General features: G+C 29.8%; 13 protein-coding genes and 1 long non-coding RNA gene across 16 annotated transcripts; 8 read left to right on the top strand and 6 right to left on the bottom strand.

Moving 5' to 3' along the window:
• The first annotated feature begins 6,229 nt into the window (after window positions 1–6,229).
• LOC101514467 (RNA demethylase ALKBH9B) lies at window positions 6,230–10,764 on the top strand. Its single transcript, XM_004498773.4, has 6 exons — window positions 6,230–6,512; window positions 6,626–7,120; window positions 8,910–8,995; window positions 9,131–9,441; window positions 9,597–9,668; window positions 9,880–10,764. Exons 1-6 carry the CDS (start codon window positions 6,338–6,340, stop codon window positions 10,340–10,342), a joined length of 1,602 nt encoding a protein of 533 aa, XP_004498830.1. The 5' UTR covers window positions 6,230–6,337; the 3' UTR covers window positions 10,343–10,764.
• A 3,023-nt stretch (window positions 10,765–13,787) lies between these two features.
• Window positions 13,788–17,059, bottom strand: LOC101514140 (E3 ubiquitin-protein ligase AIP2). Its single transcript, XM_004498772.4, has 5 exons — window positions 16,690–17,059; window positions 15,373–15,598; window positions 15,031–15,233; window positions 14,187–14,402; window positions 13,788–14,052 (listed from the first exon to the last, which is right to left on the bottom strand). The coding sequence occupies exons 1-5, from the start codon at window positions 16,834–16,836 to the stop codon at window positions 13,903–13,905; spliced, it is 942 nt and encodes a 313-aa protein (XP_004498829.1). The 5' UTR covers window positions 16,837–17,059; the 3' UTR covers window positions 13,788–13,902.
• A 2,416-nt stretch (window positions 17,060–19,475) lies between these two features.
• Window positions 19,476–21,772, bottom strand: LOC101513792 (F-box only protein 13). 2 transcript variants are annotated; one of them, XM_004498771.4, is made up of 2 exons: window positions 21,574–21,772; window positions 19,476–20,940 (listed from the first exon to the last, which is right to left on the bottom strand). In XM_004498771.4, the coding sequence occupies exon 2, from the start codon at window positions 20,914–20,916 to the stop codon at window positions 19,717–19,719; it is 1,200 nt and encodes a 399-aa protein (XP_004498828.1). In that variant the 5' UTR covers window positions 20,917–20,940; window positions 21,574–21,772; the 3' UTR covers window positions 19,476–19,716. The 2 variants fall into 2 exon arrangements, with proteins under 2 accessions (XP_004498828.1, XP_073222958.1); XM_073366857.1 differs by lacking the exon at window positions 21,574–21,772 and adding an exon at window positions 21,346–21,549.
• Window positions 21,773–25,796: 4,024 nt separating this feature from the next.
• On the bottom strand, window positions 25,797–28,991 carry LOC101513488 (tocopherol O-methyltransferase, chloroplastic). The gene is made up of 6 exons (XM_004498770.4): window positions 28,495–28,991; window positions 27,821–27,990; window positions 27,405–27,509; window positions 27,084–27,287; window positions 26,228–26,330; window positions 25,797–26,085 (listed from the first exon to the last, which is right to left on the bottom strand). The coding sequence occupies exons 1-6, from the start codon at window positions 28,880–28,882 to the stop codon at window positions 25,967–25,969; spliced, it is 1,089 nt and encodes a 362-aa protein (XP_004498827.1). The 5' UTR covers window positions 28,883–28,991; the 3' UTR covers window positions 25,797–25,966.
• Window positions 28,992–31,391: 2,400 nt separating this feature from the next.
• Window positions 31,392–37,075, bottom strand: LOC101513166 (ubiquitin carboxyl-terminal hydrolase 18-like). The gene is made up of 11 exons (XM_004498769.4): window positions 36,612–37,075; window positions 36,120–36,324; window positions 35,489–35,577; window positions 35,302–35,387; window positions 35,056–35,218; window positions 34,802–34,925; window positions 34,055–34,212; window positions 33,787–33,871; window positions 33,289–33,501; window positions 33,118–33,179; window positions 31,392–32,394 (listed from the first exon to the last, which is right to left on the bottom strand). Exons 1-11 carry the CDS (start codon window positions 36,875–36,877, stop codon window positions 31,656–31,658), a joined length of 2,190 nt encoding a protein of 729 aa, XP_004498826.1. The 5' UTR covers window positions 36,878–37,075; the 3' UTR covers window positions 31,392–31,655.
• Window positions 37,076–50,291: 13,216 nt separating this feature from the next.
• On the top strand, window positions 50,292–57,147 carry LOC101512841 (histidine kinase 5). Of its 2 annotated transcripts, none has more exons than XM_073367039.1 (13): window positions 50,292–50,327; window positions 50,991–51,837; window positions 52,087–52,143; window positions 52,225–52,452; window positions 52,799–52,892; window positions 53,000–53,206; window positions 53,480–53,610; window positions 53,708–53,757; window positions 54,087–54,460; window positions 54,579–54,682; window positions 55,378–56,208; window positions 56,340–56,504; window positions 56,811–57,147. In XM_073367039.1, exons 2-13 carry the CDS (start codon window positions 51,106–51,108, stop codon window positions 56,931–56,933), a joined length of 3,096 nt encoding a protein of 1,031 aa, XP_073223140.1. In that variant the 5' UTR covers window positions 50,292–50,327; window positions 50,991–51,105; the 3' UTR covers window positions 56,934–57,147. The 2 variants fall into 2 exon arrangements, with proteins under 2 accessions (XP_073223140.1, XP_004498825.1); XM_004498768.4 differs by lacking the exon at window positions 50,292–50,327 and adding an exon at window positions 50,468–50,762.
• A 7,132-nt stretch (window positions 57,148–64,279) lies between these two features.
• On the top strand, window positions 64,280–64,690 carry LOC101512530 (protein GLUTAMINE DUMPER 5-like). The gene has a single exon (XM_004498767.4). It carries the CDS (start codon window positions 64,280–64,282, stop codon window positions 64,688–64,690), a length of 411 nt encoding a protein of 136 aa, XP_004498824.1.
• Window positions 64,691–66,438: 1,748 nt separating this feature from the next.
• LOC140920128 (uncharacterized) lies at window positions 66,439–66,948 on the top strand. Its single transcript, XM_073367459.1, has one exon. The coding sequence runs from the start codon at window positions 66,439–66,441 to the stop codon at window positions 66,946–66,948; it is 510 nt and encodes a 169-aa protein (XP_073223560.1).
• Window positions 66,949–68,019: 1,071 nt separating this feature from the next.
• Window positions 68,020–73,663, bottom strand: LOC105852008 (uncharacterized). Its single transcript, XR_001143804.3, has 2 exons — window positions 73,526–73,663; window positions 68,020–69,696 (listed from the first exon to the last, which is right to left on the bottom strand). It is a non-coding gene; the product is annotated as an uncharacterized lncRNA (long non-coding RNA).
• On the top strand, window positions 72,510–74,082 carry LOC101512206 (zinc finger protein CONSTANS-LIKE 3-like). The gene is made up of 2 exons (XM_004498766.4): window positions 72,510–73,460; window positions 73,574–74,082. Exons 1-2 carry the CDS (start codon window positions 72,723–72,725, stop codon window positions 73,895–73,897), a joined length of 1,062 nt encoding a protein of 353 aa, XP_004498823.1. The 5' UTR covers window positions 72,510–72,722; the 3' UTR covers window positions 73,898–74,082.
• Window positions 74,083–78,445: 4,363 nt separating this feature from the next.
• Window positions 78,446–82,635, bottom strand: LOC101511660 (probable protein phosphatase 2C 59). Its single transcript, XM_073367827.1, has 9 exons — window positions 82,495–82,635; window positions 81,994–82,267; window positions 81,083–81,210; window positions 80,561–80,659; window positions 80,349–80,495; window positions 80,015–80,101; window positions 79,836–79,927; window positions 79,412–79,486; window positions 78,446–78,884 (listed from the first exon to the last, which is right to left on the bottom strand). Exons 2-9 carry the CDS (start codon window positions 82,209–82,211, stop codon window positions 78,723–78,725), a joined length of 1,008 nt encoding a protein of 335 aa, XP_073223928.1. The 5' UTR covers window positions 82,212–82,267; window positions 82,495–82,635; the 3' UTR covers window positions 78,446–78,722.
• Window positions 82,636–96,889: 14,254 nt separating this feature from the next.
• On the top strand, window positions 96,890–100,384 carry LOC101511028 (uncharacterized). Its single transcript, XM_004498764.4, has 5 exons — window positions 96,890–97,097; window positions 97,223–97,318; window positions 97,888–98,010; window positions 99,720–99,759; window positions 100,072–100,384. Exons 1-5 carry the CDS (start codon window positions 96,975–96,977, stop codon window positions 100,143–100,145), a joined length of 456 nt encoding a protein of 151 aa, XP_004498821.1. The 5' UTR covers window positions 96,890–96,974; the 3' UTR covers window positions 100,146–100,384.
• A 2,922-nt stretch (window positions 100,385–103,306) lies between these two features.
• On the top strand, window positions 103,307–109,325 carry LOC101510704 (probable monogalactosyldiacylglycerol synthase, chloroplastic). The gene is made up of 8 exons (XM_004498763.4): window positions 103,307–104,052; window positions 105,046–105,218; window positions 105,845–106,006; window positions 106,092–106,233; window positions 107,624–107,842; window positions 108,122–108,184; window positions 108,275–108,349; window positions 108,924–109,325. The coding sequence occupies exons 1-8, from the start codon at window positions 103,522–103,524 to the stop codon at window positions 109,158–109,160; spliced, it is 1,602 nt and encodes a 533-aa protein (XP_004498820.1). The 5' UTR covers window positions 103,307–103,521; the 3' UTR covers window positions 109,161–109,325.
• A 1,921-nt stretch (window positions 109,326–111,246) lies between these two features.
• LOC101510379 (uncharacterized) lies at window positions 111,247–115,671 on the top strand. The gene is made up of 6 exons (XM_004498762.4): window positions 111,247–111,475; window positions 111,562–111,618; window positions 112,145–112,298; window positions 113,089–113,186; window positions 113,476–113,541; window positions 115,318–115,671. Exons 1-6 carry the CDS (start codon window positions 111,353–111,355, stop codon window positions 115,354–115,356), a joined length of 537 nt encoding a protein of 178 aa, XP_004498819.1. The 5' UTR covers window positions 111,247–111,352; the 3' UTR covers window positions 115,357–115,671.
• The last annotated feature ends 11,040 nt before the right edge of the window (window positions 115,672–126,711 follow it).

Here is a 126,711-nt window from a genome sequence, read left to right as displayed (position 1 = left end):
GAACCAAAATCTTCACAATGTGTTGCATTAACATGCTCAAAGTAAGAAGGGTCTCGATATACATCATATCCATCTGGCTTCATACCCTTACTCTTCTTCACTCTTCCTTTGGTTTTGACTTTTTCAGGTGGTGGACATATTGAACTTGTACTTGGAAAAGCAAGTTCACGCACTTTACTCTTCAACACTCGTTTCCCAATAACATCAAGTGATCGAAAGCGTTTCCATAAGGCATTCATCTCAGTAGACATATCCAACTCTGATCCATCTTCTGTGTCTTGAGTGAGTTCACATTCCATGCTTAATTTTCTCCATTGAATATGCACAGAATCTAGAGAAATTGGTTCACCCATTAATTTATATTGTCCCAATTCACAAGCACAAGGTAATCTGTATGTCTTTCTCAGAGAACACCCACATATAGATTTGTCAGTACCCACCCACTCAACTTTGTCGTATTCTTCATCAATACGTCTTTGAGCTTCTGTTGATACAAATGTATTCAATCTCTGATAAAATGGATTTATGTGTTCATGCTCTTCATCATAAAAACTTTTTTGAAACGAAGCTCTGATTCTTTTATGTTGCAACCTTATCATGTTGTTCATAGCCTCCCAACATTTACACAAATCACCCATGCTATTTTCTAACATTAACTTCAGTTTCCAGTGAGCTGACTCAACCCTATAAATTTTTTTTACAGATACATTAGAAAATATAATACAATTCAACAATATATAATAAAATTATATTAAATATCTGTTAGTCGTTGTGTTCCCCAAATGCATCACTTTATTTGTCTATGCTTCAACAAATCTTTCCTTATGTGGAGTCAACCAAGTTTCTTTGACATAATCAACAAACACTTTAGTATCAACACATGATTGCTCAAACATATGCAAGCGCATCATATACTCTTTTTCATTACTACAATACATAATATTTTTTCACATATTCAATATTGACTCTTGTCTATCCTTTAAGACATATTGCTTGCATTTTGCTCCAACATTTTTTTCGATATGAAATCGACAAAGTAAATTATTAACATGTGGAAACACAATGCCAACTGCAATCATTAACGCAAGATCTCTGTTTGTCACAATTACTTGAGGGAATTTATTTTGTGTAACAAACAAATCTTTTAGTCTCTCTAATGTCCAACAAAAGTTTTCTTCCCGCTCACATTCCAAATAAGCAAATCCAACTACAAATGTTTTCTCTGTTGATGTCATACCAACAATTTCAAGTAATGGCATTCTGTATTTATTGATTTTGTAGGTACTGTCCATATTCAACACAATCGGAAACAAATTCAACAACTTCACTGAATCTAGATGCGCCCAAAAAATATCTCTCATAACATCGGAGTCTTCACGCTTTCTATTCCAGCACACATATTTTGCATCTTCAATTAACTTGAATAAATGTTGCATCTCTGTTCTATTACCTCTCACGTGCAATCGAATGATACTTCTCTGTTTATATATTTGTGAGATCTTAGTAACATTACTCTTATCTCGATCTTGCAATGAGAGTAATATGTGTCTCGGTGCAACATTATATTTTGTTAATTCATAAACATGCTTTCTTTCTTCTTCATTGAAGCGTCCAACATATGCATGCCCCTCCAAAGTATCAGGTAATTCATGGTTGTGAATTCCACAAATTACTTTAACTATACATCCTGAACCATCTTTTAATGGTTTTGATCTAAGCTTGAAAGGACAATCACATTTTTTTGTTGAACTTCGAATAGAACTAGCAGCACACTTGTATTTTCCCCCTTTGTCACAACCTAATATTAATTTATTTCTCCGTCCTTTCTCACCCGTCTCTATATCTGATCTTCTGATAATAACGGTAACTTTATTTTTTATACCAATTTCTTTTGCCCATTTCACACCAGTATCCCTTGAATCAAATATCTGAAATAAAATAATTATAATTAATTACAAAAATATATTTTTATAATATTAATATTAAATATATTTATTCATACCTGATTTGTGTCAAAAATATTTGTAGTATCGACGCATGTTTTGTCCATTAATAGTAGTGGATTATCTATATCTGTTAACATTTAAAAAAAATTAAAAAAAATTAAAAAGCTTAAAAAAAAATTAAAAAAAAGTTGGTTTGTACCGGAAAACTTAGAAATGAAGTTTTCCGGAATCTACTACTGTATCGGAATACTTGTCAAATAAGGTTTCCGGTACACAACTTTTCCCTTCTGTACCAGAAAACTCAGTTTTAACATTTCCGGTACTTTACTCGTACCGGAAATCTTGTTACAAGTATTCCGATAGTTACCGGAAATCTCTTTTACGGCTGGGTGAATGACAAAATGGTGAAAAAAATATTTACATTTACTTTCTTTGAAATAGCAAAAAAAAAAAAATTGAGGGTAGTTTTGGCATTTTCGAATTTTTTTGGGGTACAAGGCAAACTGTGGGAGTATAGGGGAAATTTTTCCGATTAATGGGATCGTCTGATCCTCCTTTTTCTTTCTATAAGAAGAAATATATTTTAAAATTTAAAAATTATAAAATAAAATATTTAGGTCATTCAAATTACCAAAGTATATAACACATAACACCATAACAGAGGACGGGACGGTGGTGATCATAACAGATTTAAAGAGTCTTTAGTTTTTAGGTGAATTGGATTGAACTAAAAGTTTATGTTTTTTAAGTTTATTTTTTGATTTCTAAGTTTTTACACTGACATTTTATGTTTTTTAAATTTATTTATATTTTAAGAGAATTGAGTTGAGGTGAAAGTTTAAGTTGGATATTTCTTTTGATGATGAGGAGACTAAGAAAAAGCGCATAAATCTTAATACATTGGATTAAAGCATAAAAACCCAATTATTTTTAAGTTTTCTTTTTACAACCCAATTTAAATTGAAATGTGAGTCAACAACCCACTAAATTTGACCAATTTTGATAGCTCTAATGATGTCTTAATAACTATAATGTAGACTATAAAAATTAATTGTTTTAGTTTTGAGCCTTATGATCCGACACACACTTCATGGATCTCATAAAGTTTTATTTTTTGGAGTTACTTCTCTCACCCTAATATTTTTGGGATTGACTAATTCAGAGGTGTATTTTGATTCAAAAAAACATCTTCGAATTGGTCGATTAAAATGTGTATTTTAGAGACTTTTTAAAATATTGGGAGTAGAAAAAAGAACTACTTTTATTTTTTGAGATTTTGAGCCGTAGGTTATATAATGAAAAATGATTTGGGAACATATATTTTAACACAAATAGGACACATTGTATGTGTCTCGTAATTGTCCAGGTGTAACGGGTCGAGTTGGTTCAGTTTTCAACGAAAAATAGATTCAAACAAATGAAATTCACATAGATTGATTTAGTTTGATTTTGTTTGTTTTTTATGACTGGATCTGAACCAAACTAAAAACTAAATTGATCGTGTGCATGTTGGTTCGAGTGATTGGATTTGCAAAAAAAAATAATGATAATCAATTTTTTGCAAAATCATAAACATAATTTGAAATACCTAATTAAAATAGAATATGCACTTACCACTTTAATTTGTTCCTCTATATTAACTTGAAATAAGTAATAACTACAAACTTAGAATTTTGTCCTCTAAAATAAAATATGTAGTAACAACAAAATTTAATCATCTAAAACAAAATTTTGAATAATATCATGCAGAAGCAACCTCAAATTAAAATATAAAAAGAGAGTAGAAAGGCCAGATTGAATCAGAATTTAATAGTCTATAATCTAAATGAGAATTTTAAATACAATGTAATATAAATCGCGTACATAATAGGCGGCAACAATATTTCAAAATAGGCACTAGCAATCCATTTGAATAATGCAAACCTAGAATAAAATGAAATGAAATAGAAAGTACAATTTTAGAATGAAAATATTGGGCTCCATTAAATTATTGGGCTTGAATTTGTCTTTACTTTACCAAATGTATTGGATTTTGTATCCCACAATTGAACTTATACCCTTCATTTATATTTTTTATCTTTTAATTTACTAAAATACCCTTAAGTATACAGTAAAAGTAATTTCTGAAAAAAGTAATTTTTTGTATTTGAAATTTTCTTACCGGAAATTTCATTTAAATATCTAGTAGTTATTTTTCAATACTAAAAATTTTATTTTTCCAGAAGTTAATCTCATTCAGAAATTTGAAAATCCAGTAAATGTTTTCAACTTTTTTTTTAAATTTGAAATTTTTGATAAAATAAAATAAATTATCATAAATTTAAAGACACAAACTTTCGTTTTAATAAAAGTAACTACCGGAAGTTGCAAGGCACAAATTTTTTGGTAGAGTAAAATTAACTACCAGAAATTTGAAGGCATAAAATTTCCGGTAGTATAAATAATGTACCGAAAATTTTATTGGTGAAATTTTCGATAAATATTTTTTACTATCGGAAATTTTATAGTTTTGTGCCCTAAAATATCCGATAGTTATAAATTAAAAGCTTTTTAGAGGGGGAAATTACTTGCCAGAAATTTTAGTGAAGGGTGAGATTTTGGAGTAATTTTTTTACCATTATTTTAATAAAATGAAAGGGACAAATTTGAATTTTTAACATTTTAGAGGGGTATAAGTCCAATTGAAGAGTACAAAATCCAACTTTCATATTATTTTTAAAACTTAAATCATTATCCAAACAAATAATCTTCGATTAATATTGATTCGATTTAGGACTATTTACATTAATTTTTAAAACTAAAATCCGTTATTCAAAGTAATAATATTTGGTTAACATTGATTTGGTTCGACATACTTACACCGCTAAGTAATTGTACTATTCACTTTTTATTGACAAAGAACTTTGGAGTATTTTGTAACATAAATACAAAATTATTTCGTTAATACATTATTAACCCCTAAAAAAAGTGATTAACCACTTATTTAACGCAATTATGAAATAATAAATACATAAATTTCTCATTAACCATTTTTAATATTTTATTAACCACCAAAATATAAATAAATTTTAAATTATTCTACTATATTTAATATTATAGTTTTTAAAGTATTGTTTAAAACTGCTTTTTTTAATATAACTTTTTAATACTACAAAATTCCATAGAAAATTTAAATATATGTTTGAAACTTTGGAAAGTCCATTTGAAACTCATGTTTACATAAAACCTATAATTTGTAGTTTCATAAAACATGTTCAATTTACATTGAAAAGTGGTACTATGAATTTAAACATAAATCCAAACACATTATAATACTTTTTTTTCACATCTATGTGTGACTGAAAATGCTCTTCCTTCGTCCTTTCAAGTGTACTTGTAAAACATATACTAAAGACTCAAGTTATTATTAGTACTTTTTGAACTATAAAAAGAATGAAATGGTGTTGTTTAAGTGTGTTAAATGTACTAGATGAAGGGTATGTTTGGCAAAATCAAATCATAAATTAACTTATAACTAATAAATCAGTTTATAATTAAAAAGTTAGTTGAATGATTATTGATGTTAAATGTTTATAGTTGAAAAATTAATTTATTGAAATTATATGTGAATGATAAAATCAACTATTAAAATCACTTATTAATATAAAATGATATAAAGGTACATATTGGTTTAAATTTTTTTTATGAATTATATTTAGAATTTTTTTTTAGTTAATATATTTATTTTTAAATATTTCATTTCAAGTCAAATTATTTTTCACCTTTAAAAATAGATTATTAATTTTTATTTTTGTTATCGTTTTAAATATTTTATTAACTAAGTGAGATAGTACAAATAAAAAATATGTTTTCTGTTTGAGAGTGAATAATAATTTTTTTAGGAACCACAATATCCATATATATAAATAGCATCCATGCTTTTTATAAATAAATAAATAAATAGAATCCCAAAGTATGATTGTTTTCTTACTCTGATTTTTTATTAACTTCAAATAAAAATCTTTTTATTTTGCTATTGCCCGAAAATTATTTTCAAAATAATATTTTCAAATTAAAAATCCTTTATTGTGAAATTGTATTTTTTGAAAGAAATCTTTTATTGAAATTGTATTTTGTGTGTGATCTTCTAACCTAGTTCAACATCAAACAGAAACATTGCGTGAAAAAAAGGGATCTTTCTTTTGATTCTTTCCATTTACTCCGTACATTAATATATTTGTTTTTTTTTTTTCTTCCAGATATATATTAGTCCACCAAAATAATAATATAATAATAATAATAGTCTTAATTAAATTCACAGGAACAAGAAGAAGCAGAGTATCTTGGTCTTGTTGCGTTTAGTTCAGTTTCTTACTTGTCTCCGATTCCTCTCTCCGAGTCGACTCACCGCCATGGACGAGCGACGCAAACAACTTCAATCTAACGACCCTTTCCTCCTTAATTATCAACCTTCCGAACTCCGAATCGCCTCCGAGTTTCTCTCCACATGGCTTCCCTTTCTATCTCGAGATCTCTGCCGCCGTTGTTCTCAATCACTCTCCGATCGCATCCATTCAATTGACCCAGGTAACATAAACCCTAATTTCAACCTAAATTTTCAAAAAAAATTCAATTGGGTCGTTTTCTTTTTCGCGTTCCAATAAAAAAATTCATACTTTTTTTCATTGAATTTTGTGTAGAGACTCAGAACCAGAACGAGAATTCAAAGTTGGAACCGTCTTCCGAGGTTAACGATGAAGATGTTGTTGAAGACAACTGTGATTGTCATTCTCTTGGTAGTTGGAAAGATGGGGTGCAACCAAATTCAACATCGGAAGCTCCAAGTCCACGTATGTCTTGGGCTGATATGGCACAAGAAGATGATGAATTTGGTGAAGATGATGAACAAAACGACAACAATGGTGGTGTCGTTGTTGGGAATTTGAATAATAGTAATAACTCTAGAGTTGTTTCTGATAAGGCTATTTTGCCTAGGGAACAAAGAGAGTATATTAGGTTTATGAATGTGAGGCGTAAGAAAGATTTTATTTGTTTTGAAAGGGTTAATGGAAAACTTGTGAACATTCTTGAAGGTCTTGAATTGCATACTGGTATCTTTAGTGCTGCTGAACAGAAGAGGATTGTTGAATATGTTGCTTCTTTACAGGAGATGGGAAGAAAAGGAGAGCTTAAAGGTTTGTGATTTTCATCTTAATTAACCTCTTCTCTTGTTGTTAATTGTTATGTAGTTGCAGTGTTGTAATAGCATATTGCTATAGCTGTTTGTTCAAATTCTGCTATGCTAAAGTGCTATACCACCGCAATAGCGGATATTTGACAATACTTTATTACTAAATAGTGTACTATAAAGCAATAGCTATTTGTTCAAATTTTGTTATGCTACAGCGGCTATTTGACAACACTATGTAATTGTATTTTATAAGTTTTTAATGATGTCTCTAGAATTGAAAATCCAAGGTTTTAAATCACGGTCGATTCCGAGTTGTGTTGTGATTATGGCCACGGAGATATCAAACATCGAAAACTTTGATGTAGCAACCACTATCGGTGTTTTGGACCTATTTTTGAAACCTTGGAGAAATTATTCCTTGTTTTGATATTGTTATTTCTTTGAATTTACATTTGTGGAAGAATAATGAATTCAATTAAATGTGTCCCAAGTTGTTGTCATTCTGCATGGCTTTTTCCATATTGTACTATAGAGTTATGATAAGTTTAATAAGATGATTTATATGTTTGTAGTGTTCGTATGCATATCGGCTGACTATTATAAATGAAGTAGTCTCGTGAATTTGATGAGATCTGTAGCTGACTAATTAATAGAAATTATCAAGATCTATTTTATTTGTTGTGCCATTTATTCTATTAAAATTTCTTTTGGCTATACAATTATCAAATGTCCATTTTTGTATTCTTGTTTACATTGTCAATTCATGTTTTGAATCATTGTCTAGATTTCTAATTTTTGTAAAGATTGTATTGATAATTCAACTGTTGATGGAAATTCAAACTGTTAACATGGCTGTTGAATGAGAACACATAGCACGATAGGTATTTTAATGAATGCAATGAAAAAATTAGTCAAAGGTTAAAAGCACTCTTTTAACGTTTAGTGGTTTATTGTACGTCGAGGCAAGGTGCGGTCAAAGAAACGCACACCTCATTGAAGAAAGGTGTTAACTGTTAACAGTAGAAATAATAGAAAACATTAAACTACCTGACTTTTATACTTATATTTGCCATGCAGTTAGCACCTTGAGGCTAGGTGTGCCAAAAATACACGTCTCATTGAAGAATGACTATAACGATTAAAAATTAGAAAACTTTGAAAGATATGTTTGCCTTGTAAGTTAATTATTCAAGCTTGTCATTCATAATAAAAATAAAAGATTAGAACCTTCAATTGAGTTAACCTTAAGCTGCTTGCAATCAAGCGTAACAATGATTGACAACTAGTTATCTATCTTAACTACTCTACACATTCGGCGACATAATTATCAACTTAGGTAGCTTTGCTTTTTTGGGTTTCTAAATGTTAGCAACTTGATAAAGGTGTCTTGCATCTTGTCCTGTACAAAAACACTTCAATGCGCCTCAATCAGCCAGATGTCTGACCCCTTCCCTTTGACTACTGGCCATGGAGATACCAAATATATATAGAAGTAACTTTCATGTATATCCAGAGTTTTGAGGGCTGCCCAAAACTTAGCAAGGCCAATTAGTTAGGAAATAGTGAAAAAATCTTATAATTTAGGAATAAGCGTGGTTGTGTCCATACTTTACACATTCAATACTCTTTATCTATAAATTCTATATGAAAACTTGACGTCATAAGATACTGAAAACAAAAATAATGCTTTTCTTTCCCCCAATTGGCTATACTACATTGACAATTTGGTAATGTGTTAAATGGTGTTATTTCTGAGGAACTGACTACACGATGTTGATTCTTAAATTTTTCAGAAAGGACATTTTCAGCTCCACAAAAATGGATGAGGGGCAAGGGACGCCAAACTATCCAATTTGGGTGTTGTTACAATTATGCAGTGGTTAGTCTCTCATGATATCTTTACATTTATTTCTTTAGAATGAATATAACTTCATTATTATTTGGGGCATAGTATAATGGTTGATGAACTTCATAATTGGATGTATAACTTTCAAAATTAACTTTCTGCTTACAGGATAGGGATGGTAACCCACCTGGTATTCTTCACCGTGCATCGATAGATCCTTTACCTGATCTTTTCAAGGTCATTATTCGACGCCTGGTCAAGTGGCATGTTCTCCCTGCCACTTGTGTGCCGGATAGTTGCATCGTGAATATCTATGAAGAAGGGGACTGCATACCTCCACACATAGATAACCACGATTTTGTTCGACCATTTTGCACTGTCTCATTTCTAAGCGAGTGTGACATACTTTTTGGATCAAACTTGAGGATTGTAGGTCCTGGTGAATTTGATGGTTCATTTGCTATTCCTCTACCAGTAGGGTAAGTATTACGTATTGATTTATCCCCTACTCCGTCTATTTAGTATGTTAACTATTGCTACATGACATTGGATATAGCAGGATTACATTATTCATCAATTTTACCATTGTTATGGAGGATTCAAAATCTTATACTCACTCTTTTTCTCTCTCCAGATCTGTACTTGTCTTAAATGGAAATGGAGCTGATGTAGCTAAGCATTGTGTACCTGCAGTTCCTACAAAAAGGTATTTACTGATTTTTTTTATAGACAAATGTTAATATGTTAAATTAGTGGATTTTGTGAGTTTCCAGGATTTGAACCCTGGACCTCCTGGATAGTATTCCTTTGGTGCCTTTCACCTCACCAACCGAGCTGACAGTATGATATTATCTTATTGGCATTTAGACCAATGGTGGGTTATTGATTCATATTCTTTTTATTGAAACATTTGCTAGGATATCAATAACATTTAGAAGAATGGATGAATCCAAGCGGCCACTTGATTATGTCGCAGAACCTGATCTCCAGGGGATCGAACCGTTAGCCTACGAAGCTGAGCAGGAAAAGATCAAACAGGGGATCAAACCAGTGGCTTATGACGTTGAGCAGGAAAACATCAAGTCAAGCGGGTACAGACCTAATAATCATAATATGAGGAGAAATACAGACAGAAGAGGTGGAAGGATTGATGGAATGGGATCTGCAACTAGAAACAACAGATTCTCAGAGCCTCGTGAGTGGACTCAAAATTCACCAAGATCTGCACCTAGAAATGATAGATTCTCGGAGCCTCGCGGGTGGACTCAAAATTCGCCTAGATCTACACCTAGAAATGATAGATTCTCAGAGCCTCGTGATTCGCCTCAAAGTTCACAAAGACCTGCAAATAGGTGGAGTAGGGTAAAGCCTAGTAGTTAACAAGGTGGTGTTTGTTAAGATCCAAGGTTCATATCGGTTAAGTTAATCCTCTGATCTTTATGACCATCTGGTAATGTTCCGGTGATTCGTCGACATATCAAATAGATTTGTCATGGAAGGTTTCTTAACTTTACTCTGCGCAAATTTTATCACGTGTATTGTCATAATTTGGTCTACCACGAGCTGCATTAGCATCTTTAATTCATAAGCCGGAGGCGCTGGTGTATATTAGAGTGAGTTTAGGAGTCAATAATGGTTGGAATTTGGTGAGAAGTTGTTGTTGTCACATTTTTAGTACCAAGCTAGAATGTAGCTGGGTTCTATATTGACTTATATATATTTTTTAGTTGATGCTTTATACCTAAAAATATTCATTTTTGAGGTAATGATATTGGTTGCCTTGTGAGGTTAGATTTTTTGGATTTGAAACTTGCATTGGATCTAATTATTTTGAAATAGCTAGCTTGCTTTGTGAAAGAATGAATTGAACAATGTTTGGTACAACAAACAGATATGCATTATATTTGTTCATTACAAGTTTTATTGTTTTGTTGCAAGTACTTTAATTGATATGTTAGGGATTCTGCACATTATTTGTATTTAAACGATATGTTAGCCAGATTAATTTCGATTGTTTTATTAAGGTTTTGGCGTATATGCTTAATGATTTCTATCCAAGTTAGGCTCAATTTACAATTATTTATAATATTAATGTATGTTCGGTATCAGTGTTGGTTTATCATAATCACATTCAATCATCGTAATTTTGTAAATTATACAATCTATAATTTGTAAAGATTTTTTTGACTTAGTTAACATTTTTTGCACCATTTTTTTGGAACTAGTAATAAGCGGTGAATTGAACCAACAAGAAGATTTTAAGCTAAAAGATAAGTAAATGTGAAGCTACTATCTTAAATGCTTTTGTTGGCCATGATATAATTGAGAATGATGCTATTATATTCTAGAGTCTAGATATTGTGATGGACTATTTTCGAACCACTATATAATTAAATTGAATAATACTTATCAAATGTACTTGAGTATGCTATTATAAAATAATTAATGATTTTTATGTAGTATTAGAAATAGAGGATAAAATGATACTACTGCGACCTCAAACGAAAAAAAAAAAGAAAAAGTAATGAAGACTTTACTTCCATAAACAACCTACTTTTGAATTTTGAAGATAAATTTGGATTGACTAGAGTATTTGGAAATCACCAAAATCTCAATCAAAAATCACAATATATACTTCTAAAAATCTTAGTGTGAAAGCTTCAAACTCATCGTGGCGGTTGCCCAATACGGAACCCAATACAGAGTAAGAGGCATAAAGAGTACATCAACCATAAATCAAAATCCATTTAGCTATAAAAAAGAACTTTTGCTCTAAATTTGTCAACTTTAAACCAAAAATACACTTCACTCTTTCTTTTCTTCTGTTTTACAACTAGGTTTGGATTCTTGCATTGGTCCATCCTATTTTCCCCATGTCCCGATACGAGCGTGAATTAATGTGAGCTTCAAATAGCCATGTGGTATTACTGTGTTTTTTTGACTTTTCCAAACACACTGTTTATGTTTGAGAATTGCTTTTGAGGTTTTTGGTTCAACATGAGTGTTCACACCAGTGGATTATAGAGATAAGAATTGGATTATACTTCAAATTTACTATTGGACTAGCAAGTTAGTATAGACTAACAGGTTCTTGCCATTGAAAAATTATTTGTTTGGTACAACAAACAGATATGCATTATATTTGTTCATTACAAGTTTTATTGTTTTGTTGCAAGTACTTTAATTGATATGTTAGGGATTCTGCACATTATTTGTATTTAAACGATATGTTAGCCAGATTAATTTCGATTGTTTTATTAAGGTTTTGGCGTATATGCTTAATGATTTCTATCCAAGTTAGGCTCAATTTACAATTATTTATAATATTAATGTATGTTCGGTATCAGTGTTGGTTTATCATAATCACATTCAATCATCGTAATTTTGTAAATTATACAATCTATAATTTGTAAAGATTTTTTTGACTTAGTTAACATTTTTTGCACCATTTTTTTGGAACTAGTAATAAGCGGTGAATTGAACCAACAAGAAGATTTTAAGCTAAAAGATAAGTAAATGTGAAGCTACTATCTTAAATGCTTTTGTTGGCCATGATATAATTGAGAATGATGCTATTATATTCTAGAGTCTAGATATTGTGATGGACTATTTTCGAACCACTATATAATTAAATTGAATAATACTTATCAAATGTACTTGAGTATGCTATTATAAAATAATTAATGATTTTTATGTAGTATTAGAAATAGAGGATAAAATGATACTACTGCGACCTCAAACGAAAAAAAAAAAGAAAAAGTAATGAAGACTTTACTTCCATAAACAACCTACTTTTGAATTTTGAAGATAAATTTGGATTGACTAGAGTATTTGGAAATCACCAAAATCTCAATCAAAAATCACAATATATACTTCTAAAAATCTTAGTGTGAAAGCTTCAAACTCATCGTGGCGGTTGCCCAATACGGAACCCAATACAGAGTAAGAGGCATAAAGAGTACATCAACCATAAATCAAAATCCATTTAGCTATAAAAAAGAACTTTTGCTCTAAATTTGTCAACTTTAAACCAAAAATACACTTCACTCTTTCTTTTCTTCTGTTTTACAACTAGGTTTGGATTCTTGCATTGGTCCATCCTATTTTCCCCATGTCCCGATACGAGCGTGAATTAATGTGAGCTTCAAATAGCCATGTGGTATTACTGTGTTTTTTTGACTTTTCCAAACACACTGTTTATGTTTGAGAATTGCTTTTGAGGTTTTTGGTTCAACATGAGTGTTCACACCAGTGGATTATAGAGATAAGAATTGGATTATACTTCAAATTTACTATTGGACTAGCAAGTTAGTATAGACTAACAGGTTCTTGCCATTGAAAAATTATTTTGCACAGAATAACCAACCACAAAAAAGATGGAAAGATAGCTTTGTGAGATCTATTTTGAGTTCTTAAAATGTTCCTCAATGGAAGTAAAAAGTTGATAGAGTTCTTAAAACTAATTTGATATGGTAGGACCTACAAAAAAGGAAGAATTTGTATCGTATAGATGAAGATGACTAGTATTTGGATAGAGTATTGTAAGACACGTCTCTGTACCTACATAGATAACAATTTTAATATTCATATACTTACTCCTTAACTATATAAGTACTATTGATCATTACTTGATAAATACAGAAATTGGGTGCATTTTATGAACTGTTGTTTTTAGCAGAACCCCTTCAACATATTTCTGAAAATAATTATCATGTATGGGATAAAATTGAAGTATTGAACACACATGCATCAATGCTCCCAACATTGTTTGGCGATTGTATTTGCAGACAATCAGTGTCCAGTATAATTATAAAATGAGATTGAATTTCAAGGAATAGCTATAGTTTCAAATAATTAAGAATACACAACTATTCACCAACTGAGTTTCTAATCCCTTACTTCAGGGTAAACCATATTATACATCATAACTGAATAGCCATCTAAACATACATGAATTCACCACCTCGAAGAGCATTTGCAGCACCTTTCCTCTCCTCTTCGGCTTCCTTTTCACGTTCCTTCCAGCTCTCATAGGCATGATCATCCGTTTGCAGCTCATAACGACATATCGGACAAGAATTGTGCTCATCCTGCCACAAAAGGGATAAAATTGAACAAACTTTGTATCTAATTATGTCATTTCTTCCGCATATCAAATGCAAAAAGTTGGTTTTAAAAGGGCAAAACAGATCTTTCAGTAAATAAGCAGAGTTCAAAACAATACCAGCCATGGCTTTACACATGGTGGATGGAATGTGTGCTTGCATGGTAACTCTTGCATTTGGTCATTTAACACCAGATTTTCCCTGCAAATGGCACACTCTGCATCTTTCCCCATATTAGCCAGGATCTCCTCTGTGAGAGTAATGACAGGAAGTTTCGCCACAACTTCTTTACTTGCAGGAGGAACTCTTGGAGCTACAGGACCACCAGTTTCCATCTAACCAATTTTATTATTTAAAAAAAAGAAACAAGTCACAATTAAACAGTGTAAACTATAACAGACAAAAGAGGCAAAAATGCGTCCAGCTAAGTATATAATATATCAATCAAAAAGAAAGTTGAAATGAGTACACTGCAATGAAGTAGTTAACAAAACAAGTGAACTGAGTAGGTTGTTTATATCAAGTCACCCTTCAAAGGATTCATTGATATCAAATTATCAATTATAGATATACTAATGCATCCGCAACAAGGATCGGTTGGAATAAAAAATTAAGGATTTACAATAGAAGAAATTAAGTTGATGAGCAAGCTGTCTGCATTGATTCATTAACTTGTGAAAGATGTATCCTATTGAATTAATATAAAGTAGCTTGGTTTGTTTAATAGGCACTGAGGAAATGCTAGTTCGAAGTCATCTACGTTACTCAAGTTCGAAGTTGAGCCTATAAAATTTGTTGATGTTCTCAAATGAACCTAGGATAACTGGTTTTCCAATGTATCAAACAACCTAAGCCAACATAATACCACTTTCTTGAAGTTACAGAAACTGAGTCAAGAAATTCAAAGCCATGTTGATATTTAAGGGATTATCAGAAATACGTGAAAAGATTTTGGATAAATACCAGGGGCACAACTTCTTCCAATCTATTTCTAAGCATTTCAAGCACACTAGCAACATCCTCTGGTGAGGTATTCTCTGTGGCTAAACTTTGAGAGGATTCAGCATCAAATAGTCTAGCAGCTGCTGTCAAGATGTTTTCCTGCACCAACCATGCAGGCTGTGGTGGCTCTGGATCTACCGTAAGGTGTCCCTCAAAAAGATATCCTGAGTCAACACAAAACATGATAAACACAGAAAGGTTAGTAAAATATTTAAACTACCATAGCACACAACACGTCATCATGAAAAAACTATAACTGACTTATCAAGAAAAAAAAACGAAATTTCTTCAAATGAAAATTACCTCTGTTTTCATGATTCACTGCAGCTTGCAAAACTTGTGAAGGGTTGTCTTCTAGATGCAAATGTTCCTTGGCCTGAGCAATGCAAGCCTTCAAGTGCTTCTTTTCAGAAGGTTCGGAAACAAACAATATAGCCTGCTCAAAAAGACCCAGGCCAGCACTCCAGAAACCAGGTGCTGTATATCTTGTCTTCAACACCGTAGCAACTCGGCATATAACAGTATAAAACTGCCACCACCAGCAACACCACAGTCAATTTATTGGATTTTAATTATCCATCATCAAACAATAACAAACAATATTTAGGAAAAGGTTAACCTATTGAGATGTACCCGAATAAGAGCAATTGCAAATAACCTACCAATGAAAGACCATTAGCAGGAATAAAACTAAAGACATTCCTGGCAGAGCCATTTCGATTTATCAGTTGAACCCATCATTAGCATTAACTACATACATACAGTGATAAATGCATACATACATATGGATTTGGATCCTCTCATGTTGAAATCCAACACGAGGAGATTATGTTGGCGATCTCACCATTCAAAGTTATTGAGATCTACAACTTAAATATATAAGTGGGACCAATGAATTTTAATGGTGAGATCACCAACATAATCCCATATATACACACATACACATATCAATTAATAAATAATACTGTTTAATATTAGTTTTATTTTGAAAATTAGCTGCAAAGAGAGGAAACCCCAACCCCAAGGCTTCTCGACCAGCGCCGATAGCATGCTGAGACTGCAATCAGAGGTCTAAACCAGCAAGTGTGTATGTTTGGAATTAAGTTGGTTGCCCAATGTCTCCTTGCTGTGATTCCTTCAAAGCCACAAATTGTGGCCTCATATTGACGCGCTTTAATAATTTTTTTGCCACAATACATACTCAAAACTTCTCACAGTTCCACTCGGTCACAGCAACTCAATTAACCCCTCTGACACCTCGGAATCTCCACAAGGAGGGTCTCCCCAAGGGGAATTTTTAGTGGCTTCATGGGAATTTGAACTCTCACCTATAGGAGGTGAAAGCTCAAATTCGGATCCTTAATCATGTGTGCAAACTCTCCATGATATATACAATTATTGCACGCATAACATAAATAACAGTACAGACTATAGATTAATCCTAATCCAAGCAAATTCAAAAATCAGTTCTTTTGGACCAAACTTAAATAAACATATAAAAAGGAACAAAACCAAGAAACGCTACAAAATTATATTGAAGAATGCAAATAAACAACTAATTATAAAACTAATGGGAAAATTTAGAATGTGAATAAAAAAAATGAAATGAGAGGAGCATACAGATTTGCGAAGAGAGGTAGAAGCTGATGGATATGTAGTTTGAAGCAGAGATTTGAGAGACGTAACAGCGTCTTCAAATTTTTGCTTCTTCCCCAATTGTTTCTGCAATTCCTCCAATTCTTGTTTAACCGAATCCTCTGACGCCATTCTATTCTCTTGTTTGTGATTATAAAACTCCAAATTTGAATTCGAATTCGAATTAAAATTATCGCAATTGAGAAACCCTTTGTTGATTATGCTTTCGTTTTTGTGATTTTTTATATCATTCCGACTTCGAATTTCTTCGGGAAGGGGAAACGAAAGGAAATGATCGTCTACGAATGTCCCTACCGTTCTCTGAGTACGTTACCGAATCATTTTGTGCCACGTCATGGAGGGTGTTTGCTTCTGTCCTACGGAAAAGGATTAGGACTTTTTTTAAGCGATTACTACTTAATTGTTCATTTTGGTAGACGTAAAAGTTGAACATTTTGTTATTACAACTTCTTTAAATCATTAAACCATTTTATGATTTCTAGAAAAAAAGATTTAGATAATCCTCTAAAACCAACGACTTAGTTTAGATAACAAAATAAAAAATATTAATTTGTATTTTAGTTAGTCTTTTTTATATTTTCGTCAACAAAAAATACTAAAGGTATAGTTTCAACTCAATTTGTGGAACTTAATTGGTTATGAGAGAGATAGAAACAAAGTTAGCAAAGGTAAGGGAATTGAAAGGTAGACAATTGCAGATATTTTTTTCGCGAGAATGGGATGAGGAAGAAGATTATCCCTAACAACTTTCAAGATATAAATAATGACTACTAGTATAAGATGTAATTTGTAAAAAATTTATTAAATGTAAATTTTTAAAAAAAGGTTTTAAGGCAATATTTATGATTTATAAATGTATCAATTTGAGTGATTGCTTGTATATACAATTAAAAAGATTAAAATAAAATGTGAGTAATCTTCACTCTAAAAATATTACTAGAAAGAGATGAATGATTGTTTGTATATATTTTGTTTTGTCGTAAACATTCAATCATTATAAAATATTTTCTTCCAATAAAAAATAGAATATATATTTTGTAAGTATTGATTTGAGATATATATGTAATAATTAGTTTTTATATTATCATTTTTTTTTTATTTTACTTTTAATCTTGAGTATCATTATTTCTTTATTTTTTTTACTAATTGAATGAATTACTATTTATTATAATTTATGTTTATTGTCTCAGTTTCACTTAAACTTATGATAGCTAATTATTAATTAAAGGTGTTATGTCATATTTTTTTATTATAAATATTTTGATTTAATTGTCTTTTTTAGAGTGTATACAATGAATAAATTCAAAATATTATTTTTTACGACAAAAGTACGAAAATAATATTGAGAATGATAAGACAACACTACTTGATTTTTTATTATTTTTGTTGTTAATTGAAACTATGATATGATTTTGATTAAATATTTTCTTTTGTATCAGATAAATAAATTATGTATCTGAACACTAATAAGAGAAAAATGAACACAAATTAAAAACTACTTTAAAAATACATATTTTATAATTTAATATTTTTATTTAAAAAAAAAATGTCCTTTGCTGTTTTTTTTTTTGTGCAAATGCTTGTTAATTTAAATGACTGTTTTCAATATTTTTTATTTATTTTAATTTAAACTTCATTGAATTATTTGTGCATAATTTTAATTATTGATTTTTAATATATAATGGTTATGTTTTTATATATTTTGTGGTAATTTATAGTTGTTACATTTTAATTGTTAAAATGTAATTGAAATATTATGATGTATTTATTTACAATGAATTAAAGAAGTAACTAACAATTAAATCAAATTTATAACGAAGGTTATATTTTTTATTGTTGATTTTTTAATTATAAAGATATAAACAAAAACTTACTAGAATGAAAAATAAAAAATGAACAAATTTTAAAGATATTACATCATACTATATGATAAAATTAGTCTTACGTGAAATAAAGATGTGACCTGTAACATAATATTTTGGAAGGTTTATTTTAATATATTGGTTTCCTTAGTCTTTTTGGTCTCAATCATCTACAATATTACAACAATATCATTTTATAAATATTCAAGTAATTTACAAATATAATATTTTTTTGTCATCATTTTATTATTATTATTTTAAAAAAGTTAACATTGTTTAAAACAAATTAACAAATTTTATTTCTATTATTTTCAAATAATCTCAAGTGGAATGGAATTCATCTAAAAATTAATATAAATTTTATAATATTTTATGTTGATGGATTCCTTAGAGGACCTAAGAATGAAAACAAAAGAAAATAAAAAATTCCTTTTTGGTAGAGAAACTATTAGTTGCAAAACTATATAGACATATCATCTATCTAATAAGAAAATGAAAGTTTTGAGGTGTCCATAGCACCTCCCTATCCCAAGATATATGTCCCTTTATATCTCTATTAATAATAATTTTCTTTCTCTAACATATTAACTACCTACATTTACTTAAAAAAAATATTAACTTTACTTTTTGTATTATTAATTTAATCTCCCATTTCACTTGTAATAAACATATTAACTATAAACATAAAATTATTAAAAAAAATCTTACATATCAACGTTGGGATGGTTGAGTAGTTACATAAGGTAAAATAGACAGTAGAGATAACTTCAATTGCAAAAAATGAGGTAAAATCACATTTTAGCTTTCTTTAACTTTGAACATATTCAGACAAGACTCATAAGAACACCAAATTAGTAATACCACTTTTGATATCACCATTCAAAAACATTGAAAAAGAATCATCAAGAAGATCATTCATTAATAATACCACTAAATGAGAACAGTGGTTTACAACTGAAATTCAGTTAAGAAAATTACAATAAATCTGTCAGCAAACAATCATTTGGTTAGCTTCCATTTCTAGCTAAGTTGCTTGAAAAAATCAAGTACAAATCAAAATAAAATTCAAACTAACAGAACATAAAAAGAGTTCATAACAAAGACCAAAGATAAAAAGGGCATTTCACTATCACACAGAAGCCTCTATCCGTGGTTCGAACGAAAATGCAGACATAAACTCAACGACTTCCCCGTTGATGCAACATTTCGGCAATTCAACCCATTCATTGGTCACCAAATCACACAGAATATAAGTACATAACTCAGGAGAGTTCAAGCATATAAAAATCCGAGAACCGGCACCAACACAGTTGATATCCGGCTTCTTTCCATACCATTCATGAGACATTGCTGCAGGCATTGCTGCAATCTGTTGCCAACATCGGTTAGCTTCGTCATATTTCCACACTCGAAGACTTGTGCTTTCCAAGAATTCTGATAACAAAACAACTAACATCTCGCCGTTACACTCGACAATATCGATCGAGTACTCACAGAAAACAGGCAACAACCTAGGATACTCAAAGAAACACTTGCTAGTCAAATTGCAAGCTACCACCGTCCCCGAAGAACTAAGAAAATAAACTATCTCTTCACCGTCTTTGTTAGTAAAAACCGATGAATATTGCTTCGTTGGACTCCTCTGCATGCTACTTGCCACCACATTTCCGGCCTTGCTAAGAAAGTACACAACATTGTCGTCAGTTGAATCACATTCCATCGAACTATCGTCGACCTTCCTCCCAAGAGGATTATCGTCTTCCCAACAGGAAGAGCTGGAATTATAAACTTTAAATGAAAGATTAGGGAGTTCACCGAAGACCAATACAATCTTGTAGGATACTTTGTAGTCTATGAAAGATGTACTCATAACAACAGCATTGAGACATTGATTTTCCAAAGCGAAATTCATCGGTGGGAGTTCGCTACAAGATCCAGTAACGGGATTGCACACAATGAAGTTTCCGGACGAAGTTCGGTAGCAAACAAGACCACCAGAAGCTGCAACCAGCATGCAACTTCTGTTGGAATCTTCGAGAAGAAGACGCGGATGATTGAGTCTTTTCCAACTGTTTTCGGCAGAGTCGAAGATGACAGATTGGTTGAGGCTTGGAGCAACCATGAAAAACCATGGATCCCTCGAAGGAATGTGTGAGCAGGCAAGCTTGAAACTCACAGAAGCAGCAGCTGATTTCCATCTTTTGCAGACTGAAGTGAGGCGAAAGAAACTTGAAGTCGGTAGCCACGACAGTACCCTTTCGAAGACATCTTCATTCAGGTCATCCAAGGAAAATTTCTCCGGGGACTTTCTTTTCAAACTACGTTCCATTGATCACAAATTTGGACCAAACAACTGCAGAAAACAAAGGAACTAAGATGTTACCAAAATATCAAGTTTTTCAATTTTCAAAACCAATACCAATCACATAAAAATTAATTGTTGAGAATAAATACTAACATAAGAACTACAACTAGTATACTAATGTTTGCCAATACCAATCATAAAAATTAATTGTTGAGAATAAATGACTGTGAAATGGACACATAATAACTATATAAGGAAAAAGGGTAAGCATGCAAAAGCAAAAAATTAAAACTTTCCCCTTCATTCCTCAACCCCTTTTAGTTTTACAATAAAAATTTCAAGGATTCATTAATTTTAACAACAAATTAAAGCTAAATACTTTATAGAACTGTAAAAAGAAAGAAAAAAAAACCTCCTAGCGTAAGAAGCTATTCTTCATAAACAAACATTTACCTTAAGACTTAAAATGCAAACATAAAACAAAATCCACTCTCTTCTATTTCCTCCTACAACCCCTTTTACTATAAACCCTCACTAAAATAAATAGTACTAAAAAACAAAACAGTCACTCAAAGAAACAAATATTGAAAAGGGGTTCAAATGATTCATGAGAAAAGACTCAAAAGAGAAAGCATGAGGATGAAATACAATATAAGAAGAAGAAGGAAAAAGAAAAGGTACCTGAAAGAAAGAAGTGAAGGTGGAAGCAAATAGAAGACAGAGGATAGAATGAAAATGGGGAATGGATTGAGTGATAAATATATAAAATGGGGTTTGGAAGATGAAATCTCAAAAGTGAAAAAGGGAAAGTGAGGAGATGAAGAGAAGTGGTAGGAAGCTTCGTTGGGATCTCTTTTGTTATTTGTTGGTGTTTTGGATGGGAAATGGATAGTTGACACTTCACACCCACAAAGACACACGCGCGCATACACAACACACACGAGTGGCTTAATGTTATGTTACATTAGATTCTCTTCTTCTTTGTTCCAAAATACTTACATATCATATCTATGTCAACGGATTTTCTGACGTCAATTTTTCATTTCATATGGTAAGAATTTTTTTTATGTTTTGAAATTTTTTCGTAAATCTGTTTTGTTTGGGTATTTTATTTTTAATTACAATTACAAAAGGGGCAATTTGTATTCATTCTCAGTTATGTTTTTAAAATTAAGTAGTACGGTAATAAAGATTAAAAATCACTAATAACAGATCACCAAAAAATCACTAATAATAGATCACCAAAAAATCACTAAACAGAAATAAAAAGGGAAAGCAAGGTGATTATTACACTATTTTATAGTTGAATGTGAAAATGAAAATAAAAAAAAAAAAGTAAATTTAGTTTTAAGATGATTGTTTTGTTTTATACAACAATTCCATTCTGTTTTTATTTCATTTATGTTAATAAAACAATCAGTGTGGTAAGTGTTGAAAATCAAAATTCCCTATTTTCATGGTAATAAATATCTTAAATTTTAGATTAAGGAAAATGTTAATAAATATCTTAAATTTTAATAATTTAAACGTAAAAAAATCTTAAAAATTATATAATTTGTATTTTTGAATTGTACAAAGTGAGATTTACAATTTCAATTTTTTTTCTCTTAAATTTATTATAACTTATAAGAATTGAGTTAAATCTAATATGGGTTTTAAAATAATATTTGAATCTACTAAAATCTATTGAATTATATATTATTAAGTTACAATTCAATCCAAAATATAAGAATAACTTATAATGAAATGTGCTAAAAAAATATTGTTTAAAAAAATACATTTTTACTTTTTTTTTTTGACAAATATTAAGATTTCTTTTATTAATATTACTAAAACTAAAATGAATATAAATATTTTTCACGGATTTATTAGTTTATCAGGAAGTATGCCAATATGTAAGATAAGTAGTTGACTCTAGTTAGAAAACCTATTAAGTAGAGGTGCTTGAGCTTTGGATTCGGGTTGAAAAAATGAAAAAGTAGATTTAGCACACAAACAAAAAAACTACTGGCACATTAATTTAATGATTTTATGTTGCATAAAAGAAAGAGAAAGTGGAATCACTATGTCAATTGTCAAAGGTAATGTGACTAGTGACTATGGTTTGTGGCAGCAGCAGCTGACTCTTCCCAAGTAAAAAGAGTAAAGAAGCAACCAACCCCTTTTGGCTCCTCGTTATGGAATCTTTGTCTTCTTTTGTTTTTGTTCTGTTTATTACATTACACAAGTCAATGCCTCAAACCCCATTCACAAGACAAGTATTTTTTTTTTTTTTTATTAATTAGAAGAAAACTATACTAGATTAGTGGAGGAAAATATGGAAAAGTAAAGGCCGTTTATTTTTTTATCTTTAATTTTCTTTTCTTGCTCCTCGTGTGTTTGTTTTCTCATGTAGATAGATACTCACACGCCCAAAAGCAATTACATTAGGCCAATGCAGACTTTCTCTTGTTTAATTAAAGTGGTCACTTTCATTTTTTTTTTCTTCATGTTATGCTCTTAATCCAAATGAGAAGGTTCCAATGAACTTCTCCAGTGGAATCTGGAGAGTTAATGACATAAAACAAGTTGAGAAACCTTTGCAGTATATGTTTGGTAAAGTGTCCATATACTATTTTTTTTATGTTTGTGTAATCAACAATGGTCTCTACATTCACATTTAAGAATCTCAAAAAAACTGATGTAAAAAATGATAGTAATAATAATGTCAACAAAATACAATTGTCATGTATGGTAAACTGGTTTTTTTAGTGACCGATTGGAACTACGGTCGAGTTCCATTTCTCATGCTCTAAAGCATATGTAACGCATAATTAACAAGCTACATAATGTAGTGTTACACTTGATGTACGTTTAAGAGTATTTTTAAAATGAAGAATTTATTCCAATAGATTTCTTAATCTTAACCTTATATTTTAGACTCTTCCAATGCTTACCAAATATTATTAATTTAGAATCGAAGAAGTAACACAAATATGTCTATAATCTGATTCAATTTTCCCCGGGCTTTAATTACAATTTGGGCACAATGTGTACAAATTAGTGATATGAGTAGTCCATTGTGTCTAACCCACATCACTCTTCCATGTTGATCATCAACTTTGAGAGGTGTTCTTACAGAACCTTTAAGGATTTGCTGGTGACTGAAATCAAGAGCTACACCTCAAGTATATTAGGGTATAAATATCTTAATAAACCTTGTCGACGATGTGTCGTGATCAATACTCAAGTGTTTAGTATAGAAGTCTTAATAAATGAGACACAATCATATTTCCTTCTCCTCTTAATATAGAGCTTACAAAGCGACAGATAATTTGAAACTATTACATTTTCTAAAACAATTTAATTTAGAATCGAGGAAGTAATACAAATATGTCTAAGATCTGTTTGAATCTTCCCCTCAGGCTTTGACTACAATCAAGGTACAATGTTGTACAAATTAGTGATATGAGTAGTGTTGGGGAGTCCGAGGGAGTCCAACATTCAGAATAGGCTAAACAAGGATTCATAAGAGACTTAGACACCACATCTCAACCCAAAACCTTAAAGCATTAGGTTTATGGGTCATTCTCCTTATATATCCAATATAGCCTCCATTCCTAGTCAATGTGGGACTAACCACTCATAATTGAATTTCAACACTCCCCCTCAATTATGAGTTCCCACCACTAGACTCGATCCATTTGATTCAAGTCCTTTATTGACCACCTTGACCACTAGACTTGATCCACTTGATCGCCGAGTCCTTTTTGGTCCACCACTAGACTTGATCCAGTTGATCCAAGTCCTTTATTTTGCTCCCCCACCAAGCTAAACCAGACTCTGATACCACTTGTTGGGGAATAAACACAGAAACACAATAACAAGTAATACGCAGCGGATATAAAATTCCTCCAACTTGCAAGAACCCGTGAGGAGCAACAATAAATATATGACAGCAAATTAATCAAAATAAAAGACGTAATGAACACCGATATTTTAACGTGGAAAACCCCTTTGTGCAAGGGTAAAAACCACGGGTCGTCCAGACCAAAGAAATAGCTCTACTATAATCAAATAAGGATACAAGAGAGTCTCAAAATGATGCACCAATTGTGCCTACAACCAGCCAAAACAACAAAGCACTAAAGCCTACTAAAGAAAAACAAGAAGAGAAAAATACCCAAAACCTATTGCTGTGCGAGCATGATTTCTCCCCCTCCAGACGTCTTTTCGCCGATCCGACGGTTGAAAACGAAGACCTGAATGTTGCGAACCTACTGTCCAAAAATCAGCTCGATCCAACGGTTAACAAATGTGCAATCGATGTTTTTCTAATACTGATTTAACAAAATCGGGAATAGGGTTACTCCTCAATTTTCTCTTTTGGTGGTTGCCTTTTCCATCAAAATAGTTTCTCTTGTTAACCCTAATTAGACCACTCTCCACTTAAATAAGTGAGACACATGGAATATAATATTTGGGCCTTTCTCCACATAGGAAGGGAGCCCAATACCCAACAAGTAATACATGTGCAATCAAAACAACTTAAATTATACCAGTCCAGAGGCCCTTAAGCATGACACTCGAAGGGGTGAAATGCTTAAAAGTATTGGATCGACGCAATATAGACTTTTTAATTTTATAATCACACCGGTCCAAGAGGTATTTTACAGTTGCATTTTCTATTTTTTAAATAAGCTAGAACCGAGCATATCCATGATTTGTCTCATAACCTGATGCAAATGGACATTATCATAGACTCATGATATCAATGGTTAGAATAAGCAAAGTAGAGTGAAGAATAAATATTCCTGCAGTGCAGGGGCATACTATCTTCACGCATAGATAGTTAAAATGATAGTTATTTTTTTCGTTTGTAATGCAATAGGGAGCAAAGGAAATTGAACATTAGGATTGGAGGCTACAGAACAGGATATAAATTACATCTTTCCTTCAATATCAATTTTCTATCCAAATAGTATTTGATGTGGCAGACAAACACGTATCTTTATTCCTTATTTCTTTTATTTTTGAATTATCAAAATCAAAATGAGTGACCAATAGGAAACTTGTTTCATTTCATTAAATAAAATCATTCACCCTCCACATCTTCAGGCTTTCGACATGTGATTATGGCAAACTTAATTACACCCTTCTTGAATCCTTCTATCATCAATGGCATAGCCAAAGCTCCTTTTATAGTTTTTAGCCCTGGACACGACATAAAACAATTCAAATAATTTCCATCAAGTAATTTATTTCAATGAACGAGATGATTATCAATGTATTATGTAAGACTTGCGATTTGAGACAGGGAAGTTGATTGTAAATGCAATATAAATTTTGTGCTTACCACTCCTCAAGAGTGAAGTGAAACCCTTCCATGTTAATGCTGAACGTATCACTGCTGGCCAAAATGGAGCAACAAAGGGAGACCAATCTGCGGATTTGATGTCCTACATAAAGTAATCAACCAAACATGTCAAAATAGCAACACAACCACACAATCTAAACCCATACCACATACGAGCCGCTTTGGGTTGGCTTTTTTGCGCTTATTTACTATTCTATTGGCATAAACACTTTTGACTTGTGAGACTGTTTGGGAATTGGGAGAGCTTACGGAAATAAACAACTTATGACTTCATATAAGCTGTTTTCAACTTATATTTATGAGCTCTCTATGCTAGCTTATGAAACGGTTTATAACTTATATGAAAACAAGTTGACTTATTTTATTTTTTGTTACAGAAATAATTTATATGCAAGTACTTATATAATAAACACTTATATTATAAGCGCTTAATTAAGTTGTTTATCCAATCAACGATGCTATCTCTCTTGAATTAGCTTCTAATTTCCTGAACTTTTTTCATTTCAATAAGTTTACAGTTGTTTACTTTGTAAAGCAATCTTATAAGCTTATAACAACTTCTGAAAATTTTGAGATACAAAAGATATTTTTAAAAAACTGTTTATAAAAACTCATAGTTAATAACATTTCTACCTTCACAAGTGTTTCTTGAGAAGCTCTTCTATGCAGACTATGTACTTATTCATAAGTTATATAATGTCTAATACAGTTCTTAGACATTATATAAATGATTTTTACTTAGACCCAAATAAATCCTAAACAAACTTTGTCTCAACTTATAGCAGAGGTCATGAATTTTTTTATTATTAGTAGGTATATTAATTAAATTAACTACCTGAAGGGACATGGTCTCAAGCAATCTGACATAATCAGCAGTTGAGCACCAAGCTGGAAGGTAAAATGAATCACATATCTTCTTCAAGAGATTCTTTTCCCATGGCTGTAGGGATTCTTCGTCAGGGCGAAGATCCCTATGGCACCATGTTACTATTATTATGGTACCGCCTGGTGCTGCTACCCGAGCTAACTCTCCAACAAACTGAAACAGTTTTGTATGAAACAGGAAACTCATTACAACTTTACAAGCATAAAGAACAGAAAATATGAAAGAAACTGCAGTGTAGTATGCAAGTTAGACAGGAAGAGAATTTGGAACCTTTGCTTTGTCAGGCATATGCTCTCCACTCTCCATAGACCACACAAGATCAAACTGGTTGTCAGGGAATGGTTGCTCTAGCGCATCAGCAACTTGAAAGGAAACCTGTCATTACATTACATTACATAAACAAAAAAGACTAAGGTAAATATCATATAAACCCCACATGAGTAGAATGTATTCTATACAAGTTCTTGAGACCCTTGGTGAGGGTTTCATTACAGTAATAACATAGGTTAACATGTGATAACATAGCAGCAACTGCAAGTAGCATCGATACTTTAGATTGAAGGTGTGTTGGGTATCCGACACATATACAACACCAAAACATGTGATTATGTGAGTTCTTTATAAACATGGAGTAAAATGTGTAAGTAAAATAGATAATAAAGGAGAAAATGTCCACAAAGAAATACCTTGTCAGCTAAACCTTGAGCAGCAGCAAGAGCATTAGCTCTTTGAGCTTGAACAGGGCTGAGAGTGATGCCTACACAACTTGCCCCATATTTCTTGGCCAGGTACCTTGAACTGCCCCCTATGCCACATCCAACATCAACTACACTCTTAGGCCATTTTGATGCCTCCTCTGATCATTCATTCATCAATAACACCAAGTAGTCAGTACTAGCCAGTAGCAACTCGTAGTCCTAGTATTCTCCAATTGAGAAATGGTTTATGATTTATTTATAATAACTAAAATTATTTCTCTATGTAGAACCAACACTTCAAAATCAAAGTGTGTCAGATGGCAGTTATATTCAGTCACTTATACTTTTCATTTTCAAAGGAGTAAATGATCATTTTAGTACTTGAATATGTCTTTAATTAGTCAGACTAATCTTCAAATGTGTTTTTCTTTGTCAAAAATTACTAACAACAGTGGATAGATTCAATTCAATGATTATAGTTACGACACGTCACACACTGGGGACCAAAATTGTCGTTTACTCTTTTTCAAAGTATTATCAATGTCTATAGTTATGTTACTGTTAGTGTCCCTAAACAGTCCCTTTTTGTGGTCTATATATGTTTTGTTATCAAATAAAAGAATATAGTGAACATAGAAATGGAAATGAATAGTAGTACCAACCAGAAAGAGAAGCGAAAGTAAGAGACTTTTCAATCATTCGGATCTGAGCAAGACGATGATCAGAGACAGAAACAGTAGAATCTGGATCGTAAAATCCATGATGCATATGGTCACCCCAAATATTCTCCCAAATTCCAGATGATTCATCGTAGAACTCAGCAATCCCCAATTGCAACTTCTTCTTATTCTCTTCAATCCCTGCTTCCAACACCATTTCTTGTTCCCGAGTGTTTACCGCTGATACCCGGTTATAACTAACTGAACCGGTTGTTTTCACGCTACTACTTGTACTTCTGAATGGAGTAGTAGTAATAGTACCGTTTCTGTTGTATAGGTTTTTTTGAAGGTGATGCAGCGATGTGTGGCTGCTGCAACATAATGAAGACATTTTATATTATTATTTGGGTTCTTGTTAGTGTTACCGCTCGCGGGAGGACACGCCGCCACGGAAAAAAAAATACCCTATTTTTTATTTGTTTTTTTTTATAGGTACGCAACGAAATAAGTACATGATTCAGAAATTTTATGAGATGTTATTTTCTTTTATTTATTATTTTTTGGAAAAACTGCTTGAGTTTATAAATTTAAGGAATAATTGAGGATGAAATCGACTTATCCATACAGATGAATAGAAAGTAAATGTTTGGATTACTTATATATTAACTCTAATTTCAAATATAAATAACAACAAAATTTACTTTTGTGATTTTAAATCAACCAAAAATTAACTAACTTAACCATTAATTCGTTGTTGCACATGGATTAAATACAAATAATAAAACATAGATAGAGATAATAATTAAAAAATGAGTTTTTTAAATTTTTGTTTGAACAAATTAGCAAAAGGAATAATCCACTAATTAGAGTTTCATCACAAATTCTATTAACAAGTTTAATTTCTAATTCGTGATTTTATTCTTATTTGATTATATAATTGATCAAACAAGCACAATTAACTTACGTGAAAACAAGCGATCCACTACTTAAAATTGAAAATTTTACCCTATACCCTCTCATTTATCCATGTACCCAAAAAAGTAAAGGAAAATACCAAAATACCCTCATATATACATATAAAGTTACTATATTTTTTTTTATTTCTTCATATCAACATTTCCTGAACAAAAGTAAGTGTAAAAAAAATTCCTAAAAACTTTTTTCAAGTTTTCCGAAAAATTTGAAAAAAAAATTCAGGTACAAAACATCGTTTTCGGAAATCTTTTTTTAAGTTTTTCGGAACAATCGAAAAACTTACACTACCGGCAAACTTAACGTGACATTTCTGGAAGCTACCGAAAAACTTCATCCACAAGTTTTCCAGTAGTTGTTTGATTTTAAAAAAAAAACATTTTTTAAATTAATTTTAATTTTTTATTATATTAGTATTTATTTAATTCATTTGATTTTAACTAATTTTTTTAGTGGGTAGGGCTAGAGGTGGAGATGACAAAACTGAAGAATGCGTGACTTTGAATTTTCATCATCTATGAATGGTCCTCCGATTCGTCCAACAATACAATTATTAATTATTTATGGTATATTATATACAGTGTATTAATTTTTAATTATTTAATGGTGTATTTATAGTGTATTAATTATTTATGGTATATTATATATAGTGTATTAATTTTTAATTATTTAATGGTGTATTTATAGTGTATTAATTATTAATATTTATGGTATAGACAAAAAATAAATTGGTTAATTTTTTTAATGAAGTTTTTCGGTAGTTTAATTTTTTTTACCGATTTTTTTTTTTTTTTTTTATTTTCCAGTAAAAACCTTCTGTACCGGAAAACTTAAAAAAAAATCCGTAAATAAGGTGTACCGAATTTTTTCAAAAAAGTTTTTCGGAAATCTTTTTTCTGATTCCGAAAAAGATAAAATGGTAAAAAAAAATATAACTTTGAATTAGTAAAATAATAAAAAAATAAAAAAATTGTGGGTATAATTGACATTTTTATAAAACTATGGGGGTATAGGTATAGAAATGGGGGTATAGGGTAAAACTTTCCTTAAAATTAGTACAAAAACTAATGAAATCTGCAATTTAGGCCCAGTAAAGTTTAGCATTGAGATTTTATTCTAACACAAAAGTTGTGGCTCTGATTTTTAGCTTTTCAACGCATGCTCACGTGCGTCAATCCGATATTTAGAGCTCAAGTTATGACCTACATAGTAAATAGGGGTCAATATGCAAATAATAAAATTAAAATTCAATTTCGACCCAAAGTTTAGAAACAAACTAAAAAGTTAATCTAAGCTTTTAAAATGCCACAGTAAAAAAATTAGAAACATATGCCCAAATACTTTTGACCAACCATATTTAGTGATTTTTTTTCTACAATATCTTATTATTAATTTAATTTTTTTTTTTCAGTAGAATTTTGTCTCATGAAAATGCAATTTAAAAATTACAATTAATTTTAGTTAAGTGTCTTCGCTAAGGAACCAAACATTTAAAAAAAGTCAATTAAAATTATATTGAATTTCATGTTTTTAAATTTTTAAATTTTCATTTTTAATCTTTAAGACTCATTGATTATTAATTATAGTAATCACATTAAATGAGATTAATCACCTTTTTTAAAGGGTGTGAAGTGTTTTTTTTTCCTTATAAAATATTGATAAAAAAAAAAACAATAAAAAAAACTCTAGTTAATGCTATAAAATACAAGCAAAATACAATTTGAGTGTTACCATAATAATTATTTTAAGTATTTTTTGTTAAAGTTAATCTTTTATACTATGTATATACGTTGTCCAAGTTTTGCAGTTGCATACTGCTCTTCGAATTATGAACCTGTGCATGAATTTGCACAGTGACGAGTGCTAGGCCAAACTATTTGGTACCGAAAAGAAAATTTCTTATTAACAAAACTAGATTAGGAAGGCGATAGTAAAACCGGCAGTGTATGCAGCAAATTAAAAAATTATTGTTTTTCTTTATGTACAGAATGAAAGGAAATAAGGACAAAGAAATTATGCTCTACCAGTATAATTAATTAAATTAGATGATCCATCTAGAAAAGTTAAAATAATATCCAAGGCTCCCACAAATAAAGAAACCCCAGAAAAAAAATTTCCCAACTCACCACCACTTTTCGATGATGGGATATAAATGATATGAAGAAATTAAATATTTTTAAAAATAACTAGCCCTACATTATTAACTTATCAGCTGATATTTCCACTTTCTTAATTCCATTTCCTCTGTCCCTTTCTGTGGGAAATGAAGCAACACCAGAAAATAGAGTACCAGCATCTTCATGTGGAATAGCAGATTTGTTTGCACTAACATATCCATTGCCATAATACGCATCGTCTTTAGCTGTTTGTAACTTGCATTTAACCGCATCTATATGTTCTGAATCTTCCTCCACATTTCGATAATCCACTGAAACAGAAGAATGCTTATCCAAAAAAGAAAAGTCATTTGGTAAACCTAGAGAAGGACCAGATACAGCCACACTAGTATCATCTTCATCTTGAGTGAAGCCTGAAGTCTCTTCTATAGATCTTCCCATATCTTCATCCCTAGAATCTTCAACAGCATGAGAAATGGGCAAATAAGATGATTCAACAGCACTACAAGAAATATCATTAGCAATATCAGTTGACTCAACATCAATCATGTCTGTGTCCTCGGATTGCTCTCTTTTAGCTTCCTCTGAGTTCAATCCAATGGAAGACTCGGACTCATAGCCGGAAGAAACCTTCAGTTCTGGACTAATATCAGATGGTGAAACCTCACAACCTTTACTGCGAGTCAAAGCCTTCATATTTGAGAGGCATTCAGCTTGTTCAGTTGGGCCAGGTTCCACTTCCACTGTTCGTTCTTCTACTATCCCTGAAGATTCAGTAGTTTGAATTTGAAGGCTTGATGGTCGGGCAATACACCTGTCCAAAATCAAAACAAACATTACTTGTCACCTTACTCAGTAATTGGCACAAATTACTGTTAAAACAATTACATGCATGTGCATCTGCCCAAACTTCAATTATTAGAGCCATTATTTTATCCAACATCGGATACTGCTAAGTCAGTTTCAAATAACCAGAGGTCTCAATAGGTGGAAACCAACTTCTAAGTTCCAAGATTTTTTAGATCTCACCAAGAGATCAGGGCAAATGCAGTACATATTGGAATCCAAAACTAAACACCCAAGCTAAGAAAACCAATAACTTTTTGACAGAGTACAATGTAAAGAGTGAAAAGAAAACAAGATAAGAACATAATCTTTGACTAGACCATGTTTAACAGAACCAGCTGTTTGAGCTTTGGCTCAAAATAATTAAATAACTAAAATTAGTCTTTTGATTTGGAGAAAAGGGTTATTATTTCCTTCATACAATATCCATGCCCAAGATCAATATAATGTTAAGCATAAAGAACAAACCTAAACAATCAAATGAAAGTTATAATTCAATTTAAATTGATCCTCAACAGATATTCATTATATGAAAATTCAAATTTCACTCAACCAGAGATAAGATTAGCCCAAGTTCAAAGGAAAAAAAATCATTCAGACGCCAGATAGTGAAAGACATAAAGTAATATGGAATAATTTATCAGAGAGAGAAAGAGAGCAATAGCCTCTACAACAAATGCCAGAAGGATACCTTCTATACAACAGCATGTATGCTCCCTGAGAAAGTACCTCCTCCAATTCCACACTCGCAACCTTAGAAGTGTAATGCAACACAAATGAGGATACTGAAAGTTCAAGCTAAAGAGTATCCAGCGACCAAAAAGAAAAATACTCAAAGTTTCATTGGGAGATAGAAATCTACCTTCGAGTCATCAATCCTATACCAGTTTCCCTGGAAATCCTTGATGTAGCAGATGTAATGACCAAAATATGAAGCATTTAGCATATCAATATGGACTACAACAGCATATAACTTATAGATGTCAGATCCATCTCCAGCTTTACTCATGTAGGGGCTAAGATTTAAAGTTTCAGGGAAGGCAACTCTCTTGTTAAGTTTTCCAAACTTCCCACTCTGCATATACACAACACCCGAAAAAACACATGAGAAAATTTGACAAAGAACAGTTCATGTAAGATTTTAAGTTTCAAGTTTTTATGTATTAGAAGGAAAAAAATTAACATGCAATTAAACAGTATATCATTATAATCATGCTGAATTAGTATATGTACAATTCATATCGCATGAAGCACAAAGGGGAGAGTACTAGAAATGATGCAACTGAAATCTAAAATTAAAACAACCTATAGCATCTGACAACAACTTAGCCAGATAGTCTATATATCAAACTACTCAGACCTGAAATCTTTTCAAGGCAATTGTAAGAATATTTGGAGCACATTTCACAGTAAGACGTTTCCATGCCTTTACATAGTCCTGACACCTGTCAAGAAGCAGCAAAATACATCATCAAAAACAAATGTTTGATCATCGACAAAAAAATAAATTCCCCCACTGAAAGTTCCAAACAAAAATAGTTATTATCATAAGATAAAATCCTCATGATGTCCTCTACATTAATAAAAAGACCAGTTATTGTGTAACTAAATAGGACAGGCAACCTTACCCCTCACATTTATACATATTTTCCCCATCAAGCCACTCTTTGACAGTAAACTGATCTAGACATTCCTCCAACGAGGCAGCATCTCCATGAATTTCAACTGTCAAGTCCATCATACTTTCATATTGATTTGAAGTCTTATCACATTTTGTGCAAATAACCTATTTAGTTTCACAAAAACAAAAATTAGAAGATCAAGACAGATGCAAAAGGTGGAAATTGATAATTAGACTAAAAAAAACTCTAAAATTAAAATTTTGTAAGCAAAAGACTAGTATCCATGATGAAATTATAGCTAAGAATGCTCATTAAGGAAAATCACATGATAGCTTCAAATTTTTCCGAGACTAAAAGCAGAATATCATTCTCTTTCAGTCACGGTGTAGTTTAATCTGGTCATCATTACAAGCAAAACTGAGTACTTCATAATCCTTCATAAAATATGCCATAAAACACAATCCCAACTAAACTCAAAAAGGTTTCTTCCATTAAATAGATACATTATATAAGTCTCCAAAGTCCAACCTTAAATGGAATTCAACATCATTATCAAGTCTTAGCAATTGGGCTACAGTAACTTCTTAAGTTCAACGTATGAAGGAAAGAAAGACAAAGCCAATTTCCTTTGATAACCCCATGAGAACATAATCTTTAATCTGCCTCAATATTTTACTATAGATGTAATGTAATAACAGCAAATCATACATTCCAGCAACAAAGTGTATATTTCAGTCAGATTAGATGTCTAACCTCGGATTGAAGACGACCACCAAAAATGTGTTGGATAATGGTTGTCTCCTGAAGATTAGGAGGGACAACTTTTTCTCCACCAAATTCATCAAGGCAAACAGATTGCATAGTATCAATTGAAAACCTAAAAATTTGGAAAAAAACAAAACTTTTACATCTTCCAAAACTAAATATGGAATAGGCATCCTTTCAAGACAGTCAATGTACAATTCACTACAAAAAATGAAACGATAATATTGCAAAAAAAAACAAACCTCATGAACTCGTGAGCATCCTCCTGTCTTCCATAACCTAGAGTACCACCGATATTAGGCAAACGAGAGAGAATATTCATAGGAGAAAACGCCTGTGAACTTAGCCTTGTTTTATCAACATGATTTTCAAACTCACATAGAAAGCACCAATCATTACAAGTGCCTGAAAAACCACCAACAACAAACATAAGCACAAGGAATAGTTAACATCCAGCAAGAAGAGAAAACTTAAAATTGTGACATTACATTCTTTCCGGTGGCCCTTCTCCAACAAGTAGGCAACAAGTGGCCTTGTGAATGAGAGACACTGAAGAACCACATTTGCAAAGCAACTACAAAGAAAATAAAAGTAAATATTTCCATGTATCCTCATATCACAATTGATAATGATAGCATAGGACAAAGCCAAAGATCAGTTGTGAGAAGGGCAAACCTATTTCCACAATTCAAGAGTCCACAAGGAGGAAATCCTGGCTTGTCCCAGTTAAATAGTTTAACAAACTCATCATAAGGAAAAAGAACCTGAAAAGGACAAAATGCATAATTTTGGTGTACAAGATTTAACGCTGTAAACAAAATATAAACAAAGTGACTGAGGCAAGGAGCCAGAAGACGTCAGAACCTTCTGCTGGTAAAGGAGCTGCCCCTTTGGGGAAGGGCATGCCTCTGATGCCTAGGGAGCACCTTGTTGGTTCAAGGGAGGCATGCCTTTCGTGTTTTATCAACAACAAAAAGATAATCTCCTAAAGCTCAGTCATCTAACTTGCTAATCATGATGCTAAAGGTAGGCTGACGATATTTTTAGTCTTCAGGCTGCTTAGTGGCCAGTAATTAAGATTTTTACGAATTGAAACCCATACATAATAAGTTCACTCTTACTATCTTTGGTACTAACTACATAATACAGAAAGGTGTACTATTCTTCAATTAAGTGTGTGCCTTTTGGCATCTATCCTCAAGACATTAAAACCTCCTAACACCTCAGCCATGCCCTTCACCTTCGACAATACGTAATAATCAAAACATATTAAAAATTTGTAAAAACAGTGATAAAAGAAAATTACATCTTTAAGCGGCTTGATTGGCCTGGAAGTACCACAACTAGGTACCAATGCAATCGAATTCGAGCTTTTACCCCCAGCAGAAGAAGCCTTAAACCCACGATTAGTAGCTCCGTTTTGAGCCGAGTTTAAACCACTGACAGTACTATAATTTTTGCATTTCGCCTTATGCCCAGAATTCCAATGCGTCTCTTGACATGCCGTTGAGCTGGAAAATCAACACAACACACACAGCCAAACTAAATTCAGCTCTTTTTTTCTTTCTATTTTTCAATTCAAAAATAATAATAAAATAAAAAACAAATACAATCCTCATTACAAATTTAAAATTCCTAATCGTAACAATCACTTAACCGAAAAATAAGCAAATCAATAATAATCATCATATTCACAATCATAATCATACTCATACTCATACTCATAATCACAATCACAATCACAATCACAATCACAATCACAATCGTAATCATAATAATGATGAATTAAGAAGGGTACCAGTATCGAACAGCTTTACACCGGGAACACTTTTTGGTAGCGTGGGAAGCGCAGACGGCGCAGACAGGGTCGTCGACGTTAAGAACGCCGGGCATTGATGCAGAGGTAGGAGGAGGATGATCCCCTTCGAAATTGGCGTCGACTTCGAAGTATCTAGAAGCGGTGTTTTTCACCAAAGTATGTAATCCAATAGCAATAAATAGAACGGAGAATATCAATTGAAGGAACCAATTCAGATCCCACGAAACAGCGCCGATACCAAGCATCTACGTTATGTGCCTTTGATTCTAGGGTTTTTCATTGATCGCATTATCCTCTAATTAGGGTTTTCTTTTCCCCAATCTCAATCACAATCATCACTCTTTCTTCTTCTCTTACTTTCTATTCTTCTTCTGTTCTATAAATCAGGAACAGAGACTTCCTGTTTTATATAATCATAATATTAATTTCTATATGTATCTTATTTTGTGATTTTTTTTTTTATAAAGTATTTTATGATCTTTATATATGTTAAGTGTAGGAGTTTTTACTAAAGTGTAAGAATCATCCATATATCATATAAAAATCTAGAATATCTAAAAAGCACGAGAATAGGTTTTTAGTTGAAAGATTTATTTTCTTTATTGACAAAATATTTTTTATTTTATTCTACTGAAAATTTCATTTTTTATTACTAGGATTTTAATTTTTTTTTGTAAAGACAAGTATATTTTAAAGAAAAATAAAATCTTAGAAATAAGTATAACTTATTAGCCTATAATAAATTTATAAAGATTTTAAAATTAATTTTAATGAACGATTTCTTTTAATTAATATCATTGCACTTGTTAATAATTATACCAGATATTTAAAGTTTTAAATGATATGATCATAAGTTCATAAGTGAAGGGTGTCATACAACTTTAAAACATAAATAAATATTATATTGTTGGTTATGAATATATTAAATTAAATTTACTTTTATATCTAAATACTTGTTTGTCTTTAATTTCTTTGTGTACTTTAAACCTTTACAAAACTATAGATACCATATCATTGGTAAATATTTAAAATTTAAGTTAAAGATTAATAGATTGAATTTGATTTTAAGGAATAAAACTTTTTTGTTCTTCTTAGTTTATATATTATTCGATTGATTTGATTTAAGATTTGAATGTGATTAAAATTAAATGTAATAGTCTTTCGATCTTAATTTTTTCTTTTAAGGTAAGTGTAAATAAATTTTAAAATATTTAATAATTTTTTTTTACCAAAAAGTAGTAAATATAATAGCGCATTTGCATCTAACTCCACAAATAGTAACATAAAAGTATATTTAATGTGGAAATTTAATGCATTTTTCGAGTGTGAATGGCTCTTATGTCTCTTTGTTTGATTCAAAATTATGTGTATTGATCATTATGTCTATTTGTTTGATTCAAAATTATGATAGCTCATCCCACCCTCCATAATTCTCGGTGTTGGTATTAAAAAATAAGATGAATGAGTTTATGGAATGTTTCAATTCAATATTATTTTTTAGATTTAAATATATTTTTTATTTTTGTAAATATAAGTTTTTTTTATTTTGGTCTTTGTAAATATAAATTTTTTTTATTTTGGTCCTCGTAATTTTTTATTTATTTACATTCCTGTAATATTAAAAAATATTATTTTTGATATTTAACGTTAAGTGGACGTTACAAAAACGTTAATTGACAAAGAGAAACAATTTTTTATTCTTGTAAATATAACAGTTTTCAGTTTTAATCCTTGAAGAAAAAAAAAATGAATTTCATCCATGCAATATTCAAAAAAAATATTTTTTGTTCTTAATGTCCCTAATGAAATGCAATAATTTGTATAGTTATTTTTATAAGATACTTTCAAAAATTTATAGTTAATTATTTTTTCTGTTAATTTATCTTTATAATTTTAACTAAAACATCTTTTTACGCTTTAGATTTTGTTCATTATAACTTAAAATATATATTAGGTAATAGATTTATTTTAATCATTATTTTATATTAATATAATTGTAGTTAATATTATATTAATTTTATTTATATGTTTATTGTTGTATATCTATTTTTTTTTTATTAACTATATTGTTAAAGTTACTAGCATTAATATATATATATATATATATGTTAAATATGTTTCAAAATAACAATATTATTAGATTGAATACCATATTTCGAGTTAAAATCTTGAACATCGATGTTGTTTGCAAATATTTTTACTATTTAATGTATAAATAAATAAATAATTGTGATTTTTTTGAAACATAAAATGAAAATTAATTTAATAATAATAAATAAATAAAATAGAAGATTAATAAATTTTAAATTATTGAAGTGAAAATATTTTAAACATTACTTGGCATAAGTTTATTATTAATATTTATGGATTTCTACCTACAAACTAACCACGAAGATAAATAAAATAAAATAAAAACTTTAGCAAACACTTTGAACTAACATTTCCGCAACAAATTATTAAATAACTATACAGATTAAGGTAACTAAAAATAATTAACTATAAATTTTTTAAAGTATCTTATAAAAATAACTATACAAATTATTGCATTTCATTTAAGGATAAAAAATAAATTTTTTAAATATTGCAGAGATGAAATTCAAAAAATATTTTTCAGGGACTAAAACTGAAAACTACTATATTTACGGGGATCAAAAACTGTTTCTCTTTGTCAACGTTTTTGTAACGTCCACTTAACGTTAATGACAAAAAATAATTTTTTTTGATATTACAGGAATGTAAACAAAAAAAATTTACGAGGACCAAAATCAGAAAACGTAATATTTACAAAAACAAAAAACATATTTAAATCTATTTTTTATACATATTAAGTAAATATTGAAATGGATAACAACCACACAAAAAATATTTCTTCTCCCACTTGAAAATACCATTTCAGATTTATAAAATATACCTCCCGGATTAGTCAATCTCAATAAAATTTAAAGATTTTTCAAAAGATTTGGAGGTGAAAAAATAAAATTTTCTAAAATTTTGATCTCCTCCATAATAGAAAGTCATGCGACCACATCTTCCTTTTCCACCTCTCTCAAAACAAAGAGATCAGCTCGAACCCGACCTATCCCCATTCTCGTTCCTTTTTCACCCTCCTCATCTGATCACTCACCAGAAGCAGTTCTTGAACCTGCTCAAGAACGTTCTTCACCTCTTCAAGAACGTTGTCCACCTAAAAACCCGAATCCCTCAACCTTTCTCCCTACTCCATCCACCATTTCTTCAACTGACTTCATCTCCTTCTCTCACCTTATTCGCTCCCCACTTCAGAATTTTGGGACTTTTCTAACTGCTCAAAACACGAGCACTATGTCACCACTCTTTATTTCCCCACAAAAAACCAGCTCCTCTGTTTTTTGCATGAGTCAGTTTTTTAACTTCCCAGAACATGTTGCCCCATCTACACATCTGTCTACCCCACCAACGTCTCTACCATCCATGCCCACATCAGTTGACACTCTTCCATCTATTTTTGTGTCTCCCAATACGGTTGTGGCCACTACAACTCAGCCAACAACTCATCTTCACACTACTCCTCGCCAGTCTGAACCTTCCAATTCAGATATCATGGCTGCACTGCATGTCATTATGGTTAGACAGCTTCAACAAGATCAGGAAATCACTCTGCTGAGAACTTGGCTCACAGAGCAACTTGCTCCCAAGCTGGGAGTTCCACCTCCTCCACCTCATCCGGTTCCTCCTCCTCCTCAAGTTCCTCCACCAGGAAAATCCTCCTCTTCAGAAGGATCTTCTCCCTCCTTAGCTTCTTAGTTGCTTTTCTGTTACCTTTTTGAATGACAAAGGGGGAGAATTAAGTTAGCTTTTAATTTGTATTAAAAAGACTAAGTATGTAATTCAGCTCATAGTTATGTTATTTTGTTCTCAATCAAATGAAAAATCAGTTTATTACATATAGTGTTTTAAATTCTGTCAATTTAAAAACTGCATAAATTGAGGGGGAACTTTTAAGCTCTTTAAATACTTGATATTAGAATCAGAATTAAAATCTAAATTAATATATTTGTCATCATCAAAAAGGGGGAGAGTGTTGAGACAAACTCCATATGTAAAGTTTTGAGGAAAATAAACAAATGTTAATTAAGAAAGTTAATTATGATTCTAAAATGATATGTTAATTTAACTTGTGCTTTTGAGTGAATTTATTTAAGAACAGAATTAAGCAAAGCAGAAAAGACAGCAATAAGAGCATTCTGCATAAAAACAAAGAATGATCTCCAGTTTCAAGAATGTTCATCACAGCATATTGACCAATCATTCTCCACCTCTTTGACAAAGATTTTGTCTCAAAATTTCATTCAAATAGAATCAGTACATGGCAATGAACAAGTAGGATTCATCCCAGATCAAAAAGGCTATCTGATCACTAAAATAAAAGGACTCAAAAAACAGTCAAAAATCGGAACAATTTGTAACTCTAAAATCAAACTATCAAGAAAGTTTGATCAACCTTGATATATGATAAGACATTACAAAGGACATCCATAATGATCAAAACAGGAACTCCAGATTGATCATCAAAACTCCAGAAAGATCAAATTGACAGATCTATATTGATAATCAATATCCGTTTTCTGCATAACTCCAGCAACAACATTTTCTCTCCTGCAATGACTTATAATTCTTCTTCAAACTCAATGGGCTACATTCAAGACTCAAGATCGAAAATGTACCATCCAAGATCAAGGAAGAAACTTCAAAGGCTTTTTAACTAGAAGACAAAACTGATTTAAAGCTTTAACAGAAAAGTCAAAAAGCAGTTTTTAAATCAATGGCTGGATTATTTTTATTCTGAAATATTGGTTTCAGTCGAAAATACAGAGCACTACCAACAACTCTATTTGACCCTCATTAAATGCTTCTAAATCCTATAAATAGAAGGCCAATATCCAGGAGCAAGGCAAAAAGTTCAAGTGCTGCAAAATCAAAAACATCAATCACATACATACTTGAAATTCTCAAAATTCCCAAAGAAGAAACAATTCTAAAAATCTCATATCAGATTGCTCGATCATTACTGGTTTCTTTGTAAAGAATCAAATCTCAAACAAGAGTTGAGATACCTTAGATTCTGTCAAAATCAATCTTATTGTAAAAACTCAAACTATAAGAGTTTATTTATAGTTTGTTTAGATTGCATTGAATCCTATCAAAGTTAGATAGGTGTTGTTGTTGCTTTCTGAGTGGAAAGTAATAGAAATTAAAACAGATCAAGATTGATCTATACTAGGTGCTGTAAAATCAAGAAGGTTCCTTGTTTTAAACACTTAGTGGAAAAATCTCACAGTGTGAGGACTAGACGTAACCCAAGTTGGGTGAACCGGGATATTTCTTTGTGTGGTATTCCCTATCCTATCTCTTTATTTGTTAAACTTAATTGATTAACTAAGATAAAACACAAACTGAGTTTCTGTTTTAAACTAATCAAGGAACGTTCTCTGTTTTATAATAAAATCAAGAACGTTCTCTGTGTCTCTGTTTTACTAACCAAGATCAATCTTGAGTTATTTTCTTAAGTTTTTAATAGGAATTTTTAAAAGGTACATTTACAATTCAAACCCCCTTCCTTGTAAATCGACATTGTTACTTCAGAGAACAATAAGTAGACACTTACCTCTACAAGTGAAAGGGGCCAATTTGAGGTTCACAAACACAAGTCATCAGTTGGAGCCAACATAAAATTATGTACTTGCACTTGTCAATTGTGGTAGTTAACAAGCATGCTTTATGAACATTCCATTGCAACTCTAACATATTTAAATGACAGGCATGAGAATCGTGTGCATAAGTGGCTGACAATGGATGCATTGAATGCTACTTATGAGCACTACATTCAGCCTGTCAATAACTGATAATATTGGGTTATCATTGACCACCCAGAACCAGACCCACCAAAGATAAAATGGTCGATTAGGAGACCAAAGAAGTGTAGGAGGAAAGACTATGTATCAGAAGATATGTATGTCAATCAACAACACAAAATTAATTAAAGGTACAAAGTACGGATAAACTAGACATTATGAAAAGATCCGCAAAGGACCTGTCAAACCGAGATTTGCCAAGACGAATATAGTCAAGAAAACAACTAATCATGAAATCAAGATATCTTCGTCTACATATATCTATCATTTCAACTATCAAATATGATTCACATGCATTTTTGTTTTTGGTGCTTCTTTGGATATTTTGTTTTGGTATATAGATATTTGGTTTTGGTACATGTTGGTACCTTCTTTTATATCTTATGATTTTGATCATTTTGGATATAGTTGTGGTTTAATTTGACTATTGTTGGCGTTGTTTTTTAAATTATATTATGATTTAGTGAATTTTTTATTGTACAAATTAAATTGTTCATTTTATTATTGTCAAAAACTTAATTGTCTATTTTTAATTATTGTTAAGGACTTAATTGTTTTTTTTATAGAGATTACATGTGAGATAATTAAGTTAATGAGTCATCAATAAGTAAAAAAAATCCAATTTTCTGACTATGATTTTCATAAGGATTAATTTAGTCCGGTTTAATTTTTTTAAGGACTAAAAAAACACTTTTATTTTTCTCAATGATTAGATTAAATATCTTAAAATTTCTCAAGGATCAAAATAGTTAAATAGACCTTTACTCTAAAAGAAAGAATGTGGAGATATATTTATCATGGACCTTTAGTCTATTAAGGGAGATATTGGGCTTTCTGGCCCGATTTATTTGTAAGGAAAGGTACCTCTAAATAAAGAATAAAAAGGCTTTGACCAAAAAAGAAAGAATAATGCAATTTTAATGGAATCCCCACCAAGGCAGCATTATTTGGGTCATAATAAATAAACAAAACACATTAATTTGTTTCTATTTTAGTTTTTAGTCAAAGTTTCCACTACTACTATTATTTTAAGATTCACAAACTATAAAATTAGGGACTATTAAGTGGATCCAATTTGTTTTCTGCTCTAAATAAGTAGAACCAGCATGTGGGAAGGAACCTTTGTGTCTCACTAAAGTAATCCACATAGGTTCAAGTTCAACTGAACCATCCTTAATTAACTGTATTTAAATATAAGTGCAAACTCCTCTTTTGTTTGCTTAACATACATCCAATTTTATTATTTGCAATGTTTCATTTTTTTTTATGAATGCAATGTTTCGTATAAGGATGAGTGAGAGACTATATATTATGAGGAAAGGCACGCATTGTGCTCCATTAATTTAAGAATAATGATGAGTGAGTTATATTATATAATATGTATTTGTTCTGCCCCCTTCTTTAGCAAAATAATCTTCCTTGCTGTTTCCTTCTTATGATTAATTTGTGAATTAAATTAAAGGACGTGTCTATCTTTGTGTGTATGATTCTAGCACAAAAATCAAGACATGCAAGAATATGCAGAACTCTTTGATTTGGTTTTCAGATTACACACATTGTAAGAGGCTCAAACAGAAATTTAAAGTCTTGAAAATGTTTTTTATTTTTAAAAAAGTTTGTATTAAATTTACTTGCTAATTATGAGATAGTAGATTCTCTTGAAGTAAACGATTATCGATATTTTTAAAAATAATAAAAATGTTAATCTTTTTTCAATTTTCAAAAAATATATTTTCATTAAACAAATATCATCTTCTTTTTATAATAATTGTTAACTTTTATTAAAATAAAATGAATAGAATAAAAAACATAAAATATTTTCAAAAAAACAATTGGAGTTTAAGCTTTCACTTTGACAAATTGAAATTAGAAGGCTCAACCAATGGAATTGCAAATAAACACCTAAGCTTCGGATCAAACTATTTTTCTCTCATAAAATAATTGCAATAAAGATATTAAATTAAATTAAGTAATTAAACTCAAATGATTAATAAATTTTAATTAAAAATAAATTATTTAAGATAATCTGATATTAAATTTTAACTGAAATAATTTTTCATCAAAATTTATTTTCTCCTCACTCTAATTATGATATACTAGGGCTTGATTCCTTGAACCAAGAGAGTAGAAAAAATATTAAATTGAATTTAATTATAATGATGCACATATGGTTTATGTTGATATGCGGACTCTATTGTACCCTGCCTTTATTGGAGAGTAGGAATTAAAAATATCTAACTGAAAATTACTTTTTCTTTCTTTCTTCACATCACTATCATCATCCACTATATTGTTTTCTCTTATTTAATAGTTGGACTTTTTTAAAATTTATTGAAATTTTAACGACGATGAATGATATTTTTTATATTAATTTATTTAAAGTTTAAGATTGAAATAATAAATTCGACAAAATCAAATAAATAAATAAAACAATAAATATATTTTTTAAATTTTAATTTAGCAAATTGATTATATTAAAATTATCATTTTATACGTAAAAATAAATAACAATTATAAACTTATATTTAAAAAAAAAACAATAAATTATCGTTAATTGAAATTTGAGTAATTTTTAAACATGGTCCCGGTAGACCGCCAAAACTTATAATTTGCCTAAAATACAAGCTTCTTCCTGGGAAACTAACGTGGATTTGCATGATCTCAATTATAAATGTATATAACACTAAACCATATGTTTAGTCTAGAAACCAAGTAAAAGGGACTGCATCACGTCAACCAAAAAAATAAGGTATTCCGCTTATTAAGGATGTTTTGTCCAAAGCAATCTTTTTTGCTCTTAACAAAATTTTAATCCAAAAAATTACAATTTGTTGAAAAATAATAGGCAAAGTGGTTAGCCAACCAAATAATATATACATTAAACTCTTTTACTTTTACGTGTATTTTATTTTAAAGTAGTACAACAAATTCATAAGATAAATAATGAGTTATATCATTTCAAAAAATGTTAGTAAAGGTATAGGGTGTTGGATGAAATATTAAGAGATTAAGAAATAAAAGAATCCTTTAACCATTTTTTACTTTTATTTTTATTTTTTATTATTAAAGTTTTTTGTGTATAAATACATGTATTTTAAAAATTGTGACATTTATTTTATATAATTGAACTTTTATATATCTAAAACATTAGCAATTGAGCTTTCTATTTCTTTTGAGAAATAGAAAAACTCATACTCTTTTAATTTTTTGAAATGTTTTTTTATTTTTAAAAATTTGTATTAATTTTATTGGCTAAATTACATTCGTGGTCCCTTAACTTAATTTCAAGTAACGTTTTAGTCCTTTATTTTTTTTTTCCGACTTAGTCCTTTATTTTAATTTTAAATGACAACTTGATATTTTATGTTTTAAAATTTCAACAACGTTATCCTTTTTTAAACAAAAATTCAAAAAAAAATTCAATCAAAACTCATAAAATTAATTATATTCTTCAATATAATACAAATTTCATCAAATCCGTAAACGCAAATCTTCAAATAAACTCATATTTTCCTACTTTATTTGATATTATTAGGAATAAATGACTAAATCGAAAAGAAAAAAAAGATAAGGGACTAAAACGTTACCTGAAATTAAGTTAAGGAACCACAAATATAATTTAGCCTAATTTTATTTATTAAAGTATAACTGTTGTTTATATTTTTTTAAATAATAAAAATATCAAAATTTAAAATTATTATTAATTTCAAAAATATGAATTAATTAACTAACATTTTATTTTCTTCGATCAATATTAATTTATTTTAAAAGATTACTCATCAAAAATAAAAAATAAACACATATTATACTAATAAATGCACAACTATTACAACAAAAACCATTATCCAACAACATACGTCATCATCCAACAACATTAATAAGTGATCAAACATTATAAAAAATTGGTAGGTAAATTAAGGCGATTTGTTATTTTTTTATTTGAGCACTAAAGCGAGTTCATTATTATTATTTTCTTTTTGAAGCAACGAATTAATATTTTTCAACGAATTCATAATCTTTATTCTTTAGGCTTTCCGATTATTAAGGACTAGCTACCCTTTATGACATGTGTACTAAAGATATAAAAGCAACATATATTCAATTCAATAAATTATTCTTTTAAAAGTTAATAATTTGAAATGTTATAGTTAGATCTTCTGCTCACATTTAATATAAATTTATACATTAGAAATTCATCAAATGATAAGTTATACTTAAATTTTATTCTAAATTTTCAATGCGGTGGATATATAGTTCTCTTATGTGCTTCTTCTATTCCAAATTCAGTTATGTATAAAAGAAGTTCATTTTGAAATTTGTTCCTTTTAAAGAACACAATTGAACTTTTTATTGTAGGTTAATCATTCTTTTCTCTGTATCTTCTAATTTATAATATTTCAATAAAAGAGAATAGTACATGCAAAAACATTCTAATATTAAAATAAATTTGAGACGGATGTTGAATTTTTGGTATATTTGATTAAGTGAATATAGCCTAGAAGTTTTCCCCTTATTTGTAATAGTTATTAGATCTCTTAAAAATCTTTATTAACATTTGTATCTTTAGTTTAAATTTGACATAAACTTTTATATATAATAATGTAAGTTTTATTCTCTTTTCTTCTAATTCTTTTATTCAAATATATTCAAAAAGACTAAAATTTGATTTTGTCAAAAAATGTTTCAAAACTTTTAAAAAAATTTCTTTCACTTCACCAACATCCACCTTTAATGATGTAATTATTTTGCAAATCTAAACGTTACCGGTATCACAAATTTTTTTAGCCCTTCACTTTTTCTTCATTAATTAGAGGGGATGTTTAATGTGTCATTTTTTTATTTAAAATCTTTTTCAAATATTTTTAAAGACCAAACATACTCGTTATCAACAAATATCATCAAATATTTTTTTTTTAAATTACTAAATGTGATTAAAGATCGTAAATTTTGTATTATTTTTAACTATTAATCATATGTAGATGAAATTAATATAACTGTTATGATTAATGTTTTTGTTTGATTAATTATGATTGAATTTGAAAATATTTATGTGTATCATTAATGTATTTTTAACTTTATTAATTATCAAATTTAATATCAAAATATGAATGAAGAATATTTCAATCCATGATTAATTTTATTGTATTGTTCTTATTTTCAGTAAAAAAAAATATTACACAACTTAATATTTTTTTCTATTTTCTCACGATATAATTTTCATATGAAAATAATTTGAATGTTTTTGTTTAATATTATCATAATATGACGGCATTCTATTTTCCTTTTCGAAAGAAAAAAGGGTTCGCAACTTGGCTTGTGGATATTAATCATTCTATCCAGAAGGGATGATCGAATGTTAACTGGCATTTCAATTTTAATATTCAAAGATGAAAGAAGAAAAAGAAGAGCACATAACTATATAAACCATACATTATTAATGTCATATATATAATTGCCCAAAAAAAAGTAATGCCAAATGTCACAAAAGTCAGCGTGCCACGTGGCAGTTGGTAAATTGATGTGGTTGTACGAATGCTACAGAGTGTCACATGGAAATTGCTAATTTGACAGAGTTCAATAAGCAGACACAACAGAGCAGAATATGGCTTAGTTGTTCATAAGCATAAACAAATGCAAAAATATGCATTAGTGCTTTTTATAACCTAGACAAATTTATAACACACCCATGTCTCCCCAACTATTTATTCAGGATGTTTTCGGAATCTCTAACTAATTTACTCTTTTTATTTTTTTATTTAATTTACAGAAAACTAATTTAAACACATTAAAATATTATAATGATGTTTTTATGAACCAAATGTTTCATTGTATGAACCAAGTGTGTTTGGTCTACATAAACTATAAAGTCAAACTACTTCAAAAATATTAAATTTAATCATTAACTAAAATATTTAATTATTAGTTAAATTTTTTAAATTTTTATAATCAAATTTTAAATTATTGATGCACGATCATTTTCTTTAAAATAAGTATTTTTTAGAGACTAACTTCAACTTTAGCATGTAGTTACATTGTAATTTGTAAATTATACTAAATCCAAGCACACATTATATCAATGACAAAAGATTAGTGTTAACTACTCTATATTAAAATTAGAGTTTGAGTACTATGCTATATGCAGCTGTACATTATTCAATCAAATATATCAAAGGTATACATGAGTCAAATTTAATTTGTTTAAATTGGATGAAGAATTCATAACTTTTATATCAAATTTAGACCACCCAACTTGGCAATGAACAAATTGGATGAGTGATCAAGTCAAAATACTTATAAGTAATTTTTAAAATTTCAAAACTCATAAACGTGCAAAACTTTTTTTATAGTATCCATCAATAGTCATTAAACTCAAAAATAGAACATAAAGTAATGACTTGAAACATGGTTAAAGGTAAGAGCTAATTTCTGGTGCCGGGTTGTCTAAAAATAAATAAATTATGGTGATAGGGGTTGACAACATATGCTACATTATTTATACATTTAACTTACAAAAACCGCTTATAAACGAACACGTGTGCAAAATGACACATTCAGATGGTAAAATATCATAAGTTCATAACAAATGCTAACATGTACTGTTTATAAAATAGATATTAAAAAATTGATAGTATACATTGTTCTAGAAATTGTACATTCAAATTCATAAAAATTTAAATAATATTTATTAAAAAACTATTATATTTTTGCATTTTTTAACGTGTGTTCATATAACACATGTTAACCGTACCTATTAGATAAACTTAACATGTTTTGATTTTAGAAAAAGAAAAAATGTATAATCTCAATTAATTAATATTATTTTATTATAAAATCATAACTATCATAATAAAATAAGATTAACCGTACCTGTATATCATTGTTAATTTTATTTGTTATTTAAATTTAAATTAATAAAAGTTAATGAGAGATAAGCACATTGAGTTTAATGAGATAGTAAGAATCTGTTGAACCGCCACAAATAGATGCATTGCATTAGCATCAGAAAGTAAAATAGTAAAATAAAGAGTAATGAGAGATCTATCATGTGAGGGTGTTTCAAGTTGTTAAACCCACGACACTTTCATGGCGCGTCATCCCACGCGTCGCGCCACCATGACACTACACATGTCACATTGGAAATGGCGGGGAACATATAGTTTCCTTTCGATTTAAATAACTCCAACCCCCATAAAAACAATTCTATCTTATGTCCCCCATATTTTCATCATTGCTTTAATCACTTAAATGTTTTCTTTCATATTTCATCCATCATTTCTCATTCAACCCATTATAATAGATTCAAATCATTATGAAATATCATTACATGATTGTACATTAAATTTGGATTTCTTTATTTAGAAATGTTGGGTGAATTTTCAGATGTAAACGGAGCTATATATGTTATATTTAAAATAACGTATAAAAAAACTTATCTTACAACAAAGATAATGTTAAAGAAAGTGGTACAGGCTACATTACAAGACATTATAAAACACATAATTATTTGACTTAATTAATAAGATATTGAATACTTTATTAAGTGTTTTATTGTAATTTTTTTAATATTATTTTTCAATTAATATATATTAATTTAATGTATTTTAATTACTTCATTAATTATTATTAATAAAAATATTTTAAAAAATAAAACTTATTTTATTATGAAAATGAATACAATTAATAGTTATTTTAAAAGATGTGCACAACAAGAACAATACTCAGTATAACTACATGGTTGTTAATACTATAATTTTGGCTTGATGAGATTTCTGGAGGTTGTAAGAAAACTCTGAACAGTGTGAAGGTGATTTGTTGCCTCATAATATGACACATGAAAGATAACTAGAATAAGAAAATAAAATAAAAATTTATCTAAGTAACCTATTTGACCTCTTATAATGCACATGGTTGCTTGGGTTTCTCTTGTATTAAATTTTGTGTTTTTTTTATAAAGTTTTTTCCTTTACATCACAACAAGTTTACAATCATAAGCTGTCCTTTTTTTCTCTCTCTCTCTACTTTCTCTCTCCTCTTTAGTTCTTGTTTTTGTTTCAGTTGAATGCTTTTGACTCCAAAGTTGAAGAGATTCCTCAGATCTACAAGGAAAAAACTTTTGTACATTGTCAACATCAACAACTATTCATCTTTCTATGTCTTTTTTGTGTCACTTGTTTTAATTCTGTTAATTATTAAAGGTTGAGGCTTTTCAACAATTCATTCTCATCATTTACAATTACATGTAAGATTGATTTTCTTTTAATGTATTCCATGTGTTTGATTAAATACCAATGATGCTCAATTTCAATTCTTGTGTATTTTTTTTTTCTTTTCCTTTTTATGTTTTTGAATGTTTAATATTTTTGTTCTTGTTTAGCATGATTGAATTTGATTTCATTTTTTGTTAATCATATAACCAACCACCTTTGAAATTGTTAAAATGTGTATTAAATTTTGTGTTTTTTTCTAGGTGATTTTGGACTAAAAATTCTCGAGATGCAAAAGTGCTCTGGAATTGAATTGAAGTTGAGATCAAAAGTGATATGTTGAAAAAGGAAATTTTGATGTAATATATATTAGTTTCAATGGTTTGTGAAATGGAAAGTGATTGTATTGAAGACATGATGGACATTGAAATCTTATCTTCAATGTGGCCAGATGATGTTGGAACTGATGTTGGAAAACAATTCAACATAGAAAAACCAGGAAGGGATCAAGATATGTTAAAAGAAGTAACAATCTTAGAAGAACCAACTATAGCTGATTTTCAAAGACTAATGGAGCTTACGAATTATACTGATAAAGGGTCGTCTCAGTTAGCCTATTTAATGAAACATTGGGAGTATAAGCAGGCGAACGCTGTTCGCCTGCTTAGAGAAGAACTTGACAACCTTAGCAAACAAAGGAAGGAAGTCGAGCTAAGAAAATTGGAGATACTTAAAGACAGTAATCGATTCGAGGAAGAAAGTTACGGGGGAGACAAACGACCAGTTTCAATATTAGACGATGTTTATTATACATGGCAAGATCTACCTGTTGCGATAAGGAAAAGCGACATTGTTGTTCAAAGCAAGAGGATTGAGATTGAGGCTGAGTATGATACTGTTATTTATTGGAAACAGCAGGCAGTTGATTTGGAAAGACGGTTGGAGGCGAGTATACGGAGAGAGCAGACATTAATGGAGAAATTGCAAGAAAGTATTGAGACTATTGAAAGACAGTCTTCACCTGTTGAAGAACTTTCACAGATTCTTAAGAGAGCAGATAATTTCTTACATTTCATACTTCAAAATGCACCTGTTGTAATTGGCCATCAGGTATATTACAGTGAGTATTGAGTTTATTTTTCTTCTGTATCTTAAATCACTTATATAAAAAAAAATCTTAGTATATGGCATTAAAATTTGATTATTGGATTTTTTCCACTAGTCCAAGTTCTAAATTACTTGCCATATGTGCAATAGTTACATTATTTATACTCACATTTTGAATGTTGAATTTTTGTTTGTCATTGTAATGAATCTTTCAATCTGCAAAGTGCTGACTCTCATAATAATCTGTTGCAGGACAAAGAGTTGCGGTATCGATTTATCTATAATCATTTTCCAAGTTTACAAGAGGAGGTAATGATTGTTGTTGAAGCTTTTGTTGCAAGGTTATGTGATTGAGTTGCATTGTTATTTTACTTGCCTTGTGTTTTCCAGGACATCATAGGAAAAACCGATGTCGAAATTTTCACAGGATCAGGTGTTAAGGAATCTCAAGATTTCAAGAGAGAAGTGATGGAGAAAGGATTGCCTGCAAAAAAGGAAATAACTTTTGAGACAGAATTGTTTGGATCAAAGACATTTTTGATATATGTAGAACCTGTGTTTAGTAAGGCAGGAGAAACAATTGGAGTAAACTATATGGGAATGGAAATAACCGATCAGGTAATTGTTTATTTTGGTTTTTGAAGGTACTTAGGCATTGTCGGGATAAACAACTTAATCACGCACTTATAGCATAAGTGTTTATGTATGAGCAATTTCTATAACAAACGATAAAATGAAGTCAATCTGTATTCATACAAGATATAACTTGTTTTTATAAGTTATCCCGGAGAGCTTATAGAAATAAGCTGAAAACTACTTATGCATCTTTCATAAGCTGTTTGCATAGTCTCTTTAAAAAAGTTTCACAAGTGCTTATACCAATAGATAAGATTATATAAGTCAATTGGAACATTGCAGTGTTGTTCTTGTGAAGAAAATATTTATAATATAGAGAAAACTGCAGGTGAGAAAAAGAGAAAAAATGGCAAAGCTAAGGGAAGAAATTGCAGTTCAGAAAGCCAAGGAAACAGAACTTAATAAAACGATTCACATTACAGGTTTAATTTCACTCAAGCCAAATCTTGATTTATGAATTTCATTATTACACACTTTAATTTGCTTGGATATCAAGAAACTTAATTATTCTTCATGTCCCTTGTAATAGAGGAGACTATGAGAGCAAAACAAATGCTGGCAACAATGTCTCATGAGATAAGATCTCCACTTTCTGGTGTTGTTAGCATGGCTGAAATTCTTACTACAACAAAACTTGATAAGGAACAAAGACAGCTCTTGGATGTCATGATATCTTCAGGAGATTTGGTTCTTCAACTTATAAACGACATACTTGATCTTTCCAAGGTTGAATCAGGTTAGAAATCAATCCAATCAATCTCGTTTACCATTGCTAGTTATCAGTTACTCCCTCTTTCTCATTATAAGTGTCATTTTAGGTCATAAACACTTTTTAAGAAAATGATTTGTTATGTTGATTTCTAGAGTAAAATATGTATAGAAGACTAAATTAATACTCATGTTAATTAGAGTGATTGAAAATAGTAGTAATGGAATACTTAGATGTGTTAATCAGAGAATGATTTGTTTCCTTAAGTTGTGACAAGATGAACTATAAAATTCTATGTAGGAGCTATGAAATTGGAAGCTACCAAATTCCGGCCAAGAGAGGTAGTAAGGCATGTACTCCAGACAGCTGCAGCATCATTGCAGAAGATGTTAACCTTGGAAGGAAATGTAGCAGATGATATACCTATTGAGGTGTGTAACACTGAGATTTGCCATTGTTGTTGTGCCTAAATGCTGGACTACTTCATATATCTTGTGTTATTGAATTAATTAACTGATAAAACTGCAGGTCACTGGAGATGTTTTAAGGATTCGACAGATACTCACAAATTTAATCAGGTACTATGATAGTATGTTTTTATGTGATTGGTAATCTAGCTCAATATAAAGCACCCTTTACTTCATGTGCTTACTGCTTAGTTAATGACTAGGACCACCAAGCTAGGGAGAAATAGGAGTAACAACATACTAATGACCTGGACTAATAAGAGACTTTACACCGCATCTCTTATATATCCTTAATTTTGTCAACTTCTAACCAATGCGGGACTAACTACTCACACTTGAATTCCAACAACAATGATATTGCATTTCTCCTTCTTTATTTTTATTTGTGCTTCCTTCCCGCCCACTAAATATTGTATTTCTGATTATATGTTATTTTGCAGCAATGCTGTCAAGTTTACACATCAAGGCAAAGTTGGTATAAACCTTTATGTTGTTCCAGAGCCACAATTTGCCAAAGAAGAAGAATGCCACCAAAAGGTGACAGAAGACCAGTCAACTATTTCAGCAAATGGATTGAAGGAGGAGAAACATATATCATCACCAAGAAGTAGATGTGATCAAAATCTTATTGATGACAAGAAACAACACGATGACCATCCAATCCAAAATCATGCACTTAGCAATGAATGTAGATCTTCATTTAACAGTGAATGCTCGATGAATGATGATGATGTTACTGATGAACAAACTCATTCAACTGAAACAACAGTGTGGATACGTTGTGATGTATATGACACAGGAATTGGCATACCAGGTATTTGTTCCTTCCTTTTGTATTAGAATTGATTATATTTTGTATTCATGTAGTTAAGTTTTTATTTTTGTTATGAGATGTACCTAATTATTTTCCTTCATGTTATAATGTGACACAGAAAAGGCTATACCTACTTTATTTAGAAGGTACATGCAAGTCAGTGCAGATCATGCTAGAAAATATGGAGGCACAGGCCTAGGACTAGCAATATGTAAACAACTGGTAAACTCTTAAACCAACGCATTTATATTTGACAAATTATAATTTTCATCTTAATCTTTATTTTCCTTATTAGTTAGGGGGTGATAATAGGTTAGACTAGACTTTGTAAGGCCTATATCTAACCTACTTAAAAAATTTAGGTCTGAGTCTTGTCATAGACTTATTTTTTAAGACTTGACATAGCCTCTTTAAAGGCTTGATGAAGCTTGAAAGCTTATTTAAAAACATATGTCATCTTAAGGCTTAAACACCCCAATAGGTCAACTACTAAATAGGCCAAATCCTATAAAGGCCTAAGCACAACAGCAAAAAGCACTTGAACTAGTAGGTTTAATAGACTTTTTTGTAAACCTAAGTCTGATCTATTAAGTAAATAGTCTTTATAAAATGCCCGAGCTAGCTTTTTACTAAACAGACCAGGCTCAATCTTAACCAGGTCAGGCCTACGTAGGCTCTTGTCAGGTGATCTAACCTATTCTCTTCTCTATTAGTTATAAAAGTGTCATTTTATTTTGTTTCATGTTTTCATACAATAAAATATATAACATGTTTCATACTTGGTGTTTCTTCATAGAACATTGTATACGTAGCACTGTCATTTCTTAGTAGAGCAGACTAACATTAACATGATTATGTTTCTGTGGCTAATTATATTATATTACTCCTTGTCAATGATTTCCTTGGACTTGAAACAGGTTGAGTTAATGGGAGGTCGTCTAACAGTGACTAGCAAAGAAAATTGTGGTTCTACCTTCACATTCATACTACCATACAAAGTTTCAACAGCTTGTGATAATTCAGATGACCCAGATGAGCTTTCATATGTTAATGATAATGAAGACGACACAACTGAGGGATTCTTCCAATTCCAACCGCGAACATTAGGCTCTCTTTTCACTTCTAATGGATCCACTAGGCCACAAAATATATTACCTGGCTACCGAATCGCACACAAGTTCAATGGCTTTCCAGACAATCCTTACTCAAACCTCTCAAGTAACATCATTTCAAATGGGACAAATTCCCTTGAGGATGCATCTTCAGTTATTGTCGATGCTTTGGATATGCCTGAATCAACAAGTTCCTCAAGTTGCAGCCCAGAAACAAAGCATGAAAGTTTAGTTAATGGAAACAAAGAGAACCGTGATTTTAAGGCACATGCTATGTTGCAAAATTGTAGTGCAAATGGAAACTCTAGTCAATATAAGGAGGAAAGTAGAGAAATGAATTTAGCAAGAACTTCAAGCGAGCCGCAGCAAACATGTCAGGGTCAAGGGAAGGAAGAAAGTACTTCACAATGTGTTATTAGCAGTAGTTGCAGTACTAGTAGTACTATCACATCATCATCATCAGAAGTAACCGAATCCACATTAAAGCCGAATATTCTTCTTGTTGAAGATAACAAGATTAATATCATGGTGACAAAGTCAATGATGAAGCAGCTAGGATATAGCATGGATGTGGTGAATAACGGAGTTGAAGCCATACGTGCGGTTCAAAACCATTCTTATGACATTATTTTGATGGTATTTTCTTGAATCTTGAAGTGTGTCTTGTTGAATTCTTGGAATGTTTCATTATTTGCACCAAGTTGTATCCTTCACTTTGTTCCTAAAATCCACACACTAAGGAATTTTTTGGTACTTGAACTTTACAGGATGTTTTCATGCCAGTTATGAATGGTCTTCAAACAACAAAACTGATTAGGTGTTATGAGGAAACAGGCAGTTGGGATGCTGCAAAAGAAGCTGGAATTGAACAAAGTTTATTGGCTTCGGACGAATGTTCTATACCACCTAAAAAGCGGATCCACATTGTCGCGGTGAGCAATTGATATTGTTGTCCTTGTCTTTGTGACTTTAACTACATCTAACTTAGAAAACTATAATAAGAATGTGTTCTCTCATATTCAAATTTATTTATAAAATAAGAGAATCCAATTTATAAGTTTAAATATGTTTTTAGTCTCTGCAAATAGATTAGTTTTTTGCTTTTAGTCCTTGTAAAACTTTGTTTTTTGTTTTTAGTCCTTACAAATTAATCATTTTTTGTTTTTGGTCCTTGTCATTTTATTTTAGTTCCGGGATATGTATATTACCATTTCTTATTATATCTCATATCGATGCAGATGACAGCAAACACAATGTCAGAGAGTGCTGAAGAATGTTTTGCCAATGGTATGGACTCATTTGTGTCAAAACCTGTGAGTTTCCAAAAATTGAGAGACTGTGTTGAACAATACCTAAAGTAATAATACACTTGTAATTTCTTCTTGTGTATAAGAATAAGAATTTAGGAAAGTTTTGTAATGAAGAGAGTCTGCATAGTAGTTATTAAGTTAGGAGCTTAGGACATGTTGGAGCATTAATGTACATGTATTTCCTTATATGTATTCTGAGTTTCTTAGATTTGTCTTTTTCATTTTCATTTTTTTCCATATTGATTAATCTACCCTAGGTAAGTTGAAAATGCACAAGTAACAAAATACTATCTCAAGTACTATGAAAAGAGTATGTGATAATAATTAGCTACATTTTCTCTAAAAGAGTGTCTTGAACAGTATCTAAGGTGATAATAATCCATGTAAATTTTACTTACTTGTGTATAAAGGAATAAGAGCCTAGGAAAGTTTTGCAAAGAATATGCATCATGTTCTTATCTTCATCATCAGTGTCATTGTATAGATCTAAAATTATTCTTTTTAACTCCAAAATTTTCTAAGTAAGGGAGTGCTGCAAAAATAGCTATTAGCTAGTATAGGACTAATTGGAGTGTGAATGTAGAGGTACAGAAACACTTTCCTAATAGGTTACGAATTGGAAGCTTTGGACATTGGCATTACAAAGGAACTTCACAAAAGACAATCATTCAAGAGAAAAGGTAATCTCTTTCAAAATTGATGGTAGTGTTTTTCTTCTAGTGCAATATTATGTCTAGTGTTAGAACAACAACCCCAGTTCAAAACAAAAAAATAGATACAAATTTCTTAAATAATTTTTTAACTCCATAAAATATAATGTTTTGCAATCAAGTCTTTCATTTTGATTATTATTTTTTTGAACAATTCATCATTTTGATTTAAACTTGTTGGAGAAGGAATCAAATATTTGACAGAAGAAATCTCACCCCATCACAGCTTCTTCTACATGCTTATGAAAATTTCAATCTTTTCAGCTACTCCGAGTACGCCGAGTCGCAGATACCTTTGCCATACTCATTCGCCACACTCTTTGCGAGCACTTGGAACAATATATTATCAATATTGCAAATTGGTTATCTCATTCTCATTTAATTGATAATTTTTATACAACTAATAATAGAGATAACAGAAATCCAACAACTAACATAATTAACTAATCAACAAATAGCTATATCAGTTAGACTTATTATCTTTATGGCATATATTGTAATCATGCCAATCTTGGATAGTAAAGAGTGAAAAGTGATAGGATGCAGAGGCTTTGTGTGTATTAGCAGAAGGGATTGGTAGAAGATGAACGGCACCACTTAGAACTTTGTTGCTAATTAGGTGACAATATATTTCAATATGTTTTGTGCGCAGCTATTGGATTATGAGCTATTTGTATGGCTGAATTTTTATCGCAGTGAATTGGAACATGAACGGGATAAGAGTGTTGAAGATTATTATCACATGTAGTTGAAGCAAGGTCCCAATATCGACACCATGAATGAGAGATGATGACTTGTTTCTTTGATTTCCATGAAATCAAAACTATGGAAGAATCCAACATAAATATTAAAATTGAAATTTCGATAAATATAAATAACATAGATATTATAAAACTGAAATAAGTTAACTAAATTAAATTAAAACGGATAATATACAATAAAATGCAATAAAACATATATACAATGAAACACTATAAAAAAGGGATGCACACATTGTCAATACTAACTATGTCACCAATATTAACAAGTAGGATAGTATCAATGTTAGAACGAACCCCCTCTATCTCAACTTAAGTGACATTTTTACTCAAAAAACATATTTGAATTTATTTAGTAGAACTATTGAAATCATATACCAAAGCAATATTATTCCTTCCATACAAAACATAATTTATTACAAGCCCACCTAAGCCTTTTTCCACCAACTATTTATGAATTAAATTCATTTTAAAATACATAATAAAACATTGAACTTGAAAACCACAAGGTCTAACATAAATGGTTGATACACAATGTGTGACTCAGAATATTGAATTCGATTTATACTCATAAATAAATAATAAAATGATCTAGAATTGAGTTTCATTATCTATGAATATATGGGGGACAGGAATAATAAGCATATACATGCATCAAGGAATATGATTAGTTTTTTTTAGTGCAAAAAGAATAGGATTTTAAAATTAGTGAAGTTTTATGTCACACATCATATCCAAGTTGGGATTGGATTAGTTCTCCCTATTACATATCTTTGTCACTTTTCTTTAGTTGCAACAAAAGATTCCAACACTAAATGTATGAGAAATTATTAGATTAGCTTCTTTGCTAACTCTCCATCAAAGTTCTAGTGCTCTGTCCACTTTTGATTTTAGTGTTGATAATGCGTTGTTATAAATATTTAAACAACATTATAATTGTTTCAAAAATAATAATTTATAATTTATAATTATTATATGGTTAATTAAAATGATGAGATCACGGAAAATTGTATATGCTCCACTATTGCTACTAAAAAAAACTACTAATCACGATAAGTAATGATTGAGGATGATATTAGACAAATAGAATAGACAAAAGTAGAGTGACGTTAGAACCAAATTCTTCAACTATATACCCTATTATCTTTTGTCAATTTTTACTTCTATTTTATGAGGCATAGTACCAATTAAATCTTTATTAAAATGATGGTTATATCATTTTATATTGAGGACAGCTAAATAAATCACGAAATTTTTCACGACAGTAGTATAAAACCGACCAAACAAGGGTGAATTGGTCAAACAAAAATTATATGCGGGATAAGAAAGTAATATCATATTAATGGTTAAAAGTCAAATGTATATTTCGAATGTACCCTATAAATTATCTTGAATATGAGTAAATATATATAAAAATCCTCTATTTCTAATTCTATTGTTTACATTAGAAAATATTGTTATTCTATTTAATACAACATTTATTATGAATGAATTTGACTATTTAATATGTTGTCGAAATATTTTTTTTAAATAACTATTTTTAATTGTTATTTCCTTTGTGATATTTTAATTTATATTTGATATTGGTAAAAATTATTGAATTTTTTTCTTCTTTAAGTTTAATATATTCATTTTAAAAGTATATTTTCTCTTAATGAAATGAGTTAGTTAGTTATTAATTAATCCATAATATAATTAAGAGTATAAAAGAAATAAATTTGAGATTTATATGGGGATTGGAAATGTACATTTTTCTCAAAGAAATGTTAAATGTTTTGTTGTCTTAAACCCTTCTGATCTCAAGAGAAATGATCATCGATAATTCAGAAATACTGCTATATTTAGCTCTATTTATGTGGAAAAAAATAACAAAAAAATACTAAAATTAATATATTAATTAATTGTTTTTATATATATATTCTTATTAAAAACTTCAAAATATTAAATATCAATTAATATTAAAAGACAAATATGTTAAATTGTATAAAAGCAATTTAAACAATAAATGTATTTCGAAAATCGTAATTTTATCTTATGTAGAACCAATTTTTTTTTTTTCAAAATTTCTCTTATATATGAGTATTAAATTATAAATTTTTTAATGATTTAAGTTTAATAAATTGGTGTAGAAATTAAAAATAGATAGAATCTGATAGTTTAATGAGCGAGAAGGCAGTAGGAATAAGTAAAAGTGAAGAATCATATATAGTTAAGAGAGCATTTCAACTCTTTTGCAAATGGGTAGAGAATAAATTTTGACGTTACGAAGCATCGAAGAGATTAATTTTAGGTGGTTCCTATTTTGATCCGAAAATCTTTATGAAAAAGAATCAATCAAGGTAGAAAGAATATGTAATCAAGCTACATCACATCACATGGAGATAAAGAATATATTTACACTAGCTTAATATAAAATATATCAACATATATATTAATTGAAGTTAGTTACATATATCCTAGCTGGCATGAAGCATATAAATGTTTGTAAACATAGGGGACGCTAACATAATTATAATATACAAATTATATAGGGGACACTAACCTTTAGCCCTTAAATATTATTACAAAATTTTATCCTATTTTGTACCTAGAAATAAGAAAACTTTATCCTACTATTACTTTCGAATTTTCAATTATAAATTACTTTTTGTTAAAAAAAAATATACTCTTAATTATTTACATTTATTTTTTAATAGAATTTGCATCTTTTTTTTTTAACCAACTAATAAGCAGTAAATAATATAATAAGAAAGATAAATTAATCATTCATCTTAATTAATTAAAGGTTAAACTTAGACAAATCAAATTATTAATAATTTTCTTTTTTATTTTTAACTTCTGGTTTTCAAAAAAAAAAAAAAAGACACTGATAATATTTTTTTTTTTGTTTTGATTTTAACACCGTTATCAATTTTTATTTTTGTGATTTATTGAACCATATCTTATATTTGGAAATAAAGGTAGCTAATCGACGTTTAATTCAAGTTAAAATCCATGGCTAACAAGGTGAGGTGCCAATATGCTGAAATGACTTAAAATCCATTATTACAAATTAAAGAAAGATTATGTTCCTTACGAATAAGGACATGAAATTTGCTCAAAGTATCTCTCTTGTGTAGCCTTAATGCTCTGCAAAAACATTATCATTATTAGTTATGGAATAAAAAAGTTGAGAGTACCTCAAAGTGAAATATTGGAATAAGTTAACAGGATCTTAAAAAAAAAAAAAATGCGCCATGTTGGTGTGTAATTTTTTGAGAAGAATATTTGATGAAGTTGTATAAAAAATAAATAAATAATATTTGATGATGAATTTAATCTGATTCATTTCTACACATAAATGATATATATAGATGCAAATTTTAGCGTGCATTGTTGTCTATCATAAATTAATTTTAAAAAATATTTAAAATTTTAAAGATTATAGACATTGCATATTAGATAAAAGCGTAAATAGTTGTTTTTATTTTGTTATTGAAATAGTGATTTAAATAATATTGATTAAGGAAGGGTCACAAACAATTATTTTTAAAAAGTATTGTTGAAGTTTCAACTAATTACTTTTCGGTGATAATTTAATTTTGTTTTAAACAATTACATCAAGGAAGAAATTATTCATACATCCAAAGAATGTTAGATGTGAATTTTTTTAGAACTAAAGCAAACCTAAGAGTGAAGTGTAGATAAAAATATGAGTTAAATTGAAGATCATAAAATTGTTATTGATTGAAGTGTTTTGAAAATAATATTTATAAATGGTATTTATAGACAAAAATGTTGAAATCTAATATTTCCACCTTCTTTGATTGATTTTGTTATAATTTAGTATGTGTTTTTTATTTCGTAGTCGAGCTACTTCAAAAATAATTGTTGAGACTAAATTATCCTTATATTCTAAATTAAAAATCATATTAAACATATTCAAATAAAAGATAAGTTATATTGATTTGAGTAAGTCGATTTAATGGTCACCAAACATGTGAATACCCTACTTTGTACACATTGATTGCTCTTTTGTATACCTATAATTTATCTATTATTGATGATTTATGGTTACTTTGATCATGTAAACATCCAATCATGAAATATAGTTCTTATTCAGTATAATAGTCTTGACCTGTCCAAAAAAAATCACTATAGCATTGGATGGGGCCCAAGACCCCAAGTGGTTCTCCTAGAAGGCATGTTAGATATAGTTTAAGATACTTTGAAGTTACATATGATTATATAGAATTTTGTTATGTTAGTTAAATTAAATGTCCTATATAAAAGTGTATCATTATCTAATTATATAATAATTTTTTTTAATATTTAATATTTAATATTTTTCTTTAATTATTTTTTATAAATTTAATTATAATTCTCAACATTCCATAAAGTATTTTCTTTCTTTATTTCCATTTTAAGATGGAATTCTATATAGACAAAAGTTTTTTCTTTCTTTATTTCCATTTGAAGGTGCAATGCTAGTAATGGTGCGGGGTGGTTAAAGAATATTGACATTACCTCATTCATGATTGTGCATTAATATATTCTCAAAGAATTACGATTATAAATCAACTACAACTTTTTATTTTGTGATCCCCACTCTTGACAATGCTATTGTCTCATGACATCATCTTGTCTCGTTGAGGTAGAGACATTTCAAACATTTGCACTCTCCTTATACTACAAGCACATTTACATTAGACATGAGATTCTTAAATTATATATTAAGAAACCACAGAATATTTCCAGCTCATAAGGTCTTCCTGTTAAAATCTATATTCTTATATAAATACATAACAATTCAATTTTTCGAATTTTAATTAAATTAACATCATAATTATAAGAAACTTAATTATTAAAATTCAAATTTAAAAACATATATCATGAGTATTGACACTTTTTTCAAGTTACTTTTTTAGGGAGCTAAAAATTTATCAAGCATGAAATTGACACTGAAATTTATATTAAATTTAGATGAATAGATGTTTTAAAACTAAAAAAATGCATTAAAATAAAACATATATTATACATATATAGATATATATGAAACAGATATACAAAAATTAGATGTGTGCCGGCTAGTTTTAGAAACCCTTAACCAATATATAGGTAAATAATCAAATTAATATAACACCAATATTATTCGTGGTGAATATAATTATGTAAACAATTAAATTAAGTTTAAGATAATATCTTTTAATTCAAAACATATGAGCGGAACCACTTAATTATTATATTAGTAAAAATACAAAAAAAAAACTATTAATTTGAAAGTATTATTCATTGAGATTTTTTATTTTAATTTTCGATTTTTAGATCAAATGGATCATGTTAATTTGCAATATGATCTGGAGATAAAAAAAATTGAGTAGAAATTAATGTAGTTAGAGATCAAATTTATAGTTTATCTAAATGATTCAATGTTAATTAAAATCTATAAACTATTTATTTTTAACCACTTTATTTGATGATAGAGATTTAAAGAATAAATAAATAAAAAAACTTTAAAGTAAATAAAATTATGAATAACTATTTCAAAAATATAAATATTTTTTATTGTCTTAATCCACCATTTTCAAAAAGTAAAGATTCTAATAATCTATAATTTAACCAAAAGATATATAAAATCTTATTGAAGCTAAAATTTAAACTCGGTAATCTTCATAAATTCTACCATTGACAAAACATAAACTTTAAAATGAGGTGGATGAGTGGATCCACTTTATCTCTCTTATGTTCTGTCTCCTCAATTAGTCTTCTTTTTAATGGTGTTGGCCATTATAAATACCTTACTTCCCCATGTCATCTTTCTCAAGCTTATCACACCCTTCACCCTCTTTTTTTTCCCTTCTACTCACTACACCTAAATCTCCTTCTTCTAAAAAAAAAAATATTTTTTTTTTAATAAAAATATATACAAAGGACAAAGAAAGAAGAAAAAATGAGGAGTATTCCTACCACAAAACTAAACACAAATTTCACCAACACCCCCATAATTAATACTCACACCTTATGGCACTCTCCAATTCCATATCTATTTGGAGGATTAGCTGCTGTTATGGGCCTCATAATCTTGGCTTTGTTGGCACTAGCTTGCTCTTATTGTAGACTCTCAAGGGACAACCAAGATGGGGCCCACAATGACTTGGACAATAAAGAAGGTGACCCTCAAACTAAGGAACCCACCAAGGCCTATGAAGAGAAGGTCCTTGTCATTATGGCTGGGAATGAGAAACCAACTTTTTTGGCAACACCTATAGTCTTGTCGAAAGAAATTGACAACCTTGTACTTGTACCAGCTAATGTTGCTCCACAAGAAAATGAAGGTTCTTGCTCTTCACAACATAGGTAGTGATTTTGCTTCACTAGTTGGTTGGTAAAGGAACCATCCTCTACGGCTGCTTTATAGTGCAACAACAATAGATGATCTAATCATAGATGGACAAAATTTCAATTGTTGAATTAATCTTACATCTAAATGATTATGGACACTATTAGTCGTGTTAGATTAAATTTAGACTTAAGAGTAGGGAAATGATGGGATAATTTTATTTATTAATTTTTCAATATTCCATCATTGATTCACTACTCTTCTTCTTTTTTGTTTTTTTAGATTTTGTTTGGATTACCACCTTTATTATAGGTATGTCCACAAGCAATGAGTGTAAATTTAACTATTTAAGGTTATAGAAATTTGAATTTTGGGAGTTTCCTTTCACTCTATTACATTTTCTTCTGCTTGAACTTTTCACTTGTCTCCAAAAGGTTATAGAAAATTTTAATTAAGGGAGGATTTGTTGGGAGTTAATTCAAATTTCAAAATGTGGAATTTTAATGTATAGAAAAAAGAGGACGAGTATTCTAAGGTCTTATAATTTGACCATTATGACATACAAATTCAATTTTGAAAAATGAATTGAGAGTTTCTATATTATTGGAATTGTGGAGATTAATTGACCTTTTTTGATATTTTTTTCGAAGAAGCCACACTATTCTCCTATAAATATGGAGTCTTGTGAAGTGTTGTAATATCTCATGCAATAGCAAATGTGTGTGAGAGAGAACACTTGAAAGAGTCTTTTTTCTAGTAGTGAGAGTGTTATCATTTCTTATTACTCTTAGAGTGAAAGAGTTTATAGGGTGATACACAATTTGGGATGAGTTACATATCATTGTAATCTTATTTGAAATAGTGAAATATAATTGTTGAGGTGTTTATGTGGACGTAGTCATGAGGTGTCGAACCACATAATTTGTCGTGTGTTTTCTTATTCCTTTATTTTATGTGCGTTCCTATATAAGATTCTAGGTGTTTGTGTGCGTGGAATTTCTCCAACACGGGTATTAGAGTTATGACACAAAACATACCAAAGTTTGAGATTCCATTATTTGATGAAAAAATAAATTTCACAATTTGACAAAGTACAATTCAAGACCTTTTGGTGCAACAAGACCTTATTCAAGCTTTAGAGGAAAAGAAGTTAATTGCCACAACTTCAAGTGATTGAAGCAAAATCCAAAAAAAAAAGTTGTAAGTACAATTCAATTAGTTCTAGCTTCTGAGATCAAATACAATGTATTGAAGGAGACAACACCAAAAGCTTTATCGAAGAAGCTCGAGGGCATTTATGTGTCAAAGTCGTTGACAAATTGTCTTTGCTTTAAAATGGAGTTGTATCAACTCAAAATGGAGATCAGAGGAAATATCCATGACCATATCAATGCATTTAACCAACTAGTATGTCAATTGTTGAATACAAATGATAAAATCTCTTATGAGGAGCAGACGTTGCTCCTTTTTGTGTTACTATCAAAGTTCTACAAATCTTTGGTCCAAATTTTTCTTGGGAGGACAGCGTTGAAGTTAGATGAGGTAACCTTTGCTTTACGTGAAAATGAGAGAATGATGAGAAATGAGAATATCAATGATGGAGATAATGCACTATTAGTGGAGGGCTCTTTGCAAGGGAGAAGTCACTCAAGAAAACAAGGTGAGCCAAAAGGAATATCAAAGTCTTAATCATGTCCCCAACGTGATATGAGCAATATAGAGTGTTACTATTATGGAGAAATAGGTAACATACAAGCAATACTGCACAAATGAGGGTGGATTTGAGGAAATTAAGAGGAATGAAGAAATATGACGGCAACTCCCAAATCAATGTGGTAAGGACAACGAAAGATGGTGATGTGTTCTTAGCACTAACTGAGGAGGTTGCTAAATCAAAATGGGTGATGGATTCTATCGCTGCAAAACACATTTATCAAGATCGAACAATGTTTGACACCTTGAAGACTAGTGAAGTGTTTGGTCATTTTATGCTTGGAAATGGTGATAAAATGAAAGTTGAAGGCATTGGAAGTATGAGAGTAAAATTTCATAATTGTGTCATGCAAACTTTCTATAATGTGAGGTATATACCTTATGTTGCCTCCAATATAATTTCTTTGGCGGACATGTTCTCACAGAGTTATAAGTTTGTTGGTTCAAAATGGGATTGTAAGGTGTACACAAAGAGATATTTGGTGTTGCGAGAGCAGAAAAATGAGAAGAATATTTGCTACTTAGAACAACAATCTTTGAAAAAATTAAGTGTGGGAAGAAAGTGAAGTTGTCAGATGACGTGAAAGTTTAAAAAATTTAATTAAGCGAGGATTTGTTGGGAGTCAATTCAAAATTTAAAGTGTGGAATTTCAATACTTGGAAAAAAGGATGAATATTCCAAGCTCTTAGAATTTGATCATTTGGACATGCAAATTCAACTTTGAACAATTAATTGATAGTTTCTATAGGTCATTGAAATTCTGGAGATTAATTGACTTTATTTAGTATTTTTTTTGGAAGAAACTACACTATTTTCTTATAAATAGGGAGTCTTGTGAAATGTTGTATTATCTCATCCAGAGAGCAAGTGTGTTTGAGAGAGAACACTCGAGAGAGTCTTGTTTTATGTTGTGGGAGTTTATCATTTCTTATTACTCTTAGAGTGAGATAGTTTGTAGGGTGATATACAATTTAAGGCGAGTTACAAATCATTATAATCTTATCTAAAATAGTTAATATAATTGTTGAAGTATTTTTGTAGACGTAGATAATAAATGTCGAACTACATAAATTACCTTATATTTTATTTATTTATTTATTTATTTGTGTTCCCATATAAAATCTGAGGTGTGTGCAAAATTTGTCCATCAAACTTCATCAAACTTCCTCAATATAAGTAAAATCCACTTAAATAGTTAACATATCCCAATAATTAATTGTACGTTCAAGTTTGAAATCGAATTTGGTAATATTTTTTTGAATGTGCAAATTTACAAATTGCTACCTCAATTATATAGTCAAACTTTAGAGAATATAAAGGCATCTACTATAATGAGTAATCTAGTGTTTAACACTAGACTACATATACACCCTCATTATAGAATAAGATTTTATGATGTTTATAGGGAATAGTAACTATAGCAATACTCTATTTTTCTTCATTTTTTATATCATTCACTCAATAAATTATATTAAAATAAATTAATATTAAAATATAATAATATAAAATTATTGGTAGAACTGGTTTTATAATTATTTTTTTGAAGTGCTGGATTGGAGAAACTTTTACTTACTAAATAATATCATAAAAAAATTATTAAAAGAACGAAATGTAAAGCCTCATTTAAACACCCATATGAAGAATATCCATTGATAATTACTAAATCGCTTTACAAATTTAAGGACAACAAACACTCCTACTTGTTAAACGTATAACTTCTCTAGGCATCTCATAACAACACCTACATATGAAACTCAAAAAATCCTAGAGAGCACATGTTTTCTTTTAGTGAGTGACCCCATTTCTTCTCGTACCTAACATACATCAATAAAGTCAGCACTCCATTCTCATACTCATATTCATATCTACATAATTCATCTCTCTTGCTCCATCAAATATTAGGAGTTGGAATGCTACTTGCCGCATATGCATATGGAGCATATAGTGGGGATACAATACAAACAGAACATGGATATAATGTTTTCATGTGGTTGGGCCGCTGTTATACTTAGATATTATCATGTGACAATTTATTGAAAGGAGAAAGACAGACTAAGATCAGTAAGAAAAAAAATTATACATTTTAAATTTTCGCTTAGAATTTTTTTTTTTTACTATGATATGTAGAGTTTCTTTAAAAACAAAAAAGAGACTGCATCAGTAGGACTTGCACTATCCTAATCACCTATTCTCTCAAAACCAATCTAGTGATACCGATTCATAGTGTCAGAAACATATTTAATTCGTTGATGCATTCATGCTGCTTATTTGAGAGGTTGAAATGAATCATCTCTGTATCTGTTTTTGTAACACTGAATATAAGCGTAAGAAAAATACTGCAGGTTACCCCACACTTTTTGTTGATCTTATTTTACATAGATGATGAATATGTAGACACAACATAGTCATAATGATCTATGCCCCCGTGTGACTAAAAGCCTTGCAATCCTCAATAATCCTGCAATCACAATGGGGACTACGAATGAAGACATTTAATCTTTTCGTGCCACTTGTGTTAGATTAGATAATCACATTTCATCACATTATGAGACACAAGTAATGATAGAGTCCTTCTAGCTATCGGAAAAATCCAAATCTCACGTGGATAAGAGATAAAGCTCTATTATAATTTATAAATAGTGACACCCATTACCTTATAATCTAGTTTTGTGGAGTTGGGTAGGGTCCAACCTAAATTTTAAGATGGTATCTGAACCTACTCGATCGGACCACTCATTGTTTATATATACGCACCAAACCCAATAATAATAAGCATGAGGGGTGTATTGGTGTATATTGTAGACTTATATTTGAAAATTATTCAAAATTTCAGCAATGGTAGACATTGTCACCTATAAGTATATGTCTTCATGACTGACATTTCAGATTTCACTTTATCTACATGACAATCTATCACTATGTGTTTTGTGCACTCGTGAAACACCGAGTTAACAACAATATATATAGCAGAGTTGTTGTCACAATGTAGAGTAACCTTGGCAGGATGATCTATGTGAAGGTCTTTGAGTAAATATAGTAGCCATTGTGCTTCACTAGTGGCATTGGCCACGAACGTATATTCTGCCGTCAAGGACGAACGAGAAAATCACATACTGTTTCTTGCTTTTCCAGTAAATGGGAGACTTTTCAAGAAAGAAACAAAAATCGGAAGTAGAACGACGAGTGTCGGGACAAGAACCTCAATCGGAGTCACAATAACCAGATATAGAGATAGTGGAGGATGCAGAAAAAAATAGTCCAAGACCTGGGCTGTTCTTGTATGTCCATAGGAGAAGAAAGAAATTGACTTAACCTGCACAAAGAAAAACATATAGCAGGCCTAGTAATAGTGAGATACAGCAAACGATCAATAAACGTCTATAAACAGTTGGGTTAGATAAAGCTTGACCAGTGTTTTGTTGAAAGCTCTAAACCAGTCCAATAATGCTGGACTTGAGGGGTTACATACTTTCAAGTATTGCTCAAAATTTCGACAATAGCAAACGTTGTCACCTATAAGTATAGGTCTTCAAGATTGAGACACTAATATAATCAATGTTGATTCCATAAAATAAAGACAAACATATAAATAAAGTTTTGAATTACTTAATATCCATTCTTCTAGTTTTTTTTATCGAATCAACACCACCGTTTGAGTCATCATTGCAGTTGTTAGGGAGGACGAGAAATATCACCAGTTTGTACTTATAAAAAGTGACACCAAATAACAACTTTGAAACATTGATCTACTCTATACTATATCAGACACTTTTCCTGTGTCTTATCCGTTGTCTTTCAAATGCATGTTGGAAAAAGATTAATACTATAATTTGTACTTGAATACACACCAAAGAAACAAGATATAATTCTATTTGTGTTTTGACAGAAAACACGGAATAGTAGCCAAGGAGACAACTTCCTAGTTCTATATTTTGCGCATAAACAGAAAACCCCGCACAAAGAAAAACGACCGATAAACTCCTGTTGATTAGAATATAGGAGGAAATAATTATTTGCAGTTAAACAATGATTCGAGAGTCATATGAACCATTCAATTTTGATCATTAATATATAAAATTATTTATTTATTAAATATGAAATTTGAACCATCCAATTTCAATAAAAAAGTAATAGAATATACAAAATATTGATATTAAATACAAAAGAAAGGGAAGTAGAGACAATTTTTGTATTGATTAAATAAGAAAAATAATTACAATAGTAAATATAATGAAACCTATATATTAAAATTAGAACAACTAATTTTTGCGATACTTTTAGTTTGGAATCAATAACACGAATGTAGGTAAAAAAATAAAGAAATACAATGAAAAACGCTAACATACATCGAATAAATGATCTTGAAATGTCATAAATAAATTGACTAAATTTTGTATGTGGAAGATTTGCTCTTCGCTTGAATTAAAAACAAAAAAGATTATAATATAATTTTGCTTCTATCCTTTTTTTTTTAGTAAGTGTTGAATCGAATCTACACCTTCATGCAAGATTTTCTCATGTTTTTTTTTCAACAAAATCTCATATGCAACTTCTTAGTCATTAGCTAAGGCTTTTAATGAAGATCCAATTATGATTTTTTTTTTAGAAGCAAGAACAATCTTGCTTTTTTATTGATGTTGTTGGTAAGTGTTGAATCTAGAGAGTACACTTTCATGCAAGATCTTTGCTTGTATTAATATCAATTTACCTAAAAAGAAATAATTTTGACAACAAATGTTGTTGATGTTCTTGAAAAATCTTTAACAGATGCATTTGACTCAATTTTTTTCTTACTTGATGAAATCTATTGATGTTGAAACAAAGTTGATATCAAAATATTAGAGATGTTTTGAGTCTTGGTAAAGTTTTGTTGGCAAACATATTGTCCTTAATGTCCGTCGTTTGATGGTTTATTTTTATCATCATCATGATAAAATAATTCTAACTTGTAATTTGAGAGGAAAAGAGAAGAAAAATGAAGAAAAATAGACAAATAACTAGTTTTGAATTGAGAAAAGAGAGAAAAATGAACAAAATATTCAAGAATCAAATGAAAAAGAAAAAATAATAAGTTTTTATGAAAAAAAAAATCAATAAATTTTTTAAAAAGAAAATAGTGGAATAATTAACTATTCGATACCATAATAAAAAATAAAAAATATTGATATTAAACATAAAAGAGAGAAAAATAGAGATAACTTTTGTATAAATTACATAAGAAAAATAATTACAATTATAGATATAATTAAGTTTATATACTCAAATAAAAATAATTAATTTCTAACTAGAGTAACTAAAGTGACTGAGTAACTTATAACCAATTTGATATTTCTCATAGAAATATCTTCAATGCATAGAGTGCATGACTTGCATGATTCGGTGGTTGCAAGAAATTCAGGTTCAATATAGACTATAAGGGTGGGCGAAATCCAAAGAGAATATGCTACATTGATGTTTTATATTTTGGGGAGATGCTCATCCCAAAATCCACCACATTTTACTTAAAGTTAGTTTTTGGTAGTATAGTTTTACCTAAAACCAACTTTCAGTAATGTAAAATTGATTGAAATACATTAATAAAAACAAATTTTTAATAGTGAATGTTACACCCCATTTCATATATTTTGTATCTCCATTTAGTGCAATAGAGGAAAGATTGTGGTCAAATAGAGGGGACCGCATATAGGACAAAATAACTAAATTATATATATATATATATACATATATTAAAAAAAAAGACATGTTGCATTCAAAGAATATAGGAATATCATAGTTTATATATTGAAAGTTATACATACTAAAGTGAGTATTTGAGTAATACACCTTAGTTATTTAGTTTTTCTAATATAAAAATAGGCATGTTTGGCAGTTATTCAGAATCTTTAGTTTTATTATTTATAAAAACCTAAAATTCTACTTTTTTTACTATTGTCATTATTTCGGAAATTGAAGTAGCGGCCACTAATCTCCTAATAAGGAAAGTGGGATAGGGTCGCAGTTTTCATTACATATTTCATCAAAATCAAGTTGATATACAACTATAGTACCACTATCACCATTATTTGATGACACTTGTGTGTTGTGAGAGCTAATTTAAAAATAAAGTTGATATTAGAAAAAGACAGAGGAAAAAGAAGAAATAATTTGCTTGTACTGTGATGCAATGCAATGCAATGCAATTATCAGTGTGCTATTCTACCCCTCCCTGAGTCCCCTCTCTCTGTCCTTTCATCCCCATCCCCAAATTTCATTCATAGTAAATGTCTTTGGCTAAGGCTCACCCACGCGTCATCCCTCAATTAGCCATTCTGTAGATCACCCCTACCCCACCAGATAGTGATGCCTTACCCCCATAACCACAACCACACATCTATAGTTACCCTCCCAATCCAATTCAACACACTCACAACACTCTCAACCTTCAAAGCAACTCTCAACTCAATAAACAAACAAATGGCTACCAAGCTATGCGATTCCTGCAAGTCAGCAACGGCAACACTCTTCTGCCGTTCCGACTCTGCTTTCCTCTGTATCGTTTGTGACTCCAACATTCACGCTGCTAACAAACTCGCCTCCCGCCACCACCGCGTCTCGCTTTGCGAAGTCTGCGAGCAAGCTCCTGCTCACGTCACTTGTAAAGCGGACGCCGCCTCACTCTGTATCTCCTGCGACCACGACATCCACTCCGCTAATCCCCTCGCACGCCGCCACGAACGCGTCCCTCTCACAACCTTCAATCACAACAGCAACCAACCGTTCTTTTCCGACGCCGAACACGATGCTGACGTCACCAACGAAGAAGCTGAAGCAGCTTCCTGGCTGCTCCAAACTCCTTCTCACCCTAAAGGCCCCGATCTCAACTCCTCTCACTATTCCTTCCATGAAATCGACAACGCAGGCATCGATTTCGTCTCCGTAGACGCTAAAACAGACTCGCCAGAGCAACACAGTCCCGGTGGCACAGCAGACGGAGTCGTGCCGGTGCAGTCTCATAGCAAAACCGCCGCAGAACACTACTCCGATATCAACATCGATTTCTCTAACTCCAAACCTTTTACTTACAGTTACAATCACAACGTAAGAACGAAAATGCAAAAAACAAAATAAAAAAACAAATCATTACGATTTATCGCGTTACGTACCTGTTTGATTTAAAATCTAAACGCGCTTTTATTGTGAATTTCTTATAGGCATCATCGCCGTCGATGGAGGTTGGAGTTGTACCGGACGGCAACGCGATGTCGGAGATATCGTACTGCTGTTACGGCAGGGCGGCGACGGAGGCGGTGCAGATCACGGCGGCGGATAGGGAAGCTAGGGTTTTGAGGTACAGAGAGAAGAGAAAGAATCGAAAGTTCGAGAAGACTATTCGTTATGCTTCAAGGAAAGCGTATGCAGAAACGAGGCCTAGAATTAAAGGAAGGTTCGCAAAACGCACTGATATGAATGTGAATGTGAATCTGATCGCTGAGGATGAGTCTTATACTGGATACGGCGTCGTTCCTTCCTGTTGAATGATTTCAACTGTTTCAATATTATATATATCTATCGAGTATAGTTTATAGTATAGGGCTACTCAATATCATTAAGCCATGAATTAATTAATAATATTATGTTTATGTATATGTTTCTAGGCTTTGTTTTTTCTGTATATATTTTTTGTTTGAATGAATGAGAAAAGTATGTTATGTTTCTTGAAGTTAGTTGTAGTTGTAGTGAATGGTAATTAATCAATGAATTTTGTTGCACACTTTCAGCTATACTCAATGTTCTTTGGTTTGAATCATTAATTTAATATTTTGGGTTGGATTAGTGTATCAAAATGTGAAACGCCATTGGGGCATGGTTCCGTTTTCTTTGAATGCGAGGGAATAATGTATCTCTCTTATCATTTTATTTGTATATGGGTCCCATGGTTTATACTTTTGTTTGCGCCTTACGCAACTTAACTCCAGTCTCCAGCCTCCAGCCAAAGGTGACTCGCGTTGAATGTGAACGCACAATTTTTTTTCTTCTTCCATGAGAATATGTTTTTGAGTGTTTGAATTATACATCCATTTCTTTTTTAATTTTTTTAATTAATTGAAGTATTACATATGCGAAAATTGAGGTGTACTCAATTGGGTATGTTAAAGATAATTTAAGAATAACATATCGTTCTTTTAAGAAGAAAAAAAAAAAATCATGTTCGTAAAAGTATTTTAAAAAAAGTTATTTTTATGTTGAAAATGAAAAGCTATTTTCATTAGCATTGAAAAGAAAAATTATGTCTAATTGAAAAAAAAATTATATACAAAATTACTTTTTATAATTTTAAATAAACACATATGGCTTTTGATTTTCTTATAAAATTTTAAATAATATTTAAATTATTTTATCAAAAATACCTTTATTTGGAGAGAAAACTACTTTTATTTAATATATGAAAAACTGTAATAAATTAGTTATAATTTGTTATTGGAGTCTTCTATAAAAAAATTATAATATACTTTGTAAATCATATATGAATCAAATGTGTTGTCGCTGATGCAAAAAAGTTTTTTTAGAATCTAAATGTGACAAATACAAAATTTGATTGCAGTATTTAGTAGATAACCACTGCCATGTAAACAAACTACATAAAAATGCAAATGAAAAAATTACATTTAAATAATTTTACTTATATCTTTGCAGTATTTTATAACAATTTATAAGTATTTTAATTTTATATGGCTTCCCTCAATCTAATAATTAGCATCACACGATCTATGTGTATAAACGAATATTTGCTAGTATGAAAAGATAGTGAATGCTTGAGTTATATCAAATTCTGTTTTGAAATGCAGACTTGCATTCAAGATAATAATGTTTGATAAAATCATGTTATTTTATAAAATTTAATTAGTATACAAAGTTTTATACAATCCGATCTTATCTCACTATTATATCAATTTTCTATATTAATTCTTAAAATATATTTATATTCAATATTTAAGGTTAATTATGTTTTTAATCTCTCTAAATATATTTTATTTTTAGTCTCTCTAAAAATTTCTTTCGAACTTTGATCTTTCTAAATTTTCAATTATCAATTTTAATTTTAGTCCATATTATTTTACAAAAGTTCATATCCTATGTTTTAATTGATTTTCTTTTTATGATATATCATTGTTAAGACTTTAAAATATAATTAATTTAATAATTTTACTCTTTAATTTGAAGTTATAGATAAATTGCTAAAAATTCAAAATTAAATATATAGTTAAATTATTAAATTAATGATATTTTAAAGTTTTATCAATGATATGTCGTCAAAAAAGTCACTTGGAACATATGATGTAAACTTTTATGCAAAAACAATGATTAAAATTGATAACAAAAAATTTAGAAAAACCAAAATTTTAAGAATTTTTTAGAGAGATTAAAAATAAAAAATTTGTATATATTTAGAGGGACTAAAAATATATTTAATCTTTACTAATATGTATGTAGTGAAATGTGATTAGATGCATGTATAATTTTTTTTATACAATACATACTAATTTTCTAAAAATACTGAAAAAGAAAAAAAAATATTTTATATAATTAATAAATATAATTTTGGTTTTTAAATCCCGACTTGAGAATATAGAAAAGTTAGTTGTTCACTAAATGAAAATATAGTTTTCTGAGCCATTATTATTCTAAACATTGCCTTCAATCAATGAGAGTTTGTGATGATTAAATGAAGTGTGTTATTTGACATCCATTTAAAGACATTTTTGTGGTTATTTTAGAATTTAATTGATATGTATTGATAAGATAAAATAAATTTGCTGACAATTAATTAGTTGTAATTATTAAAAATATTTTCTTTTAATCATATTCACTTTAATGGTGGAACAAATGGTAATTTGTGATTAATTTAACATGTAAGAAGTTTTACATAACATTGTACTAAAATTTGAGTATAAAAAAAATTGTATTAAAATTAATTTATTTATCTTTATCTCTCACATATTTTTTATCTTCTACAATTTATACATATTTCGAAAATAATCATCTAAATCAAACAACATCATAATTTTGATGTTTAAAAATCAACTCATCATTATAGTCTTGCTGGAAAATGATGCATGCACCTTCAAAATTCTCATACGATAGGTAGGGCCACATCACGCTACAGCCAAATTTTAGTAACGATGAAAATAAAGCTCCCTGGAAAATAAGCATTATAAACCGCACATCTTTCTTTTTTGTTTGGATTCACATTCAATTTCTTTGATATTTCACTACTTGATGGGCAAGGCATACTCTATACTCAATTATTTTATGCATAAAACGTGTCATTTTGTTTATTTTAATATTAATTAAACATTATATATCAAACCCCCAATTATAAAAAATTGAAGTTCCTCCACTATATAAAGCTTCAGCTTGTCTTCATATTTTGTTCATTCTCCCTTCTTTCCACTTAAAGAAGCTCTCTATTGATTGTGTGAGTGACTTTTATTTTTATGTTATTTTTGTTATGAACTTGAATTGGACAATGAAGATAATACTAGGTTCGCTCGTCGTGCGTAAGAGCAAATTTGCTTTGCCGATATGTTTTATTCTGAGTCCAATCTTCAACATTTGTACTTCTTTTCATTGTTTAATTCAGTGTTCTATGTTGGACAGCGTGAATTAAACAACTGTTACTACAAATACTTCATGATTTATTTCAAAAAACAAAACATGCTTATTTTTTTCTAGACATTAAATACTTTTTTTGCCAATTATATTAATTACTTTATACTTTCATAAATGATTGAGTGAGCCAATAAAAAGTAAGGGTACGCTGTTGCAAAAAAAAAAAGTAATAGTACGTCTGAAATTTACTTATTAAAGTTAAGTTGATTCTTATTATATATTGTCTGTAAAATAAAAAGAATTTGCGCAATACAATCTTAAAAAATATTCTTTTCGACTTTAAATATAAACAAATATAAATTCCGACTTTAAATATAAATAAAAATAAAAGAATTTGATTTAAATTTAATCTAAAAACATCAATTTTTTGTGTCGTGTTAATAAACTTGAGTCATCAATCGACAAATCAACAAGACATTAGTTAAACAGCATGAACCAATATAGATTGAAATTATGATTTTTATACTAAAATAGAATTTATATATAATATTGGTTACCTTAGAATTAGTAGATGATATATCATATATGTAATTTAATTATTGCTTCTAAGTCTTTTTTATATTAATATTATTTTTTGATGTTGCCAGCAAGTAAATGTTACATAAAATATATTTATCATTAATATAAGACAAAATAGTATAGGATGCATTGTTTTATTCAAATTTATTAAACATGTACTTATAAATTGGAGTGTCTTTTTATCTTATTGTTGTTTGATTTGAAATATTTTGGGCCCATCCCACCATATGAAAACCCATATTATAGAATATGTTTAGGAATTAATTTATGTGCTTTCAATGTAACACTGTGTGAGTTAATCAAAACCATTAAATAAATGAAAATATTTAATTTTTACTTTGATCACTTCTAAAATCACAAATATAATTGATTGTGATTCATAGACGATATAAAAAATTAAACTCATATATTTAACGCTGTCGTTCAATTATCTTGGTTGCTACTTCATTTGTATTATGGCTATATAATCATTTCCTTTTTTTGTTTAGTTGATCTGAGATTTTTTCTCCCTAAAAAGCATGATTTCTTCTATCCTCTTTGCATTTTTATTTCCAACTCCAGATCCAATTTTTGGTTGCTCACACACAAAAGGTGTATTCCAAATTCGAACCCGCATTACAAGTCATATGATCTTCATCGAACTAAGTTTCACAATTGCTGAAATTGTTACTTCATTCCAAATTTGAAGTTCATTGTTTGTTTCACATCCAAAGTGAGAGTATATAGTTGATAAATTAGTCACATGAAAACATGCTTCATATATAAGTTATATTATTACATTTGATACACACCATAATTCATAAAGAACAAGATATTAACGGTTTCACCGGACAAGAACAACCAACACTCAGAAAATCCGGATAGTCGACGCGAATTGGAAGGAAGGCAATTAATGAGATCAACACTACATTTACAATGCAGCATTTGAATGTGCAGTTAAAACTTTGGCCACACTCTTTACAAAAGATTTTTCTTTGCTACAATACAAATAGGAGTCCCCACAAATATGGAAGTAAGAACATATCTATAAGCTAGAGGACCATAATGAGTTCAAATTTTTGATTTTCTATGCTTGCATTGGTACACACAAAGTTACAAGGAATTAATGTCCCTATGACCAACTATATAATAAACTGATATTTTTTCACAATTCAATCTTTTGAATGACACTTAGCCAGAGCTATTGCGAGTAGAAGAAGAACCTTGGTTCATCAAAAAACGAACGACCACACAAGTGATGTTGTCAGAACTACCTCTCTGATATGCTTCTTTCATCAGCCTCTTTGCTGCTTCCTCGGCATCTTCAATTGGTTTAATCATAGCAACAGCTTCCTTGAAAAGGAGGAAAAAATTGAGTTAGAGTTGGATAAGATTTCGAGCCAGGGTTTGGCTTTACAATTTTTTAAACTACATGTTATGACATGTTTGAACGGGCTTGTCAGAGTTTATCTACTTGCATACGCACTAATGACATTATTTGGGAGAGCTTATAGAAACAATTTATGACTTGTCCATAAGTTGTATTCATCTTATGTTCAAAAACTCTCTAGGATAGATTATGAAAACAAATTATAGCTTATATGAAAAAAGTTTAACTTTATTGTAACTTTTGTTATAGAAGTTATATCATATGCGCTTAATTAAGTTGTTTATCCAAACAAGGCAATACAAAATGACCCGTGAGTTCAGTTTTTAGTTAAACTATTGGTTTTTTACCCAATAATGTCACCAAGCATCTAAAAATGGGTAAAGAAAGAATCCAAATCTTGATAGAAATCAATTTGTTTATATCTTTGTGATTATGGAAATGCATTATACTTCTCAAAAAGATAAAAGTGGAAGTGATAATCATTGCAAACCTCGTTTGAGACAACATCCCATAGCCCATCACTTGCCAATATAAGAAACTCAAGAGAGCTATCAACCTTTTCTTCCTGCAAGAACATAATCAGAGTTATTTTACAAATGATTCATATTGATAGCAGCATTATTCTAGAAAGTCTAACATGCTACTGATCAAGGTTAATTGCAGAATAATCATATCAGTGAAAGATTTATCACTTCATTGCACTTGTTCACTGTCATAAGTTACGGGATATTCAAATTTCACAAACATGAAATAGACCAATATGTACAATTACAACCAGAGATGCATTGCTATACACGCCATGTTATAAGTGTAAGGTTATTTTTCATCTTCTCATTTGAAACATAATTTTCTCTCTTAAATTTATTGATAGGACACATTTTAATGGTTGTGAACCATAAGTGCGAGAGACACACCTGGATTTCCGGATCAGCAACAACGTATTGCTTCAGTAGTCTATCACCAAATGCGCGAGAAACAGCAAGAACGCCACCAACTCTCCAAGTTCCTGTAAACTATGGTTTAAGTCCTCCATAGAAAAGAAAAAATAAATCTATAAATCAAATCCCAAGAGCTAACTATACGATAAATTTACCGGCCCACATAACAAAGCCCCCAGCATCTTCTATCCTTTGTCTCTCATCAGTTTGGTCTGGTTTGTGATCTCGTGACACAGCAATGGCTAAAGGAAACAAAAATACAAAATTAAAATATTTAAACAATTTTCGAAATTGAAAGGTTGAAATGATTTTCTCAATTCTCAATAGATGCACAAGAAACCATAGACAAATTTGGAGACACCCACACCCTTACAATCTAATGACACAGTTAAAACAAAATCGACTCCCTTTATATTTTATCCATGAATGATATCAAGATAGTCTTTCAACGTACTTATGATACAAAGAACATAAATCTACTAGCCTTACCATTTCCACCCCTACATATAACAGCTCTTGAGTCCCCAACATTTGCGACGAGCAAACGGTCACCAACGAGAATTGCAGTGGAAGCAGTTGATCCAGCATCTCGGTGTTGATTATGTTCCGATTTCAGAAATTCAGAGTCTATTCTTTCTATTTAGCAAATTGAAGAACATCGATTTAAAGAATCTAACTGCGATAGGTAAGAAACTACAAACCAATTGCAGATTTGGTGTCAGAAATGAATTTTGGATGGCTGATCAAATTACTAAATAGGTTTTGCTTGACATACTCAGCAGCACGAACACCGCCGTGACCTGAAAAATTTAAACAATTTACAGCTACCTTGTTTCTAGTAGATAAATTATAGTATCAAGCATCGGTCATAAATACCATAACGGTAAACAAATCCAAACTTTCCTCTTTGTGTGTACGAGTGTCTGTTGGTGAAAATAAAAGCAAAAGCCTAGAAGCATTTGCAAATGGAAACACTAAGCCACGTGGAACAATTAATTTCTCATTTCCCGAAAACTTTAAAAGGAAAATCCACTGATAGAAACAAATTGATGAAAAGTACTAATATCAATAAAAATGTTTTATTAGTTCTATGCGGCGGTTGTTTATCACGTGTCTGAATTCCGATCAACGTACAACTGCAAACAGTCCCTTAGCTTAGCACCTCCGAAAAATAATTAGCATGCATAAAAGGAGATGGAAATAGGAGAGTTGTGTAAGTATACCATCAAAAACTCCAAAAAGGCCAACAATTTCACCATTGACACCGTCAATTCTTGTCTCATAAAAATCTTCCATTGAAGATCTCTTTCCAGGGGAGCTAGCATAACCATAGCTGAATTTTCCATTCTGACTGTAGATATAAATCAAAACAACAAAACATGTCAAAAACATCTCATTCGAACGACCCTCAAAGACAAAAAATTTAAGGAAGTTTAGTAAAGGAAAAATCCAGAATTGGACTATAAGACATTCAACAAAACAAAGATTAACCAGCACAACAATAACATCAACCAAGACCTAGTAAAAGAACTTTATCGAAAAAGTTTCAATAAATTTCCGTCTCAATTATGATAAAAAAAAGCACACAAACAAGAACCACATAAAACCGAATTCTGAATCTTCAAAGCAACAGAAGGAGCAATAGAAAACCAGGGATATATTTGACATTAAAAATTTCAATACAAAACCTTCCAAGTATAAATGACATGAACCAACAACAACAGCTATAACCATGTTTTTAAATTTCCGTTTACAACTGCAATTACAGCCGTAATATAAAGGTTTTCAAACCCTTGGCAACATATCACTACCACAATTGCAGCAACATCTATCCACAATATCAAAGATTGCAACGTAACCACAAAAACACATCATATAACGGCAACAACAATTTAAAACCATGAGAATAACCAATAAACACAACAAACAACCGCAACAGCATTTAAAACCACGAGAATAACCATTAAACACAACAGGCAACAACTATAGCAATTTAAAACCACAAGAATAACCATTAAATACTCATGCAACCGGAACAGCAATTTAAAATCACGAGAATAACCATTAAAAAAAAAGATAAAACAAAACAATTTCACCAAATTGTAGATCTAGAGAAAGATGGAGATTAACAAACCTGAGCCCCCCACCACTAACAGGTGAATCATCAGCAGCATGAACCTGGCTTGAAGAGGACAAAACAGAATTGAGGTAGCCCATATCACAAGTAGATGAATATTCAGGGTTCAAAGATACAACTTCTTTAATAACCAAAATATGAAGAACAAGAAACAACAGCAATATTTCGTGTGTAAAGCTTATTCTTGCGTACAAATGGTTCCAAGTTATTATCATAACACTAGTGGGAAAGTGGGGTCGTTTTATGGAATCAGAGACTTTCAAGTTTTAATCTGCATAGAAAAAAACCCCACAAAGAAGAAAAGTTCAATTAATCCCACAAAGATGATAAATTTCCATGAAAAGATTCAAACTTTGGATCACCCAAGAGGTAAATTTAAAGAAAGATGCAAACTTTGTTAAATGGGATTTTCTTCTTCTTTTTTTTTTTTTTGTAGTTGGTGAAATAAAGATACAAAGAATCAAATATTGGAAAAAATTAAGGAGAGAAAGAAAGTACCTGAGGAAGAGAGGAGAAGAGAAATGCCATGACACATAGAAGAGAGAGAGGTGAAAAAGGAGACAAATTAGATTAGAACAATGAGAAAACAAAAAAGTGGTTTTTTTTTTCTTTCAATTTTTGTTGAAGTCAGCTAATCGTATTTGTCTTTTTGATTGAACAACAATTGAGTTCTTCGCATCAATCCTGTTTTTAGAAAACAAAAACTAACAAAACACCCAACAAATAAAATTGGTCTTTTTCGCAAATGTCTTACCTTAATAAGAAAATAAAAATAAAACACTAGAAAGTACCCTTTCTAGGAGTATTTATTATATATTTAATGCTTAACTCTAGATAATTTACTGTTCTAGTTCCTATATTTTTTCTTTTGAAAAAAATATTGATAATTTGTTATTATTGTTAGCATTTTTTATATGACGAATATCACACTCTTAAACTCCTCATTTTACTTTTTAAATGTTTTACAAAATCAATTTTATATAATAAAGGATTTATAGTTAATTAATTAGCATTTTAGATATATTAGTAGTTATTTTATATTATTATATTTTCTAGAATATTCTTAGTGTTTATAAGATTATGTCATATATATTAATGGTTATAATTTATTCAAAATATTATATATTAAGTCAATTGTCCCATTTTAAAAACCAATATGAATTATGCAAATATTTTTTTTTTCTTTCTAAATATTATATCTCTTGTTTTTCCTTTTTTTTAAGGTTAAAGTAGACTAGAATCTCTAGGTTTGGTGGTCTCCCCATAAAAGAACCTATCATTATATCCCATTAATTCCTACTAAATTTTAAAATGTTATTTTCTTCACTCTTAATTTTTAGAATGTGATATAATATAGTACACTTTTAAATTGAAGTTTAATTGTTATGGACCATCATCCTAAAAAAACATAGGTATGGTTTTATAATTAATTTTAATAAAATTCAAATATATATTTATAAATTAAATTTTTTAAATATATATTGAAATTATAAAAAAAAATTAATTTCTAAATCAATACACTTATAGACATATTTATATTTTTGATCATTTCATTGACACTAACAAGAATGGAGAACCCACACTTATAAAATGTAATATTTGAATTTTTACAATTAAATCAGACCATTAGAGTTATTATAGTGCACTCTTTAGAGAACCCATATGATTGCTACCTTCATAATGCAAACCAGAATTTCTAGTTTTCTTCATAATGAACCGACCCCAATAAATCAATTTACAAAGAAAAATAAAAAATGCTGTTTTATAGTTGGATACGGAAATGGTTGAAAACATAAACATATCAACACATGCTCCAACGACTTTTACTATCATTAAAGGTTGACTAATTATAATCTTTACTGGGTCATATACTTCATGTTGTCGTTTAAATTGTCTTAAAAACTAATATATAATGTACAGCACAGCATGGATCTCAAAGGCTTAACCATGACTTTATATTTTGGGATCAAGAATCCTATGACCAGCATAAGAAGAATATTTGAGTTTAACAAATAGTGCCGACTTAATAATTTGAGAATTTTCCTTCAAGCGGTTCTTTATACCTTAATTTTTTTACTTTAATTTTCATGTTTAAAAATGAAGGATTTGATTGCTCCAAAAGTGTGTTTTTTAATGTGCAAAATAATAATCAACGCCTCGATCAGATTTTAAAAATCATTAAAAAAGGAAATACAAGAAACATCTATCTTTAAGAAATTTAAGATAAAATAATGGGGAATTAAAAGATTCTAATGGATTCATCTAAGTCTATATCATGTTTTATTGACATCATTTGTCACTTAATTTGTTTTACAATTAGGATTCTCCCTTCGGAATCGTAAATATGATGAACTGCAAATGCTCAAAAAGTTTAAACATTGATTCATGTATGTGTTTGATCTATCTCACAAAAATGCAGACGAATTAAGGTCACATCTTATAGTATGAATTCAAAGTAAAGGTAGGGTCGTCCCAGGATCAAGCAGCACAAGCTAGGGTTTTAGGCTTCAAAATAAAACAAAAAAAATCATCAAAGAAAAAAAAAAAGGCCTTCATTTTCGAAGATCTTTATTCCATTGTAACTTTTTTCAAGAACTTCCTTTTGTGAATCATTGTTACTGAAGCATGAAATATTAACTTAGTTTAATTCAATTTTTTTTCCTTTGTAACCTCCCTAACTAATTGTACATGTTTTAGTTAGTTTTGTTGGTTGAGTTGATAGTTAGTTGCTGCTGAATTTGACACTATATATAGTCACATCTAAAACAATGAATAGGGCTGCAAAAATCAGAGAGAGCTTAAGAAAACACTAGGTGTATCAAAGGTTACCATTAGAGTGGGGAAAGAGGAATATAGTTAAATCTCTTCAAGATCATTCTTGTAACAATTCAACTTGATTCACAATAAGCTAGACAATGCAGTTGCATGTCCTCCAAATGTAGGTATCAAACTAATTGGTATTGAACTGGGTTACCAAATTCATTATGTTCTTGGTCGACTTTTCTATTCTTGATCAATTCTACAGTTTACACTTGCAAGTTTTAATCTCTGAGCTTCACAATAATTGGCATCAAAAGTTTGGTTTAAAGGTTTCAATCCAAGGGAATTAATCAAGAAGCATCAAGATGACACATACCAAGTTCGATATCAAGAAATTCAATGTGTAAAATGGTTTCTCTCTATGGAGGATGAAGATGAGGGCGTTATTGTTACATCAAGGGTTAGAAGGTGTCTGGGAAGGTGAAATCAAGTTATTTGTGTCTCTTACGAAGCAAGAAAAAAAGAGCATTATGAATAAGGCGCACAATGCAATCATCATAAGCTTAGGGGATAAAGTTCTTGTGAAGATTCCAAAGAAAATATGATTAATGCGTTATGGTTGAAATTGGAAAGTCTTTATATGATGAAGACACTTGCAAATCATCTCTATCTAAAACAAATGTTGTATACTCTGAATTTGCAAGAGGGGACTTCAGTGGAGGATCACATGGACGAATTCAATAGGTTAATTCTTGATCTTGAAAACATTCAAATAAAAGTTGAGGATGAAGATCAAGCACTATTGTTGTTTTGGTCACTTTTAAGTTCGTATGATATTTTAGCAGATACATTGATATATGGGAGGGATTTCACCTCATTAGAGTGTACAAGTTGCTTTAATGGCAAATAATTTATCCAAGAAGTATGGTAATAAAGGAGCAAGAAAATGGAGAAAGTTTGTCAACAAAACATAGAAGTGAGAAACTTGAGCATATAGGAAATGGGAGATCAAGATCCAAAGAGATTGAGCTGATTTACATGTCACAAAAAAGGTCACTTCAAAGAGAATTGTCTTGAAATGAAGTTTTAAAAGAATATCAATGGAGGTGATGAATGAGATGCTTCAGTAGTCTCATATGGGTATGATAGTTCTGAAGTTTTTATGGTTGGTTGCAACATAGATGACACTAAACGGATACTAGACTCAAGTTTCTCATATCACGTGTCCAAATAAGGATTGGTTTCATGATTACGAGGATTATCAAGGAGGTCAAGTGGTGACGGGAAACAATGCTACTTGCATTGTCCTTAGGATTGGCTCCGCCAAGATCAAGCTTGATGAGTGTACAAAATAGATCTTACCGAAATTAAGACATGTTCCTGGTTTAAATAGGAGTCTGATATCATTGGGAATCTTAGAAGAGGCTAGTTATACCTTCAAAGCTGAGAATTGCACCATGAAAATTATGAGTGGATCTATGGTGGTAATAAAATGAGAAAGGAAAATAAATTGTCTCTACGTTCTCAAAGTTGAAGTTACCACAGAAGATGTAGGAGTTGTTGAGAATTCTACGATTAGTCAAACATAACTATAAGACTTGGGCACATCAGTGATAAGGGGTTTCATGAATTGTATAAACAAGGGTTGCTTGCAGGGAATAAACCTGAAGCATTGGAATTTTGTGAACATTGTGTAAAAGGAAAGCAAACATGAGTCAAATTCATCACTGCAATTCACAAGACCAAAGACAAATTGGACTACATACACTCTAACTTATAGGTACCAACAGAAAACCCTACTCATAAAGATAACAGGTACTTTAATACCTTTATAGATGACTTTAGTAGAAAGGTATGTGTATACTTGCTTAAAAATAAAGATCAAGCATTCAAATCCTCTGATCAATGGAATGTTAAAGTGGAGAACTAGTGTGATAGAAAGATAAAGGCCCTGATGACAGACAATGGGCTAGAATTTTGTAACAGAGAGTTTAATGATTTTTGCAATAATCATGGCATCTACAGGAATTACACAGTTAGATACACTCCATCACAAAATGATTTAGCTGAAAGAATGAATAGAACTCTACTTGAAAATGTTAAGTGTATGTTGTCTGATGCAAATTTGTCTAAGATGGAGAGAGGTTGTGCACACAGTCTGTTATCTAGTCAATAGGAGTCCCTCTACTGCATTATAATTTTGAACACCTTAAGAGGTGTTGATAACCAAACCACCAGATTACAATCACCTCAATACCTTTGGTTGTTTTGCTTATTATCATTCAAATGAAGGAAAATTAGAATCAATGGCTAAAAAGGGTCTGTTCACGGGGTTATCCAAATAGAGTAAAAGGCTTTAGGACATGGTGCACTCAAAACAAAAAATTCATTTTAAGCAGGGATGTGAGATTTAATGAAGGGGATCTAAATGGTACAACTAAATTTGTTGAAATGATTGGAAATAATAATGAAAATGATGTAGTTGAAATTGAGGTGGAATCCAATAAAGGAAAAGAAAGAGTAATAACATATAATAAATTAGTTCATGATGATCAAAATCCATGAGATTATTCTTAAGAGGATTATGAGAGAACTAAAACAACATACTATTTTTATATAGGGACAGAACAAGGAGAGCAGTCAATGCTCCAAAGAGATATAGCTATGAAAATGTAATAGCCTATGCTTTGAACATGATATGAAATTCAATAATGAAGAACCTAAATACTTTAAAGAATTTATGAGTTCTAAAGACATTGTTAAGTGGTTCCTCGCTATGAAAGATGAAATGGAGTATCTATACAAAAATGAGACCTTGAAGTTAGTCAAGGAAGCAACTGAAGCAAAACTAGTAGGCAACAAATGGATGTATAAATTAAATGAGAGAAACTCATAAAGTGAACAACACATGTATAAAGTTAGGTTTGTTGCTAAAGGGTACACTCAAAGGAAGGGGATAAATTTCAATGAAATACTTTCTCCAGTTGTTAAGCACAACTCAGTTAAAATCACACTAGCTATGGTGACTCAGTTTAATATGCACTTATAACAAATGAATGTAAAAATAGTTTTCCTATATGGTACATTGGAAGAAAGATTTTTTATGAACAACTAGAGGATTTTGAAGTTAAAGGTAAAGAAATTTGGGTTTGTCTTTTCAAAAGGTTCTTATATGGCCTAAAACAGTAACCTAGGCAATGGTTCAAGAGATTTGACTCATTTATCCTAAGCATTAGTTCCACTATAAGTAATTATGATAGTTGTGTGTATTATAAAAGATTGAGAAAACATAACTATATATATTTGTTTTTGTATGTGGATGATATGCTCATAGCCAGTAAGAGTAAAAAAGAGATACATGATCTAAAGTCCATGTTGTAATCATAACTTGAAATGAAAGACATTGTCCAATCAAGGAAAATTATGGGAACTGAGATAGCTATAGATTGTAAATCTAGGATATTAAGAGTTTCCAAAGGCAAGTATGTGAAAAACGTTGTTTTAAAGGTTTAATATGGAGAATGCTAAGATAGTCAATTACTTATAATTGCTTGTTTTAAACAGTCCATTGGTGATTGTCCTTGTAGTGTTGAGGAACAATAAGACATGGTTAACATTTTTATGCCAATGTAGTTGGGAGTTTAACGTATTTTATGGTGTGTGTCGGACCTGATCTAGCTTGTGTTGTCAATTTGGTTAGAAGGTACATGTGAAATCTTTGTATGATGCATTGGCATGTTGTTAAACACATCCTTAGATATATGAAAGGATCCATTGATACTTGTATGTGTTACAATAGAACGGTACATATTCAAGGTGGAGTACTTGGTTAGACGGACACAAATTTTGTTGGAGATAGAGACAATAGGAGATCACTAACAAGACATGTTTTACTCTATTTGAAAATAATGTGAGTTGGAAAGTCTCTCTGCAACATGTGGTTGCTCTCTCAACCACTAAGGTTGAATACATAAACTTAATTAAGGTTGCAAAAGAAGTTATATGGTTAATAGGATTCATAAATGAAAGGACTATGTAATAATCATAGTGCAATTCATTTATGTAAGAATTATACTTATCATGAAAGGACTAAGCATATTGACACAAAGTTGTATTGGATTAGAGATGTGATAAATGAAGGAAAGATACAGATTTAGAAAGTCCGCGCCTCAGACAAGGTTGTTGATTTTATCACTAAAGTGGTTTCATTAGGAAAACTTATGTATTGCCTCAATTTGCTGAATATAGATACATGTTTAGGTGTCAATAATGGCTAAGCACTGCTTGTATCCAGTTTGCTTATCTGAATCAGGTTGCTAATACTCCAAGGTGGAGATTGTTAAAGCATGGAATATTATCTTAGTTTAATTCAGTTTTTTTCCCTTTGTAACCTCCTTAACTTATTGTAAATGTTTTAGTTAGTTTTTTTGGTTGAGTTGGTAATTAGTTGCAGTTGAGTTTGAAAAACAATGAACAGGGTGGAAAAAATCAGGGAAAACTTAGGAAAACACTAGATGTATCAAGGTTTATGGGTAAAGTGAGGAAAGAGGAAGAAAGTTCAATATCTTGAAGATCATTCTTGTAACAATTCAACTTAATACATAATAAACTGGACAATGCATTTGCATGTCCTTCAGATGTATGTATTAATCTAATTGGTACTAAATTGGGTAATCAAATTCATTGTGCTAATGGTTATGTTCTTGATCAATTATGCACTTTACACTTGCATACTTTAATCTATAAGTTTCACAATATTTGTTGTACTCAAATCTTAGTCAATGTTTTGCTCATTTTCTAATATTTTCATCCCCTTATTTTCTTCCATTATCGAGATTCACTTTGGTTTTCTCATACCACATTTACAAGTCAAAGTCTCTAAATTCTAATTTTATATCTCATTGTTTTTATATAAAAAAAAATAAAATTGTTCATAATTTTGCCTGCATTGCATCTTAATCTATGCAATCATCACAATTTCTTTTGATAAAATCAAATACTATCTGCATTTTGTCTAATATTTCTTTTGGTAAAATTCCAATATAAAATTATATGTATAATGTATCTCGGTATTTATTTTACAATATATTATTTTTATATTATTTTGAGTATAATTACATTGTATTATTTTACAAATGTATGTATGATGTATCACATTTTGTTTTTATGGTATTTTTGTATAAGTTTCAAGGTTTAAAGATTATTTACAAAAGTATGAAGTATGATTCTTCTCAATTTTTATTTCTTTATTTTTTATTAATTGATATTTGTATATTTTTTTTTTACATAAAAATGCAATTAAAAATTTTTGTATAAACAAAGGCCTCATTTTAGATACGACTTTAGGCCTCACTCGACATTGGACTGATCTTGAGTAAAGCATGAGTTCAAGTTAGCATTTGGGTTACTTGATTAGTCTCATATATACATACAATTTTAATGCATAATATTTTGCTCTTTTTGTTAGTATTTATAAAAAAATACTTTTTTTCTTTACTTTTTTTTTGTTTGTTTTTGTTTTTGGGTAATTACTCTTTTTGTTAGTATTTATAAAAAATACTTTTTTTCTTTACTTTTTTTTTGTTTGTTTTTGTTTTTGGGTAATTACTCATTTTATTTTTACCATAAACAACTTATATCTCATTTTATATTTTTATTATTGATATGTAATAATAATGTAAAGATATTTTATACTGTCAATTAATTATTATAGTTAAATTTTAAAAATTTATTAGATTTTTATTAAAAAAGTTATTTAATTTTAATCCTATCTATTTTAAAACTCATACAAATGATATGATTCTATGATAATGTAAGAAAAATTACATTGAAAATTTATCAAAATTAATTCTTTAATTATTTTTTTTAATTCAATATTTTTCTTCAATTTAATTTAAACATAAAATTTAATTTGCATAAATTGACAATATTCAACCCATCATAACTACTTATCAAATTCTCAATCATTTGTTAGTTAAACTAAATTTTACGAATATTATAAAAATTTCTATTGATAATATATATAAATTAATCATCTAAATATATTATAAAGAAGATGCACACTAAAAATATAAACTAATTTTAAACTTCCATAATTTTATTGTATCATTATATAATTATAACCTTTATAATTAAATAATCAATCAATTAACATCGTATATTTGGTGTTAATATAAAAACATTTACACTAATCGTAACGTGATCAAACCCTTCACGTATTCCACCACCCGTATTCGTACTTTATTTTTTTTTTCCACTTTCAAGCAGATTTAATTAATGAAGAGAGATCTCAAAAGGAAATCCAACACTCCATGTTCCGGCAAGACTTTAGAAGGATATCGATTTTCGTCATGCGAAATGAAACAAACACATAACCGTATTTGAACCAAAACGACGCCGTATCGCTGCAGAGCTTCACCATCTCGATTCGAAACCCTACCATGGCGAATCCACAAGAGCACGGTCGTCCATGGTTCCTCTATGCAGTTCCCTTAATGGTTTTTCTTTTAATAGCATTTCACGTCCTCGCCTTGGTAAAACCCTAATCCACTATTTCCTCATTCTTAACCCTAACTTTTAAACTATGAAATCAAAAACCATGTTCTTCATCTTTTTCAGGTGTATTGGATTTATAGATTGTCCACGGATACTAAACCACAGCAGCAGCTACAGCAGCAACAACAGCAACAAAGGAGAAAGGCTCACTGAACAACAGTAATTTACTCCTTTGGTTTCAATTTCTGTAACCTACTTAATTTCCTCAAATAATTGTTGTTTTGAAAGGAAAATGTGTGAAAATTTGTCAGTGCTGTTAAATAGAAGCTATAGTGTAGTGAATTTGAACAAATCGATGTTGTTCTGTGATATGATATATAGTACAAAATGTTGTCAAATAATGACTATAGTTGCGCTATAGCAATGTTGTGTAGTGGAATTTGAACAATACGCCATTTTCTGCGATTTGCAATTGATAACACTGAATTTGCTTCGTGGTCTTGGATTTTGAGTGAGACTGTAATGTTTGTTCGGAAAATTGAGGTTATATTTAGGAGGTGTTAAACTAATCAGAAGTGAAATTGCATGTAATAATTATGTTGAATGGTACTCCCTTTAGTCTCAAATATAAACAAAACAAGTTGCTTGGATTGTAGGTAGGGTAGAAAATTAGATCTTATAGAAGACAAGTTTGGAATGTGTGATTTTATGATATTGTTGAAGCCAGCAAGGAGCTATTGGCTAGTATTGTTTATTTTTTTTGGTATCCCTTAGTTATCCTTATTGGTTTTCTCTTTTCATCTAGAATATTTAAACTTGAAATAGATATAGACATGCTAAACACTTGTTTTTGTGTGCTGCCTGAATTTTTACAATGGGTGTTTTGACTGGGTTCTAGTTGTAGCCGGTGTTCTTTGATTCTGCATAATTCCCATGACAGTATGTTTCGTGTTGTTTCAAAATCAATCTATTTGGAATATAGTTAAGCTGCATGCCTTGAGTTCATGTTGCCTTTGTTATGCCTAAAGTATGTAACTGTTGAAAAATTTAGAGCCAGACTAGTACATTGGGATTTTGCTTTGGTAAAATTTTTCACAACATACTGAGTTATTGTAGGATGCAAATCAGTATAGGAGTTTACCCTTTATTGCTAAGATTATATCCTATCTATAATAGACTTTAGTTTGATGTAAATTTAAATGTACTATTAATATAAAAAAATTACAAAGTCAATCACTCATAATTTGCTAAATCATTTTGTCATAACCACCTTAAAAGTCATAATACATACCTAAAATGATTTGAGGAAAATAAAAAGCATTAAGAAAAGTTTTTCCCTTGTCCCGATGCTCTCTTGAACTGGATTAGTTCTATAATCAACTCTGGTCTAACTTTTACAACAGGCTTCACAATCATCTTTTCTAGCACGGGAAAATATAGAAGTAGAAATCTGATAAAATTTAATTTAGATTTGGTACCAGAGATGCCCTCTATCCTCACATGCACTCCGAGGGGCATGCTTGGCCCCGAAAAGATATCTTCCCAACAATAGGAGTCGGGTGTAAGTCAGGGAGTCTGCTCCTCAACTGGTGGCTACATGCAATTGTTACAAATTCCCGTATCAAAATTCAAACAAAGAAAGTTAACATTCATAAGAAAGAGATATAGAACATTTTAAAACTCTGAAGGCAACAAACAGCGATAAATATGGAAAATGAGGTATTATAGGACACTACTACACTAATTATTAAAATAACTACGTCTAAATTGCAGTTGATTCATAACTTATGTTAACAATTGTAACTCACATGTACAACAAGTCTTAGAAACAAACTTTCAAAGACTACACACTAGGCAAATGCTTAAAGCAAAAAAGTTTGCAAATTCTAGTGCTTAATAAACTTTACATAAAAACAAAAACATGATGTGCAAGTGCATTCACAAACGAGAAAGGAAAGCAAAGTCAAGCCAAACTTAATGATTACTCACACATTCCACATTTTCGAATATTAGGTAAGCTTTTGAGCAAGTTAAGAGCAGCCGAAATTTACTCCAAATCATTGAAGTTTATGCATAGCCAAGGTATCTAAAATTGATACAGGGTGTAGGGGGAAACTTTACTGGCACAACATCTGCAACCAAATACTGAAGCTAAACAGAAGAATGACTCGAATCAGAATACAATAATGTTTTTATTACTAACAGCATTAGGCGAGTTACTCCAATCAAATTCAACATTAATATGCTTGAGCATTATACCTTTAAAAAATAGGTATCAATCACCAGGCTCTGTAAATGCGGTAGATGAATGAGAAATTCGAGCAAATTGCTAGAACATCCTTGCAGTCTACTTTGATTGCTTTCAGAGTTCAAATAAAAACTTAAATAAATGCATACATGAACTAATTGGAGAGTGTGGTCAAAGCTAATACCCTCAAATGTACTGTCTATTTTTAAAATATTGAGATTAGGTGCATGAATATTATTTTTTCAAGTAGAGGGCAGCCGGATGCTAAGTTTTCAAAAACATCTTGAGCCATAGTAACCTGACCCAGATCAAGACTTTTCAAGTTCCTGAAGCCTTCAAATGCTGTTGGAGGTTTAAGCACACAATTGTTTAGTTTTAAGTGAAGCAAACTTTGACAAGAGAATAAGCACCAAGGTACCTTATACTATTGCCCTGTTCAAAAGTCCAACACAAGCTCTTTCATACTCTTTAAGATTAGATGAAGATTCTACCGAACAATATCAGTCATAGAATTCACATTAATGAGATCATAATCGGAGTCGGATAGCTTGGACTTGTTGATTTGCCCAGAATGAAGTAAAAGTACATGATCAATAATTCTCAGAAACTTTCTCTCAATAACTAAAGGGTCTTAGGAAGCTACATCAGAGACACATTGTATATCAAACACAAGGTCTGGTAGTGTGGACCATTTGTACCTCCATTTGCTGCTTAAAACACTTGTTCCCTACTTCTTTAATTGACAAGTGTCAGAGAATCTGGTCTATTACATGATCTGGTAAGCAAGTAATTCTATCCAACTCCATGTCTGTCTACAACAAACCTTGAAACTCAACCTAATGAACTTCATCGATTAAAAAAATAGTACAATTATTTACTCTTCTGAATTCAAATAAAATGGTAGGGTTACTATACAAGGATGGTTTACTATAGTGTCATAATTTTGCATGAGCACAATATAATGTTATGTGATTGGAAATACCAGAGTATAGTAACTTTTGTTTGCAAATTTATCTTTTTGGTTTTAGCTACTTTGAATTGTATTGTTTTCAATTGATACAAATTTTAACAATTTGAATGGATGAATATTGGTTTTAGTAAAAAAAAAACTATTATTGTTTTTGAAAATAGTCAATATTAATAATTAGTTGTTAATTTTGTTAGAGAAATGAGTTGAATATGTCATTTTTGTCGCTCCAACTCCTCAAACCAACTCATGACTCCCTATTTAAGAACTATTATTTGTGTTTGCTGAACTCAATAGATTAAACTTTCAAAGTGATAGTTAAGTTTATTTTAAAAAAAAAAAAACATAATTGTAGATTGTAGTAGTTACGCATACAAATTGCATACCCATAAGTATTTGCATATGTAGATATGAAAGTTTGTATATATATATAATAAGATCTAAGTCGCTGTATATTTTGTCGACACAATTGTATTATTTTTTAACATATGAATATGCTGCGATCAAATATCATCTATTTTGCGTAACTGAACATTTAATACTAAGACTTTGTTTGATCGTTGATGGAGGATAAACTAACTGATACAAGACGAATGTATACAAATTTACATTATATACAAATCAAATCTCTTTTATATAAAAGTACACAAGACTTTAAGGATTATTATCATTAATCGCATTTAGCAAGTAATACTCCCATATTTTTTTCAAACAATTTTTTTATTAAAAAAATTACAACTGTGCAATTTTAATAAATGTTCTACACACCACTAATTACAACATTAATTTTAAATCTTAAATGCATACAATTTTAACTAATTAAAAAAAAATAGCAACTGAAATAATTAAATGGCAAACCGCTTAATTGCTTGACAAAACAACCAATATAGGCCTAAAACATGAGCCCAATAAAGGAAATTGTTAATAAAAAGAAATTTTCTCATGAACTCTCAAATTTCCTATTACATTATCTGCTGCTATGATATTAATCTCTATCAAAATTAAAAATTTATGACCTGTTCAAATTCCATCAGCAAATTTATTATTCCTAAATCAGGGAACTTGATTCTAGCCTCAACAAAATTCCACTTCATGGCATGGACAACTTAAAAACCAACCTCATAGAGAACCCATAAGGTCATCAGGCACAACGCTTCAAATTTTTAAACATACAATTACTTAAGGAAAATTGGCAAAATCTTTTTTTCTCTTTCAAGTTTTACGCAAATTCTCATATAACTTTAATGATAAATTTATATTTTTGGATGATAAACTCTCCACGGTTTTTCCTCTTTTCTATACTTATACTAATATTATCTTCTCATTTTTGTGTGTTTGATTATGGTAAAAACCAAGATAATATTAACGGCACAAATGCATACATTAGGTACTTTGTGCTAGGTTGTTGTCCATTTTGAGGATATTTCAGTTCACCCAAAATAATGATGTGCTATATATATTTTGAAAGGAAAAATATGGATATATAATGATTGAAAATGTAGTAAGGGATACTCAGACTCAATACAAGAAGCAGAAAAAAGAGTACAAATAGCACCAAAGACTAGACACTAGACAAATAATTCAAGCAAAAAGGGTTTACAAATTCTAGAGCTTAATAACTTTACCTAAAAACATAAACAACTAGTATGCAAGTGCAACCAAAATTCAGAAAGTACAAGTTGTAGGAAGCTTTAATGGCACAACACATGCTGCCAAATACTAAAGTTGTTCTGAAAAATTGTTTCTAAAATGATTTCCGATAATGTAAAACCCTATAATACACAAGAATAAAAGAATAAATGAAAAATCCTCTTAGTAGAGAGTGATTAGAATTGAAGTAAATTACTCAAATTGCTTGATACACTTAAATTAATATAAGATTTTGAATCTAATATTCTCTCAATGAGAGTTAGAATCCTAAAAATAAATTTTATGTCAATTTATATACAAATTAGAATTGATGTAAATTAGTTTGGTAATGATAACAATTTTTTCATCTAAAGAGGTATAACAATACTCAAAAACCTCAATAGTAAGAAAGTTGAGAAATGTTTTAATGGTGACCGTTTGAAGAAGCTAAAGAAAAATATTTAAAGTCTAAAGAAATAAAATAAATAATACTTATATAATATTGTTTAAATAAATTATCGACTAAATTATTGATTGTACCAAAGCAAAGTCTCTTTATAAGAGAAAAATTAATGTAGAAACAATATATTCTACATTAGACGATTGAAACATCAATTATTATAACTTACACTTTAATAAAAAAAAAACACCGGGTTAAATTTATATTAAAGTGAATGAATGGACTAATCTATCCCCTTTGTACAACTCTAAAAAAATTAATTTGAATATTATTTTTTAAGATTAAAATGATTGCTTCCTTTAATTATTTAAATAAAAATCTACCTCCAAAAAAGAACATCTTTTTTTTGGAAATTTGAAATTTTGTTGGCTCTGTTGCAATTTGAAGGTTGAAGAGAGAGAGAGAGAAGAAAGCGAAAAATGGGGCATCAATATCATGAAGCAACAGACGGAGTTGTAAACCTATTCACAAAAGCCAATCACGATCTTTCTATGATTCACCATCGTCTCGAAAAGGAGTATCAACAGATTTACCCTGACAATGTAAGCACTACCTTTTTCATGCATTTTCATTCTTTCTTCTTCAATTCATTTATTGATTCTTTTTTGTACTTAGAAACTGTAAATTGGGTTTTATGAAAAAGCTTTGTAAATTGGGTTTTATGCAGGCAAACCCTATGAAGCTTGTGTCTAGGATCAAAAAGGTTCAAGAAGATATTTCAACCTTGAAGGGGCAGTGCCACGAGCTTCTTGCTGCCAAGCAGGTTTTTATTTTTATTATTATTATTATTAATTATTATTTAATGGACATGCACTTAGTCAGTGATTTTTATTTAGCCTATAAAATGGCAATTTTTTGCCTTACAAGTTAATTTTTCTCTTAAAATTTACAATTGAGGCTATAAATCCCCATTTTTTTGGATAAGAAATGTAGGTTGGGATGGAAACTGCAACAAATGTGACAATGGAGAGACCAAAAAGTTCGAATCTAAAATGGAGAGACTATTTTCGCAAATGTGACAAAATTGAGGACCAAAAGTGCAATTAAGTCTTATTATTATCAAATGCATTTTAGTGGGTTCTTTAGTAGATTTGGATTTCAATTGCTACAAAGTGTTTTTGTAATAATTTAGATAGATGCACTGACACTTTTTATTGAAGTAGTGTATGGTGTCCGACATTGTCTAACACTGGCACATTTGATTACGTTTAATCACTTTTATATTCTTAAATTATTATTGATGTTTGTGTATTAGTGTCGTGTATGATGTTTTGTGTTAGTGCTTCATACAAGGCAAGCTTTGAAGTAGTGTTTGGTGATTGAATTGTGCAGGATTTGATTGATAAAGCTCAGAGAGTTCTGGTTGAGAATAGAAATTTGTTGCAGCGTATGCAATCATCTGTTGGCATCCCTTTTACCGGTGAAGATGATGCTGCATTCACTAACTTCAAACAGGTTATTGTGTTTGTGTGTTTGTTTGTTTGTGTCATAGTGCCTTTGCTCATTCAAGTATGCATAACTTTTCATGGTGTTTTTGTTTTGTTGTGGCATTTCAGTAGCTTTAAGCAGATGAAATCATGGTTTCCTATAGTTGAATTGTTTTTGTTTTGTTGCGACATTTCATAGTGCTTTTGCTCATTCATGTATGCATAAGTAAAAGATTGAATGCAATGGCATCAATGTAGGAAGAATGATCCCAACTAGGTTGACACAGAAAAATCTACCAATCATTTGCGTCATACCACTAACTTATTGAAATAAAGAGAAAAAAGAACAAATATGAGGGGACATAAGCCAATACCCATGGAAGAATAAAAAACGATGAAATCTGAAAAAGGAAGTAAAAGTAATCTAAAATAAAACTTGGATGCAAATTCCTTTAAGTAAAAGTTCTTCTAGATGTGGAAAACAACTCCATCTGCTTACAAAGCTTCAAAGCATTTCCCCATCTATTCTTATGCTACCAAGGAATGCTCTGAGTTTTTGAAGGCATCAACATCAACAGCTAGAGAAGAGTTACATTCTAGCGAAACTCTATGCCAACCCTTAACAGAGACAGTTTCCATGGTCACCACAGCTGTTGTTAACTCGGCTTTTAAGGCAATGGCAGTGACAACAACTTGCAACCGTTTACAACCTCTTTTTTCGGGATTTTCATCAGTCGGTATATATGTCATACACAAGCCTCCAAATGAGAAAGGAGGCATATTGAAGACAAAGTTTAACATTCAATATCAAGATGCAGCCTCTTCTATTATGGAAAAAATAAAAGTGAAGAGTGATGGTAATTTATGCATGAATCTTTTGCTATTCTCAAAGGTTGCCATTTTCCAGGTGGCATTTCAAGATAGAAGTACTTACGCTAGTATAGAATGTCCTCGGGTACCTTTTCATATTGCTTTGCCTACATAATGAAATGTCCTGTTGGTTTTTGATAAGTATTCAAGTAATTAGCGAACCGTCACTTATAAGTTAGCTATCAAGGGGAAGAGACAAGCCATTTTAATACTCCACCAAGCATCTCATACCAGTTGATTTGAGATTTTGGCACCTCATAATGTCCAAAGTACCTAACATAGCACCACTCATGAAAGCCGACGTCCCGGCAATTGCACTCTACGATGCTTTTCTCGGCCTTCTCGGTCAATAGCCATTTTCGAGCCACCGGCAACCAGCTTTTCTACTAATTGATAAGTTTCAAAATACTTTAAGAACCCTTCCTTAAAAGCTAGCTATCAAGGGGGAATTGGCTACTTAAATACTCTCCCGTATTTCCCTTACTACTCGATGTGAGAGTCGAGCATCCCATAATACCCAAGTCCCTATTAGTTTTGAGCAATATTGTCAATCTCAGATCGCATAAAATAGTGGTTTGTTCAAATAGCGCTGCTCCTACTTAACAACACTGGTTTTTAGATGGTAGAAAGTGGGAAAGGAGAAGATAGAATACAGGGGATGCATTAATACATGATCAAGTAAAGTATTGGCTCAAAGTGGAAAAGAATATATTTTGTTTTTTCATCTTCTCATTTTCTGTTATACCAAGCAGTTGTAAATTGATTTTTATCCTAATTTTTGTATCTCTCAACTTTTCATATAGTCAATCAAGTAGAACCTAGCTGTAATTGCAAGGGTTTTTAAAACAATTTTAACTGATTGTGCAGGTGATTGATGAATGGACAGATCAAGTAAGATCAAGAACAGGTGGGTATTTTCAAGGACTTTTTATGTTTGCCAATTTTCCATGCACAAGCAGTACATTTGAAAACCATATTTAATTGACATTTAAATCATTATTCTTAGATTAGCAAAATTTACTGGCTGTTAATTGAATCAATTTCACTATCTTAAAAGACCACTCTTGTTGGTGGCTTTTTTACATCCTTTCTCATATTTTTCACCTCTACGCATAGTGATTTATCAGAATATAATCTTAGATAATTACCATGTGTAGTAGCATTTCTATATTTCAGAAATGCAGTAAATAACTGTCTCTGTGAATGTGTTTTGATGCAGGAAATGAAACACACGATTCTGATTCTGGAGATCTCAACAAACTACTCTTCTCAGCTATAGTCCAAAGCAATTGAACTGCTTTCCAAGACATTCTAAGAATCATGTAAGTTGCAGTTTAAGTCCAATTATCAGGGTTTTCAAAGATATATACTGTAGACTTGTAATGTTGTACAAATAGAACTGTGTGCTGCCTATTGATTATTATTTTTCTTATAAGATGTAGCGATAGTTGGTCAATATTTGATCAGAACTTATTTGAATCATGCTATACTTATTCTACATTGATACTGAAGGTTCTTCCAAACACTTTTTAGGGAAACATGTTCATTTACAATTACAATCAGATCAACATGATAATTCCTGGATAGTAACAAATTTGCAGCTCGATAAGTCACATATTGATATAATGGGGATATAAACAGAGAAGTTAGTGGGTTGGGATGATAATGGACAAAGATCTAGATAGAGATAGAGTACTATATAGTTTTAATTGTTATATGGATAGGTAACAATTTCAATATCAGTAATTCAGTACTACTAGGTATTTAACAACCCTACTTGTTAACTTTTTAGCGTGTCAACAAAAAACTTAAGACACTTGTTAGTACGACCCTTACTTGTTTATCGGTTCTTGTTATTTTATGTGAAACGAAATAAAGGTATTGTTTGATGGTTCTATCTATGGAGAGAGATCGACTCATGTCGCTCGCTCACCGGGAAAACCAGTTCCACCCATTTGATAAAATGTTCCATGGATGTTATTATGCATTGCTTTCATTTGGATATGCTGAAATTTGAAGTGCTAAATTTTAGTGTAAGTGTTAAACATTTGTGGAATAAAACCCATTTAATAACTTTTTTGGAATTTCAAAAACTTTGTTAGCTCTTATCCAAATGACTTAAACTAACTTACTCATCACCAGGTTGAGATCAATATAATTTTTATTCTATTGACTTACTTGCAGTTTTACTCTATTTATTTTTACTCAATAACGAAATTGGTCTATTTATTTTAAAGTTTGACAATTTTGGTATTTCCATCAAATTTTTTAACTAAAAAATGGTGATGTGATATAATTAAAATGACGTGACATATAATTTTATGATATAGAACTATCTAAATGTATTAATATTTATATGTTTTTAATTAAATTACAAAAATGAATAATTTTATAATTTCAAATTGATGTTTTTTGATGATTTTATTGTAATTTAGTGGATATTAATTATTCAATATCATCTATTCATAAGCTACATCATTTAATATATATCAAATTGTAATTTTTTAGTTATAATTTTTTTAATTTTAAAATAGAAGGATCAATTCTATATATCGGTAAAAACAATGCATGAATTGCAATTAAACCTATTCTATTTGAATTTTTTTGATTGATTCACAATATAAGTTTATCAAAATTTGACCCGACTTATCTTTATATTTTCTTAATTTTTGTGAGGTATCCGATAGGTTTGATATATATTGTCTCCCCTAGTTTTTTGAATTTTTTTGCAATCCCTACTAAGAAAGGTCATGGCGAATTCAAAATTAATACTAGTCTTAAAACAATCGTTATTTTGTGTGTGTTTTATCTGCACTACTTCGGTGAAAGTCTAATGGTTTTTAAGTTAAGGCCAACCATCAGTGATGAATCATATTAAATAATTACTTGAACTCATCCTTGTGGTTACAATAATCTATTTAAAATATGTATCATCGTTATTTTACTTTAAAATTTTATTAATAATATATAATGTTATATATTTTTAATATATTTTAAGAATTACAACAATTAAATTGGACGGCAAGTGCAGCACAATATTGACATTATTGCTTTTGAAAATAGCATGTGATGTACTAATGTGGCTAATTAAGAAGCAACAACGTGAGAATATCCTTGTGTTGCTTTACATTATTTATTATCGTAAAGGTAAATGCATGTTATTCACATTTTTTGGTTTTATTGAGTGGCAACGTGTGGACTTGAAATTAATTTGGGTGGACTGTTTCAACTTCCAATCCCAACATACATGGAATGAGGTTTTTTCTTTTGGCCGGAATTTAATCAAGAGTCGTGAGTTGTCTATTTCTATACATTATGTACTATGTACTATAGTATGCAATTCTGAAATTTTATGCATATTCCTATGTGCTAGACATGCAAATCACATGGAGGGTGCCTAGCAAATTTAGCATCTTGTTTCTAATCTTATGCTACTATAATCTGATCTATGTAAAAAAAAAAAAGTGCATTAGAATTTATAATGCGTTTAGTTGGACGGAACATGGAAAAGGATAATCAAATCCTTATAGTAAATAAACAATTATATTGTTTTCTTTGACAAAGTATAGTTTATATTGTTCTTCTTTCATTTTTTTAATGTTCTTCTATTGGATAACCGAATAAGTATGTTGCTTTTAAGAACTTAATTTCTTCTTGTTCATATTTGGTATAGTGGATTTCACAAATTCAATCTAATAAATTATTAATAGACTTCAATATCATAAATTTTGAGTTTTTTTTACAGATTTTTTTTAAGAGTTATGTTCTTTTATAAAAAGAATATTAAGTCTATAGAATTAATTTTTTTAATGGAGGACAGATCCAAAAATCTCAAAAACTTGTAATTTAGTCCAGATCCATAAAAACACTACATATTTTTACTTGACATATCTTAAAAAGTATTAAAGGTGTTTGTAATTGAGACGATGTAGTAAAAACATACAAATAAAGTTTATCCTAAGATTACAAATGATTATTTTTAGATATAATATTAATATATATATTTTAATGCAGAAACTAATTTCTCCAGTAGCATTTAACAATTGTCTCTAAAAAATTTTAAAATGCCTCAAAGTACATAAAACAACAAAACTCCCCGCTTAAAATATTCGTGCATTTTTTTCTTCTTCTAAAACCTCGTACTCTTGAAGAAAGTTTTCAAAGTTTAAAACTTCAAAGTCGGAGAATCAACTTAAAAAAAAAACCTTGAAAGCTCCTCCTGCGTTGAAAAGCACTTCAATTTTCACGGAGTGACGTGGCAACGACTCATTGGTTGACTCAATCTGAACTGGGTCGGTTGTGGGACCCAGACAAAAAAACCCTTGGCCGGTAGTACCATACAATGAAGTCAAATTAGTCATCATAGTAACAAAAACTAAAACCCAATTCACTTAAAAAAAACCAACCCAACCCAACTACATTAAAAACCCAAACACCCGCAAACTCGTCTCTTCAAATTGCTTTTAGTGTATTCAATTCAATTCACCTCGTAGCTCAAACCTTATATAAAACCTCTGAACCAAACAATTAAACAAACATTAGCATATTTTTCTCCGATGAACTCACTTCACTCCCAACCTTAACAACTTTTCCACAACCAACCTCATTATCCTCACTCACACATTAACACATTAATTATTATATTATTTATAAAAATTGAGTTGTGATTATGTTTAACCCCACCGCAGGTGTTACTAAAGAACCCAGTGCGGTTCTCGATTTAGGTTCCCAAATTGGGCGTTTCAACATCGATACGTCGTCGTTTCTAAACTTAACTTCCGAAGCTTGTTCGCCAATCTCCAATTTCTTGTACTTCAACAACGTAGCGCGTGGAGCAAAACGCACCGTTTCGTTGAGTTTGAAGGCTGGTGGAGGGTACAAGTTCAGGAACATTTTTCACGATTTTAACAGAGCTGTTAGGTTTCACTGTGAGAGGATTCCGATCGGGTTTGCTTCGTTGCAAATTGGTAACGGGGACGGTAATGATGGTTATAACGGTAACGGTGAGGGGGATGGTAACGGTGTTGGAGGGAACGGGAATGGTACTATTGTGGAAGATGATGGGTTGAAATTGAATGGTGGTGATCGTGAGAAACCTAAAAAAGTTTTGATTTTGATGAGTGATACTGGTGGTGGTCATCGTGCTTCTGCTGAAGCTATTAAAGCTGCTTTCTATGAAGAATATGGCGACGAATACCAGGTTCTTTTTTTATTAGTTTAATTAATTAATTAATTTTATTGATAATTTTGTAATGAGATGTGAAGCACATATATTGACTTGACACATACACCAGTAATACTTTGAGAAAATGAATTAATTGTAATCAAGGGGTCAATGTTGTTATGATGTCAGACACTGAATTAGTGTTCAACATTGGAACTGACACCGGGACATTCGATCAGAAGTGTGCAGTGAGAAGAATAAAACATGGCACTTTTGTTTTTAGAGCAATTAGAACACTTTTTTAGGCTGCGTTTATGTAAAGATTTTAATGAACAGTTTATCAATTGAGCAATGAGCTTAAACTGTTTCTATATAAGGTTAAAATTAATTTTTGTAAGCTATCTTGAAGAGTTTATTCGAATAAGGTAAAAATAGTTTACGTACATTTTAAAAGTAGTTTTTATAGGCTCTAAAAATACTTACACAAATTTATTCGAATTTTTGAGTATGTCATTAGTTCAAATGAACTCATTGAAATGAACCCTTATTCAGTAAGTTGCTTATAAATGCACACTTACAGAAGTACTTACACTATATAAGCTGCTCCTACACTCGAAGATGGTAGATTCTGCACAAACTAATTAGACAAAGTATACATATGATGATCTATGACATAAATTCTTATGTTACATGATATGTTTAATATGCTTTCTACATGTACCACGTGCAGGCATATTTATGACTATTATTTGATATTTTAGTTAGTTCTTTCATTTGTAAAACCAGTAGCCAAAAGGGGTCAACTTGGTACTAGTTTTTTACTTTTGTAAATTGATGATTATTTTATGAATGATAATGAATTCTGAATTGCATGTGAATGGTAATTTTAGAATCAATTTCTTTATTTACTTGCTGGAATGTTACTGTGGAGGAAATAAACTTGTGTGTGTGTGTGTGTGAGATTGTGTGCGAGCATTCGTGTTTTTTTTTGTTGGGTTTTGTTTACAGTTTAGAGTTTATGCTATGCAGGTGTTTGTTACTGATTTGTGGTCTGAACACACACCTTGGCCATTCAATCAATTGCCCAGGAGCTATAGCTTTTTGGTGAAACATGGACCATTGTGGAAGATGACCTATTATGGAACTGCTCCACGTCTAGTTCATCAGTCCAATTTCGCCGCAACTTCAACATTCATAGCTCGGTGAGGTTTTGTTTTACTTCTTCACATAGCAGTTGCTACTGTTGTTTCTTGTCAAATAAGTTCAATGAGAAAATAAAAATAAATAAATTAGTATCTTCTGTCGCGAATAACTGATACATTCATGAAGTGACTCACGCATGAAAGTCATTTCCATATACTGGTCTAGACCGTCTAGCATTCACCCTGTTGTTTAAGTTATTAGTTACCTTTGGATAATTTGATTAATATATAAATGTTATCTTGGAAAAGTTTCAGTGTTGTTATGGACTGGATTTCCAGTGGTGGAGATAAACTAGTATCTTGTATCTAATACATCATATGTTTATTTTTGTTCATGTGCAATATGCATAGATTTTTGGGTCTTAACCACGATTATACAATACATGGTTCATTACAATAAAAAAGGCAACATGGTAATTCGGCAATATTTCAGCACAGTTCTAATTTGATATTTGAGCACTACCTATATAAATTGCATACATTCTCAAACTGTTGCCCTCTGATTGGTGTTGTTGCAGATAATGATTTTTCTAGTTGTAGAAACTAATTTTATTTATGCTAGTTCTTCTCAGATAAAGTATAAAATCAATTGTCAGAGGTTAAGTATATCCTATCTGTTTTTACAGTGAAGTTGCTAAAGGGTTAATGAAGTATCAACCTGATATAATAATCAGCGTGCATCCACTAATGCAACACGTTCCACTTCGTATTTTGAGGTCAAGGGGCCTTTTAAAGAAGATTGTTTTTACCACAGTTATTACAGATTTGAGCACTTGCCATCCAACATGGTTAGTTTAGTTCTGGTTAAGTATTTTCTTTTTAGAAATCTTACCAATAGTCTAAATTTGACATTTTATTTCTTGTAATTTTTAGGTTTCACAAGCTTGTAACTAGATGCTATTGTCCAACTACAGATGTTGCAAAAAGGGCACAAAAAGCCGGTCTTGAACAATCCCAAATAAAGATTTATGGCCTACCTGTTAGACCTTCCTTTATTAAGCCTGTTCGGCCGAAGGTATGTCATGTTCTTAACTTCATATAACTATGGCTTGATTGGACGACTAGTAGTTGATCATCAATTCTGGATTTGGAATACAGTATGCAGTGGTAGTATATTTATCATTCCCAAATGACCCTTTCTATTTTGTTTGATACAGTGAGATAGGATAATAAGAATTCTCAAGTCTCTCAATTCGTTGTTTAATTGTTTGGTTTTTGGATTATTACTCGCAAGTTATAGTCATTTATATGTCACTAGCCTTCAATATGCCAAGGGGCCTGTCAACTACAATCTTGGCCATGATTTTACCGAAAATTCTAGTATGGACCTTCTCCTTTGTGATCCAGTCTCGATTTGCGATTTTATTATTATTATTTTGGGGGTCTGCAATGTTTCAGAAATTACAATTTGTTGTCTCTCTTAAACACACCGTCCTCTTTCATGATCCAGTCTCAATTTTCAATTTTTTATTTTATTATTATTATTATTATTATTTTGGGGGTATTCGATGTTTCAGAAATTACAAATTGTTTCTCTCTAAACACACTGTCCTCTTTCGTTTCCTATTTCTCCTTTTTCTGTATTCCCTTCTTATGCTTCCAGTAATCTAGCAAGTTGCTTTTGCTCCCTTTGCATATCTCTCCTTGTGTCAGTTGCTTGCAACATACATGACCCTTTGTCATCTTCAAATTAACAGCACTCATCAAACATCTGCAGCAGCTTCATTCTATGCGAGAAATCTTTGAAGCACACAAACCCATCATGATGGGACATGGAGGTGAAACAGAGAAAGTGTGGGGCGTAAGAAGTGGGAGAGAGTAGGAGCCTGAGGAATGAGAGAAAAAGTGGGGGTTTATATGAGCCGACCTCACCTAGTGATATAAGGCTTGGTTGTTGTTGTTAATTAGTAAAACATGATGGTTCATGATGAACCACAGCAGAGTTCAACTTATTTTACCCTTAACTTCTTCCTTCGTATGCATATAGAAAAGTTAATAATAGCAGTTTTTCTCTCAATAATCAAAGTTTGAATGGTTCAATACTACAATTTATTTCTTTGATGTTTATTATGGGTTCAGATTCTTTAACTAATGGCTGCAGTTAGGTATTGTATTATTACTTATTAGGTTAGTGTACATGATGATGGTAGGCTCGAAACTAGTTGTTGCATAGGCAGGCATCATTCCACTCACTAAGATAAACCTTATTGATCAGTACACTAGGGGTTTGATTGGTATCTACTTTCACTTTTTGTCTGCTGACTATCTTTCACAACCTTCCTCTTTTTTCTCGAGCATGGGACCAGCTATGCTCATAATTAGTTCATGTTTTCTTTTTTTGCATTTAAATTTCTTGAAATCAAGTGATGTTGACTTTGTTGAGCTTCTGTAAATTTTTTTCATAGGATGAGCTGAGGAAGGAATTAGGAATGGATGAGGATCTTCCTGCTGTATTATTGATAGGGGGAGGTGAAGGCATGGGTCCCATTGAGGCCACTGCTCGGGCACTCGGTGATTTATTAAATGACGAGGGGGTTCCCACTGGCCAGATCCTTGTGATCTGTGGTCGCAATAAGAAGCTTGCTAACAAACTCAGTTCTATTGACTGGAAGATTCCTGTGAAGGTATTGATACGCTTGAAGTGTGTGTAGTGGGTGTGTTTTTACTTCCTCTATCTTAGTTACTTACTACTCTATATGCTTAAACTTTAAGTTTTTATCAGTAGTCAATGATGACTGACATGTACTAGTATATGCATGTTTTGACAGTTTTTCTTTCCATATGAACCAAGGCAGAAGATTTATTGTGTATATTTTTAATCAAAAATTTATTGGTTTGGGGTGGGGGATGTAATATGTTGATATGGAAGCCCCTAATTTATATTGTTTTTATCCATGGTGTAGGTCAAGGGGTTTGTTACTAAAATTGAGGAATGCATGGGTGCCTGTGATTGCATTATTACAAAGGTATGATCTTGCTGTCGTGACTTACTTTTTCTTACCTAGGTTATGATGATAGCTATTGAGTATTGGTGGATTTGTTTTTTGCTTTTGTAGGCAGGCCCAGGGACAATTGCAGAGGCCATGATTCGAGGCCTACCTATTATTTTGAATGATTACATTGCCGGGCAGGTAATGTGGTTCTCATTTCACGATTTCTCGACCTTGTCATTATTTTGTATTATTTTGAACAAGTTAGCTTGCTCAATCGTGGCTAATTGTTGTAACTAAGTTTGAGGCTGAGGTTTGTAACATAATTGGTATATTTTAGCTACTAGAAATTAGTTACATGACACATGAAATAGTTTTTTAGTTTCCATAAATGGAAGCATGAATTGGAATCTTTCTCAAAGTATGAGAGGTTCTTTCTAGGTTCAAATTTCTGCGGAAAAAAAATCCACCACAGAAACTGTGAGTGGAACAAACCCTCGGCAGGCAGGACCACCTTCAAATAAGGAAACCTGTGAACATTCCTTGAAAAACAAAATGAGTAGCAATATTGATAAATATGTACTTTAAATTGGTCTATCATGCATGCTTTTAGTAGTGAGGGTAGAGGGGGTAGAAACTCATATTATGTTGTTGTAGGGTCTAGTTTTAGTTTTGATTGTTGGTAGTTGAGGACACCGTCACAAGTAAATATTTTCACTGATCTTTTCGTTCATGATAAAAATTGGTGAGCTTACAGAAGTTCCTTTGATTTCAGGAAGCCGGCAATGTTCCCTATGTAGTTGAAAATGGATGTGGAAAGTACTCTAAATCGCCTAAAGAGATAGCAACAATTGTTGCAGACTGGTTTGGTCCAAAAGCCGACGAACTAAAAACAATGTCTCAAAATGCACTGAGGCAAGCTAGACCAGATGCCGTGTTCAAGATTGTTCATGACCTTCACGATCTAGTAAGACAAAGAAGGTTATTACTAGATTATTCTTGTACAGCTTGACCAACAGTGCGGCTATTTTTTCAAACAAGTATTTTGTGAAAAATGTAAAAGGCAGAGAAGGTGGTGTATCACTAGTAAAAATGCCACCATTTTCATATCAATGTTTAGTTACTCATTTGAAATTAATAATTAATAAAAATAATAATTTTGGCTGTTTTCTTCTTAGTTTTTTTGTTTCCTTGAAAATTTTCAGTTCATTTGAGAAGCATCGTTAGTTCAGTAATCTTAAGACTGACATTTAACTTGCATGCTGTTACCAGCTTTCTATGTACTACGCTTGTGTGACATATAATTGCCGTAGGACATTTTGTTTTACCTTGAGAGTCTTATAAATGAGAAAAAAACATGAATCCAAATACTAGGTGTCTCTCTAGCCATATGTTAGCTGTTTCTATTTGGAACTGTTGTTCCCCGACATGGAATCACTTTCTAATGTTAGTTTATTTGTTCAATTAATAACATTTTTCTAATCAATGTAATTAAGTTTTAATAATATTTCACTAAATTCAAATTTATTACAAAAATTCAATTATCACAAGTTACTAAATTCAAATTTATTACAAAATTCAATTATCACAAGTTACAAAAAAATGATGATCAAGCTAGGATGAAAAATGATATCACATTAGCGATTCCAATCTGGTAAACTGCATGTGATTATACTTTATGCAAATGTTAGTAACAGTTAAAATTATACATCATTGTTTATTGCATCTTTGTTTCGTACAATTTTCGTTATTTTATTTACCTCTCTGCAAGAACTTTGAATTACTAACGATATAGTTTTATATATAAAACTAAACCGTTAGATTATTGCAGATAACTTTAATCATATAAGATTGTGTGATTAAAATGAGTTTGTTGTTAACAATCATTCTCCCACAACTTTATAAATATTTGGTTAGTTTATTCCTTATCAACTATCTTTTATAAATTCACTCGCTATTAACTACAAACTATTTAAAAGTGAGTGAATTTTCAAAATCTAAGTGGAGTATGGTCACTTTGTGAATGAGTGAAGAGGGGACAAGTGTTGTCACTAAAACTAGGAGTGTTTTTTGAAAATATGTACTCTCACAATAATAGTATACCATCATTTGGTGGTTGATATATATTACATTGGGTCAGATGATGCTAGTTCTTTAGCACCACAGTTTGGAAATAATGGCTTGATTAATATTGATCGCTACACCATTTCAAGAACAGCCAACCATAGATAAAGCACAATTTCAAGAACAACCAACCATAGATAAAGCACAAGAACAAACATGTCTGATGTCGAGTCACCACCGACCTTCTCTGTATAGTAAGGAAATCTCTCAATGCATAACTAGAACACACAAAAATAATTGTAATTTTATAAATAATTTTTATTTATCCATTTATTTTAAATTTGTATTATTAATTATGTTAACGTCATTTTTTAATTAATTTCAATATTAGTACTATTTTAAAGTTGCATCTCAATGATGTCACCCTTCTTCATTTTAAAAAGTAAATAAAAAACAATAAAGCCAATTAGGGAAGTTGTATCTCGACTCAAGGACGAGTCCCTAACATAAATAAAAAATTATGTCTTTTTTTTGTTCAATAAAAAGTTATATGTTAGAAAGTCAGAAGTTAGAATGAGATTTATGTGATCCTATAAAAGACAATATATTTTAAAAAAAGGGTATTTTAGAAAATAACTTAGAAAATAAAAGCAGTATTTCTGATGTTTTTTTAAATTTCTTATAAAAATTCCTAAATTTCTTATAAAAGAGTTGAATATAAAAAAATCTTTACTCATAAAAAATAATTATTTTTAATTAAATAGTTAATAAATTTTAAATAACAACAAATTATTTAAGAGAATTTTAATTAAATTAATAATTAAATAATTTTAAGTCATATTTTACTATCTTAACCGAACTCCAAATTAATAAGGATATATTTTCTTAGAAATCAAAGTGATAAAAAAAAAATTATACTTATAAACACATCTTATTTTGAGACAATTAAACTGATTTTTTAATTATGGGTTAACATATTAATTAGAATAGTTCGCCTCTTTTGTATTTATAGCTGTCGTGTAATTAACATCATGGTGTTATAAATTTGTGTTTCACAGTTTAACGTGACTGTGAATTCCGCGATCTGAATAAACCCTCGCTGTGTGCTCGTCTTCACAGCTACACAGATAATTCAATTCAATGGATAAAGGGAAGGCTGTGATCGGATCCTTGGGACGAAGATGGGCCGTTGATTTCTCCGATAATTCTACTTCTCGCGATATTCTCGATCCTCCTGGTTTCTCACGCGCTTCCCTCGATCAGGTTTCTTTTTCAATTCGTTTCATTCCAAATTTCTCAATTAACCTTTTTCACAATTACAAATGTTAACTCAAAATTTTATTTTGTAGGATGATTCATCGCTTAGTCGCCAAAAGAAGGATGCTGAATCCAACTGGAAAGCTCAGGTTCACTTTTTTTATACTTAATTTTTCTTTTTCCAAGTTATGGTAAAGAGGCAAAATCCGCAGTGGATGATTATCAATAGTGGTATAATTGATGCTTAAAAATCACTCGAAACTCTGAGGTCAACACAAAAGTCTTAGTTAAGGATTGGTTATTCTTAAGGTTTTAGATGACTTTTAGGTACTCTTGTGTTTAAAAATCACCCGAAACTCTAACGTTGAATCAGAAGTATATGTTAGTGACTCTTCTCATCTTTTCAACTGAGTGATTTGATTGGTTGGTTCAACTAGTTGAGTTTTGAGAACTACACTGGTTTTCCCTTATTTTTATGGAAGGATCAAGTCATTGTCTCAATTGTAAAGTCCAAGAGAATCGTTAGCTTATATTTTTTAGGACGGTTTTTGATTGTTGTAAAGTTTTAGGTGACTCTTGAGCATTGGTCTATTTGTGGATGAAACATCGGCCTTGTTTAAGGACATAAATTCTGTAATTTCTGTTTTTAATTTATTAATTCTATGTTGGAAACAGAAAGCTTGGGAAGTTGCACAAGCCCCTTTTAAGAATTTGTTAATGATGGGGTTCATGATGTGGATGGCTGGTAGTACTGTTCATTTGTTTAGCATTGGTATTACCTTCTCAGCTCTTTGGCAGCCCATAAGTGCCTTACAAAGTGTTGGAAAAAGTACGGTTTCTCTCTCTCTCCATGTCCTTTCAATAATTGTTATCTTATTTGAGCTAGGTTATATAAACATAATTGTTATTTGAACATCAATTTGGGACTTATATTCGAAACCTTTCTAAATGGTTAATACAATTAATAACTGGTTGATGAGTATATCAAGATTGGATAACTACTTAACTATCAACCAAACTATTTTTTTGAAAGGACTATCAACAGCACTTTCTTTGAAGGCTAATGAGGTGTAGAAACAGCTCAAGATCAACTGAACTATATTAACCATGAATTTGAATTTTATTAACCACAATTTCTGGTGTTCCAACTTCATAGAGATTTGAACACCTAAAATTGTCTGTTGGTTTATTGTGACTTATAAGGAGTTGATCTGATAAGATATGTAATTGTGTGTTTGAATGAATTATTTTGTTTTCAAAACAGCTTTTAAATTTTAATCAAACACGTGATTTTAAATTGTGCTTTGCAATATAAGGGTTTTAAGGCCTGTGCAACTTGAATTGTGGACACATTAATCACATTTGTCTGCAATTTGAAAAATTGAAATGCAACTGCAACCGCAGCTGGAAACCTTGATCATAAGCTTCTGGGATCCAAAGAGGCTTTTGAATTAAAAACAAAAAGCGATTAACTCCCCCCATTTAAAAAGAGCTTTGCCAACCATGCAATTAGTTTTGGAGTAACTTGTTGTCTTCTTCAGTCTACATGGTTCAGTTTGTTCTGAGATTGTTCATGTTTGCTTATCATCATTATTATTTGTTTTTTCTTTTTTTTGCAGTGTTTGAACCTTACAAAGACAGTAAAGTGGAGCTTCTTGGGCCTAAGTTGTTGTTCATGGCCCTCAATCTGGGAGGCTTGGCACTAGGTGTTTGGAAGGTAATATATGTAATCAAATATGAGTTAAATTTCCTGTAGTTTCTTTGTTATTTTTGTAAGTATTTACGAGTTAAATTGCTTGTATGAGTTCTCAAGTTAACTCTGAAAAAATTGGTAAGCACCAGATTCTAGTAGTGGTTTACAAGCCTAGGTATATATACATGGTTTTTACCTCAAAACTTACAGTTTTGCTTCATTTTGTTGGATACTTGGGTTAAATTGCTTATGGTTTTAGCCCATGTACTTATTAACTTTCCCCATATTCATATGTGACTGTTCTCTTCTACAGCTCAATGCGATGGGACTGCTTCCAACCCACACATCAGACTGGGTGTCATCCTTACCACCTGCTCTGGTTAGATTTTTTTTTAATATATTAAGTGCATGATACACTTTTATTTGTTTTATAATAAATTTGAGTCTTCTTAAAACGATAATTAAAAGGTTTGACACTCTGTTGACACATTATCTTGCTGGCTTCAAGGTGTTATGACAAAACCCTGGAGCATTTTCTAGTACCTCTTCTTGATTAAATGAATGAATTCTACACTTTGTTGCTTTATTCTATTGAGTTGCAGCTACATGATTTATAAGTCTGAGTTCAATTTGATAAGTAGTTATTATCTTATCGTTATCTCATACTGTCAAATTGATGGTCAAAGATGGAGACGAGGTTCATTATTTCTCTTATTCTGATATACAAGGGAGATAATACCGGTTAACTGGCTACTATGCCAACCATCTCTATTTTGGATGACTCATGCTATTTAAACTCTGACTCCTACCTAACTAACCACTGCTGCAAGCTATTGTGTTAACTAAAACCCACTTACTGTCTGTGATCATTGGTTCATGTATAAGTTGCTGAAGCCTGTTCCTAACAATACCTCTGCTAAAGATCCAATCTTGTCCTCAAGGTTAAAGTTCGGAAACTGGTCATAAATAGCAAGTCTGTCCTACAAAGTAGCATTTTTTGCAGGCCTGTCCTGCCATTGAACCAAAATGAAAGCAGAATAAATAGGAAAAATAACAGTATACATGATATTTAGGGTGGATCTGAGCTTATGTAGGTAATAGAGTTGGAAGGAGGGGGGTTCCATTGCAACCTTAGCAAGAGAGCAGTTTTCTGCACTCTTGAAACTGGTTATACCAGTATTTTCTCCAATATAGAACCTCATACCAGGCCTTTGGTTGCTCTTCAAGATGGGGTCCGATCATGCACAATAGAAGTAGGGATGGCATGTTAGCAAAATGTCTCCATGTAAAAGCATCTGCAATGAAGTGAGCTAATTACAGGTGCTTGGGCCAGTAAAGTGGCCATATTTGCTGACTTTGTCACCACCCACTGAAATTACATTATATCCTTTATACCTACAAGTGCTACAATAAAATCTATGTTCAAGTCCTCCTAAATAACCTTAGGAAATGGCATAGGTGTTGGGTTGCCACCTGATGCAAAGCCTTTACTGATTTGGGCACTGGCCACTATTTGAATAAACTTTCTTGGCATCCATTGGAACTCCTTTAGATATTATGGAGCCTAATACTCGTCCTATCTTTCCTAAGTACATTTCCTCTTACTGGTATAGAATTGACTGTGTTGTCTTGTACTTTCTATACTTGCATCGGGCATTAGATGTTGCATAGTAAATTTGGGAAACAGTACTTGAATGCTATGATTAATCAGTTTTGCTTTATTGAAATGAAACTGTTAACATACTGTAAAAAAAGAAATTGGTAACATTAATTGCAAAGTAATGCTTCCAAGTCATTTATTTCTATGGTGTTGATATCGGAATAATGATAGATGAACCACAGTCATTTGGTGTATAAAAGAACATATGCCGCAATAAAGAATTGGTGCAATGCTGTTAGATTATTGTCAAAACCCAAACACATGCTTTAAGTTTACTGTATGAACTTGTGACCACTTAATTTCAGAAATGATTATTGATTTTGAAAATGGATCTAAAACTGGTTTTATCCACTAAAAAAATCTATGACTTGTTGGCATCTCTCCTACTTCATCCTATTTGTCAATTTTCCTTTTATGATTTTCATGAATTGCAATGCAATTTCCTTTGGTTTCTATGCTTTATGGGCTCATGACTTAACTTTTTCGTATCTTCAGGAAGTGGAGTACTCAGGCGGGGGTCTAAATTTTGGTTGATGCTCCAGTTCTTTCTTTTTTGGTAGCATGTCTTTGAGGAAGTTAAGAATTTGGTGATGTTAGCATGTTGTAATGGTCACAAAAGACCTCTTGAGGCATGACTTGTTTCTTATTTATGAAAAATGTTACCAGCTCATACAGTCACTAAGATTAGACAGGGTTTGTATTGTATTGGACTGTTAGTGCTCTGAATAGTTAAGAACACCGTTTTAATTCGTATTTAGGAGTCTAATATTTGCACATTATTAATCTCTAAATCTGGCATACTAGAATCTTCCTTACAATGAAGCTTCTAAACTATTGATTTCTTTTAAATGCTTATGTTTATTCACCTAAATAGCTTTTTGTATTACAGAATATGGTTTAAATGTCCTTTATATTAGTTCATTTTTCTGGTAAATTAATGATTGAACATTTTGTTTATGTCTCCATTATGAATCTCAATATACTGTCAGCAATCAGTCTTCCAACTATGGAGGATATGTCCAATCTTTTTCAATTTTCCTCATTCCAAGGGTTCTGGTTTTGTTCTTGTTTCCCATTTGTTGCACCGGGGACAATTACATTTACTGGAATTGAGTTATGCCAATGGCATTGACCATGAACAAATTTGGGATTGTTGATGGATTTGCAAGTCATATTTTGTTCTCTTGAATTTTGAATTTGGTATCAATCATTACATTTGGTAACTCATAACAATCTTTGTTTGTAGGGTATAAGCAATGCTCTATTCCTTTCAAGAATTTGGTATCATTACATTTTGAATTTGGTAACTCATAACAATCTTTGTTTGTAGGGTATAAGCAATGCTCTATTCCTTTCAAGAAAATGTACATGGGCTTCGTTAAGCAATCTAATTTTCACTATTTGTTCTGTAAGAATGCAAGAACAAAAAACACTTTTGTTGGTTACATTCATTTTTTTTAATTACATTCAAATAGGTTAGGAGAACTCAATTCATATATATTATATAAACTTAATTTTATGTAAATTTAATTCGTTAAGTAATATTTGAGTGTAATTGAAAAAAACAGATGATATTAACATCCGTAAAATAAAAAAGGTATTACATTTGAATGTATTAATGTAATGTGGCCAAAAGGTAGGTGAAAACGTAAACACAAATAAGTAAAAGTTTTGAATGAATAACCATATACAATAGGAGCACACTCTTAAAGTATAAATAAATAGTGAATTGGAATATATATATATATATATATATATATATATATATAAAAGAAATTAAGAAACCATTGCAGAGAGTATCAATACATTATTTAATAGCACCTTCCTAATTACTTTTATTTTTCTCCTCCTTTTCTTTTATCTTTTTGTGTCACAAGTGAACTATAGGCGAAGATGCGTGTTGTTAGCTCAAGCATTTCAATAAGAATGGAAAATACTATTCTATAATAAAATGTAAGTAAAAAAATCAAAATAACTAATATATTTGCTGTTAATTTTTAATTAAATATATTAATATTTTTATATAATTTTTGTTTATATTTCATTTCAGATTGAGTATATAAGATACATAAAAACTTGGTTTATTTGCACTTTTAATCCTCCAATTTTAATATATTCTCAAAAATAATCTTTTTATTTTAAAATTGAATTTTTTGGTCCTTTTATTTTCACATTTTTTGGAATTTTGATCCCAAAACATAATTTACCCTAAAGATGACAACTTTTAGTCAAAAAAAATGGTATTTTTTAGCTCTACAAGTTTTAATTTCTCTTCAAATTTACAATTGGAGCTATGAATTGCTATTTTTATGCAAAAAATTACCATTGTATAGGTCAAATTTTTAATTTAGAATTAAAACTGCAATAAATGTGAAATAAGGAGAGTGGGGTAAATAAAAGTTCCAATGAATTTATCTTGATTAAATCACTACTGCACCAATTACTTGTAATCTACATTTTGTCTCCATGCAATCGTTTGAGATTTTCACTGCGTAATTAAATTTTTAAATTCATTACGGTGTATATTTTTCTTTCAATTACAAGGAAGGATTTCTCATCCTAATGTACAAACCTAACAAGGATACCTCACCCTACCAAGGTTTTCTCATGCTAATGTACCCTTTAAAGAAGACTAAAGAACATAATAATAAATACTTAAATTTTATGACTTAAAGTGCTATATATATATATATATATATATATATATATATATATATATAGATATATCACAAGGCAAAATAATGAAGTCTTAAAGAATATGAAATATTATTATTTGGTTTTGTTTTTGTATTTTATACTTTTCTATAACCCTAGGCAGTTTCTTAAAGCCCCTACAAATATTTTTTTTTAAATAGAATGTAATGGAGGTAAATATAAGTAAATTTTGTAATTAAATCAAATTATATTAAATAAGATAGAAAGATGTTACTAGGAAAGATTAAGCTGCTGGCACCAATTGTTATTATTATAAAGTAGACATTATAGAGATCCTAACCTTAAAGTAGTGTCATAGTCAATAAATATTCTTAACAAAAATATTAAAGAAGAAACATAGTTCTGCTCCGTACAATAACGGATAAAAATAAATAAAAGCATAACAACATGGCAACCAAAAAAATCACAAAATGTAACTTCTTAGGTGGGTAAAAAGATATGTATTGATCTGCTAATTGTTTATTGGATATTACACTTGTTTTTTTCAAAAAAGAATTGGGGAGATAATTTTTTTTATAAATAAAATATTATTAATGATATTTTATAACTGAAAATATTTAAACTATATATTTTGTATTTATGAAGTTAAACTTTTATCAATGAATTAACGACTTAAGTGTTATCTTTGTTAATTAGTTAGTTACATTTTTTTTTGTTATTCTCATTGACTATATAAATCTTACAGTGACTTGATGTTAATAACAATCTCATTATTAATAGAAAATATGTATTATATTTTTTATATTTTTCTCTCATTAATGATTTCTATAAAAAATAACGTTACTATTAAAATTGTCAATAAAGTCCTAAAGTGTCAAACCTCCTCTTAAAAATCTTATATAATTTTTTAAGGTTTCAGCTCATTATTTTATTATTTTTTTGGGGTTAAGTGAGAGGATTTATAGGTCTAATATTTTTTTAATTGAGATATTTTGTTTATAAATTTTTTATATTTATTTTTGTCGAAAAAAGATTATAATTTTTTTTTAAGAAAATCTAAAATATTTTTTTTTTCGGAAAATTTTGTGAGAAAAATAAAAAATTATTTTTCTTGAAAACATTGATATTTTTATTGAATCAAAAAATTGAGAAAAAAAAATTATAAATAGATCCACGTATTGATTTTAAAAAGGAAAAAAAATATTGAATTAAAAATTGTTGATTTTTTTTTTTGAAAAAGTGGATCCATAGGTCCACGTAAGCCCAAAAAATTTTAAGAGTTTTTCTTTTTGGAGCCTTTTAACCTATAAAATTTTTAGTCCCTCCAACATATATGCTGAGATCAAATCCATAATTACTGAACTTGTGAAATTAAAAGCTTTAATAACTATTGGTCTCCAACAATTTCACTTTGTTACATGTATGTATTAGATACAAAAGTAAGTTAGTTATTTAAATGTAAATGTTAGTTAGAGTTATTTTTTAATTGATTAGTTTGTTAAGCCTCTGATAATTCTATGTATAGTAAAGATCTTTTTGTATATTTATCTCGTTTTATTAATATAAAATTTATCTCATTTCACTTTAATATTATCTCTTTTTTATATTTTCTATCAAGATACCTAATATGATATTAGAAGAGAATTTTTCTTATGCAATAAATAGATCAAATTTAACAAATATATTCTTTTCTCTCTATCTTTTTAAGAAACCACAATATTCGTAAATATTCGCAAAAAAGAAGAACAACAAAAGAAATGAAGAAAATAACAATGATAGAGAAATACAAAATGTAGATTTCTATGAAGTTTCAATATTTCAATCAACAATAAAAAAAAATTAGCAAAATTGTTTCTAAGATAATAAAGGAAGAAGAAGATGGTTCTATAAGTAATACAATGCCACCAATTGTAAACAAACCATAACATAGCAATTCAAAAAATCTTCTTCAACAAAAATATCCAGTAAGAAGTTGTAGCCTGTCAATTAAAAAAAATCTGGATGAAGAATTCAGAAGAGAAACAACAAAAATCAAGAACAAAGATTAAAAAGAAAAAAAAAAAACAAAGTAAAAATACAGCATTACATGAAAATCTTTTTTTATCTTAAGTGAAAAAAAATTCCTTTACAAAAAATTGGTGATAGTTTTCTTTTTGAAAAAACTTACATTTTAATTACTATACAAAAATAATGGACGGTTAAGTGTAAGATTTCATATTCCTTTTTATTAGATGTGTTTTCAACAATGTAAATTATTTTTAGCCAACAAAGTTTAGGCTTTCAAATTTTCTTTACCCGAGATCTTTAAACACATTCCAATAGGATATTTAGATACAAAAGTTAGATAATTGAGTGTAGAAGCTAGTAAATAAAAAGTGAAGAACTAGTTTTTAGTGGTTAGTTTGTTAAGTCTCAACTAATTTTATAATTTATATATTTATAAAAAAAATTATTTTAAAATAATTAACTATTTTAATGTTTAATACACTTTTTTTTAATTGTACTATTTAATTACTATTATTTACATTATTTTTAATATAATATATTTTACTATGTATTTATGATCTTGTACTAATATCTAAGAAGGATAAGTGTGTTTGTTTGAACTTAAATAAAAATAATTTTTAGTTTAGAAAATTTAGAGATTAATTTTTAGAAATTTGTTTCAAAATGATTTTTTGATTTCTGTTTGTTTACTATAATAAAAATGGTTTTTTTTTTATAAATATTTTTAATTTGTTTATATATAATTTTATAAAAGTGATGTTTTTTAAACTACAAAATTATCATAAAAAACATGACATTTCAAAATACACTTATCTCTCTTTTCTAAAATTACCATACCATAAGCATGATGTCATAATTTCTAAATATACTTATCTCTTTTTAAGAGAATAATTGAAATATTTCAAATTAGTCACTTTAAGATTTACTAGTTTAATTTATTTCTTACACCCATTTTAAAATTGATTAATGCACTTTAAATACTCGTAAAAAAACAATAAATAAAACACAAAAATAAAAATAAATTTATATCAATATATGAATAATGTAAAGATAAAATGATTTGAATAAAATACTTAAAAACAAGAAACAAAAGACGATGTGAAAAAATGGAAAAAGAAAAAAAAAAAACTTACCTATGAAAACCTAATCATAGACAAACGACCACGGATGAGTGGGGGAAGGAGAAAACACAAGTAAGAATTGATGCAGAGAATTTCAAATTTTCAAAAAAATAAATAAAAGTACTTATATCATTTTCTCCTCTCTATCAATCACTCAATCAAGTACTTATTCAGTATTTTTTAATTTTGTGGCATATTTTTTTTCTTATCCATTACAGAACAAACCTACTATTTTTATCTTTTTATTTTTACTAAAAAACAATTTTTTAACAAAATAATTTAAAAATATTTAAAACAAACACAATTCAAATAATAAAAAATAATTTTTAATATAAATAAATAAATTTTTAAAAAATAAATTTAAAATAAACATGCATAATTATCTCTTTTATTCATATATAATTTTTTTAATATATATAAAATAATAAAATAACTGCTATTTTAAGACGAAAGAAGTATAAATTATGAAACTGCGTCAAGATTCATAATAAATATATTTGACTAAAATGCATCAAATTTATTGAACGTGGTTGTACCATTTCTGCAACCCAAATCAGTTTGACTAATTCAATTTCGGTTTAGGTGTGGCTAAAAAAAACAAATCTTGACACCTTCAGAAGCATTTAATGACACTGCAGAAATAAAATGCATTGCATGTGGCACCGCAAATCCTATAATTTGCTACAAAAACCATTTCAAGGATAACACTTGTCCCTACATAGCCACAAACAATAACTACAAGCTAACATATTTTAATTAGATCTAAAATCTCACACGTATCATATAGACCTTCATTCAAGATAATATTAATGTTTCTTAGTTACAGTGACCAATTTACAATGAATGGAGATCTAACATCTCACACGTATCATATAGACCTAGGTCAATCCCATCCTACATACCAAGTACAAGTTTTCAAAAACCAAATTAACTAGGTTATTTAACTAGTTTCTAAAGACTAAAATTAATTTAGGTTATTTAGAAAGGTTCGAGACCAATTTAAATAAATAAAAATAGTATAGAGATCAAGTTAAAGTAACTTTAATAGGAGTTACGTCACTTATTTTTCTTGCAAACACATTTAATGACTCATTATAAATCTTAAATTTCCTAAATATAGTAATAATTCATTATCAACATTGGATATAATTGCTATACTTTTTTGATTGAATATAATTACTATACTAAGTATAGCTCAATATAAATAATAGTATATTATATATTCTTTTTGTTGCTATAATGCATTGAAATTATATACCCATTGATCCGATTCGTGTGTTGATTTCAATAACAAAATGAATTTTTTACTTAATTATTTTTATTAATTATAATTTATAACAAAGTTTTATGAGTTGATATATAAGAAATAAGAGTATACTATTGAAAAAAATAATTAATTTTGTATTTGTTGTGAAACTAATTGAAATAATGACATAATATAAGAGAGTAGAGATGAACAAGGAAAAGAGAGGAAGAGCAAGTGAATAATAGTATTCTTTTAGTGTATATTTTCTATTATAATGTGAGTGATATTTATAAGGCACAAGTGAACTGAAGTTCAACAATGGATCTAGTGGATCTAATATTAATAAGTCTTCACCTTGAATGTCCATTGAAGATATGCTTCATTAAAATCTTATTAGAAAAAATCTAATAGAAAAAAAAAAATCTAGTGAAGAAAAAAGAGTACTACAAGAAAATCTGACATTATCTACGACATATTTTGGCTTTACTTACGGTATATCCGTGGGTAATCAATAATCAAGCAATATATGAATATCAAACAAATATAACAATAAGGTTCAATGAAAATTCAACACAATCAAATTCAACGAATATTAAACACAAATAACAATACAATTAACTATTTTTTGATTTATAAAATAATTGTAAAATTGATTTAGACAAATCTACTATTTAATTTATAAAACATAAATGTTGCAAAATATCGATAAGATAATCCTTTAAGGAAGCGTGAATATTAAATTCTTTCAAAATTAATAGAAAATAAATATTAATTTTTTAAAACGTTATTCAAGAACTATATAACATATCTATACAATATAGAAAATAATTTTATACAATTCTTTAAGGATACAAAAATATTAAATTCTTTCAAATTTCATAAAATATAAATATTGATTTTTTAGAGTTATTCAATAACTATATAACAAATCTAAACAATATATAAAACAATTCTTTGTGCAATTCTTTAAAGATGTGTGAAAATTGAATTCTTCTGAAATTCATAGAGAATAAATATTAAGTTTTTTTTAAGTTCTTCAATAATTATATAATAGATCTAAACAATCATTTGTGATGCACAAATATTGAAGTCTTCCAAAATTTATATGGAATAAATATATATGATATATATATAATATTAACATGAAAATGTACATTCATTAAATTTATTGTTGTTGGAGCTATATATGTGGTGATTTATTGTTGTTGGAACTATGTGGTGATAACATGTTGTGAAACTATAGAAGATTAGATATGAAGGATAAGAGGAGAGAAAATAGAAGAAGAGATAGTAAATAGTAATATTATCTTATTGTGTATTTTCTATTACAACATGAGTTATATTTATAAGGCGCAAGTAAATAGACATTTAAAAAATGGACTTAATGGACCTACTCTGTATTGATATGGTAAAATAAAAAATAATTTAAGAAAAAAAATGACAAATGAAATAGTACTTATCCTAAATTTAATATTTAATATTTACAAAATTCGATTTTATAAACTTTTTGTCATGCGAAACGTTTGAAACATATTAATTTTTCTTTCTAGTGATTAATAAGATTAGGTTAGACATCATTAAACAAAAAAGTTTTGCCTATGTTTACTTCATTAATTTTTTCTTCTTCTACTCTATGGTTTATCATGCATACAATTTATCTTCGTTAACTTGCTAGTAAAACCTATGAGATAACATGTTGGACTTACATATTCAACTTTTAAAACAACCAAAGTGATCTGTTTAATTACTAAACCTTATCACAGAAACATCATATTTTTACCCCAAGCTATACATATTGATTATTGTTGTGGATGTGACAGTAATTAAAGCTTTGTTTTAGAAGATCAAACTAGATTGATTGCAGATAACTCTTATGCTGTGTTTGAATGAGGAAAGAAAATAGAAGCACAGAAAATAAGAGGAAAGAATGTCAATAGAATGAAAGTAAGTAGAAAATAAATAGAGAGTGAGGTGATATTGTAGTTAATATATATATATATATATAATATAATATAATAATATATTTGTATATTTTTATTATATATAATATTTAATTAATTTATAAGTGATGGCATAATAAAACATTAAAAAATCAAATATGCTTTACAAAAACGTGCACGCGAGAATTTTAGAAAATAAAGACAATTTTGTGATTTTAGTAAATTGGAGGAACCAAACGCTAGATGCACAGATTTCAAAATACTTTCCTTCTAATTAGTTTCCGTCTTGTTTGTATTAATTTTTTAACTAGTTAATATATAATATTATTTTAAAGGCTATATATTTTAAATATCATTTTATACTATAATCAGTAAAGTTTGTTATTTTTTTATATAATTGGTTATATTTTATCTGTAGTTATTTCATCAAATATATCTCTTTCTATAATAAATAATTTAAAATGGTATTGACAAATTAATAATTAACGTTGTTTTGAATTTTTAAACGATAATTAAACAAAAATAATATTATTTTTATAAATACAGCAATTAAGAAGGAACAATGAGAGCAATCATCTTCCTAAAATTAAATGAAAAGTGAGGTTGGGGGATTTGGAGCAATTAAGAGGAAGAGAAGTGACACAAATAATTTGAACTAAAATATCGGGTTGATAAAATTTTTAAAATTTTAATGGATAAATAAAAAAAATATAATATTATATTGTATATAAGAATTTTAAGTTGTAAATTTATAAAAATATATCGACGATTAGATTCTTAACACTAATAAGAATTTTAATAGATCTATAGAGAGGTAATAGATTAAATTTTAGTCGACATTTTTAATAATTAAAAATTAACTTTTAAAAATCTATTTTTTTTAAATTCTAATTTTTTTGGAGTTTAATTGATATGTTTTGTAAATGTAAAAAATTTTACAAAGTCATCACATCACAAACATTTATAAGTGTGACTTTCAAAGTAATTATGATAAAAATAAAACTGATTTATTAATCTGACGGTTATGATTAATTGACAGTGTACAATATTTTTACATTGTCGATACATGCAAATTAGTTCCAAATTTTTACACTATTAATACAATTTTCTTAACTTCAAGGACAAAAACTATATATAATTATTAAAATACATTTAAATACAACATATTGTTTAAGATACCAATATTGATGTAGTGTTGATAAAAGATAATGATTTGATTTGGTTTGAGTATTGGACAATTTATTTTAAAATCAAGTGAAAAGATATTTCAAATCAATAAATGTTTGATTTATTCGTTTAGCTCAACTTAGACTCAAATCCACTAAAAAACATCAAACTAATTTAATTGGCTTTGGTTAAATTATTGCAATCATATGATCACTTTGTATGATTTTTATATCTATAGATAAAACTTACGGCTCAAATAGTTGGAATTTAGGTTAGAAACTTATTTTATTTTATAATTATAGTAGTTGTTTTAGTAATTTGTTTTATATATTATACCGTTTGGTTTTATTTTTATTTTTATTTTTATAATAGACATCTGAATTATAACTTGGTCAATAAAAATTAATATATTTGGTCCAGAGTCATCTTAAATATTTTTTAGAACCTGGTCTAATATTTAAAATTAGGCATAATAAAAAAAAGTGTAATTTTAATAATTAAAAAATTTGGTGAAATAAATTTTACTTTATATACACATATCAATCTACATGATGCACTGAATATCTACATATATCAATCTACATGATACATGTCATTTGATTAGATTAATTCATGTAACAAAAAAATATTCACAGATAGCATGTTACCTTTACATATTATACTCAAACATACATTTCGGCAACGATAACACAACATCCACAATTCTACTCATAAAATACATCAATTATATAATCTAAAATTACAATTAAATACACCGCAATATATATATTAATTAACATATTTATTAACACATGTCTGAGCAAATTTAGTCAAGATTTATTTAGCATATAGTAAACTTCGAAATTCATTTAACATATATCAAACTACAATTATCCTATAATGATTTTCAAAATCTTGTCGCAATTAATAATTTATGTCACTTGACATAACACTTTGAGGTCCCATCGAAACAAGAACAAGATGTCCAATCCTAGGGCTTAAGGACGAATAACAATATTTTATGTTTTCATGTATTTGATATACATCTTATCATGATATGATATAATATATATTATATTTAAATAATAAAATTATCACTGTAAACAATTACATATAATTTTTTTAAAAAATTAACTTATCATATTTTAAAATATTATAAATTAACAAAAAAATACTAAACAAATAAGTAAGTAATGAAATAATTTTATATTTAAAATTATCCATTGACACTACTAAATAAATAATTTAAATTTTAAAAAATATCACGAGTAACCAAATAGTTCTGTTTTATTTGTTATAATGTAAATAAATATATGATATATATTATATGTAAATGGAAAAAATTACTCTTGTAAACAAATTATATTTATTTCAAAATTTCAAATAATTTTAATTTTTTTTTATAGTTTTGAATACTAGTTTTTTAAATTATATAAAAGACAAAACTACTCTTGTTATAAAATCATAATTTTTTTCAAAATTAATTATTAATATTTTATTTTAAGTTTGATATCAAATTCTATTAATTAATTTTATACTTATATTTAATTAGATTTACATTTTTATTTTTTGATTATATTTTAAAAGTTATATTTATATTTATATTTTATTTCAATTTAATATTTTAAATTATATTTTATAAAGATAATTGAGTAAATTATTGTTGTTATCATATCATACTGGTTTCTAACCCAACTCATGTTCACGATAGAAATTTCAACTAAAGAGACAAGATAAAATAAAATTATGGATTTATTTATCATATTTTGTTGGT

Source organism: Cicer arietinum, chromosome 4 (genome assembly GCF_000331145.2).
Source record: "Cicer arietinum cultivar CDC Frontier isolate Library 1 chromosome 4, Cicar.CDCFrontier_v2.0, whole genome shotgun sequence".
Lineage (NCBI taxonomy): Eukaryota > Viridiplantae > Streptophyta > Magnoliopsida > Fabales > Fabaceae > Cicer > Cicer arietinum.
This window is presented reverse-complemented; position numbering and strand designations above follow the sequence as displayed.

Coding starts and splice junctions, on each gene's coding strand:
- LOC101513792 (XM_004498771.4), bottom strand. CDS start 20,916: ATGGAACGTAGTTTGAAAAGAAAGTCCCCGGAGAAATTTTCCTTGGAT.
- LOC101513166 (XM_004498769.4), bottom strand. CDS start 36,877: ATGCTTGGTATCGGCGCTGTTTCGTGGGATCTGAATTGGTTCCTTCAA. Junction 36,325..36,611: donor TGTAAAGCTGTTCGATACTG/GTACCCTTCTTA, acceptor TTGATTTTCCAG/CTCAACGGCATGTCAAGAGA. Junction 35,388..35,488: donor CTCTTGAATTGTGGAAATAG/GTTTGCCCTTCT, acceptor TTTTCTTTGTAG/TTGCTTTGCAAATGTGGTTC.
- LOC101511660 (XM_073367827.1), bottom strand. CDS start 82,211: ATGATAATAACTTGGAACCATTTGTACGCAAGAATAAGCTTTACACAC. Junction 79,928..80,014: donor GGGCTTTGTTATGTGGGCCG/GTAAATTTATCG, acceptor CATAGTTTACAG/GAACTTGGAGAGTTGGTGGC. Junction 78,885..79,411: donor GGGATGTTGTCTCAAACGAG/GTTTGCAATGAT, acceptor CTCCTTTTCAAG/GAAGCTGTTGCTATGATTAA.
- LOC101510704 (XM_004498763.4), top strand. CDS start 103,522: ATGTTTAACCCCACCGCAGGTGTTACTAAAGAACCCAGTGCGGTTCTC. Junction 106,234..107,623: donor TTAAGCCTGTTCGGCCGAAG/GTATGTCATGTT, acceptor TTTTTTTCATAG/GATGAGCTGAGGAAGGAATT. Junction 108,185..108,274: donor GTGATTGCATTATTACAAAG/GTATGATCTTGC, acceptor TTGCTTTTGTAG/GCAGGCCCAGGGACAATTGC.
- LOC101512530 (XM_004498767.4), top strand. CDS start 64,280: ATGAGGAGTATTCCTACCACAAAACTAAACACAAATTTCACCAACACC.
- LOC101513488 (XM_004498770.4), bottom strand. CDS start 28,882: ATGTCTTCATTATGTTGCAGCAGCCACACATCGCTGCATCACCTTCAA. Junction 27,510..27,820: donor CTCAAGGTTTAGCTGACAAG/GTATTTCTTTGT, acceptor ATGTAATGACAG/GTTTCCTTTCAAGTTGCTGA. Junction 26,086..26,227: donor CACTTCACTCTTGAGGAGTG/GTAAGCACAAAA, acceptor TGTCGTGTCCAG/GGCTAAAAACTATAAAAGGA.
- LOC101512841 (XM_073367039.1), top strand. CDS start 51,106: ATGGTTTGTGAAATGGAAAGTGATTGTATTGAAGACATGATGGACATT. Junction 52,144..52,224: donor TTCCAAGTTTACAAGAGGAG/GTAATGATTGTT, acceptor TGTGTTTTCCAG/GACATCATAGGAAAAACCGA. Junction 53,758..54,086: donor ATACTCACAAATTTAATCAG/GTACTATGATAG, acceptor GTTATTTTGCAG/CAATGCTGTCAAGTTTACAC.
- LOC101510379 (XM_004498762.4), top strand. CDS start 111,353: ATGGATAAAGGGAAGGCTGTGATCGGATCCTTGGGACGAAGATGGGCC. Junction 111,619..112,144: donor AATCCAACTGGAAAGCTCAG/GTTCACTTTTTT, acceptor TGTTGGAAACAG/AAAGCTTGGGAAGTTGCACA. Junction 113,187..113,475: donor TGGCACTAGGTGTTTGGAAG/GTAATATATGTA, acceptor TCTCTTCTACAG/CTCAATGCGATGGGACTGCT.
- LOC101511028 (XM_004498764.4), top strand. CDS start 96,975: ATGGGGCATCAATATCATGAAGCAACAGACGGAGTTGTAAACCTATTC. Junction 97,098..97,222: donor AACAGATTTACCCTGACAAT/GTAAGCACTACC, acceptor GGTTTTATGCAG/GCAAACCCTATGAAGCTTGT. Junction 99,760..100,071: donor TCAAGTAAGATCAAGAACAG/GTGGGTATTTTC, acceptor GTTTTGATGCAG/GAAATGAAACACACGATTCT.
- LOC101514140 (XM_004498772.4), bottom strand. CDS start 16,836: ATGGCGTCAGAGGATTCGGTTAAACAAGAATTGGAGGAATTGCAGAAA. Junction 15,599..16,689: donor CTACCTCTCTTCGCAAATCT/GTATGCTCCTCT, acceptor TGGTGGTGGCAG/TTTTATACTGTTATATGCCG. Junction 14,403..15,030: donor TGGAAGAAGTTGTGCCCCTG/GTATTTATCCAA, acceptor AAAATTGGTTAG/ATGGAAACTGGTGGTCCTGT.
- LOC101514467 (XM_004498773.4), top strand. CDS start 6,338: ATGGACGAGCGACGCAAACAACTTCAATCTAACGACCCTTTCCTCCTT. Junction 6,513..6,625: donor CATCCATTCAATTGACCCAG/GTAACATAAACC, acceptor AATTTTGTGTAG/AGACTCAGAACCAGAACGAG. Junction 9,442..9,596: donor GCTATTCCTCTACCAGTAGG/GTAAGTATTACG, acceptor TTCTCTCTCCAG/ATCTGTACTTGTCTTAAATG.
- LOC101512206 (XM_004498766.4), top strand. CDS start 72,723: ATGCCTTACCCCCATAACCACAACCACACATCTATAGTTACCCTCCCA. Junction 73,461..73,573: donor CTTACAGTTACAATCACAAC/GTAAGAACGAAA, acceptor AATTTCTTATAG/GCATCATCGCCGTCGATGGA.
- LOC140920128 (XM_073367459.1), top strand. CDS start 66,439: ATGAGGGTGGATTTGAGGAAATTAAGAGGAATGAAGAAATATGACGGC.